This window comes from Melanotaenia boesemani, chromosome 8 (assembly GCF_017639745.1).
Source record: "Melanotaenia boesemani isolate fMelBoe1 chromosome 8, fMelBoe1.pri, whole genome shotgun sequence".
NCBI classification, from domain to species: Eukaryota; Metazoa; Chordata; class Actinopteri; order Atheriniformes; family Melanotaeniidae; genus Melanotaenia; species Melanotaenia boesemani.
In genome coordinates, this window is record NC_055689.1 from 30678027 (window position 1) to 30815096 (window position 137070).

Genomic DNA, 137070 nt, shown 5'->3' on the forward strand with positions numbered 1-137070 from the left:
TTTTCATACATGCTGTGGTCTGTATGACTTGTGTCTCTGATAGTTTTTGTCTCTGTGTTTCATATCCATGATTGTTTTATTATTCTGATCATTTCATATTTAAATCATCACCAGAGAATTTAGTGGTTTTTCTTTGAGCTCTCTGGCTCCCCCTACAGTTTTAGGCTGTAACAGCACGGTTGTAAAAACAAACCTTCATCTGAGCCCTGCACACGGAGAGCTGAACACATGAATCTGTTGTCATGTTAAAGAAAGTGAGGCCTTCAGAGTCCAACAAAAACTCAGAGGAGAACTTTTGGAAAAACTAGATGGATAAATGGACGAGGTATAGGGAGGGAGGTTAAATGAATGAGGGAGGGAAGGATGAGTAAATTGGGGGTGGACAGATTAATGACAGAAGGGAGGATAAAAGCATGAATGGATGAAGGAGAGTGATAAAGGTAGGACGGTAGGATGAATACATGAAGGAAGAAAGGATTGATGGGTGAGGTTGGAAGGATGGAGGGAGAGAGAATGGAAGGATGGATAAGGGTGAAAGAGGAATGTGGATAATGAGGTATAGGGATGGGTAAATTGGTGAATTGATGAGGAGGAAAGGATGGAAGGATGAATGACAAATGAGAGGGAGGATGAAATGATGGATGAGAAAGAGAACTGATGGCTGAGAGAGGGATGAAGATTGATGAGTGGATGAGAATCATTGAGGGAGGATGAAAGGTATGGATAAAGAAGATGGAGGAGTAGATGAGGATGATGGAGGAGTAGATGAGGAAGATGGAGGAGTGGATGAGGATGATGGGGGATGGAGGAGTGGATGAGGAAAGAACACCTGATAAAAATGATCATCAAAAATGATCAAGTAAAGGATGGGTGAGAGGGGTGGATGGATGGATGGATGAGGGAGGATGAATGAGGACAGGAATAGGGAGGGTGAGGCTGAGAGAAGCAAACAAACAGAGCTCAGTGGGTGAAGCAGCTGATTATAGGTGTGGTTGAGGCCTTGCTTCTGAGCCTCAGTTAAAAGCTCCACTTCATTAGCTGTGAATTATTGGATAATTTGAGATGTTCTGGATTGAAATGAAAAACATGGAAATGTGTCTTTGAATGTACGAACAATTCTGACAACTCTAATTCTTTTATTGACATTTTCATAGAGGAGAGAAAAATAAATAAACTAAATAAAAACTATAATAAGTAAAAAATAATTACTGTATATGTCTGTAGAAGTAAAATGTTGTATATGAAAAAAATGTGGAACTGTTTTCAATAATTCCTGCATCAGAAGGTTAATATAACATTTATATATGTATATATGACTACTGTATAGTTTAAAAGTTTGTATAGTTTAAAGTCATTATTCATTTACACCAAACATGTAAACGATGCACCAAATGACTTAATTTTCCTCTTTGTATCAAAAATGTGCTGTTTATAGGCCAGGAAGCAAAGAATACAGCCAAGACTCCACATATCTACTGATCCACTCAGGGGAAGACCCAGGAGGACTTCAGGAGCTCTATAAGAAAGATCCTGAATGTCTTTATTTTGCCGCCTGGAGATCTTGTCTATTGCTGATCCAAAGTCTGTTAGTTTGAGCTTGAATGGGATTAACCTATAATTTACAGACATGATGTTATCTGGCTTAATATCTGCATGTGCTATCCCAACGCTTTGAGAGTGTCTGCAACCAGCATTTGCTGCACAATAACTCGTTTCAGACATGCGCCATGGTTCCATGTATGGGTTATTCATGAAGCCTTGTAGATCTGTATCCAAGCATTCAAGCATCAGATTTATTTGTTCAATAAAGTCAAAATGTCCAATATATCTAACTGTGCTTTGTAGAATGAAGATGTCTGATTTTCCTCAGAATTCTTAACTCCTGTGTGGACCTGTTATTTTCTTTCAGCATTTTAACGGTTTCATTTGTCCTAGAAAAATGGTGCTTGTAAACTTTTCCATCAGCCCCTTGACTGAGAAGAATTCCGTTCTCTGGGAATAATTGTGGAAGTTCTGCAGATTCTATCTTTTCTGAATCACTGCTACTTTTACTGTCTATTGGGGAGCTCATGTTTGCATCCTATAATGTTCACAAATCTAAGTAAGTCTTTTATCTGCTACTGACGGCCTGTTTACATGAACGGGCTTATATGGCTTCTGGCTGATGACGTCATTGACCAAGTCTCCCTTTGTGACGTGAAAGGTCTTCGATGCTGATAAAAAATGCTGATTTTAGACATATTCAGTGGCAAGTCACCCAGAACATGAAGTATTTTGTATTTTGTCTTCAAGACATGTTTAATAAGAATTGTTATCTACAGATCTATAGAGAATATAAAGTTATGTTTATAGAAAGTTACAATAGAAATGTTTATAGAAGGTAAAATGACATGGAGTTGTCTTGTGTCTGATGTGAGGAAAGTCACATGATAAGGTCAAGGGTCATGGCCGCTGCCTTATGGGTAAGAGAGCAGGCGTAGCCGCTGTGTGTTAGAGACGCTGAGCTTAGAGATGCAACATTCTACACCGACTTCATTGAGGCGCACACTGTAGTTTGTTATTATTTGCTTTATATTTCTGCTCATTTGTTTACAGTATGGACAATGTAGATTTATTTTATGTATAATAATAATAATAATAACTTTATTTGTATAGCACTTTTCGAAACAAAGTTACAAGTGCTTCATAGCATTTAAGAACACATACACAAAGGTAAAACAAAACATGAATTCAAAAGAGACAATAAAATGAATAAAAACAAATTCACAATAAGAAAGCCATTCTATAAAAGTAAGTTTTTAATTTAGCTTTAAAAGTGCTTACAGTGTTGGCTACCCTGAGCTCCTCAGGCAGAGAGTTCCACAATTTAGGAGCTCTGACTGAGAAGGCCCGGTCTCCTCTAGTGAGGAGACGGGAGGGGGGCACAGTCAGGAGGCTCTGACCTGAGGAGCGCAGGCACCGACCCGGGACATAGGGGGAGAGCATTTCACAAATATAGGTGGGGGCTACACCATGGAGGGCTTTAAAAGTAATTAATAAGATTTTAAAATCAATTCTAAAATTGACCGGTAACCAGTGTAGGGAAGCTAAGATAGGGGTGATGTGTTCATGTTTTTTAGTGCCTGTTAAAAGTCTTGCTGCAGAGATTTGGACCAGCTGGAGACGACTGAGCAACTTCAGACCTAAACCTGCGTATAGTGCATTACAATAGTCCAACCGGGAGGAAACTAGTGTGTGTATCACCTTTTCCAGGTCAGACTGGGAAATAAAATGTTTGATCTTGGCTATGTTACAAATCTGATAAAAACAAGATTGGACAACCTTTGTAATCTGAGGGCTAAAATCAAATTGTGAATCTAAAATAACCCCCAGGTTACGGGCAGATGGTTTTACCAGATTGGATAAACTATCAAGAGAAGAGAGATTTTGAGTGACTTGAGGTGGACCGAATAGAATTATTTCTGTTTTTGATTCATTGAGTTCTAAAAAATTTTGGGACATGTATAAACGTTGTTGTTTTTAATGTACCAGCTTTCATGTGTTGCTTGACTTGACTTTGTTTTTTTATTTGTAGTTTACACGGCGTCGACTTAAAGAGAGAGCGAAGGAAAGAAAATAAAGACGACATCAGTACGTTTCATGGCCTCTATTAACTGAACCAGTGCAGCTAAAGTGCTACAACAGGTGGTGATGGGCTTGGCTACAGCTTCACCTAAAGATGAAAAGAGATGTTTGATGGCTTCTTTACTTCTGAATGACCTTGTTATGTATGTCAGTGTTACACAAGTGTAATTCACGGTGCAGAGGATGTTTTTTAAAACAGGATCTTTGGATATCATGGCATCTGCTAACAACTCTGCAGAACCAAATTTCTTACAGAGATATCTGAGCACAAATGTGTGCATATCTTTTCCAACGACCTGCCGTCTTCCTGGAAGTGAAAGACATTTCATGGCTTTGTCTACGAGAGGCCTGATAATGGCATTAATGGACTCCAAAGTGTCCAGAGGTGACTGAGCCCTTTCAGCCATCTTGTTTATCAACCTCACCAACCACAAGGTAATATTGATTCTATTTTCCTTAGGAGAAATATCCAATTCTTTCTCTTTATTGAAGAAGAAATATGTAAAATGAAGGTCTCTGTCTTGGTGGTGTTTTAGGCTCCGGATCCTCTGGGATGTTCTATAAATCTGACCCCATCCTGCTGTAAAACACCCTTACATAGATTCTGATTTCTAACAGCTAAACTGATCATAAATCTCCTGCTTTCATAGAAAAAGGTGTCGGCCATTTTTTCTGCCAATGTGAAGACTTTGCGATGACTACGTTTATCTTTCTTCATCATGCGTTTGATCTGACAAGCAGCCGTACCCAAAGCTCTTCTATTTGGGATTCTTTGTGTCATTAGTGATAGAGATTGATATATCATCTATGCAACGTTCCTGCAAAGTTACACAGTTCTAACCTACAGTGTGATATTATATCGTCTTCATCAACTCTCGGGTAGGACCTAAGTAATGACAATGTCCACACATTTAGGGAAAAACATTTGTCCTTCTTGACTATTTATTTCCAAATTGGATGGGTTGTTACACATACAACAAAAACTATGACCATACAGCCACAATATATACGTGCCTCTGAGCAGACCCTGGTCATAAATGTTGTTATTCTGTCTATTATAGTAAAAAATTATATATTTATCTAAATTTTGAAAGTGTGAAAAATATAGTCTAGACTTTTTCTTCTCCTTAGATGAAATAGGGGTGTAGGAATGACTCCTAACAGGCTGTTGGACGCTGATTTTTAAACTTGAACACAAAGTCTTACTATAACTGGTTCATAGGCGTCTTTGTGCCTGGAAGTAAGTGTTTCGTGTTTTAAATCTACCGTTCTGTCCACAAAGGAGTGTCCCTCAAACTGTCTTGAAATGAGTGGTTGACCCTTCTGAGGTCCTTTGATGGGGGACTGAATGATGGACTCATGAAGTTTTAGATCACACAGCAGATTAAAGAAAATTCCATTTAATGATGAACATGTTTTATTCCAAACCAGGTTTTTCCTTCAACCTGAGCCACTTGTTTTTGTGTCTAAACCTGAATAAACTGGAAGAACGGCTGTGTCACATCCTAAAACTGATTTCATTATCAACAGCAACAGCAAAGTGTCTCCATTATTTCCTAATAAAACACAGCTAAAGTCTATTTTTAATGAATTTAAACATGAAGTTTATGTTGAAAGTTGAGCAAAGCAGCTGTTGAGCCTCAGCAGATAACAGAGGGTCAGTATCGTCTCTGTGGAGAGTCTCTAAAGGAGAATTGTAAACAACAGTAGAAGAGGCTGGAAACAGAAGTAGATCTGTTCAAAGTCTGCACTGATACTGCAGATGAGGCGCTTCATGTTACATGTTAGTTCCTGTAGCCACTCCTAGCAGGTGTTTCTATGTTCCCGCCCCTCCACAGATCTCTCTTCATCAGGATGGGTGTGAGCAACATGGTGGAACATGCAGCTGCTGGTAAGACTCATTTCCTGCTTCATGTTAGATCTGTTGTCCTTCAGAGCGCACACACCCTTTCTGTTCAGGGAAAGTGAAACTGTTACTGTAAAGAGGAAAATGGCGCAGCAGGAAAATCAGCTCGACCGAGAAACCTTCTCTTGTTCCATCTGTCTGGATCTACTGAAGGATCCGGTGGCTATTCCCTGTGGACACAGCTACTGTATGAACTGTATTAAAGGCCACTGGGATGGAGAGGATCAGAAGGGAATCTACAGCTGCCCTCAGTGCAGGAAAACTTTCAAACTGAGACCTGTCCTGGTGAAAAACACCATGTTAGCTGCTTTAGTGGAGCAGCTGAAGAAGACTGGACTCCAAGCTGCTCCTGCTGATCACTGCTATGCTGGACCTGAAGATGTGGCCTGTGATTTCTGCTCTGGAAGAAAACGGAAAGCCATCAAGTCCTGTTCATTCTGTCTGGCCTCTTACTGTGAGAAACACCTTCAGCCTCATTATGATGTGGCTCCATTCAAGAAACACAAGCTGGTGGAGCCCTCCAAGAACCTCCAGGAGAACATCTGCTCTCGTCATGATGAGGTGATGAAGATGTTCTGCCGTACTGATCAGAAGTGTATCTGTTATCTCTGCTCTGTGGATGAACATAAAGGCCACGACACAGTCTCAGCTGCAGCAGAAAGGACTGAGAGGCAGAGAGAGCTGGAGGTGAGTCGACAAGAAATCCAGCAGAGAATCCAGGACAGAGAGAAAGATGTGAAGCTGCTTCAACAGGAGGTGGAGGCCATCAATTACTCTGCTGATAAAACAGTGGAGGACAGTGAGAAGATCTTCACTGAGCTGATCCGTCTCATCCAGAAAAGAAGCTCTGATGTGAAGCAGCAGATCAGATCCCAGCAGGAAACTGAAGTGAGTGGAGTCAAAGAGCTTCAGGAGAAGCTGGAGCAGGAGATCACTGAGCTGAAGAGGAAAGACGCTGAGCTGAAGCAGCTCTCACACACAGAGGATCACAACCAGTTTCTACACAGCTACCCCTCACTGTCAGCACTCAGTGAGTCTACACACTCATCCAGCATCAATATCCGTCCTCTGAGATACTTTGAGGATGTGACAGCAGCTGTGTCAGAGCTCAGAGATAAACTACAGGACATTCTGACAGACAGATGGACAAACATCTCACTGACAGTCACTGATGTGGATGTTTTACTGTCACAACCAGAACCAAAGAGGAGAGCTGGATTCTTAAAATATTCATGTGAAATCACACTGGATCCAAACACAGCACATACACAGCTGTTACTGTCAGAGGGAAACAAAAAGGTGACAAGAATGGATCAACGTCAGTCTTATTCTAGTCATTCAGACAGATTCACTAAATACTGTCAGGTTCTGAGTAGAGAGAGTCTGACTGGACGTTGTTACTGGGAGGTAAAAGTTAGAGGAGACGTTTTTGTGGCAGTCGCATACAAGAATATCAAAAGAGTAGGAGATGAAAGTAGATTTGGATTTAATGACAAATCTTGGTCATTATATTGTAACAGAAACATTTATTATTTTGACTACAACAGCGTCAGAACCTCCATCTCAGGTCCTTGGTCCTCCAGAGTAGGAGTGTACCTGGATCACAGAGCAGGTATTCTGTCCTTCTACAGCGTCTCTGAAACCAGGACTCTCCTCCACAGAGTCCAGACCACATTCACTCAGCCGCTCTATGCTGGAGTCTGGATGTGGTCTACTGGATCCAGTGCTGAGTTGTGTGAAGTGAAGTAAAGTTATTTTCTCTGCTTGTTGCTGAGACTTCATTGTTGTGATGTCTCTGCTCTGCTGTTCTGTTGTTTATTTGACTTTTTTTTTATTTGCTGGTTTTTTCTGTTTGTTTCTTTTTGGAGGAAATCACTGCTAATGATGATTTTTATTTCCATCAACATGAAAATCTGAACTTTTCTGTTCTCTAAATATGTGTTGAATATTTGTATTGATGTATTTGTATGTTGTTGTTTCTCTTCCACTTCATGGAGCCAAACAGAGAAACCAGCAGACCTTCCTTCATCACACATTATTTTACTCTCAACACTTTGGAAATTTAAAAATTATTATTAAGAACAAGATATTATTAATATTCTCATTTCCACTCATTCTTGTGTGAACCAGAGACTGTATATAGTGTAAACTGTGTTTTAATTATTGGGCTGATCTCATTCATCTGATCAGATCAGTTTATTCTTTCAGTAATGATGCTCCTGCAAATATGAAAACATTTAAGTTTCAAACTAAAACTCTAAGTAAAAATCTCCTTGATAACCCAGAACCAGAATGTTCTGATTCTTTAGACTAACTAAACTTGTTGGATTTTTGCTGTAAAGAATAAATTCTGGATTCATCCTGAGCATGAATGGAGTTTGTGTGAGAACTGAAGTGAGGCTGTAATACCAGCAGCTCTCTCATGGTAGCGCTGTTATGGCTCCCGCCGTTTCGGATTGGCTGCTGGACCTGCCAATTATCGTGGCACGCGGAGGAGGGATCTCGCTGGCCCTCTGTGGTGGGCTGTGGGATCTGTCACTCAACGGACCGCGGATGTGACGTCACTCGACCTTCCCCTCTGCTTCGCGGATTGGTTGCTGGGCCGAGAGTGCTGCAGCTGATCCCAATTGCGATAATTACCAATTGTTGGACTGATGCTTAAAACGGGGAATATCCCATTCCTCGAGAGCGGTGTCATTAGGGCATTGACTCATTTAGTGCATGTTTCTCTGTAGTAGAAAATAACCTGGAACTTGTGTTTGATCTGTGGGCTATTGTGTAGACTTTGTAGACGGTAGATAATCTTGAGTGTCCAACAGAGCGTTAGGACTTTTGATTTGCATTTATTGGTTAATTGCACAGAGTGCCTTCTTGTGTTCTGTTTGATTTGGTTATAGAGTTAACAGGGACTTATCACTAGGAGAAGCTCCCCTCCTTTTGTTATTAGTTTAGTGGATTGTGATTTCTTAGTTGTACTTTTGATACGGTTAAGTTTCCTTTGTGTTTATTGTTTATTATTTTATTTTATAGCCGTTTAAGAAAGCTCAATGTTGTGTTATTTGTTATTTCCTGAAAAGGACACTTTAAGTTTGTAGGGCATTCCTGAAAAGGACCTTTTTTTTGTTATAACGAGAATATTTAAATAAATCATTATTTATTTTGACCATTGTTTGGTTCGTTGTGTTACATGTCCCTTTTACACCCCTGGACTAAAAAGGGGCCGTAACATAATGGGGGCTCGTCCGGGAGCTTTCTTTTGAGCATTTTGGGTATTCGTTTGGTTTTAGTGGATAGCGCAAATAACAAAGTTTGAGCTGCACTGACTTTGGGTTGATAACAATAGTGGAAATGGCTCGATTCAATCTGGAGCGGTTCAAGGAGAACCCCACTCTGGAACAGATTGAGCTTTGTAGAAAGGACAATTTGGCAGTCCTAGCGGATGCCTATGATATTCCGTTACCTAAAGGGGTAAAGAAGGAGGTAATGAGAACTATGGTGGTCACTGGTTTGGTGGAACGTAACGTGCTGTGTATAGCTGAGACAGCTATAGAGAAGGCTGAAAGTGATCTGGTGGACAGTCCTGATGTTGCGGGTCCTTCGGGAGCATCAGAATCTGGCAAAACTGAGCAGAAAGGCCTGCTTGGGTCAGACGAGAGAGGAGCGGCTGCACAGGTTGGTGATAGCCTGGTCACGCCTGTCACACTGCCTCGATTTGAGCCGCTGCGCTCAGAGGACAGTGGTAGCCTCTCTCCTGGTGATGCACGCTTAAAGATCCGGCTAGCCAGATTGCATCTGGAAGCCGAGGAAAAGGCCCAGGAACCCCAAATGCGGCTGGACATTAGGAGACTGGAGATTGAAGCTGAAACAGCCATATGTATACGTCAACTGGAGCTGGGAGCCCAGAATCAAGCCATAGTACGACCAATATTGAATGACTCCTCTGGGTCTACGAGTTCTCCTCCCTTCTCGAATCCTTTAGATATGTCTAAATTCATTCCGTTCATTCCGGAATTTCGTGAATCTGAAGTTGATTGTTATCTTACTGCTTTTGAACGTATGGCAATTGCATTACAGTGGCTGCGAGAATGCTGGCCAGTCCTAATTCAGTGCAGACTCAAGGGGAAAGCACGAGAAGTGGTTTCCTCACTCCCTCTGTTGGACAGCCAAGATTACTGCAAGGTAAAAGCTACTGTGTTAAAAGCGTATGAGCTAGTTCCAGAAGCTTATAGGCAGAAATTCAGAGCACACAGAAAGGATGTTTCTCACACTGATGCAGAGTTTGGTCGTGAGAAGAGTACTTTATTAGAGAAATGGTGTTCCTCATGTGATGTGAATACTTTTGAGGAGTTCAAAGAGTTAATTTTGTTGGAGGAATTCAAGAAGCAATTACCTGAAAAAGTAGTAATTCATCTGAATGAGCAGCGCGTGACAGATTTGGCTACAGCTGCAGTTTACGCTGATGAATATGCATTAACACATAAAACTGTGTTTCAGCCAGTGGGAAAGGCTGTTGAAAAAAAGGTGACAACCTTTGTGAAAAACAAAAGCCCTGATGACAGAGCTTGTTTTTATTGTCACCAGCCCGGACATATAATAAGGGTTTGTCCGAAGCTGGCTGAAAAGAGTAAACCCTCGACTTCCTCCCCGAGAGAAAAAGGAGTAGGATTCACCAAGGAAACAGGTACTGCAAAAGAGGTTGGTCGCACATTAGATCCCTGTTTTCAACCATTTGCCATGCCTGGCTCTATTTCTCTAACAGGTGCCACGGAGGAGGGACAGCGGATTGTGGTATTACTTGACACTGGTGCATCCCAAACTCTGGTACTCGCGAATGTGTTGCCCTTTTCAGACAGCAGCTATGCGGGGTACAAAGTAATTCTGCGAGGAGTCAGAAAGGGATATGTGCCGTGTCCAGTTCATTTCATGTATCTAAACATGAAACTGATATCTGGTCGTTTCCCTGTAGCCGTATGTGAGGAGTTACCAATTGACAGTGTGTCTTTACTCCTAGGAAATGACATAGCTGGAGGAAAAGTAACCCCAGCCTTAGAAGTAATGGATCAGCCTGGAGTGGATCAGTCATCTCCAGACTGTGTGGTAACTCGGGCTCAAGCCCGTAAAAAGCAAATTGGAGACTCAGACGATATTGATTTGAATGACAGTTTCCTGTTTTCCTCATCCACAGAAGGAGAGAAGCGGGAGGGCGGGGACGGGGGTCAGGGGGTCTCTGACGTAAGCGATCAGAGGGCTCCGCCTCCCCCTGCCACCACCGGAAGGTGGTGAGTCAAGCTGGAGATTGTGATGAACGAATAGTCTTCTTCAAGGAGGGTGGCATTTTGATGAGACGTTGGTCTACGGTCGTCCTTGCGGACGCAGATTGGAACATAGAGATGCAGATCGTAGTTCCTGCCCCCTACAGACAACAAATCCTGTGTCTGGCCCATGACGACCATTGGTCAGGACACATGGGAATTAAAAAAATGTATCAAAGTATACTAAAACACTTCTTCTGGCCTGGATTAAAAGCGGATGTAGTCAATTACATACGTAGTTGTCACGTATGTCAGCTTATGGGCAAACCGAATCAGACGCTGCCCAAAGCTCACCGCTTCACCCAATCCCGGTAATTACAGAACCATTCGAACGCTTAATCATTGACTGTGTGGGGCCTTTACCAAGAACAAAGTCCGGTAATATGTTCCTGTTAACATTAATGTGTCCGACAACCCGGTATCCGGAAGCGGTTCCGTTACACCGGATTACGGCTCGGTCAGTGACGCGAGCTTTATTAAAATTCTTCTCCACCTTTGGACTACCCAAAGTAGTACAGACCGATCAGGGAAGTAATTTTATGTCACGATTATTCAAGAACACTCTTAACGAGTTGCAAATAAAGCATATTATGTCCAGCGCCTATCACCCGGAAAGCCAAGGCGCCTTAGAACGGTGGCATCAGACAATAAAGTCTATGCTGCGCAAATATTGTCACCAGGAAAGCAAGGAGTGGGATGAAGGTCTCCCCTTCAAAAAGAAAGAAACCCTGCTTAACGATACCACGCCAGTTCACATAAATGTGCTAGATTACGTTTCGGCATTTCGAGAACGCTTGCATCGAGCAAGAGAGTTCGCAGCCACGGCACTGAAAAACACACAAGTTGAAATGAAACGTCGCTACGATAAACATACTAAGGTTAGAGAATTCAAAGCAGGAGATTCTGTATTAGTTTTGCTTCCTTTGCATGGAGCTGCACTACAGGCTAGATTTTCTGGCCCGTATAAGGTGAAGCATCGCATTAGTGACACAGATTATGTTATTTGTACTCCCGACCGTAAGAGAAAAACCCGAGTTTGTCACATTAACATGCTTAAAGCATACGTATCTCGCGACAGTCCGGAAACTCAGAAGCCGTCCGTGGATAGAGACAATCCGAAAAGTCATAGTTGCCCTGTTGCTCTTACTTCGACATCGGAACCGGAAGTTACACTGTTAGACCGCGTCGAATCCCGCTTGACACCACGGTTATCAAACTCAGCAGCACTGACAGCGTTACTGACTACGTTATAGTATTTACCTACAGATCAGAGAGAGGATGTTACTCAGCTAGTCGACCAATTCCGTGGAATATTCAATGATATTCCTTCACAGACAACCGTCATACAACACGACATTGACATAGACAATGCTCGGCAGATGAAACAGCATCCATACCGCTGTAACCCAACTAAACGAGAACAGATGAGGCAAGAAATCGCTTATTTGTTAAAGAATGGATTCGCTATACCTAGTTCTAGTCCATGGAGTTCGCCCTGCTTAGTCGAATCAAAACCCGATGGTTCGCCTAGGTTTATTACCGACTATCGGAAGGTAAATTCGGTGACCATAAATGATGCGTATCCTCTACCGCGCGTAGATGACTGCGTGGACACCGTAGGAACGGCTAAATTTGTCAGCAAATTAGATCTTTTGAAGGGTTACTGGCAAGTCCCTCTCACGTCCCGAGCATCTAAGATTTCAACTTTCGTCACACCCAATACCTTCTTGCAATATACCGTAATGGCGTTTGGCATGTGCAATGCCCCGGCCACGTTCCAAAGACTAGTTAACACTTTGTTTTCAGACCTCTCATTCTGCTCGGCGTACTTAGATGATGTGGTTGTTTTCACTGAGACGTGGGGGGACCACATAAGTGCATTAAAAACGATATTTTCTCGTTTGAGGCGCCAACCTTACGTTAAACTTCGCTAAATGTGAGTTTGGGCGAGCCACTGTTACCTATTTGGGCAAACAAGTAGGGCAGGGGGTTGTGCGCCTGGTGGAAGAGAAAATTGTTGCCATTAGTAACTTTCCCATTCCCCAGGACAGGAAAGCTTTACGTCGCTTCCTGGGAATGGCTGGTTACTACTGTAATTTCTGCCCGAACTACTCGACAATTGTTGAGCCCTTGACGTCATTAACTAGTCCGAAAAAGGATCATCTCTGGACCTCTGATTGTCAGCAAGCCTTCGAGAGCGTAAAGGCGCTTCTGCAGAGTGCCCCGGTACTAGCTGCACCGAACTTGAGTCATCCGTTCAAGCTGGACATTGACGCCAGTGCTGTGGGGGCAGGCGCTGTACTCCCACAGTCTGGTGCGGATGGGATTGATCACCCCGTCTGCTATTTTTCCTGCAAGTTCGGCCAACATCAAATGCACTATTCTACCATCGAGAAGGAGACTCTGTCGTTATTGCTGGCTCTTCAATACTTCCATGCGTATGTGGGTTTTTCTCCTGTGGCCGTTCATGTTTTCACGGACCACAATCCGTTGACCTTCCTCAACCGCATGTACAATCAGAATCAGAGACCGTAACAGGCGCCACAAGGCTGCAGACAGTAAACTGGATTGTTTGTGTTTTAAACCATCTGAGGCTGGAAGAGCTGCTTTGGTTCAGGATGATATTCTGGGTTTCACCATTTTTCTCACAAACGCTTCAAACTTGTTTTTCAATGTGTTCTGAGATGTTGAAGGAAAATTATAAAAATAAATAAATGACACAAAACTGCAAATCTCAAAGTAATTAAACTCAAATTCTAAATATTGTGTTTGTCATTCATTAGGAGAAGAATTTATTTGGACTGAAGCTCCACAATCAGAACCACAGATATTCTGTTTAATGTAAAAATCTGCATTTACTTTGGTTTTAACTAAAACTACAAAACACTTACAATAAAATTATTCTTGAGAGCACAAACTAAACTAAAATGTGTCATATTTTATTATCAGATTATGTTTCTCTCTTGTTTTATAGTCTGAGACTAAATCGGATTAATTAATATGAGTATGATGGAGTAAATTACAGCCTCTAAATACTGTCGAGTAAAAGTATAAAATAACAGAAGATAAAAATATTAAAGTAAAAAGACATTTAAAAGCTGTTGTTCAGTATATTTAGTGAGTTTCTCCTGCTGTCATTGATGCACTAATGAACCAACAGGCTGCTTTACATAGAACCTTTTCACTTTTTACTAAATCTATATTCCCTACATGAAACAACTTTTCTGGTTTCTCTCTCTCTCTCTCTTATTTTTTTGGGCCAAATATTCACCCTGTAAAGCCCAAAGCAATAAATAATTGACAAAATTCCAGTTTTTAGCAAATGGAGCCTTTATTGGTCCTTTTGAACAAGTAAAAAAAGTTTTGAAGTATCAGTTTCCATATATAAGTTTTCATTTGTATCATATTTGATACATCTGGTCATAGCGGTCATATTTCCTTGTTTTAACAAGGAAATACCAACAGCAATGGAAGATAAACATTTTACTTATTCTGGCTAATTTTGTGCTTCACAACCTTTTTATCTTCAGTGGTGGAAGGCTTGAAAACAGTTTCTTTCCTTGTTCAGGCAGAGATGCACTCTGCATTTCTCACAGTAGACATGGGAGAAGTGGTCTGTGCAGTGCTTGGTGGGTTGGTGTTGGTGTTCCGCCTGGAGAGGATAGTGGTCTGCCACACTTTTTGACCTTTCCTACGCTTGTGAGAGAAGTGCCACCAGAAGCCTGAAACCTTCTCAGCAGCAGGGGTTTCTGTGTGGGGTCCAGTTTTTTTAAGTCTCTCCTGTAGCGGATCCATGCGGTGATCACTGCCACCGTAACGGTGTGCCACCAGATGTATATGTACCATCTTCGGGATCTGAAGCTGAACTTGTGAAGTATAGGCAGCACGTCAAGAGGGTCCACACCTCCCATGAACTTGTTGTATGTGTCAGTGATGGCTGGTCTGGGAACCAATATGCAGGTTTTGGCTTTCCATTCGCAACACTTCACATTGTCCAGTGGTTCAATGCCAACAAAAGAAGAGAGCAGGTTCACAGCTTTGTTGTCATGCCATCTTATGATAATGATGTCTTCCTGTTTCACTCTGTAATCATTAGACCCTCTTCTTATTTTCTTTATTTCTTTCTCATCCATCAGCTGGCAGTTCTTTCCCCTGTTCATTGGGACTGTCCCTATGTAGTAGATTCATCTTTGTTTCAAGTGCTCCACCAGTGGAACTGATGTAAAGAGGTTGTCTGCAAAAACTTTGTAATTTCTTCCTGCTGAAAGAGTTGACGTCATTTTCAGGATAACTTCTCCGTTAGCAGAAAATCAGATTTCTCTTTGTCAGGATTTTCGGCCCCTTGACAAAAGTCAGTCATAGAGAAAGCCACTTTGTCCAGCAGGTCCGCACATCTTGAAAGCCCACGTCTGGCATGTAGCACCATAGATGTGACTTTTGTTTGAAAGGCACCATAATTTTATCAACAGCATGACATTCTTCAGGAGGTAAACAAAGAAAGCATTGGTGGAGTTTCTCTAACCATGGCCTGAGTTTCCACGGCTCATCTTTTTTTTCATCTTCAGACACATTGAGGTTGTCCTGAAAGTGGATCAGGAATAAACCCTTGACATCACATCACAAACTGCAGGATACCTTGTCTTCATCTCCCAGTAGGCTCGTACGTTGGGCATCTGTACTAACCCCATGTGCATGTACATACCCAGAATTTGCTCAATTTCTTTGGCATTTGTGTTCACTGACTTTCCGTTTGCCCTTTCTTGACTGCTTTTGTTTTGTTGCCTTTGTTTTGGTTGTTTCCTCTTCTGGGACCTCTGGATCTTCCTCATCATCTTTACTATATGTGTTCTCTTAAATTCTTGCAGGAGGAGTCCATTCCTCCTCCTCCTCACCATCATCATCATCATCTTCCCCTAGCTACTCAATGTCACTAGCATTTCGATCCAGAATCATTTTTATAACTTGTTTAACGCTGTACTTTTTTTACCATCTTAAAACATACACACACGCAGACACATAAAACAGATTATTGTGAATTTCTTTGGTATTGGTCGGTTTTCAGTGAAACTCAGTAACAAAAGCAGATTACTAGCAATGGTGCCATGGCAGATTATAGCAAAATCATGAAACAAGTTGCATACTCTAAATGTGTGGTGTACCAAATTATGTATTTCAAACATTAAATTAAAAGACTGTATGTTGCTTGATTATATGTATTATTCATTAAATTCAATGAAATGACAATTTACTGATTTAGTTATACAACTTTTTTTTTAAACAACCTTTGTTTTTCCAGAAAAAGAACATCACTGATGATGTAGAGGGCTAAAAAAAAGTCACTTTTCACCTTATAAAAAGTAGGCCTGAATGTATAGAAAAAATGCTGTTGCATTCCGTCCTAAGAGTATAACTTTTGACCAAGTGTTAATTATTTCCATTCTATTTTTGTCCCTTTATAAAGCAATAACAATACATATAAACACAAAAGAACTATGAAACCTATCTTTATGCAGAACTGATGTGAGCCTCCAGCATCCTGCTTTGCATGTCATGCACTGAGCTTCCCAAGCATCACCACCAAGACATAAACACAAGATTTTTTCTGTAGTTCGTCTATGAATTTACGTTTCTGCATTTTTCAGGTTCACTAGATACTGGACACTCAGATCTGTAAGACTCCTCATCAGCTTCATCCCCCAAGCTGTCAGAGCCCCCAGTCCAGAACATGAGCCTGGTCTTCACTTCGTCTCATTAATATGTGTCCAAAGACAGTTATCAAATCAAATCAAATCAAATCTTATTTGTAAAGCATTTTCATGCACAAAGCAACACAAAATGCTGTACATAATAAAACAAATCATGTATATTCAAAACAAAATTTAAAGCCTTCACAGATCAAAGAACAAAAATTGAAAAGGTACAATCATACACAAACTCACACTCATACAAACAAAGAACATGCACACTCCCCCCACCCGTCCATCCCCCATTCTGTACAAACATGAACTCCCATCACTAATAACTGTCTCTGAAAAATTAATAATGAAATGAAAAGATCTGGCTCGACACTGCTGTAAGGAAACAATATCTTGGGAATCCAGTCACACCGTGTCACAAACCCGGAGATTGGACTCAATAAAATCAGTATTCCAGAGAAAGGTAAAAAGTGGTTTATTGAACAATGAGGATATGCAATGGTGTTCTATCCAGTCTCACTTGGTCAGCTCTTCTGTGGGGGTATGAGAACAGGTGTTAGAAGGCAGGGAGTCTGTGGCAATGATGCAGGATAATATAGCTCCACGTACCAGGTGCTGTTGTGTAGTCGGTGAGAGCGAACTGGCAGGACCGGAAGATTCAGGAGGGAGTCCGCTGGAGTGGGTTGACAACTGCTGGATAGAGAAAAGGTTGGTGAGGGAATAACTGGCGGGGGTCAGGGACTCCAAACAACAGAAGCAGGTGCTTCTGAATATTTCCGTCGGGGCAGAGAAGCTAAATCCGTGATCCAGAATCCAAATCCAAAAAATTGGTCCAGAGGTCAGTAATCCGGGAATCCAATAATCAAACAAGACAGAGTTACCAGTCAGGGGGCAGGCAGAGAGGGGAATCCAGGTCCAAAAACAAGGTCAACAATAGGCAGGCAGACAGGCAGAACAACGGGGGGATACGTGCAGGGAAGAACCAAGACGATCTGGCGGAGAGAAGCTGTCACAGGCAGGTATTTAAGCGCCGTACAGGTGAAGCGCATCAACAATCGGTGTGGGGAAAGAGGGTGCGTTCAGGGAAGCTGGGAAGTCCGATCCTTAACAGACGAACCATGACACACCAAAAGCCAGCCCACCCATGACCACAAAGGGCACCACCACAGGAACCACCCAGGTAAGGACAGGCCAGGGTCCACACCACAACCACAGGGCTGCAGTGCAGGACCCCCAGCCACCCAGACAAGGGTAGTCACCATGGCAACAACCCTGCAGACAGAGCTACCAGTGTGAAGGATCCCCAGGAGAACACGATAGTTAAAAATTAAAAACAAGCATAAATAGACTTATAAACAATTAAAACTGATAAGAACGACAAAAATAAAAATACAAAAAAAAGGAGTTCAGAAAAAATATGAATAAAATAAAATAAAATAAAAGCGTTTATAAAAACTGTACTTGGGTAAAAATAAAACAAAAAAACAGAAAGCCAAATAAATAGGTAGTAAAAATAATTAAAGAAAATATGTAACGGATGATGCCCAACGAGGTGTCCATTATTATAAATTAATGGACGATGCAGAGGCATAAATCATCCGACGCGAAGTCCATTTTTTTTACGATAATGGACACCTCGTTGGGCATTATCCCACTTATACCATGGTCACTTATAAAAGAAAAAAATATTAAATAAATTATTAATGCGTTTATGTTGATTTTTAAGCGTTAAAATCGTAAGTTTTTCACAAGAAGCGGCAGAGTGGACTATTTCGTTATGACGCGTTCCCAAAGTAACCAGCTCTGACACAGAACCTGCAGCTCGGTCGGCTGCAGTTACGTTACATGACACAAACATTTCAGAAGGCGGGTGAAGCTCTTACAGCTTTTGTGTGTCCAGATGATGATGCGACAACAGTCAAAGTCCATAGATAGTTTCCTACATCGTTTTTATTGCAAGAAATATTATCCACCATTCACTCTGATCATTAAATGTGTATCAAGGAAGTAAGTCTATCCTAAATCGTTTTTATAATGTTATCCACCATTCACTCTGTATCAAGTATGTAAGTAAGGTAATCGAGACAGAAAGACAGGCAACAACATATTTAAAATTAAATACAACATTGCCGTTGATCGTGACATTTCATAAAGATACTGGCATGTCCATAGTGCCGTTTGAAGGATGGAGATTTAACGTTTGTGGACCCTGACCACTGCTGGTTGCGACGCTGCAGGACGACAAAATGTTGCTCCATTCTCGTCTCTCCTGGACTGACGGAGCCCAATAAGCCGGCAAGCTGCTTTCACAGCAATGCGCCGTCACAGACATGATCTGGTGTGTCTGCAGCCCGGCGTCTGAGTTTCTGTTGCCACGGTTACCAACTAGCGTTTAGTCAGCGCAATAATTTACAACAATAAGTCTATTTGACCGGAACTTTTTTCATAGATGTCCATTATCACTTTTTAATGGACACCCTCCAGCCAATCAGAATCGAGTATTCACCCAGACCGCGGTATAAGGTTAAATAAGCACAAATCAAAACAAAATCAAATTCAGCTATAAACTAAACTAAAAAGAAAGTTCTTGAGCCTGTTTTTAAAAACATCAACAGTCTCTGCAGCTCTGAGGTTCTCTCGCAGGCTGTTCCACAGTCGAGACCCGTAGTGGTGGAACGAGGCCTCACCTTGAGTCTGTACCTGAATCACAGAGCAGGTATTCTGTCCTTCTACAGCATCTCTGAAACCAGGACTCTCCTCCACAGAGTCCAGACCACATTCACTCAGCCGCTCTATGCTGGAGTTCGTGTTGGTTCTGGAGCCAGTGCTGAGTTGTGTGAAGTGAATTAAAGTTATTTTCTCTGCTTGTTGCTGAGACTTCATTGTTGTGATGTCTCTGCTCTGCTGTTCTGTTGTTTATTTGACTTTCTTTTATTTGCTGGTTTTTCCTGTTTGTTTCTTTTTGGAGGAAATCACTGCTAATGATGATTTTTATTTCCATCTACATGAAAATCTGAACTTCTCTGTTCTCTAAATATGTGTTGAATATTTGTATTTATGTATTTGTATGTTGTTGTTTCTCTTCCACTTCATGGAGCCAAACAGAGAAACCAGCAGATCTTCCTTCATCACACATTATTTTACTCTCAGCACTTTGGAAATGTAAAAATCATTTTCTACTTGAAATTACTTTTAGTTGTTCTAGAGATCAGATGTTGTTGTTTTTCTAAACCAACAAACAAACAAGGTTTCTAATGATGATGTTCAGAAAGGCTCATTTCCAGGATCAGAATAAATGAGATCATTCATCATGTTTAATGTCAGAACAAAGTCAATTTTTCCAAACAAATAAACTTTGAAAGAATGAACAAAGTATTTTCTTTTGTCTTCATTTCAGTGTTTCTGTAAATCTGATGGAGAAAATGTCAAACTAATATGAGGGAATAACTGAGGCAGTTTTCCTGGAACATCAGAAAGTAATAAATAAAGCATTTTTTCTTCTAGAATTATTTCCTTTATTCTACATCTAACATGAAGAAGTCAGAGTGTTTGGAAACTTAAATCTCACATCTACAAGTTCTACTTCCAGCCTGAAAGCTGATGTGAACACTGTTTGGAAGCTGGAAAGTCTTCTCTCCCATCTTTCCCAGGTTCCCTGAATGCAGCATCAGTGTTGCAGGTTGTGACTCCTGTGAACAAACTGACACAGTGTGATATTACAGATATTTCAATCTCTCTTTACTGATGTTGTTGAAGCTGCCAAAGGCTCAGTGAAGTTTTTCCTCGTCTTCCTGCAGGTTCACAACTGGAATGTGAAAACTGATGCACACCACAAGAGGGAGCCTTCATCCTGCTAACAGGGATGAAGAGGAGGGTAAAGCTCCTCGACTCACTTTGTCCACATGTTTTACATTCTGAAAGGTTTAATCTTTATTTACTTAGTTTTTATTTGATTTATTACAACAAACGTCTGCTGTTATCTAGTTGTTGATATTTGATATTTTACTCAATGTTTTCCTTTTAATTTAATCAAGATTCTGACAAAGGAAAAATATTAAAAATGTTATGAAGATATTAAATGAACATAACTGAAATCAGCTTTTGAGATAATTACAGAAACTGAACTAAAACATGAAAATATCTGCTAAAATTTTCTTGAATGAAGTAAATGAAGCAACATTTCCTCTGGTCTTTAGATGTGTGGGGGCCTGTTGCTGCAGACGTTACTGAAGAGAATGAAAATCTCTGTCAGACTGAAGAGAAACTTTCCTGGTCAGACATTTCTTATTTCATAATAATCAGTGAGCTGCATCCTTTTCTTTAAAATGTCATAAATGTTAATAATGTGTATTTTGAAGTGTGGGACTGGTACCATTTTTAATCTGATACACTTGATCTCTTACATCTGATTTTATGACTTTACAGACGGCTGTTTGAGAATGTGGTTTGTATAGTTTTACAATATTTCATCTGTAGAAACTTTTACAGAACAGGTTGAAGTCAGACGTGTTTGCTTTGTGCCAGATTTAGTACATTTATTTAGACTGTCAGTCCAAATAAACAGTAAACAGTTTTTATAAACAGTTTTTATTTCTTTAAGGTTCATATCATCTCTGCTGATTGCTTCACTCTGTATAACAGTACTACATCCTTTAAGTATTATGTTTTTTTAATAACAGCATAAATTTATATTATAGGTACTTTAAAATGTATTATTTTACATGTCTTTTTCTCTAAACCTACCATGTATTAATACTTTATCAGTAGTTTAATGTGTTTTTCTTTTCTCTTCTTAAAAATACCTTGTAGGTCCGCAGCCATTCTAAAATTGCTGAATGTAATATTTAATTATTTACATCAAACTACTCCACACAAATTAATTAAATTGTCATTTGGTTTTCTCTCCATTTTAAAACTGTATAAAGAAAATCTTCATCTAGATCCGAAGTGATTGATCGAGCGGCCGATTAAAGCCCTTTTCTAAACAATTATATTTGGACGGAGTTTAGCCGATTAAACGCTGATATATTCTTAGTTTCTCATAAAAAGGTAAATGTTGTCAAGCTGCAGAGTCGTGCAGAATGATGTTGCTCCACCGTTTGTCCACTAGATGGAGCTCTGACTCTATTCATCCTCACTCCTTCAGCCTGGCAGCAATACAGGGGTTGGCATAGCGGAGCTTGATGACAGCTACTTTTATAACAACGCTGTGAAATTAAAGGTACAGTGTGTAGCTTATTTGACTTTTTATTTGTAAAAATCAAGTATTGGTATCATAAATACGTATTTTACCAAAGTCCAATCACAATCACATCCAAATGAAAGCGTTCTCATAGCTTAGAATGAGTTGATTATAAAAACAGGTGGCGGTGTACCCAACTGGAGACTGCCAGCTTTGAATACAGTAGCCAAAAGGGGACAAACTTGTTAGCCTTACGTGTTTTACCTGATAGCCCCTGCTGTTTAGGGGGTGATGGTAAAAAACAAGCAAGACTACCGTGGATCATACAGGTTGCCAGTTTACATTGAAATGGAGGACCATCCATACTCTTTGTCCCACAAGACGGAGGAAAAAATAGGGAAGAAAAGAAAAAGAAATAATAACCTGGAAAAAAATGAGTGTGTACATTCGTGGAGCATTTACCACATGGAGGCAATTGATGAAGGAGAGGGACTTCAAAGCTGCATGTTTCTTCTCTTCAAATCATCAGCAGCTTTTCACAGATTTTTGGAAGAAATCTTACATTGATTTACAGAACAAATAAAGAAAAAAATAAATAAAGAGCCCCTTTAGCTGCTGCTTCACAGCGCTTCATACTACTAGTTTACAACAGCAGAAATGGAAGAGTAATAATCTGAAGAATATGTTAAAAATATAGCTGACAAAAAAATGGCTGCTTTCTAATATAAACACCATCATCTGAAAATCTAAACAGAAAAAGTTTCTCTCAGTATTAAACTGATAATAACAATGTTTTTATGAGACTCTTTAAGCTTCCTGTTGACCTCCAAACTGGGCTCATGGTTACATGTATAATGGGCAAGAAACATTTCAGCATGATGGACTTCTGGGTGCAACTTTGCATTTTTGTGCAAACTGTTTCAATGAGAAGTTTCTTCTTTATCTGCACCATGTTTCTGTGTTGTGCAGACAGGCCCAGACTCATGAACTTGTCAGGTAAAAAAATAGCATTATTCTGTAGCTTTTTTTAAACCACTGATAATCCCTACAACCTAACTATGTTATTTATAATAACTAAACATAATCAAACATGTAGTAAAAACAAATTAAGAACATTGAAAGAATTGCAACTGAATGCGATCAGAATAAAAGCTAAGATAAGATATTTCCCGTTGTGGGCAATGATGCAAGAGGGCTGCAGCGCCAAACAAAGAGACACAATATAAAACAAAACAATGTCACAATACAGGCACATGTCAACAATAAATAACACTAACAATACTATTACATGTCATCCTGACGCATGGGACAGTATACAGCACCAATTAATAAATAAAACTGATTATTACTCAACCCTTAATTCATACCAAATATGCAAGAAAATCACAAGAAGTTTCCACATGACTGATATTTTACTGATGTTTACAAGTTTTTTTATTCTCTGATGTTAAAAAAAGGTATATTTTCAGGAATCATGATGAAGTTCCTGTGATCTAAGAGCACTTTCGATGAAGTAAGAGAAACTTTGCTCTTTGGGTTCAGAAATGTTGATCATATACATATCCAAGGCAGATAATTCTTTATATGACTCACGTCTAAAGCACCAGTGTTGTTTCTCTGTCAACATTGGTGCATATTCCTCCTTTTCAGCCTCCTTCTCCTGCAGGGTTCCCCAGAGATCAATTCCAGGCTCTATTCTTTTTTCTATTTACATAGATTTTTTTTCACCTAATGTTTAGGTCCTAAGCTGCATGTGGGGTTAATTTCAGACTATAAATCAATAGTTATGATGTTTTGTGGGATTGATTGTCTAGCAGGGGAGTGTTAAATCTGTTAAGGGTAGGAAACTGTCAAGCCTCTCAGTTTCAGTTAGCTCCTCCATCACACACAGCAACAGGAGAACCTGACAAACACAACTGAAACCCAAAGGGCATATAGAGAAATCAGACCAGGTGACCTAACGAGCCAGGAACAGAAAACACAGCACATGAGGGAAAACTACAAACTGAACTAAACATGACAAAACCAAAAACCCAAACCATGATCTAAACAGAAACTAAACATGACAAACACCAGACTATAAAGCAAGATCATGAAACATGACGCTGTTACCACTTCATACAAAATAAAATAGCTTTTATCAACTTTGAAAAGTTATTAAGAAAAGTTTTACTTTCAAACCTTAAATTGTAAAACTCAGCCGCTACTTTATTTTTTGGATTAAATCATTTTCTAATTATTAGTCGGACCAGATGTGAATCAGAAGGAAAACAGAAACAGATTAATAACTTCCAGCCTGCTGCAGAGCGGAGCTGCAACAATTGAAAATAAATTAAAATAATACTGGCCCCAACATTTTTCAAAATGGTGACACAAATAAAGGAAAATGGTTACTTACCCCCAAACATAAACTCTGCCACCATTACTGTACTATTAAAACCAGGTAAAGACCCCACAATACCATCTAGCTACAGACCCATATCACTGATAAATGCAGACCTTAAAATAATTTGCAAAGCATTAGCTGGAAGGTTAGAGAAAGTAACTCCTCTCATTATACACCCTGATCAAACAGGCTTTATAAAGGGCAGATATTCCTCTGTTAACATGCGGAGACTAATTAATATAATAGATTATTCTACCATCAATAACCTGGAAACAATAATAGTTTCTTTAGATGCAGAGAAAGCTTTTGATCGTGTTAACTGGAAATATTTACTAGCTACTCTAAACAGATTCGGCTTTGGCCCATCTTTCATTAACTGGATTAAAATCTTATACAGTTGTCCTAATGCGAGTGTTAGAACAAATGACCAGACCTCTGCAAGTTTTAATCTGCAAAGGGGTACCAGACAAGGTTGTCCACTATCTCCCTCACTTTTTGCTATATTTATTGAACCGCTGGCCGCTGCAATTAGACAAAATAAAGCTATTAAAGGCATTCAGTCCAAAAATATATTTCATAAAATAAGTCTTTATGCTGATGACGTTTTACTATTCCTCCAGAACTCACAAACCTCTCTATCTGAAACAGTCTCACTAATTAATAAATTCTCATCACTGTCGGACTACTCCGTTAACTGGTCTAAGAGTACAGTTCTACCCATCAACTGTAGCTTGCAAAATCTACCCAGCATCACCTTAAAATCAGGTACTATTAGATACCTGGGTGTAAATATTCCCTCCCGGCTCTCAGAACTAACAAAACTTAATCTCACTCACCTCCTTAAGACTATAGAAGATGATCTTGCTCGCTGGAAATCTCTACCCATTTCACTCATGGGGAGAGTTGCCACCATAAAAATGATGGTTCTACCCAAAATCAACTATTTGTTTTCTATGATTCCCATGAAACCCCCCTCTACCTGGTTTAAATCGCTAGAATCACACATCTCCCGATTTCTCTGGAAAAATAAACCACCCCGGATCAGTTTAAAAACTTTACAGAAGCCGAAAGATAGAGGAGGATTAGACTTGCCTAACTTTCAACATTACTTCCTAGCTAATAGATTGCAATATGTCCTAAAATGGCTCAAACCTAGTCCACTAGATGACCTGTGGATAGACATAGAGCAAACATTTTGTGACAATTTGGAAATTTCTGATCTTCCTTTTTTCAGCTTAAGTATAAAAAAGCAAAAGTGCTTTAAAAGTGTCAACATCAGCACTTCTCTGACAGCCTGGTGGGAATTTCTCAATAAAACCAACTCCTCAGTAATACCATGTAAACTCACACCCATCTGGAACAATCCTGATATTCTACTAAACAAAAATATGCTAAACTTTAACCAATGGATTAACAAAGGAATTAAATACTTTGAACATATTATCCATAACAGAAACATTTTATCTTTCAATACACTCTCATCACAATATGGGATTAACAGCAACAGATTCTTAGAATATCAACAGCTCAAAACCCTAATACACACAAAATTCCCCCTTCACCGAACAGATCTGGAACTTCCTCCAATAGTAGCAGATTTTATGGACCTCTGTACCCCCAAATTACTTTCAAAAATATACAGATTAATGTTAAAAATAGATGACTCAACCAGGATATGTTTGTGCGGCCTGGGGGCTCTCTGGTCCCCTGGTGTGGTGGCGTGGGCTGCCGGGGGTGGGTGGGCGTCCGGGGCACTCATGCGTTGGGCTCTTGGCGGGACCGGGCCTTTGCCCCTCTTCCCTCGGGTGGTCTTGGGGAGGCGGGGGTGCCTACAGCGGCCAGCTGGGGAGTTGGCTGCCTGGGACGGGGATCTCTCTCCCATTTGTGCCCCTCCCCGAGCCCCTCTCCTCCCCCGCCACCCCACATCATACACACTGCACATAGGGCACTGTGGGGTGGGTGGAGGCGGTGGGTTTGGCTGAGGGGTCCCCATTGCGGGATCCCCCGGTGGACCCCTGCAACTGCCCGCCCCACTAGATTTTAATCACAACCTAGACATCAATATACATTTAGGGCCTCGGTGGGATGGGCACATGGGCTGTGGGTGGGCGGACAGGAGCCACCGAGGTGGCCCTTCCTCCATCCCCTCCCTTTGTGACCTCTCTCCCCCCGATTTTATTTACATGTTAGACACTACCACATTTAACAGTACTGCACTACACACATAACACACACTCACACACACTGAGGGAGTCCTGAGGGGGTCCTGCTGCCTGGCAGCAGTGGGACCCATCACCATCTCATGGCTCCTTCCAGTTTTTAATTGCATTATAAATAGCCCATACTCATGCACACACAACTCAGGCTGGGGGGCAGGGGGGCCGGGGTCTTCCTACGCCCTTGTGAGAATGGGTAAGGTTTGGGGTAAAGAGGTTCTTTTTTGGTTTTTTTTTTTTTGGGGGGGGGGGGGGGGACCTACGGACATGTTCTTGTCCCTGGGGTGCCTAGCCTTGGTGTTGGGTTGGCGTGGCCCACGGTGGTTTTGCCTGGGGCGGTCGGGCCCCGTCGGGTTCCTGGGTGGGGTTTTGCTGGGGGGAAAGGGTGGCCCTTGGGCCTGTGGGGCGCCTGCCCTCCGTGTGGCCCGCGCCGCAGCGCCCAGCGCCCGGCGCCCGGCGCCTGCTGGGCCTGCTCGCCATCGCCCTGGGCTGCCCGGTGCTGCCGCTGCTCTGTCCGCTTTGGCTGTCCCGGGCTTGGTACTCTGTGGATCTGCTTGGCCTTTGGGGCCTCGGGCTCCCCCCGTCCCCCGCTGATGCTTCGGGGTGCGGCGTGATCGCGGCCCCCTTGCGGGTACACATTTCCTCCTTGTTGCATGGCCACACATGCATATTAACACGTGCATGCTCACAAACGTGCTCGTCTCTCCATCCGCTTCTCACTAGATGTAGCTGATGTTTGTGTGTTGGTACGTTCATCTGCAGGTGCGTTTGATGACTATTGTAATTTTTTATATCATCATCATTCTATCTTTCTTTCGGTATCATGTAGTACTGTGGTAGTTTATGTTGTTGTTTTTTTGTGTGATATGTTCTGGGCAGCATAGACAACTGTTATTTCCACATTTTAATCCTGTCCTTTTCTCCCTTTTTTTTTTTTTTTTTTTTTTTTTTTTCTCTCTCTCTCTTCCTCTATCTCCCTGTCAGGTTTGGCACTGACATATAAGACTAAAGAAAATAAGATTACAATAAAAATAATAAAAATATCAAGGGCAGCCATGTATATAACATGTCTCCCTTGGTAGAGCAAATCTGTCAAGCAAAATATGGCACACAGACCACCGTTCTGTATGTTAGGTTGCTGGAGAGGACAGGGTAAAAGAAAAAAAAAAAAAAAAAAGAAAATAAATTAAAATATTGATCAAAATAACAACGTTTACATTTCCTGGCAAAATAATCTAACAGTGTAGATGTCGCAGGTGCAGAGAAAACATCACATTTTCTTCATGATCTAGAAGTTTCAGTGGAGTTATTCCTCCTCCTGGTGGTTGTACAGTTAATTACAATTAAAATCCACTGTGACTACAGCAACAGTTAATAATGAGATGAAAACAATAATCATAGTTTTTATTCAAAGCTATTATTTAAAGTTAAAACTACTATATAAACCATATTTTTAGTGTTAAACGTTACAAAAACTGAAGTCTCCATATGAAACTCTTTATGTTGGGGTTTTATTTTCCTGAGTTGAAGTATCTGTCAAAATTCTCCGTCACTCTGATCTTAGTTTTCTAATATTTTCTGACTCCATAAGTCATGTTGTAGAGCTTTACTCATGTTTTAAATCTAGCGTGCTGTCCACAAAGGAGTGTCCCTCAAACTGTCTTGAAATGAGTGGTTGACCCTTCTGAGGTCCTTTGATGGTGGACTAAATGATGGACTCATGAAGTGATTTAAATTTGAAGTTTATGTTGAAAGTTGAGCAAAGCAGCTGTTGAGCCTCAGCAGATAACAGAGGGTCAGTATCGTCTCTGTGGAGAGTCTCTAAAGGAAAATTGCAAACAACAGTAGAAGAGGCTGAAAATAGAAGTAGATCTGTTCCAAGTCTGCACTGATACTGCAGATGAGGCGCTTCATGTTACATGTTAGTTCCTGTAGCCACTCCTAGCAGGTGTTTCTATGTTCCCGCCCCTCCACAGATCTCTCTTCATCAGGATGGGTCTGAGCAACATGGTGGAACATGCAGCTGCTGGTAAGACTCATTTCCTGCTTCATGTGAGATCTGTTGTCCTTCAGAGCGCACACACTCTTTCTATTCAGGGAAAGTTAAACTGTTTGACAGTTACTGTGAAGAGGAAAATGGCGCAGCAGGAAAATCAGCTCAACCCAGAAACCTTCTCTTGTTCCATCTGTCTGGATCTACTGAAGGATCCGGTGACTATTCCCTGTGGACACAGCTACTGCATGAACTGTATTAAATCCCACTGGGATGGAGAGGATCAGAAGGGAATCTACAGCTGCCCTCAATGTAGGCAGACCTTCACACCGAGACCTGTCCTGGTGAAAAACACCATGTTAGCAGCTTTAGTGAAGCAGCTGAAGAAGACTGGACTTCAAGCTGCTCCTGCTGATCACTGCTATGCTGGACCTGAAGATGTGGCCTGTGATTTCTGCTCTGGAAGAAAACTGAAAGCCATCAAGTCCTGTTTATTCTGTCTGGCCTCTTACTGTGAGAAACACCTTCAGTCTCATTATGATGTGGCTCCATTAAAGAAACACAAGCTGGTGGAGCCCTCCAAGAACCTCCAGGAGAACATCTGCTCTCGTCATGATGAGGTGATGAAGATGTTCTGCCGTACTGATCAGAAGTGTATCTGTTATCTCTGCCCTGTGGATGAACATAAAGGCCACGACACAGTCTCAGCTGCAGCAGAAAGGACTGAGAGGCAGAGAGAGCTGGAGGTGAGTCGACAAGAAATCCAGCAGAGAATCCAGGACAGAGAGAAAGATGTGAAGCTGCTTCAACAGGAGGTGGAGGCCATCAATCACTCTGCTGATAAAACAGTGGAGGACAGTGAGAAGATCTTCACTGAGCTGATCCGTCTCATCCAGAAAAGAAGCTCTGATGTGAAGCAGCAGATCAGATCCCAGCAGGAAACTGAAGTGAGTGGAGTCAAAGAGCTTCAGGAGAAGCTGGAGCAGGAGATCACTGAGCTGAAGAGGAAAGACGCTGAGCTGAAGCAGCTCTCACACACAGAGGATCACAACCAGTTTCTACACAACTACCCCTCACTGTCAGCACTCAGTGAGTCTACACACTCATCCAGCATCAATATCTGTCCTCTGAGATACTTTGAGGATGTGACAGCAGCTGTGTCAGAGCTCAGAGATAAACTACAGGACATTCTGACAGACAGATGGACAAACATCTCACTGACAGTCACTGATGTGGATGTTTTACTGTCACAACCAGAACCAAAGAGGAGAGCTGGATTCTTAAAATATTCATGTGAAATCACACTGGATCCAAACACAGCACACACACTGCTGTTACTGTCAGAGGGAAACAGAAAGGTGACAAGAATGGATCAACACCAGTCTTATTCTAGTCATCCAGACAGATTCACTGAACACTGGCAGGTTCTGAGTAGAGAGAGTCTGACTGGACGTTGTTACTGGGAGGTGGAAATGAAAGGAGACGTTTTTGTAGCAGTCGCATACAAGAATATCAGCAGAGCAGGATATGAAAGTGGATTTGGATTTAATGACAAATCTTGGGCATTATATTGTTTCCAAAAAAGTTATACTTTTTGGTACAACAACATCGGTACCTCCATCTCAGGTCCTCGGTCCTCCAGAGTAGGAGTGTATCTGGATCACAGAGCAGGTAGTTTGTCCTTCTACAGCGTCTCTGAAACCAGGACTCTCCTCCACAGAGTCCAGACCACATTCACTCAGCCGCTCTATGCTGGACTTTATTTTCATCCTGGATCCAGTGCTGAGTTGTGTGAAGTGAAGTAAAGTTATTTTCTCTGCTTGTTGCTGAGACTTCATTGTTGTGATGTCTCTGCTCTGCTGTTCTGTTGTTTATTTGACTTTTTATTTGCTGGTTTTTCCTGTTTGTTTCTTTTTGGAGGAAATCACTGCTAATGATGATTTTTATTTCCATCAACATGAAAATCTGAACTTCTCTGTTCTCTAAATATGTGTTGAATATTTGTATTGATGTATTTGTATGTTGTTGTTTCTCTTCCACTTCATGGAGCCAAACAGAGAAACCAGCAGACCTTCCTTCATCACACATTATTTTACTCTCAACACTTTGGAAATGTAAAAATCATTATTAACAACAAGATTTTATTAATATTCTCATTTCCACTGATTCTTGTGTGAACCAGAGACTGTATATAGTGTAAACTGTGTTTTCATTATTGGGCTGATCTCATTCATCTGATCAGATCAGTTTATTCTTGCAGTAATGACGCTCCTGCAAATATGAAAACATTTAAGTTTCAAACTAAAACTCTCAGTAAAAATCTCCTTGATAACCCAGAACCAGGATGTTCTGATTCTTTAGACTAAACTTGGATTTTTGCTGTAAAGAATAAATTCTGGATTCATCCTGAACATGAATTGAGTTTGTGTGAGAACTGAAGTGAGGCTGTAATACCAGACAAAGACAAAGATATTTAAAAGCTGTGTTTCAGTATATTTAGTGAGTTTCTGCTGCTGTCATTGATGCACTATTAGAAATGTGACTATTGATCAGAATATTATAAAGACTGTAAAATAAAGAGAAATTTTCTGCGGTGGGAAAGAGAACTGAAGCATCTTTGTTCTGGTCCAGGTATTATGAGATTACAGCATCATCACAGGTACGAGTGTCGAGCAGGTCAAAGTAAAGAGGAGTTTCCAACTTTATATTCATCTAAATGTTTCATCACATTTTAGTCTTAAAAATCTTTCCTGTATTTTTCTGTTATTGAACCAAAAGAGAAACTGAACTGACTTTGAGAAAAACAACTGAAATATGGAGCCAAGAATTATTTACAATAAAAGAAGTAAATGTTTCTGTGATGGATTTAGCAAACTGGACCGTAAACAGTATCAGGACAGGATTGGATTGAAAACAGGTTTATTGAATAATAGTGAGTGGCTTCCAGGAAAACCGGGTCCGGTCTCGTAGCCCGCTAGCCTGCGAGAATAGGAGAGCCAAGGTGAGAACAGGTGACAAAATGGGGATTTATGCATACAGATGATTACGTACCGGCGGGAGAAATTGGAGCGAGCCGGCAGAATTCCTGTACTGCAATAACAGTGAGAAGATCCGCTGCGTCTGTCGGGGCTGCTGAAACAGGATGGGTTAGCAAGGGAAGATAATGGTTAAACTGAGACTTTGAGTTGGGTATATGTTCAAAGAAGGGGAGGGGGTCCGGATGGTTCCTCCAGCGGAAGGGAGAGAGAAACAAGTTGTGTTAATCCAAGATCCAAATCCACATCCAAATCCAAAATCCAAATCCAGATCCAGATCCAGATCCAAATTCAAATCCAAACAGACAGTCCAAGGGTCAGATTATCAGCTCGGTCAAATAACAGAAAGATCAGAGTTACCAGACAGGGGACAGGCAAAAATCCGGATATCCAGGTCAGAAACGGGTCGGAGATCAAAAACAGGCAGAAATCAGGGCTGGAAACGTGCAGGGAGTTAACCAAGACGATCTGGCAAAGGAGTGGTGTTGTGCACTGGTATATAAAGCACGCAGCGCAGGTGGAGCGCATCAATAATCAGGAGCGCACTGGAGGAAGGATGCCTTCAGGGACAGCTGGGAGATTCCGACTATAGGCAACCACCGTGACATGTTTCACTACATCTTTATTTGTAAATGAGGTTAAATTTGACATTTATAGACATTCTCCTTTATTCTGCTAGAAAATAATCTGATTAACCTCCTTCTTCTTCCTGATCTCAAACACAGCAGCTCCACTCTGTCCACATATTTCCTTCTTCCCTCCCTGTCACACCTGGTGTTTATAGATGGCCTGAGTATGAGGTTGTCAAAAGGGGGTCCTAGGCCCATAGGGGGCCCAGGACCTAAAGTTTTTTGTTGTTTAGACTTTGTTTATTGTTTATATATATTTTATCAATATTTTTCCCCACAAATTTAAATCCAGGTAAGGTAAGGTAAGGTAAGGTAAGGTAAGGTAAGGTAAGGTAAGGTAAGTAAGGTAAGGTAAGTTAAGGTAAGGTAAGTAAGGTAAGGTAAGGTAAGGTAAACTTTATTATCCCACCAGAAAAACAACACAAACACTTACTATAAAAACACATAAAAGAAAGAAAAAGACAAATAAACAAGTACAGCTAAGAAACAATGAAAACATCAAACAGTGAAAATAGTACAATAAAAACCAGTATTGTGTCATCTATAATGTAAAACCAGGCCCAGGTACATGTGTGTGCAGCAGTACATACGTACATGTAGGCTAAAGAGTCCCTCATGATGCTACATGTGTTTGGACTCTACTGTTATAAAACCTGATGGCTGCAGGTACAAAACACCTGGAAAACCTCACCGTTCTAATCTTCCTCTTTTGTCTGTAACTCTTAACCAGTTTTGGGAAAAGCGGGTGAGTTATATCACTAAGAAGCTGGTCGACTCGGCTCTTTGTACAGCTGAGAAGCAGAATCCTGTTCAAGTCCAATCATCTTACTTGCTGTGTTAATTGTACGTTGTAGTTTTTTCTGCTCTTTCTCGTACATATAACTAAAAATGCAGATAAGACCAAACAACAAAACGCGCTGCAGAACCTTGTAGAATATCTGAAGGACATGACTGTCCAGTCTAAAGATGTTCAGTTTTCTAAGAAACAACATTCTTTGCTGCAGCTTCTTGGTCTTACTGAGAGCACAGGCCTGAAATGACAGCTTGTCATCAGTGTCCACTCCTAGGTTCTGTATCTCTAGGCTGACACCTGCTCTACTAGCTCACCATTTATCATAGACGGGGAAACATCTGTTCTTTTCTTGGTAAAATCTACAATAATCTCTTTGGTTGTTTTAACATTGATCTGAAGAAAGCTGTCTGCACACCACTGGATAAAACCCTGGACCTCCTTTTCAGATCCTTCCACTGATACAACATCCACCTGTAGAAAAGCCACCAGTGCCGTGTCACCAGCATACTTAAAACAGGCATGTGCTGGAAAGGATGCTGGACAGTCATTTGTATATAAAGTGTCAAGGATAGGTGACAACACACACCCTTGAGGTGCTCCTGTAAAGGTGTTCCTTAAGAATGAGGTACATGTGTTAAATCTGACCTGCTGGCTACGATCAGTCAAACAATTCTGTCTCCATGAAACCAGTGTAGGATTAACTCCCAGTGCAGCAACTTTCTCACCATCAAATGAGGTTGGATTGTGTTAAATGCACTACTGAAATCCATCAATACAATCTGGACCAACTTTATTGTTCAACATGAATCCAACATGTTTTAGTGAACGGATAAATGGAGGCAGAAGATTTTATCTTTCAGTCAAAGTTTTACATTCAGTGACATACAGGGACTATCTCAAGCTGGAAACCAGTTCACTCACAGCACAAGACCAGTCTAGACCAGTTCCTTCAAGCTTCCTGCACACAAAGAGGAGGATCCTCCCCTATTACTGCTGTAACCATCCCAGGCTGCACGTTACATGCTGACTCTGTCAGGATCCCCATGATTGGCCCATTCAGATACCAGCTGAATAAAATCCACAACTCAAGGATGCAGCACCAAGATTATTTGGAAAGAAGATGCTGAAAAACATTGACGATAAAACAGCATGATTTTTTTCATCCAGGAATCTCAGATCCAGATTTTCTGCTAAAACACTGCAGCTCTGATCCACAGCAGCCAGTTACTGAAGCCAGTTTATTATAATACCAACTGTATGGACATTGTTACGAGCAAAATGGATCATTATGTAACTCACCCACAAGCAGAAGAGAAATTTCCTCCACCTCAGAAACCACTGGTGAAAACGTACGTGGTGAGGCGGCATCTGCTGCTGATGTAGCAGCTGATAAGGGTCTGAGTTCAAATGAGGAAATTTACATTTAATTATCTGAAGTTCAGATTTACCTTCAAGGAGTCAGATGACATTAAATTATCAATATGTGTCAAATGTATCGCGCTAAGTAGCTGTTTTAAAAAGAGGACTGATCGCGTTTGTAAAGAATGTGACTCTGCAGGTGATGTGGATGCACTGCCTGCTGCACAGGGTCTCACTTCCTGCCAAAGACTCCAGAGCTGAACTGTCAGAGGTCATGGACTCGGTTGGTGAGAAAGACTTTAGTAGCGGTAGTGTATCACATGTAGCACCATGACCTTGTGGATACTTACAAATGTGTCCACATTCACAGCTATTACAGTGAAAAGACTTAATCGCCAATCAAGTTTGCACATACAAAGAATTTGTCTTGGAGTGGTGGTGCAAGAAAAAGAGAAACGGAACAAAAAGAACACAAAACAAAGACAGAGCATTAACAGTATTAACATGAATATAAAAGTATAGACAAGTACACATCTATATAAAAAGGTCTGTCTCTTTATATATTTAAATATAAAGTGTGTAGTGCAAAGGAGAGGTAATGGAGCCAGACTGAAATGGTTTTGTAAGAGAATTCACTTTACGTTTAACCCTTGTATGCTGTTCGGGTCTGTGGGACCCGTTTTCAGTTTTTATCAATAGAAAAATGAAACAATTAATTATTTTTTCAACCTGAAATTCATTGGCTTTGGCTCATTATCTGTGAAGAACATACATCAAAACACATTTTCAATGACCGCATACTGTACACCACCCAACGCTTTTATATTACATACAGGGTGTGTGGGTCCACTGGACCCAGGGATAATAAAGTGTGGAAAGTATAGGTCCTGTGTACCTTCACTCTGTCTTCCTCCTTTCTGGGGCTACTGATAGTGTTTTCTGCCCCTCCTGTTCCCGCACAAAGTTGCAACCAACACCATCTGCTCTTACTTTCCTGCACATTTTACCCTCTGTCTTGCGGGAACCAAACTTTTTTTTTTTCTCATACCCTATCCCACCTGCAAATTAGGGGCGTGACACTATAAATAAAGGCTTTGCCAGTGTAGTAGCTTATCACAAGTGATCAAGATGGTCAAAAGATTATCTGTTGAGAGGGCCTTGCAATTGATTTGGGAAGAGAGAGAAGCTTCTGAAGATGATGTCGAGGAAGAGTTTTCAGAATTTGAAGATCATATTTCTGAAAATTCAGAGTCTGATAGTGACTTTGAAGAAGAAGATGAGGTTCAATCAAAACGAAGACGACCAGCCCGTCAGCAACCAGCTCCGGGATCAGAGGCCCACCAGATAGACTAGATGGCATTGAACACAGAGTGGAACAGGGGGAAGCTCCAGAGGAGAAGCCTCTTTCTCGAGGAACTGGGAAAGGCACTGGTGAGACCTCAAATCCTCAAAAGACAACATGTTCCACGAACACCAGCTTCTGCAGCCATTGTGGGGAGAATTCAAGAGGAGAATGCTGGTGCCCCATCCACCCGACCTACAAAACCACCATCTGATGAACCTGAAGTAAGTGTGTGATGCTGTTGCAGTATGTCATGTATGCTTTGCAACATTATTCTAGGTTGTGGCCAGCAAAAACAAAAAGAAGCGCTGTGAAGTCTGTGGACCCAAGTTGGACAGGAAAACTCAATATACATGCAGCAAGTGTAACAAATACACATGCAACACACACTCTGTGAAATTCTGCCCCTCATGTTTTGTATAGACTTGTGTAAACAGAATTCAGTGGGGCTGATGTGAAGAGACTGATATTGTTAGTGTATATGTTCAACTTGTGTTATGTTAACTAACCTAAATGAATTATATGTCTAATGAAGTTCAAATGAATAAAATCAGTAGTTGTGAAACATCTTGCTTCATTTGTAAATGTGTTTTTTTCCACTCACTTCACTTGATTATACCTGATTTTCATATTTATATTACATTTTATTAAAAAAAACGAGTTGCACATTAATCCATAAATGTGTTCTATAAAAGGTAAAGGGCAAATATTAACCATGGTTGCTGTTCATGTGGCTTGTAATTGTGATTAAGTAAACATTGTAGCAGATTCCAGCGTCTTCAAAATAAAGATTGGAACCTTTGTTTAATTGTGACTGAATTAAACAATCTCTGAGGATTTTCTCTCTTTACAGACTAACAGTTTCACTCCCAAAGTGGGGGTCTGACTCAAATTTATGACTTGGTTTCCAGCTCCACAGGTCAACAAAGGTCGACTCTCCCCAACATGGACTGGGAGGACTTCATCAAGTTATTTACGAGACCTGGGAAATTTCTGAACTTTAATCTTCTGCAACATAAATTTGCTTTTTAGTTAACAACCAAAGGGTCCCAGATGCAACTCTTCATCCAAAATGTCCACTTTGAAACTGTCTCTTATTAACTTGTGTTTTCCTTCAACTGATAAAGAAAAACCCCCTTTTTCAGGCAGTCTTAACTGGAAACAGAACACCTGGACACACCAAGAAAAGTTTATCTTAACATTCCAGAGAGTGATAAAGTGTCTTTCTCTGTTTCTCTGTGTCCCAGCAAGAGGAGACAAAGACTTTGTGTGAAGAGTAAAAGATCATACTTTTACTAGTCAACAATGTTCATTTAAATAGATACATATATATATATATGTGTGTTTTATCTTGATACCATGCACATGCATATAATCATTATCATTTTGTACAAGGTTTAATCAACAAGCTTGATTAATTGGTGACCTGAAACTTTATTACTGTGTTTGTGTGAGATATAACCTTTTTACTATTGTATCGTCTTTTCGATGATTCACTGATGGATTTTAATGATGTCTCATTTAAGGCTTTAGTAACTTGGATATATAGATATATTCACAAAATGTTTAATGTGATAACTCTTTACAAAATGATCAGGCCAGCCCCTCTGAATCTGCTATCTGACCCAAAACCAGCCCACAAGACTGTTATTGGCCAAGATAATGGTCACACATCCTTCCATGGGGTGTGTCTCCAAACTAACACTTTTAAACTCAGAACAAAGAGTTTACTTAGTTGACTGTTCTTCCTCCGTGGCCCTCGCTGCTTCAAGTGGACTTCAAGTTCCCTTCAACCCATTCTCTCCAGACATGGCTCTTTTTCAGAGTTAGGACTTCGTCTGAACGCAAGAGAGAGAGAGAGATGCTGCCTGAGAATTAAGTTTGCAGTGATGTGAAGAACATCACTACAGAAACTAAAGTTGGTGCCTGCATACCAGATGCATGATTGACAATTTTTGGCTCTTTTTGGACTCCGTAGTTCATTCCTTTTTTCCAGCTAATACTTCGCTTTTCTTGAGTTATGTTTTATCTTTTGGACTTTTAATATAGATCCTAAATAGATCCTACAGAGTTTCTTTTTTTTTTGGACTGACCTAAAGCTGGACATTTTCATCTTTTGCCATATCACTGCAAGTCATTCACTGTCCATCATCGATACCACCAGCCGAGCCGCGGGAGAGTCCGCATCCGCAGAGCTGCCTGATCCAAACCTTCGGACCACCACGTGACACATCTTCTGGCCTTCTGGAAGTCGCTTGGGATCCAAACCACCTGCGGCAACTTCCTCACTCGCCATCAGAGTCACCACAACGGTCGTAAGTCAGCTCGATCCAAACAGAACCGGACGAGTCCTGCTCGGATCAATTCTCTGCTTATCTGCTCCCAGAATGGTTGGTTGTCTGACAGTGACCCCAGTAGTTCTACATCTTAGTTAAACTTCCAGTTTAACAGATGAGATTCAGTTTTCCCTTTTTCCTTTTAGGATTTAGAGATCTTTTTCAGTCCTGAACCTTAGTTTAATTAACACCACAGGTTAATTCACTTTGTTCATTTCTTGCATACATTTAATTCATTCTGACACACTGAAATAAGATTTTGGGTTGAACTCCATATTCTGCATTTTACAATGTTTGATTCATTTCTCCATGCGAAGTACTTTGTAAATATTTCCTTTTCATTTATGCATTATTAGTTTAGTAATAAATATTTCATATTTATCCTAAACTGGTCTGGTTATTGTGAACTTCTCCTTTGAACCATGTTATGGGTCCCTTCGACGTAAGAATTCACGTTAGTAGCGTCCTGAGACTGATTGATTGATAACTGATTGATTTCTAGCTTGAATTAATTAATTTATTAAATTAATTAATTTAGTTCTCTAATGGTGTCCACACAGCCATTAGGTTAGGATAAAGCTATCTGTGTGGTGGTGCCCCCGAGGAAATTAATAACATAATTTCTAGAAACTATTAAAATGAATAATTTTATTAAACATCTTTAATGTTTAATGACGCTTAACACTACAACATCTGTTGAGTATTTTCACATAAAATTGTTTGATTGTGTTGTTTTGAAAACCCAAAACTCTAGCGGGTCCACCAGACCCATGAACACTGGCTCAGTAACAAAAATATGAACACCACACAAGGGTTAATAAGAAAAATGAGGAAACAAACCTTCCTTCACAGTTCTACTTGTTTTGGAATCTGGAAGAACTTGATAAAACTCCTCCTTCTTCTTCTCTGTCCTCATGTTTTCTTGTTCCTTCCCTTCAGATCTACAGTTTATAGACAGTGTTAATCACACTCAGACAGTCACTGTGAGGTGAAATGGCAACACAAGGACTTCAGGTAGACCAAGGAAATATTTCTTGTTCCATCTGTTTGGATCTACTGAAGGATCCGGTGACTATTCCCTGTGGACACAGCTACTGCATGAACTGTATTAAAAGCTTCTGGGATGGAGAGGATCAGAAGGGAATCTACAGCTGCCCTCAATGTAGGCACACCTTCACACCGAGACCTGTCCTGGTGAAAAACACCATGTTAGCAGCTTTAGTGGAGCAGCTGAAGAAGACTGGACTCCAAGCTGCTCCTGCTGATCACTGCTATGCTGGACCTGAAGATGTGGCCTGTGATTTCTGCTCTGGAAGAAAACTGAAAGCCATCAAGTCCTGTTTATTCTGTCTGGCCTCTTACTGTGAGAAACACCTTCAGCCTCATTATGATGTGGCTCCATTAAAGAAACACAAGCTGGTGGAGTCCTCCAAGAACCTCCAGGAGAACATCTGCTCTCGTCATGATGAGGTGATGAAGATGTTCTGCCGTACTGATCAGAAATATATCTGTTATCTTTGCTCTGTGGACAAACATAAAGGCCACGACACAGTCTCAGCTGCAGCAGAAAGGACTGAGAGGCAGAGAGAGCTGGAGGTGAGTCGACAAGAAATCCAGCAGAGAATCCAGGACAGAGAGAAAGATGTGAAGCTGCTTCAACAGGAGGTGGAGGCCATCAATCACTCTGCTGATAAAACAGTGGAGGACAGTGAGAAGATCTTCACTGAGCTGATCCGTCTCATCCAGAAAAGAAGCTCTGATGTGAAGCAGCAGATCAGATCCCAGCAGGAAACTGAAGTGAGTGGAGTCAAAGAGCTTCAGGAGAAGCTGGAGCAGGAGATCACTGAGCTGAAGAGGAAAGACGCTGAGCTGAAGCAGCTCTCACACACAGAGGATCACAACCAGTTTCTACACAACTACCCCTCACTGTCAGCACTCAGTGAGTCTACACACTCATCCAGCATCAATATCCGTCCTCTGAGATACTTTGAGGATGTGACAGCAGCTGTGTCAGAGCTCAGAGATAAACTACAGGACATTCTGACAGACAGATGGACAAACATCTCACTGACAGTCACTGATGTGGATGTTTTACTGCCACAACCAGAACCAACGAGCAGAGCTGGATTCTTAAAATATTCATGTGAAATCACACTGGATCCAAACACAGCACACACACTGCTGTTACTGTCAGAGGGAAACAGAAAGGTGACAAGAATGGATCAATATCAGTCTTATTCTAGTCATCCAGACAGATTCACTAAATTCTGCCAGATTCTGAGTAGAGAGAGGCTGACTGGACGTTGTTACTGGGAGGTGGAAATGAGAGGAAATGTTTCTGTATCATTCGTATACCAGAATATCAGCAGAGCAGGAGATGAAAGTGGATTTGGATTTAATGACAAATCTTGGACATTATGTTCATACCAAAAACGTTATTATTTTCGGTACAACAGCATCAGAACCTTTATCTCAGGTCCTCGGTCCTCCAGAGTAGGAGTGTATCTGGATCACAGAGCAGGTATTCTGTCCTTCTACAGCATCTCTGAAACCAGGACTCTCCTCCACAGAGTCCAGACCACATTCACTCAGCCGCTCTATGCTGGACTTTGGATCGGTCCTGGATCCAGTGCTGAGTTGTGTAAAGTGAAGTAAAGTTATTTTCTCTGCTTGTTGCTGAGACTTCATTGTTGTGATGTCTCTGCTCTGCTGTTCTGTTGTTTATTTGACATTTTTTATTTGCTTTTTTTTCCTGTTTGTTATTTTACTCTCAGCACTTTGGAAATGTAAAAATCATTTTCTACTACCCAGTTTTGTCAAACCTATCCTCAAGGGTCCTTCTAAACCAGCAAACAAACAAGGTGTCTAATGATGATGTTCAGAAAGGCTAATTTCTAGGATCAGAATAAATAAGATCATTCATCATGTTTATTGTCAGAACAAAGTCAATTTTTCAAACAAATAAACTTTGAAACAATGAACAATTATTTTTTTGTCTTCATTTCAGTTTTCTGTGAAACCTGATGGAAGACATTTCAAAGTGTTAACAGTAAGTTGTGTATTGCTGTTTTTATTGTGAAGGCTGACCGGAAAAAAATATTTCTTCCGGTATCGCCAGAAAATCTATAAATAAAGCTAAATCGTTATACAGTGAAAAATAATTGAATGAATTGTAATGATCGTTATTGGGAAACTGGAGTGTATATATATATATCTATAGACTCCAGTTTCCAGTTATTTATATATATATATGATGCTGCACGTTTCTAAATGGCGACCAGATGGTTGTTGAATTAGACCGCTCTCTGTCCAGCGAAAGACTTCATATCCCAATGTCCTTTGCGTGAATTTGCTGCGCGCTTCCTCCATTCTACTAGAGCAGGCGAAGCAAACACAAGGAAACAGATGAGTCGTCTACTCCTCTTGGGTTGATATTTGGCCTTAGAAGTCCTCCTGGTGTAAATTAAAAAAATAAAACGCTTGGCGGAGCAGCTTGACAAGGTAAGAACCTGAACCGGGTCTCAGAAACTAGACTAATATTTTACTTTAAGCTAGCTTACTGGCTATGTTTTTTCAAATGAACTTAGCTATGCGATAAAACGTATCAGCCGGCCTTTTTAACGGCGTCACGCCTGCTCTGTGATTGTATGAATCTTTTATTAAATTATCCTCTTATGGTTTTGCTAAATTACTTAATTGTGCGGATGAAGTTGTGCTAATCAATGTTTTGGAGCGTTAGTGCGATCCTTGTTGGCCTCTGCCTGAGCCAGTTGTTGCGTTTCCTTTGCTAGTTGCAGTATGTGTTGTTTAAAGCTGCTCAAAAGAAGCAGAACTTCAGCCTCTGTAACACAGTGTCATCTGTCACAGACAGTCACTGTCATGGTCAATCAAAACTGAAGCTATTGTGGAGCTTAAAAACAAAACTATGGAGGCATATTTACATGTGCACTAGAAACCTACTTAATGAGTTTCTACCCAGTTTTGTCAAAACTACCCTCTAAGTATCCTAATGGTAACGAGGTTGGTGAATAGTTTCTATTGTAGGTGTGTAATCTTCGCCATTATGATATCCTTGTATTCTGCAGGTGAGGGTGAACCTCACGCTGTATTTACCAGACTGCTGACTGGTCTCATATATGACACCTTCCAGGCACATACTTGGTTTGAAGCCATCATTTAAAACAGATATTAATAAATATCTCTGCCACACAGGGGTTAAATATAATTAGCATATTTTATAATTTCACATCTTCTTAATGTGCTACAGATACTAAAATAACTTTTGCAAAGAATACTCTGGTGCATCCTCATTTAAAGCTCCTCTAGCAGACCTCTCAAGTTTAACAAAATTTTAAATGCCCTTCAAAATGTCTTGAGATTGATATATGGGTCACAGGCAGTGGGATGGAGGAGATGAGGATACACAAATTAGACAAGAGATGGGTCTTAGGCCTGCAGTCTTCGTAGATTGTTGACTGTGTTATACCATAGCTGTTTATGACTCTTTAGCTTTGTACTAACCTGATCAGCCACTAATGACCATTATAGTAAGATACTAGCTGATGAAAACAAATAATTTAGTGACCACTTACGAGTGAATACTGCCCTTTGTTGCAGCTGACTAAAATGAAAACACAATTAAAGAGTGTTTGGTATTAAATCATCTTATCTTGGCCTCTAATGACTCTTGTATGGGCTCTCACTACTTTCTGGTCTTTTCTGAGCAAAATTAACTTATTAATATACAGTATTAGTCAGTTTTACTCTGCTGTGTGTGAAGTTGCATTGACACTCTAGTTTTATTCAAAAGGCATTCAAGCCAGTCAGACCTGTGCTCCCATCAGCCTGCCAGCTGGTACAACTTCATATAAAACTGGTTCGACTTCACCTGTCAAGGGCTTACATTGGTAGTTTTTGGATATGAGAAAAACACTGTTATACAACACTTATCACATTGGACACACCTACTTATGTAAAATGAAGGAGTCGGTGTTACTGTATAACTACACAACAGGAAAAGCAAAAAAAAAACAAAAAAACTATATATACAATTTTGAGGTTTTGTTTGACATCTTCGCGAACACTGAATCATCACCACTGAAACCAGAGGGGTTGTGAGATGACTTATAAGTAAAGAATGGTGGAGAAAACATGTTGATGCACAAATCAGGGTTCATGTTCAGTTGATCCTAATTGGGCCTTGTCCACTTAGTGAACTGAAGCTATGATGGAGATGTAGAGGTAATGCATACAGGTCTTTCTTTTTGGTAGGAATGGTAACATCCCAGTGGACATTTGAAATAAGATAAGTGTCAACTAGACTCTTCCTGTAGGGCATCATAATGCACAGAAGCTTAAAACCACTTCTAAACCACTTCTATGGTGAAGACATCCTGAGTAAAAGTTTAATTTTTCCCTATAAAATTATGTTAAATAGAAGCATTAAGTATGTCAATAAACTGTTTAATTCTTTGGTTATTTGCTGTCATTGTTGAGATATTGTCAAGTTAAAGTTAATCTCTTGTGTATATTTAAAAATAACCATAGCTGACCCAAGGGCTGCACAAACTGAATGGCAATAAAAACACTAAACAATCTCTAAGATGGCAATGAATACATGTTAAAATAAACAATGAAACATATCTAATTATTAAAGGAGAAAAATAAAAGCCAGAACTTGCATTGATGAAAATCAGGATCTGCCACTTAACCAGGTCCAAAAGCCAGTGAGAAGAAGGTTTTAACAAAGCTTTAAATTTATTGAGGGTCTGAGCTGTTTTGATTTGAAGAGGCGAACTGTTTCAGAGATTAGGAGCCACCATTGAAAAGGCTCTGTCACCCTTACCTGTTGTCCTGGGTCAGGGAACATCTAAAAGTAATGGCACTCTGGATGGAGTGACACACACACCCGGTATAATTCCGTCTTGAGACTGTAAAAGTTCAGGCGGGTAAGGTGGTGTAATGCTTTTGAGACAAGTAAAATGTTGAACCTGACCTTGTAACAGACAGGTAGCCAGTGTAAAGAGGCCAGTACAGGTGTGATGTGAGCACATCACCTTTTCCCTGACAGGAGTTAAGCTGCTGCTTTCTCTGCAGCCTGCAGGCAAAAAAGAATTACAATAATCTAAATGAGAAGTAATAAAAGTATGAATTACTCTCTAATCCGTGCAAAGGAGTGTAGGCCTTCAACTTAGTTTCTGTTGGAATATCTATTATTAACAGTATTTCACTTGTAATCTGCAGTAAATATGCAGTATATCTCCTGTAAGGATCAGTGTCAAAGCAAAGCAAACAACTTAAAAGTGAATAAAGACTTTGCAGCAACAGTATTGAGTATTTATTTATGCAGTAAAGGTAAAAATGCTACCTCTCAGAGTTAAACCAGTTTAAACTTTTACTGAAAGCACTCTAGTATGTGAAGAGAAAGTTGCAAATAAAGGAGGACTTTCAAGGAAATGACAGTACACGTAGCTTATAGACTTAATTTTTAAATTAAAGTTATAATGTTTTAGCATATCACAGTTGTTTTAAGCTGAAATATGCAGTTTTCAGCATCTTTATTAGAACTGTTTTTAAGGCAAGTTTTGTATTTCATCTCATTTGTTAATTTTTTTGTGTCTAAAATAATTTAAACCTGAATTTTGTTGCCTTATTTTGAGTGAAAAAGATCACAGCAGAGAATAAACTGATGTCTTAACCATGTACGATGTGGAAATCATGAGCCTGCAGGCGGCTGTATGAACAGAGGAAATATGCTGGTGCTCAACGGCTTGAATTGTGTCTGCTGTGTTGTTCTATATTAAGTGTGACTGAAAGTTAAAGTGGGAAAAAAGAAAAAAAAGTCACTTCCCCAAAACACATTATGGGCAGTAACTGAGGTCAAAAGTACATGTTGCTCATACAGTAATGGGACTATTGTTTTATGGGTCATATCATTTTTGCTTTGTTTGTGTGAGAAGAATCAAACGGAAGCTCACTGAAATCGTGGTTTGAGGTTTCTTCTAAATGTTGCAAAAAGATCAACTACTCTGTTGATGTAAACACCGTTGGGGCTTGTTTACCTCCGTTTGTTTTTTAGATTACAGTTAAGTTTGTTTTCAAGCTAAAAACTCAGAAACATTTATTCTTTCCTGTAATGTTGCCACTAAAAATGTCATGTGGCCTTTTAATTAACGAGTTTCATGAGATTTTATTAATTGCATAAAAGCAGATAGTTGTTTTTTCCCTTTTTAAACAAGAGCAACATTTAATTGTCCATTATTAGCCAAAAATGGTAACTTCCCTCTTCTATTAGCCTTCAAATGTAAACTCGGTGTCTTTGTATTTGCGGCTTTGGTCAGACAAAACAAGATGTCACCTTGGGTTCAAACCCAAACAGAAATGATATGCCCCAAATAAAAAATCACTTTATACATGCAGTTATTTACTCTGATTCAAGAGACATTTAACCACAGCGAGCTGCGGTTTTCTGACTTATTGACCTGAAAATGAAAGATTTATTTATAAATTGGTGTCCTCTGTGAAGATGACTGTGTTGTCATTGAGCTTTACTCCTCTTCCAGATGCAAGTGATGGACCTGACCATCACAGACTGAGTCCGCATCCATAAAACTATCCTGGCTTCCTGCTCCAGGAGTCCACATTCCAGGCATTGAGAGGTAGGCGGGGCCTGATCTGGTCAGGGGGGTGTGGCCTGCAATGGACAGCAGGTGCAGCAGCATTGATTCACGGATTACCGGCAGGGTTATGGGGTCTGTCAGCACCACGCCTGTGTCTGCGAGGGTGGAGTCGTACGAAGCAGGAGAGAAGAAGTGCATCTCTGATGTGAGGAGGACCTTCTGCCTCTTCGTCACCTTTGACCTCTTGTTCATCACCTTGCTCTGGATCATAGAGCTCAATGTAAGACGACTTTGTTTTTCTTGGGTATATGTTTGAAGTGGTCAGTGAGTTTTATAAAAATCCCTCTACAGATGTAGCTGTGGCAGATTTTTCTTTCTACAGTCTGAAGATCAGGTTAAAGTGTTTTAATGCAAATTAAAATTAGTCTCACAAATGTAGATCAAAATGAAATACAATGAGAACATGAGTTTATATTACTTCAAAAATGGAAAAGTATTTAATTTTTCAGTGAATTTAGCTTCTTTTAAAGATCTGTTTAACCCTCGGGTCACCTTTGGAGACCAAACGTGTAATTTCTGTTTTATCAGTTCAATATCTCGTTCAGTTTAAAGGCTAATTATATGAAAATTGGCAAGGACTTTTATTCTTATGTTTATAATTCCATGATCATTTCTTTTGTAAGATGTATAGAACAGGAGATGTGACAAGACAGACACTCGCGTTTGGGACCGATTTGGTCCCATTGACTCCCAATATAACCACATATTTTGGATACACTGTAATCTTGACATGTGGTAACAGTTTTCTCAAAAATACCTGATAAATCTAAGCTTGTACCTTATAAATACAGGTAAGACATGTTTAAGGTTGGGTGGCCTCCCCAAGCCAACTAGGTGCAGCAGAGGTTAATTACATAGCCTTGTAAGGGAGGCCTACTTTTCTCACCGTGCAAAATGCATAGCAAACCATAAAAGTGGTCACGTAAGAGTGGTACGAATGTGGATACGAATATACTGTGTGTGTGCACGCATGTGTGAAACCAAAAAAAATAATATAATAATAATAAGAAGTGCTTAGGTCTGAAGTTGTTGAAAAGATCTGCTGTGAAAAAAAGTAAAAAAATAAATAAATAAATAAAAATCAGCATTATATTTGACATTTTTCTGAGGGGTACTGTTTTGGTACCAAATGCAAAGAGTGCAAGTTTTTTTAAAGGTGTGCCAAGGGTTAGGGTGCTTAAATAAATAACCTGGTTACCAATAAAATCATATCTGCGCTTAACTAATTAATGCCAAGTCTACAGCAAAGAGGTTACATCACATCTTATACTATCCTTTAAAATGACTGTACAATATTTATTTTTCAGTCACCTGTAATACACAAAAATGAAGGTATTTATATTGATATTCTTTTGTACTTCCAGTGACCGTTCAATGAGCCATAAGGAGAACTTTTAGTGTTAAAACTACATCTCTTAATAAAGGAGAAAAATAAGAGTGCATGTCTGAGGAAGTCAGTTTTATTGATTAGATAAGTAACAGAAGCAATTTTACAAACCTTTCTTCTTCTGTTTTCATCCTAACAACTTTAACCTTCTCATGATTTTATGATTTTATTTTATTAGACTTGTTGACACAGACGTTAAAAATTAACTTCAACTACATCAAACATTTTCATACTGTCATCACGGAATTCATCAGACCCCCCATAATAATAATAATAATAATAATTATTATTATTATTATTATTATTATTATTATTATTATTATTTATTTATTTATTTATTATTATTATTATTAATTTATTATTATTATTATTATTTATTTATTATTATTATTATTATTATTATTAATTTATTATTATTATTTATTTATTTATTTATTTTATTATTATTTTTTATTATTATTATTATTATGTGTTTTATGTAACAGAATTTCTCAGACTGTATTTGGAGCTACACATCTCTGTGTGAATGTAACGAAGGCTGAAGTGGGGGGGGGGGTCAGGTGCTAAAGAAGGAGCGATTCAATGTCATTCAGCTGTAAAACTTTGTACCAGATTGAGGAAATGAATTTGCTGTGACACACTTTCCCTGAATAGTCCGGTTACAGCAAGGCGACCATGAGCTCTTACATAAACAGTTTTTACCGAGTGACTCATTTATTTTTTATTTTTCATGGATTAGAAAGGACAGTCCAGTGACTAACCTCTAACATTAAAACCTCATATATTTACACATTCTCTGTACCTAAACTTTGCTGCACTCGGTCCTAGACTCAGATGAGAGCTTGACACCCGTTTGGGAAAATTTCCTTCCTTCCTCTATTAACTAAAACATATGTGAACAGTTTGGTGGTTAAACCAGCTCAGAGAGAAACAACCAGCATGAAAAATGGTTTAATTATCACAGTCAGCTCTACGTTGGCTATCACACCAATATTTTTACTTTTGATCATAGTTTGTTCTATTTATTTAACATGTTTAGTTGTAAAGCAACAACATCCAAATGTATGACATTTTCTTACATTTTTCCTTTTTGTTTTTGGCCACTAGTGGCCTTAACTTGACAGCGAAGGGGTCAGAGAGAGAAACCTGAATGGCCGTTAGCATCTGTACATGGGATGGTCAGTTAACCAGCTGAGCTATACGTCGCTCTAAATTAATTCTAAAGACGTTTATAACCAAATATGACCTTTTTTTAGGCTGGAAAGGTGCATTATGTTCTTTTGTTAAACACTAATATATTTCCACATACACTGCTAATGTGTCTGGTTGTAACTCTCCTCACATCTGTTGTCATGTCAGTTATTTCCTTATATGTAGTTTATAGAAAATGCTAAATAGTGGATGAAACAAAGAGCTTTTTCACATTTGATGCGTCTCTTGATAAAGGAAAATGGATGAAAAAGCTCTTTGCTGACATTGTTGACATGAATGATGAAGAGAATAAACATGACAGAAAAGCTACAATATTCTTAACTGAAACTAATTTCTTGATCACATCACTCCATTTTCTTTTTCTTTTTTAAACAGCCAAGACGGCTCGTTTTATTTGAGTCTTCCTCCATAAAGTTTGATCCTGTTGAACCATAACCTGGTTTTACTGCCGTCTACCACCACAGACGGATAACACTATACAGCCTTATTTGCACCAGTGGGGAAAAAAACGTTTCTGATGTCCATTTTCAACATTTCAGAAGTTTTCGATAAATTTATGAGACTGCAGGATAAAAACTGAGTCAGTGAGACTTCATGTTGACATCGTGCAGCCTTTAAATAAAGGTTAATCATCACTTGGAGAAGGAAAACAGCTTCAGTGTTAGTTTAGCACGTCAGCTTTTCTGCTAATTTATGTATTTAATAAAACCAGGAGCATTTTTAGTGTTGATGGTGTTCATTAATAACAATAAAAAGGCATTTCATCTTGTTAGAATGACTCAATCTGAGTTTGTGAGGGAAGAAAACACCATGGTGTGAAATGAAAGGTCAGGATCACCAGTCAGTAACGTTTCTTTATTTGAGAATCCTAAAAATCTGCTCAGTGTTTAAACTGAATGAATTCATTGATTACTCAAGCATTTACATGCTTTAGGCTACTCTCCATTTATTTAAATGATATGTCAGTGATGTTTCTGCGATAAGGATTTACTGGTTTTCCACAACATGCATCATTATAGAAACTAAATATCAGACACATGCAATTCTTAAACTTTAATGATATTTTCTTACAAATGTCGGACTCAACAAAATTTCCTAGCAACCCACTCCATCAGTACCATAGATAGTTTCCTGTGGACCAGGTGAATAAACCATTAAAAATGAGTTTAACTGCATCTTCCTAGACTGTCTCCGCTGTGGAGACAAACTTGGTTATTTAGGAGGGTGTTATAGATCCCTGAAGATGCCATGAATGTCTGATTGATCATTAAAGCAGGGAGATAATTACCAAAAGTCAACAAAAGAGTTTCCATCAAACGTTGCATTGTACTCATTAGGGCTGCAACTAATGACTGTCCTGATTGTCGATTAGTCACCGACTATTAAAACGACTAGTCGACCAATCGGCTTATGTATCTCATGATTATTATAAATAGATCTTATTTCACTTTCAGCTTTGAAATCTTGCATGAGGTTGTTATGCAAGTCCGACGTGCCTCTTTAAGTGTTCGAGCATTGCAGATGTACTTCCGTGGTTCGCAAGGTCCGCTTTACAGATCTCACATGTATTTAATTTATTTTATAAGTTTAACGTGAAGTTTAACTTTTGATGTCCTCTGCCGCCATTTTGCTCCCTAGTCCGCCGCCATATTTTTCCCCTGCTGGACTTTATTGCGCATTTTTTTTTATCTTAATTTATTTTACATAATTTTATTTCACGTTATTTCATTTTCATTTTACTCAACTGTACTGTAGTGTAAATTTTATTTTCAAAGATCACAAAGTAAGTGAGAATCAAAGTATTTTTATTAAGAGCTGAACAGCAATGAGAGTCACACAGTCAAACAGCTTTGGCTGAGCGAGTCTAAAGAGATACACACCGGCTTGGTTAATATAGACTCACATGACGCAAAAGCATGTATAGAATGGGGAAGGGGGGGGGGGGGGGGGGGGGGGCTGCTTTGTGTGTGAGTGTGTGTGTGTATTTTTGTGTTTCTATTATTATGTATTTCCACTTTGTTTTATTTTTAATATGCATAAATGTTTTTAATCATATAAAGCACTTTGTGTTGCGTGTGGCATGAAAGGTGCTTTATAAATAAAGTTTTAAATAAAGCATTTTTGCAGCTTCTGGGCTGTTTGACCAGAGATCTAATAAACAGGATTGTCACCATCAGCTCATCGGATCATTTTTACTATTTAACTCTGAAATAATTAGCATTGAAACTAAAGTCACTTCCTGATTTTTCTTGAGGAACTACTTGGATTCTCAGCGTTTTCTCTGAGGTGTAAGTCCAGTGAGGAGGAGAACTAGTCTTTTGGACTGTGAGAAACATCTTCTGTTTTTACTCTATGGCAGAGCTGCAGGACTGACTACAGCTGGCTGATATGGACATTAAAGACTCAGTTTGGAGATTAACTGACTGAGACTAAAAGGCAGGAGTAAGAAAATGAGTCAAACTTATTTAATTAATTTTAAACGAGTTAAATCAGAGATGTTCAACACTACAAGCCTCATCCTGCAAGTAGTAGGTACTCTCTAAAATACTACACCACTATCAGAGCTCATTGTGTGAGTAAAATACGTCCCTGGTGTTTTGTGAGTTTCTGGTCAGAAGTTCAGGAAAAATCGTTCATGCTGCAGTGAAAACACAACTAAGCCAAACTGATTGAGAATTTACTCTTGAGTAATCCATATCAAGGTTCGAGGTGTTATCATTCAGCAGCAGGATGGCCTCTGTCTTTAAGATAAGATCATCTCAGCCTCCTTTTTCTGGCAGAAATCACTTAAAAGATCACAATGCTGACTAAAATAATAATTTACTCCTTTTAATGTTTTAAGACAATAAAAGCAATTGGAATATGTTTAATTTTGCACATCTACTTGTAATTTTCTAAGGTACAATAATGATTAGAATCAGTGTTTTTTAACAAATGCTTGATAATCGTTAATAATATGGTAAAAAAGGTTTATCTCCATAATTTTTTAATAAAATGAATCATAGTTGCTTTAAAAATGAGCTCCACCAGATGTTAGAGCTGCAAGTTAAATGTCATACAAGCGTTTACATCAACTATAGCTTTGCAGAGTGCAGGTTGTTAGATGAGAGGTTGAAGTAGGAGACTTCTGATGTTATAACAGTGGAAAAGGAAATAGAAATAAAAAAAAATGGGGAACTCTTAAGCTTAATAAAACCTGCTGTGAGTTGATTTGAAAAGTTATTCTGATATTTATTATGTCTGGTTTTGGATGAGTCCTTCACCTGCACTAGATTTAGTTTTCAGTGGCGCCTTCCTGAAGGAATGCACATGACGTTATCAGGTGTGTGACTTTATTCAGGTTATCGCAGATCTGTTGGTTTCCTGGAAGACAAAAGACTGACCAGACTGACAATAAAATTTACTTTATTTTATTTTATTACAGTCTTTAAATTATAAAGAAAAAAAGCATTGGTTCTGGACGAAGGATGTTTAGCTAGGGAAGGATGCAGCCCCATGTTTTTACCTCTCTTACCTGGCTGATCCGGAGTTACAGAAAGTATTTTATATGGCTGTTTTATCTGGCCAGACTAACAAACCTGTGGTTGGTCTGGTTTTGGGTGTCAGGGCACAGTGACCTAAAGAACCAAAGGTAAGGTCAGAGAGAGCAACATTTCTGATGACAGGAAAGCCGGTTTGGACCCTGTAACTCGCTGCAACACATGAAAACTTTAACAGTGTTCAAATAATCAGTCATGACAACACAAAGTGTGTTGAGATAAAAGTTGCGTCCGTACGTTTAAAGTTTTCTCTGCGCACGTGTTCGAAGGCACCAGAAATACTTGTGATAATACAGAGATATCCAGGCCAGGACCGGTCACATGGTGGTGCAGGAAGGAATATTTAAATATAGCAGCAACTCTCAACTTTCCTGTTCGGCTTCATGTTTCTGTTTCATTGTGTTGGAGAGGCAAACTCCAGCTTCAGTGGAAATGTTCTGATCAATATGATTAAAAAGACAGCGGATGTTTTCATGCAGAGTATCTGCTGTGTTTTTCTGTTTCCAGGTAAACGGAGGCATCCAGAAGCAGCTGAACGTAGAGGTCCTACAGTACGACTTTCACGCCTCCTTCTTCGACATCTTCGTAAGACATTTCTTATGTTAATGAGCAAAATGATTATATATAACACTGTGTCAAACATACGGTCTGTGGGCCAAACCGGCCCACCAGAAGGTCCAGTCTGGCCTACAGGAGTTTGGTAAATGTGAAAATGACATGAAAGACTTATTTTGTAATAAAAGTCACTAAATTGTTTAGATATAAAACATTTCCAAGGCAGGAGGATCACTCTTTTTTTGTGACTTCAGAGATCTGAATTCAATTTGTTTAATGAGGTTCAGGCGGTCGGATTACTACACACATGCAAATTTACACGTATGTACATATAAAATAACTTCTAGATCTTGAAAGTTCCTGTAATCATAATGTGGAATAATATATTATTTCAGTTCCAGAAACCTGGGATTAAATGGTGATTTTGTAGGTTTGGTTTTATCTGTAAGGGGTAATGCACGTGTAAATGATTAATATGTATAATAAATATGCAAAAAAAGCTAATAAAAGATGAAAACATGAATAAAATTGTAATATATAGTAAAAATCTGCAATATTTTTCAGGTGTAAAGTTAAAAAAATGTACATTTATAAAATAAAAGTGTATATATAAATTTAATGACGTTTATATGTCGATATGAATATTAAAAATGTATAGATACAGTGAGGAAAATAAGTATTTGAACACCCTGGTATTTTGCAAGTTCTCCCACTTAGAAATGATGGAGGGGTCTGTTCAAATACTTATTTTCTTTACTGTACATATATTTAGATATTCTCAATATATGAAATATACAAAAATCTCAAATAAAATAACTAAATTAATTATGTAACTGAATAAAAATATTATTAAAACTTCCTCCACCGGAGATCAAACAGCTCTGTGAGTGGCCCCTCATATCCAACATCAGGATATCTTACGGTTTTCCTTTTCTCCCTCATCCTCTCGTCCCTGCTCCTGAACGCTGCTCGGTTTCCCGTCCTCCTCCAGCTGCTGGCTGTTTTCAGGTTTGCAGCTCTCATCCTGGCCTACGCCGTCTGTAAGCTGCGTCACTGGTGGGCCATCGCAGTAAGTTTTTATATACATGGTTCATGTTTATGCCACTTGTCGAGAGACATTTACCTCCTCTGCTGATGAAGACCGTGTGAATGATCCACCTTCACCCTGCAGTGTGTGTGACTGTGTGTTTTCTGCTTGTACAGATCACCACTGCAGCCAGCTGTGCTTTCCTGATCGTTAAAGTCCTTTTATCAAAGGTAAGAATGACATTGATTGTATTAAATTAAACAGAAATACTACTTGCTTCAGATTCTGATATTTTGTATTGTTGTGTAGAAGTTAGACGTTGATGTTTTTGTGCATGTAGCTGCTGTCTCAGGGGGCGTTCGGGTACCTGCTGCCCATCGTCTCCTTCGTGTTGGCCTGGATAGAAACGTGGCTGCTCGACTTCAAGGTCCTGCCACAGGAGGCCGAAGACGAAAACAGTGAGTCTCTTATTTTATTTTCTGTTTACTGATACGTACAGCTGTATTGCTGGAAGATGCACCACTGAACTTTTTATTGTTCTTTTGACTGTAATCTCGATCAAGTACCTGTCTGTCAGGTTCAATGGGTGTGTGTGTTTTGTTATGGAATACCAAATGTTATCATTGTTTCTGCAAAACAAATCTACCCACGGGAAACTCAGTGATGCGTCTACTTTATCTATTATCATCTCACCCAGAAGAAACATTCAGATCTTTTTCTACAGCAACGAGACATTAAAGCAGAAAGTCTCTAACTCATCCCATGTGATGGTGATTGCAGCAAAGTTCAGTCGAGTACTTCATGCTGGCCTCAGCTTTCTACTCCACTCCAGATTTTATATTAAATCATTTGAAATTCTTCTAAAATACAAGGATTTGCTTTAAATTTAACATTCAACAGAATCTTCTTCTTCTTCTTCTTCTTCTTCTTCTTCTTCTTCTTCTTCTTCTTCTTCTTCTTCTTCTTCTTCTTCTTCATATTCATATTCATATTCTTCTTCTTCTTCTTCTTCTTCTTCATATTCATATTCATATTCTTCTTCTTCTTCTTCTTCATATTCTTCTTCTTCTTCTTCATATTCTTCTTCTTCTTCATATTCTTCTTCTTCTTCTTCATATTCTTCTTCTTCTTCTTCTTCTTCATATTCTTCTTCTTCTTCATATTCTTCTTCTTCTTCATATTCTTCTTCTTCTTCATATTCTTCATATTCTTCTTCTTCTTCATATTCTTCTTCTTCTTCATATTCTTCATATTCTTCTTCTTCATATTCTTCATATTCTTCATATTCTTCTTCTTCATATTCTTAATATGAAGAATAAGAATAATAAAATAAATGTAGAAAATAATCCCTGAAAATAAATTATGTTTTAAAATAAAAAGGTTTTTTTATATAAACTTATGCTTAATTTAAACACTTTCAGTGCTGTTATTATCCCTTGTTGCTACTTTAACCTCTTCTATCCCTTTAATACCAACACTGATAAAACGTGTGGTGCTGAAAACACGAAGCCTCTTGCTACTGTCGCTTCCATTACAACACGGTAGCTTCTGCTTTTGTGCCGTTAGCCATGTTACATCCACTTCTGCCTCTTTAAAAAAGGGAACTAATGTGTTTGCTGTTAATCTTTGTTTCATTAACCCATAAAACTCTGCCAGATCTGCAGCACCCCCTGGTGCTATCGCTCATATTGTCAACAGTTTCTCAGGTGGAGTAGTGTGTAGCTCTGTGGGGTAAACTGTGATGGATAGCTTATCCTTTAGATGACCTACAGAAGTTTTCCAGGCATTTATATCCCATCCAGAAGGTTTACAGTCCAAAATGTAGTGTTTATTCAGAGACTCTATCTGGTAACTTAAATAAGTACAGTTAATAAATTCTGTTTTCTTGTGCTGGTTGGTCTTTATGCTGCTATATCTATTGATACAATTATTTTACATCATTAAAAGCCTCAGAATCTGACTGAAAACTTCATGTGTGGATGTTTACTGATTAAAAGAGTTCATGTTCCACATGAGTTTTTTCATTAAAAACAACAGGCAGACCAAAAATAGCAAAAAAAAAAATGTTGGAGTTACCATTTAACAAAACTACTGTGGCTCCTCCTACTGCTGATGTATTTTTACTCAACACTGTTAAGTCTGGTAGTACTTGTAATATTGGTAGTAGTACTGCTTTGATAAATAAACAAGCAGTTCAGTAACAGTTTATTTTGCTTCTGGAGGTTTTGGTTAATTGAATCATTAAATACTGTGACACAGCTTGCGCTGCTCTCACTGAGCTACCGACTCCAGTAGTCTCCTGTTCCAGGTTTTCTGCTGTCTGTGTTTCAGGATACCAGTCCATCATGGACGCCACAGAGCGAGCTCCTCTCATTGGCCCGGGTCCAATATCTGACGGACAGTTTTACTCTCCACCGGAGTCTCTGGCAGGTGGGATTACACACTCTGATCAACACCAAACACATCACACTCTGTCTTTACTTCCTGCAGGTGAGCGCGTGTCCGAGAGCTTCTCCTGCATGCTAAATTTAATTACAGTAAAAATATTTATTAATTTGAAAAATATCATTGATTTAGAAAAAACTTAAATAAAAAAAAAATTTAATAAAATTACATTAAGCCAGAAAAACTAAAAATTAATTTAATTGGTAAAAAAATCTTTTTAAATAAATAAAATAAACTTATTCTGTTACTGTATTTTATAAAAACAATGTTTTGTTTTTTTTTCTTTTTGCAAGTGAATGCAACATACATGTCTGGCTTCGGTCATCTCATTGCGTCTCCAAATAAAGGTTAAATAAAAAATAAAAATCTCCAGGTAAAAAGACATTTCCCCCACTAGAAGCCACTGCTGTTTATCAAGGTATTCATCCAGACTGGGATTTTTGTCTCCTCTCGCCTATAAAACACAGATTTAGTCTGGTGTGAACACGGCTGATGGCTAAGCTGAGGCTAATTGTGGTAAATTTGTTGTTATATATTCACACTGGTTTGTTTTCTCTCTGATGTTCAGACTCTGATGAGGATCTGGAAGATAAACATGACCCAGAGAAAGGCCTCATTCAGCAGCTGACTTAACAGGTAACAGCTTGACTCCTTTCAGACAGGAGATGCACTGACAGCCGCTTCATCAGCTCCACCTAGCGAGTTCTGGGTTGGACCTTCTTTTTAATTCTTCATAGTGTAGATTCAGAAAGGCGTTATTGACATGACTGCATCACACAGATTTGTCGGCTTCATCTATGATGAGAATCTCCACATCCACCACATCCCAACGGTTCTCTATTGAGATTAATGAAACGGTGTAGAGATGCTACACTGTGGACATGGTCAGAGACAATACTCGGGTAGGTTGTGTTGGTTAAACCATGCCACGTAGGATGGATCCATGTTTCATGATGTTTACACCAAATTCTGATCCTAGCATCTGGATGTGGAGCTGAAACGGAGACTCATCAGACCAGCAACTTTTCTCCATCTTCTATTGTCTGGTGTTGGTGACTCTGTAAATTGTAGCCTTGCATACATGCCTTGGTTGGAACCAGTGCTTCTTAGACTTCCTGTTGTCTTTCTATCATCTCCAACTGGTCTGCCCATTCTCCTCTGACATCAATAAGACATTCTGGTCTAGACAACTGCTGCTCACTGGATATTTTCTCTTCTTCAGACCATCTCTGTAAACCCTAGAGATGGTTGTGTGTGAAAATCCCAGTAAATACTCAGACCAACAACCATGCCACATTTAAAGTCACTTAAATCCCCTTTCTTCCTCATTCTGATGCTCAGTTTAAACTTCAGCGTCTACAAGGCTAAAAGTGTTGAGCTGCTGCCATGTGATTGGCTGATTAGATATTTCTATAGAGCAGGTGGAGCTGATGGAGTTGGCTGTGAGTGAGCGTTTCTGGGTCTGACCCAATTAAATTTCCATCTGAAAATGTTACAGATAGAACTCATAATGTGATGCAGTAAAACCAGATTTAGACCTCAGTTCATCTGTTTTTGTTCTCCTCAGGGTCTCCTCTCCTGACGATGGAAGTTTCTCCTGTCGTGCTACTGAGGAAACGTTCTGCCTTACACATTCTGCTACTGTAGTTTTTATTCATCCCGAAGAGGCTTCTGTACGTTCACACCCACGACTGCAGCTCACTTTTTTATGCCATCAGCCTTCTGTAAACACACAGGCTGAGAAAGTGCTGCTTTAGAAACAGTTTCAGTCTGAGGATTTCTGGTAAGTTTTAGTTTTTTTTCCACGTTAATGGAACTCCTAAGGGAATTAATTTTTATACAAAAATGCACTTGTTTGGTTGAATGAAGTGAAGTCTTTATAGATCCTTGTCAGTATTCAGCTGGGATTGAAGCGATTTCTTTTCTTTTTTTTGACACATTGAAATGTTATTGTCTCGTATTTTCATCAACATGTTTACTTTTAATATGATTATTTTCACAAGCTTGATTCTGAATTCACTGACGCTCCACAGACTCGGCACAATGTGTAGCCAGAACTGAGCTTATGGACCAGTTTTTGACTGCTTACAAGTCTTAAACGCACGGCAGCAACTTGCTAGGAACATTAGAGATATTTAGATTTGTGTTTTTGCCTCAAAGAGGGAAAAAAAAGCAAGATGAGCCATGAATGTGCTGCATTTGCACACGAGGGTTCCTGCACTGTGAAATGCAAACTGCTCTCTAAAGCTGCTCTGACAGGAGAAAAAAGTTGAAATGTAAGTGTACATATCTTCATGCATGCCTTGTAAGCCCACAGGTCTTGTTTTCATGAAATGCTCATCTGTAAAATAGAATAATTAAAATGTGAAACCGAAGTTTGTTTTCACTTTATTTCTTATTAAACTGTTTATTGTTTTTTGCACCAAAGTAATCCCCATTTGCAACGACCTGAAAAGGTAACTTTTATTTTTCAGTTTTGATTGCAAAGTCTGCATGAAAAGAAGATATTGTGGAAAGAAAATGCAATTAAATAAGATTTTAATTATCATATATAACTGTAAACATGGTGATAAAGAAGAAACAAAGTTATGGAATTGATTAAAAAAAGCCTGAAATGATCAAATCTTATATAAATTAATAAATAATTATGTGAATAAAGCACCACTTCCCCCTGTTCTTTCTTCCAGTAAGAGAGATGTAAATGTCTGGAGATCTAAACAAAGATTTTATCTCTTATTAATTTTACCTCCAAAACACAACCTTTTAGATTGTTGGGTAGAAAATGTTCAACATACATATTTAGATGTTCATTTTACATCATTTTATATTACATTTATGTAAATAAGCACTTCATTAAATAGCTGGTGCATAATTTAAATATTTAAATTATTAAATAAACTGGGGTGTTTGATCATGTAGTCGGCTAAGAACGGCTGGGATATTTATGTGAAATTAAATCTTTCAGGTCATATTTGCTGCATTTACTGACACCTAGTGGTCACCTTGGAAAAAACAACCATATTAAACCATTTACCCACGACTGTCTTTAAAAGACAGAATTTCTTGTTCATCATCACCCCAACGAATCTGTTGTTAAATTATTTCTGTCTGAGAAAATGTGAATTATTTATTCTCTTCCATGAGGCCGATCAACACACATTATGTTATAAGTGATCCTTTATTTCTCACAAGACTGCTTCCATGAAAACGGATTCTTTTTTTTTTTTTATCTGATTTTCTCATGCAATTTCAGAAAGAAACACTCTGGATTGTTGAAAAACATGACTCTGCTCCTCTTGGTTGGTGTATTTGGGATCATTGTCCTGTTGCAGGAGTTAGTTTCAGCCAGACTTTAGCTGCTGGACAGATGGACTCATATCTGAATACTCTGGTAGTTCATGGTCCACTCAGTGACTACAAGGTGTCTAGTAGCTGCAGAACGAGCCCAGATCATCATCACTCCACCACTATGCTTACAGTTGGTATGAGGTGTTTGTGCTGATATGCTGTGGTTAGTTATTTGGCATTTTAACCAAACAGCTTGACTTTGGTGTATGTATATATCGTGTGTGTGCTTGTTTGGGCTAAACTTGCTGGGATGTCCGCTCCTGAGAAGATTGTCAGCTGTATTCAATGTTTTATTTAACCCGTAACCTGGAAAAGTATCTCTGAGATTGAAAATTGCTTTTCCAAGTGTGTTCTGTACAGTTTTGGCATTATCTCGTGGAGAGATGGGCATGCAGGTGATTTGTTGAATCTACCAAAAACAACTTTATCCTCCTTATTCATGAAGATTCTGACAGTTTTCATGCTGAACACCATTGCATGTTATCTTGGGGGCAGTGGCTCAAAACGTTTGGGAACCACTGAATTAGAATATAACTTATAGCTTTACAAAGTATAACTTTAGTCTGGAATCCACTTTGGTCAGACCTGCATGGACCAAACCGTCCTGAAGGTTTTCTTATTCTAAATGTTTGGCAGATTAGCAGTAATAGCCTGATTAATGGAATATTTTGGTCTTTTACTGTCTTCAGTCTGCCTGTTTTACTCCAGTCCAAAAACATAATCAAGAACTCTGAACCCATCAAATACCCACTGTTATGTTTGCTTGTTTACAGCAGCAAAACAGCTGATATAAATACCTAAATACAACAGCATAAACAGATTATGAAAACTTAAAATGCAAAACATTATCTTACCAACAGAGGAATAAAGATTTAAGTTAGATAACCCATCCTTCATGAGATTTAGTTACTATAGTAGCATAAAAAAATCCACAGACCAGCTCTTTGTGTAACACTGTTTTATTCTTTTTTCACATTTTTATTGACAGAAGTCAAGTATCCAAGGCAACTGTAAACAGTGTGTCCATGAATCTACATCAGCCTCTCATCAGTGCGGCTGTTCAGTCAGAAACACGTTTTTTTTTTTTTAAATAAATACAATACTGATAAAAAGAAGTGCTAACCTACGTCTGCCTGGAGTCGTACAGATTCAGTCTGTCTGGAAACGATGCCACTACTACATGAAACAGGTAAACACTGAAAAAGATCAACACCATTTTCTCATTTTAAGTCTTTGACTGCGATTCTGAGTGTTGGAGGAGGAGGGAGGGTATTTCTGAGGTCTGCATGTTCTACGTCTTTAACAAACACGACACTGCTGTGATTTCTACGTGAAGATGGAGATGTGAGTTTCTATTTAGTCGGTTTCTTCTCTGCTGAGTTGATCACAGACTAGCTTCCTACTTTTCTGTAAATCTAAAGTTTTCCTTCTGTGTCCCACAGATTTTCCCCTACATTTATCCCCTTCTAAATTTCTACTAGACGCCACAAAACAGCCTTTTCTTACTGCATCCAACGTGCTCTGATCTGCTTCTGTGAAGATTGTGCACCAATATTTAGACTCCTTTTAACTGAATTAAAGGCTTGAACATGGTGAGAAAGATTAGCTGCAGCCTGTGCCTCTTTATGATTTTCCTTTTAACGAGTAAGACGTTTGCAAACGGTTCTGAACCACAATGGACTCCAGGAAACCCTTGAACTGTCGTCCACCTGCAGCTGCGATGCGGTGGTTCTGCTGCACAGTGACATGGTTATCAGCTGTCTGACATTTAGCATTGCTTTTCTCTGAAAACAAGTTCATTTTCTGAGCCAAATATCACCAAGACAGCGTGATGAAAATTGTCTATGTGAAATATTCGGAACCGTTTAGATAAAATCAAGCATGGTAACGTTTCCAGAATTTTTTTTTTGGGAACTTTGACAGTTTTATACGAGGGAGCAGAATTTAAGCATTTAATTCACATTTAGATGTTTAATAAAGTAGATTTTACTGCAGCTATGAAAAATTTTCTCCTGTAAAACAGAAAACCAATAAGACATTTTCTGTGATAATAGAATCTAAGTCTCTATACACTGGAATTGATGAGATGCTTCACATTTACTGTCACTTATAACCATCTTCATATCTGCCCTAGTTGAGTGTTTGCTTGCAGAAAGTTAAAACCTTTGACAGGAAAAAAAAAACTCCACGATCTGGAGCTGAAGCTTCTTTAGGTTCAGTTTACTGAACTGGTTTCAGGGCCGATCCTTAAACTAAAAACATTCACTAAAGACATGCTGTAACATTCACACGTATCAGCAGTAAAAATACTGAGACTAAAACCCTGCTGTCCATCCTTTGTTCCTCCTGATTATCACAGTTTAGTTTGTGTATTTTGTCTCAGTGATTTCCACCAAATGTTTGTCCCCTTGTTGGTCGGAGACATGATGCAGCTGCATGCTGTTCCCCGTCCACCCAGCAGGTGTCCTCAGAGGACAGCAGCTGGTTCTGTAAACAAACATAACTCACATTGTCCTTAAAAAGACGACGTGACTGTCCCTAAGTAGAGTTTAGCAGAGGTCCAAATTATTCAGAGGAAAAATAAAACGCAGCCTGTCGTGAGTCTGTCTGCAGGAAGTACGTGTTAACACTGCTCTGATGTTTCTAAAGAATCGACTAAGAAATGCCATAAGTTAAAACTTATCATTTAATTGCTGTCAGTGACTATTAGATATAAAAATGTAACAATCCCTAAATTATAAACCCTGAAATTTAAAAACTTTAATTTATGTGCTTTAAATTCTCTAAGAATTTTACATTAAACGTAAAGAAAACCAATTTAGTTGGAATTTTAATTACATTTGTTTAAAAACAACTAAAACAAAAAATACCACCATTTTTGGATTTAAACGGTTGGAAATGGCCGAAATACATCTAGAAATTAAAGCATATTTGGTCAAACATACCAAAAATATCAGTATTTAGCTGAATTCAGCTGAATTAGACCTCAGCTTCTTTGCATTGGTTTAATGAAGGATCACATGAAATCATAATTGTGATCATTTGAACAAATCATCTAGTTTCAAATCATTTTCTCTTGCTGTTCTCTAATTTGAGAGTCGGCTGAGGAATATGTTAAAAATGAGGCGACTGGCTGAGCCTGAAAGCTGTTAATCGCAGCATGTGATTTCTTATAATCCATCAATCAAATCTGAGGACTTGTCATGACAATGTTCAGTTAAATTTCTGCTTTTTCTCAGAGGACTGAAACAGGACAGGAGATTCCTGCTCATGAAGCTCATGTAAAATGATAAAGCTTTAGCTTTAACAGCGGCTCAGTCTGACCCTCCGTTTCTCAGTAAGGACCACCAATACTTCTAAGCTTTTCAGAGATACACCAGAAAATACGAGACACTCCCAAGATGCACTCTAACCGGAAATACTCCGGAGTGTCTGGGCTGAGCACATCAGAGGCAGGACATGATGTAAAAAGTGTGATAACAGTGTTTTCGATGAGGTTTTACACAATTACTGAACTTATAAATTCTTGAAGGAATGTTGCAGACATTTTGTCCTCGCATGCAGCCCCTCTGGAGCACGTCTAGAAGATGTCGAGCTGCAGCACATGAAAGACTGCATGGCACTCGTTCAGACTGCAGCTGCTGATGTAGACCGCCTCACATGGTTAAAATCTACAGAGGTTTGTAAGAAACTATTCACTGGCAGACTTTTGCATGTGTTCTATGGAGGTCTCTTTTTTTCTTGTGTGATACCTGGTTGGTCAAAGAACTGCAGCAAAATTTATTCTACAAAAGAACTTCAATTAAACTACAAAAAAAAAAAAAATGTACGTGGATAGTACGTGCTGCTATTCAGTTGAATTTAACAGTTTTTATTGAACTGAATGAGCCCAAAGATACTAAACATTTAGAAGTCCCTGCTCCTGCAGTGCAGCTTTGAAGCTTTACTTTTAATAGATAAAAAGAAAATTTTAGCTTGAAAAAAAAAAAAAGAGTTTTTACATCAGGGGTGTCAAATGTACGGCAAAGCAGAAGGTCCAGTCTATCCTGCAGGGTGACTCAGGTAAACATAAAAGTCTTATAAAAGACACTAACTGCATTTTTAAAATAAAATCAGCAATTCCTTTTTTGTATGTTTGAATGGAAACATTTACAAGGCAGGAGAATCACTTGTTCCATCTTTTATATCTTTCTTACTGAATAGATCTGACTTCAGTTTGCTTTATGAGGTGAGTCGGTTCAGGTGGTCAGGATTACTACACACGTTTAAATGTACATGTATGTACATTTAAAATAACTTCTAGCTCTTGAAAAGTTAGTCTGATCATCATGTGAAATACTGGATTCATCAGGTTCAGTTTTGTGGTTCTAAGCATCCGTTGTGATCTATTAGTTGTAATTCACATGTAAATGATGGGCTGAGGTAAAATATTGTTGAGACTTCACTTATTTTCCTCAAGAAATTTCAGGTTGTTCATGTTTTTTTAAAAGGACAGCTCATTAAATGTCAACATCTTAATAATGTTCTTGTACGTTTGTTGAACTAAAACGAAGGGAGAAATTTGGAGTTTTGGTTATTTTTGTCTTATTATGCTGTTACTCTACTGTCCTGGCCCTCTGCATGTGACCCCTGAACTAAAACGGGTTTGACACTTCTCTTCAGAGTTTAGTTTGACATTGATCAGAAGCCTTTATAAAACTTACTGATAAAACTGTTGCCCTCTTCTCACACCTTTAACTTGCTTGTATGTCTGTCATGTGGCAGATAAATACTGAGTACTACTGAACAGTTAATCAACATGGTGCAGGGTAACAGACTCTGCAAGTTCAGACACCTGTTTGCATTTCAGAGCCCACAACAAAGAGATGACTTCAGTATGACCTCTACATGATAACTAACTACTACTCGTCCTATGTGATCAGTACAAAAGTTACCGTACTTTCCTTTCCATGTTCTTCCATTTGTTCGAAGGATCCTGGGCAACTATTCAGGCCAGGAATGTGGTCAGTAAGAAAATGCTGATCCTGTTCTGTTCAGGTTAAACCACTTATCGGGATGCCTGTCGGGGGTGGAGGGGGGGCACATGTATAGGTGCATTGTATGGAGCTGGCAAAAGCGAAACAATCCGACTTCCAGCGGTAATACTGCAAGTCATTGTGTCAGGGGAGCAACAAAAGGCCTTAAATCGCACCGGAATGCATTCGGTGCGAGCCAAGCTGCTTAGCCCAGTGACCTGTCGTCCAGTTAGGTTCTTTTCAAGTTTTAACCCCAAAAAGAGAAAAAGAAAAAAAGACGCCAAACAATGTTTTTTCACATAGCACCATGCCATCGGTTTCCAGTTCTTAACACTTGATTGCAGTGTGTCACATTTCCAAAGGGTTCAAATTTGCTGATATGCAGATTCCAGCGAACAAAAATTGCCTGCATGACGGGGAAGAAATGAAAACGCACAGAGAAGAAGCACACTGAGGTGAGGCGGGGGAGGAGCGGGAGGGTTGGCGAAGCTGAGGTATCTGTTCAGGTGATTCCTACAGTCTGTCTGAGGGACGTCCAGTATGTCAGAGCGTGTTGTGTCGGTGTTGTCCTGTACATGTGAGGACCGTGGTGACAGAAGGCACGTATTGCCGAGGTAAGGGAGGGAGGGAGGAAGGGAGGGGTGTTGCAGGTGGAGTTTATGAGCGGTGAACTGTCCTCCATCCAAAGCGGGGAAACTGAGCCTTTGTCTGTTTGCAGCACCAGCTGGTGGATCACAAAGAAAGCTGTTTTCAACAGTTTCACCGACCAAGCAGATTTTTTTTTCCCTCTCAGAAGAGGGTCTACAGGCTGCCTGACCCCCAAATCAGTCGACTTCCACGTCAATCTGGGCCTCCAGCTGATGGTTTTTGACCCAGGTGGGTCAGCGGTGCAGGCGAGCGTTACGAGATGAGAACAGGATGTTGGCGTAATGAAGAGGAGATGCGGATGAGCCCTCCTTCCCCTTCCCCTGAATCTCAAACTCGGATTGAGACGTGTTCCAGTGAACGGGCCGGCGTGGGGGCCGGCGTCACTGCTGGTGAAGCCGCAGCAGCTGGGGGAGGAGTTATTGCTTTCAGCTCGTTGCCAGGGCAACTCTGGGTGCTAACGCCACGGTTGAGGGCGCCGGCTCGCGGCGGAGCACTAGCGGGCAGGGCGCTGGGGTCGCTTCGGGGGATGTTGACGGGGCAGGAGCGGGTGCGGGCGTGGCCTTTGTGGCCACCTGGGTGGCAGACTAGGCTGCCCACGGTGTCGACAGGTGACAGGTGGCGCTTAAGCCAGCGCTCCACCCGCTCTTCCTTGTACTTGATGGAGTACCAGGTGAGGAAGATGAAGAAGAAGCCGAGGAACTTCAGGCTGGCTGCCAGGCCGAAGTAGACAAAGCGCAGGGAGGTGACGTCATACTCCCAGCAGGAGCCGTGGACCCCGCAGTCCTGCTGCCATAGCATGCAGGTGGTGTCGATGACGGCGCCAAAGTAAATGGGTGTCGGGATGTAGGCTGAATGGAGAGAATATGGAGGGAAAGGAATGGCAGACGTAGAGAAGGAGAGAAAAGAGGGAAAAGTGAAAGAAAGGAGGTGAAAGGAATAAGGAAAATGGTTACAATGCAGAAAGGGATCCACGGGGTGAGGGGAAGAGAAGAAAAACAAAAGGTCAGGGAAGAAGAACAGGCATTCATGAGCAGTATGAAAATGACAAAAATTCAACCTAAAAGAAAAAACTCTCTCAGTCAGATTCAGCCCCCCCATAAACAGCTGGACAGGAAAATAGATTTAACCCTTTAAGGCTCTGTTTATCATATTTAAAATGTACCACTTTACAGACCTATTGCATCACTTTATGGTAAAAACTTTGCTCTAAAACCCTGTTGTCTACAATCTGATACGTGTCTTCTGTCTCCTGGTGGATACCTTTTGCACTACAATATTTCTAACATAACACACATTAATAAATATGGTAAATACATGCTGATTATTTTTGTTCCTTTTCTTCTTCTTTTTTCATTTGTCTTTAAGGGCCAAATAAACACTTTATTAAAAAGAGATTTAAAAAAAGAATAAATGTGTAACTATCACATAAAACTGACAGCAGCTTTCTGAGTAAATTCATTTCAGAAACATTTCCACAACATCTGTTTAAATAAATCAATTATAATAAATCAATTAACGGAAGCAAAGAGTAAAAACAGAGAGCGAGGTTTGTCTTGACTCACCGAGAGTCCTGAGGAGAACAAACTGCATTCCCAGAGCAAACGGCCTCTCCTGCTCTGCAACAGACCTGCAACACATACAACCAGAACATCACCAACAAATAAACCATTAACCACTACCTGTTCATTAAGGAGAAAAACAGCAGAGAACATTAATAAATCTACATTTAAAATAACTCTGTTATTAACAAAAGTGTCGATGGTACCACAATAAAGCTTCCAATAAAGTCCATAATGTACGGTACTGTGCTAAAGTCTTGAGCCACCCCTCAGTTTTTTACATGCTGGCATTAAAACAGGAAATATTTGCAGTTATTTATTGAATAAAGGCAACAAAAAAAACACAGTTTGTACAATTCTAAGGATCTTAAAAGTCAATAATTATTTGGTCTGAGCAGCTTTATCCTTTAACACGCCCTCTTACACAAACTCTCTATCGTTTCTTTAACTACTGTTCAGGAAGAGTTCTCCAGGCTCCTTGAAGGACTTTCCAAATCTCTTCTTTGGATGTTTCAGCCTTTTGTTTTGTTCTTTGTCCAGATGATCCCACGCTCACGACTCCCCTTCCCTCTCTGCAGAGCATCTACCAGCGCAGAGTCCTCAGGAGAGCTGTCTCCATCATCAAAGACCCCACCCACCCTCAACATGGACTGTTCACTCTCCTCCCCTCAGGCCGGAGGTACAGGAGTGTGAAATGCAGGACTAGCAGACTCAGAAACTCTTTCTTTCCCTCAGCCATCAGACTCCTTAACAGTTAACAGCAGACTGGAGTCTGTAACAACGGACTGTACATTTACACATACTGACTGTTTACATTATCAATGCACCTTATTATTATTACTCAGTATTTGCACATGTATCATACCGTCTACCTCATGACAAGTTCTTTTTTTGCACAATTAATCATTCAATGCTGAATGTTGCACAGTTTATGTAGCACGCTGCACATTATGTACATAGATTACTTTACTTACTTATATTTTACCTATAGTTTATATTTATGTTTACTCTTTTGCATGCTCTTCTTAAACTAGTCTTTTCTATATACTTTGAATATTTATGGCATTCGGTGTGGACGGCAAAGTAAGAATTTCACTGTACAGGGAAACCTGTTTCCTTACTGTGCATGTGACAATAAACGCTTTGAATCTTGAATCTTAATGTTGGGGTCCAGGTTCTGGGATTCATCCCTCCATCAGGCCTGTTGCCACTGATTTTCGGTCCAGTTCGTGAGTCATGTGACGTACCGCATCCTTTTCTCCGTGTTTCCCTTCCTTAAGAATGACTTCCTGACAGCCACGTTTCTATGGAGACCATTTCTGATGAGGCTTCAGCCAACAGTAGATGGTCCAGATGCGCCTCTCAGGTCCTGGTTCAGTTCTTTGCTGAATTTGTTCCTATATCTTTTGGAAATCACTTTAAGATCCTGTTCATCTGCCGTAGATTTTTTTGTCATAGAGATAATGGTTTAATTGCTTTTAAAAACAATGATAAGACAAAGAGGTTTAAAGAGTTCAGGACGTCATTGCCAGGAAGAGAACAGCTAAAACAAGCACGTCTTAACTTACTTATAGATTCTGACCAACTGCGACAATTACAACTTAAATCAAAAGCTAACGTTTCATCTTTGAACTCATCTTGATCATCTTGCAATCCCAAAAGAAAAAAAAAAAGAGTTATCCTCTTAATTCTATTTTAATCTTTATTTCTTTGTTCAAGCAACCACAGAAATCATATGGATTCCCTAGAAAAACAGAGATTTATAGTCTTGTACCTGAGGGTGACGATGATGGCAGATGGCTGGGCGCAGGCAGTGATGAGCGTAACGATGAAGAGGAAGATGAGGAATGGGATGAGGGTGTTGCAGGTGCGGTCACACTTTCCCGACACGGCATAGCCATTCTCGTTCAGGTACGTCTTGACAATGACGAGCTGCAGCTGGTTGCCGCCCTGACCTCCGGACGAGGGCGTTATGACCTGCCGGCTCTGGACGCAGGCGCAGTCTGAATAGTTACGGATCTGGAGGGAAACATCACGGACATTTTAATGAATACCATAATCAATAACATGTGGTATTTGGATGAGTTTACAATCCTCAGCCCCTCAAGTTTTTTAAGTTTTGTTAATGAAATCTTAAACTACAGCTGCATTTGACTTCTGGATCTCACCCCGGTGCTGTCGTTAGCCACGCTGCTGCAGCCCGCCAGGCAGGGGTTAAAATACGTGATGCCATCAGAACCGCAGACCGGAGCGTACTCGTGGATTTTACAGCCGCAGTTCACATTACAACCTCCGGTCAGGTTTCTCTGGGTCATCGTGAGTGTAGGTCTGAGGAGAGAAAATACACAATCAGCCAAAACATTAAAACCACTGACAGATGATGACTTACATCCAGCATGACCTTACAAAGCAAAGACTGCTCTGGACCGGTTCAAGGAAAACAACCAAAAGCTCAAGCCAGATGCTCCAAAACCAGTTCAGCCCACAGCTGCACAAACAAACAAACAACACGGCACATAGTCCTGACAGGTCGGAGCTGTTTGGGGAACCAACACATGGTTTAATGTTGCGACTACATGGTGCCCACAGAGAAACAACAGTTAAATTTGTGTAACACCATGTTTTTTAACAAAACATTGCTTCCAGTGTTTGGGAGTGCAGCAGGTCAAAGTTGAAGCAGGAAGTGGGTGTTAAATCTGTGTAGGAGCACTTCCTGGATTCAACATCATGCTTATCTGAGGTGCTCTTTGGATAGAAACAAGAATAGAAAAAGGCACTTTCCATTAAAAATATCTTGAAATACATCCATATCTATAGCACAGTCACAATGACTTCAAAAATGCAAACATGTTTCGACCCAGTGGCTTTCCTCAGAGTCACACAGACTGAATGGAGTTTAAAATGTCTTTCTAGTGGAATTCCACCACCACCGTTCTCCACCAGTTTTGATGCTTTCCATCAGAAAAGAAACGCAAGAAGACGTTATCGGAGGAAGAAAAGAAAGGTAAGACAGAAAGGGACGGAACAAAAGTCAAGATAAGAATATCTTTTGCTGGCTGGAGAGAGCAGGCAGGATGCAAGACGAATGCTGGATTAGATGAAGATAGAGAGCACGTCATTGGAAAAACTGCAAAAGTTCTGTAGCGTGTCTTTAAGAAGGGATGCACGGATACGTCTCCTGATTTATTCCGCTTGTTGACTGCAGATAAGAGAACATTATCCGATGGCGGTGGCTGATATTTAAATGTTGTGTTCAGGTTGTTAGATTGACTTTGACTCAAAACGTCTGATTTACTAACATTTCATTTTGTTGGGGAATGAAAAGAATTTGGCCCATGAAAGCACCGAAATGTTAAGATAGTTTAAAAGGGTAAAAAAATCCTTTAATATATATTTTTAAAGATAAACCTGAAAGATGACGTAAACGTAAATTCTACCGTACAAAAAATCTTATTAATGAAAGAATTTATGCATTCGAAGATAGCGCTTTGTGCATCCATAGTAATAAAATAAGGAAACAAATGCAAACTACAAAGGGAAAATAAGTGAAGACAAGTAAAAAAAAATATTAGAAAAGAACTAGAAAAAAAGCTGAATATAAATAGAAGATAAAGTGAATAAAAGTGAACCAGTTGGCACAGAGAACAAAAGGGAAATTAAATTAGAAACATTTAAAATGCAAAAGATCAGGACAAGAATACAAAGGACACACAGATAGAGGGCAAAAAGACTAGAAAAAAAATGAAACGATAGGGCAGTGAGCCAAAGATCTTCTCTTCCAGGCTGTCCTTGGATGCTCCCCATCGCTGCCATGTAATCGCTCTCACGGACACTCTGTCCAAAAGAAAACGCCTCCCTTTACTGGCTCATTATCTGCTATCCTGCTCCGATCTGCACACTAGCTTCCTGCCTGACTTTACAGATGGGCTGAAAATAAAATAAAAAAAACTTCCACTGACTCTGTCGTGCCAAGAGATTATTTCATACGAGAAAGGCCAAGCAGCAGGCAGCAAACAGCTGCCTCTGCTTTGACTGAAAGCTTTTAAAATTCCCATTTTCTCCTGCAGTTAATAAGTGAGGGGTACGACCCCAAAGGAGGTGTTTAAAAACAGCCGAAGCATAAAAGTGTCTGCTTTCAGATACTAAAAGTATGCAGTGTGCACTGGCTGTTTTAATAAATGGATAATTACAAGAGGCTGTGTGCAGCTTTTAACGCGCGTGAGGTCGTTCATGGCAGGAGGAACAAGGAGCGTCAGCAAAACGAGGATATTCCTGACATTAAACTAATAAAACATAAAAGTAATGAAAAGGAGTAATGTAATGAACTACACCACTCAGCCGTAGTGCTATGACAGCTAACAGGTGAGGTGAAAAACGCAGATTATCCTGTTACAGTGGCACCGGACTGTAGGTGGGACACATTAGGAAGCAAGAGTATGTAGTCTGTCCTTGAAGAAGAAAAAAATGGGATGTCAGGAGAAGGTCAGGACCAACCAAAAGTGGTTTTCCAAGGAAGGAAAGTAAGTGTTGGTGAAGGTGCCACCAGTGGAGGTGAAACATGAAAGTGAAAAGAAAAAAAACTAACAGGGGAAGGCAGTGCTGGACAGTGCTACTCGAACCTGAAGTATTTGAGTTTTTTCTGAAATGTTTGAAAAGCACCTTTTAAGGTTGTTACAGAATCTACGAGAACTTTGTTCTTGTTCTCGAAGCCGAAAACGAAATGACATCATTCGTGCTTTGGGAGTTCTTGCAGCTTTTTCTTGTTACATCGGCGAGCAGAACCATTTTTTTGTGGGCTGTCCCAGAACAATTGTGTGATTGGTTGGAAATTTGAAGTGGGCGTGGCTAACATGAAGAAACGTGAAGTGTCACATCAGCATTTTCTCTGATGGGAAAAGTTCAGTTAAACAGATAGTTTTAATGATGATGAATGGATGCAACTCGTGTGGCGGACACCGCTGCATACACAACCCTGCCCTGCAACAGAAGATGTTTCTCTTTAAGTATTGAATAATCGAGCCATTATTCCACATAAAAACAGCCCTCCCCTTCCCTTTTAACAAGGACGTACAAGAGAAGCAGCAGACAGACTGTTCTTTCCTCCATCCTCTTTCATAACTGTTTCTCTCTGTGGGTGTTTTTAACTCTTCCTACAGTCTAGATATCTGTTCATCTTGTGCTTCTGTCTGCCTCGTCTGTCTATAACTTCTCTGCTCCATCCTCTTTCCCACATTCTCTCTTTCTCCATCCTCCACAATCACATCGTTGTGGACATGCCAACCTGGGTAAATTTTAAATTCAGCTCAGAAATAACAACAAGCAGCCTCTGCAGTGACGTGGTTCTTCCACCGTGGATGCGTGACATCCCACAACTTCACCCTCCCAGTTTCTCCCAAAGCTCCTCACCCGGTGGTGTAGGGGATGTTGATTCCTCCGAGGTTGATGCTCTCGCAGCCAACAATGAAGAGGGTGGAGAAGCAGAGCAGGGACACGCCGCTGCAGATCATCGCCAGCTTGGCCGACTCACGAGCTCCCAGCTTCAGCTTCTTAATGATGTAGCCGCCCAGGACGATGCCGACGCCGGCACTGGGCACGATGATCACACCTGAGGAGAGATGAAAGCTCACATTAGAGCTCTGTGAGCTCACAAATCATATATACAGTTTTGTTAACGCCATTTGCAGATGGTCTGGTCTGCTAATTTAATAAGAAACATGAAACCTGTCTGAAACTTTACTTCAAACTAATGCTTGAGCCAGTAGTACTAAATGTACGCTGAGACTCTAAATAGGAGTGAGGTTTATATTACATCCACTTAAATGTCTGCAAGCGAATTTATTCATCCAGTTTTCTTTTACGAGATGTGAACATTTGAAAGTTTCATATATGAGTTCAGTCTTTTTCTCTAAAAGAAAAGATCATTTTTCATTTAGTGTCTGATTAAATGTAAGAGTAAAATATTTTGATATTTTAGATGCTTTGTGATGTGACATGAATGGAAGTAACTGTGTTAAATCAGTGAGTGATATTGTCTCATATCCAGTTTAATCAGATTGTATTTTAATTCGTTGGCCATATTGAATCATTATCCACTGAATCCATGTATCATATCATGTTTTAACTTGTCCTTTATACCGCAATAACCAGCCTGGAGCTCCACTTTCATTCTAATGCCTTCTTCCTGAAAAATTTTCCAAGTAGTTAATAAAGAAATAAAACAGGATAAATATCTGCTATAAATAAAACTTTAAAGAAAAAAAAACAAAAAACAAACAAAAACAAAAACAAAAAACAGGACATGGTTGAACAAATTTAGATATAGTTCAAAAAATTTATCCATTTCAACAAATGTCTCTTATTGAGACGTGCTATGGAAAGTACTCGAAAAAATAGAAATCTTATTTAAATCTGTCATTTTTTTCTATTAAAATCACAAATAACCAACAAGGACCTGCAGAATCTGAATCTGCTGCATTTATATGATGTAAAACATTCATCACTGCATTTCTGGTAACGGTATCGCCTAGTCTGTCCTGTTCTGTTTAAACATAATAAAGCTAAAAAAAATTATGTGAACTTAAAACAGTGCTGCTATGAAATGACTGATGTTAGTTTTCTTCATGTCTGCCTTGTTTTTGATCCGTTTTCAGGTAAACTCTGATAAACCTCCACATTAACACCACCAACCTGCCAAATGTGGGTTAAAATTTATTTTGGTAAGTAAAAATAAAAACATGCTGGGCAGCATGCATGACTAAAACAATTTTTTTTGGTTAATAAAATAAAAGAAAATCTAATTTATAGCAGGCTCTGTGTGTAGATGGCAGAAAAAAACATTTAACTTCTTCAAATGTGAACTTATGTCAGCTAATGCAGCCAATAAAGTCAATAAAGTAGAAAAATAAACATTTCCATGTCACGTTCTTCCCATTAGCTGGAATTTTATAATGATGTATTATACAGTCTGTTTTATATTTACATTATTTGTTAAAATAAAGTAATAAATCACATTTTTCTTTTCCAAAATGAGAACACAGACTAAAAAAATCCCTTCACTCAATAGCAAAACTCTTTAAGTAGAAGAAATGAATGTGTTTGCACCAGTCAAGTTGAGTTTGTGGGGATTTAATAACTTTGGTGGAAATAAAAATGAACTCAGAAACCAGCTGTCATAAAACGCATCTTCCTCTCCTCTAAAGTCATTCATCACTGTCGAGTTGTGATTTTACAAATTGAATCTGCTGTGAATTTAAAAGCGCATGACTATGGCCTTTGCAGCCATCACTCTCTCCTCAGTGACAGGAGAAATCGCTCAGAAAATGCAGCAATAACAACATCAGCCGCCTCCAGGCAGCCTCGTGGCATCACCATGACAGCACACATTTTTAATGTGGGTGGCCTCGCGTCCAACCCCGGCAGAGACCTCTCAGTGGGTGGTGGATGATGTTTGTCCTGTCCTGTGCAGCTCCCTGTCATGGAAGTTTCACCGGTATCGCCTACACAGACCACATCTTTCTGTATGATTTTCTTAAATGATTAACACCATGCTAAACTCTAAGATACAACGTCATAAAGGCAGCATCAGTCCGAGGGTAAAGCCTGTTCTCCAATGCGTCATTATATCCCTTATGAATTGAAAACTACGCAGAAAGACTAAAAGCTGAACATTGCCTCTAGCTACTGACACATAGTTCAGGAAAAACACTGAACAAAAGGTCAAAACTCTTTGATTTGAAGACACTATCAGACTCCGTCCTCTGAATAAGAGAAGAAATAAGAACCACAAACAGTGGCAGTGGCTCCTGGTGCCTCACCAAACTAGTGGTGATACCAAACAAGGGGAACTGGGACCATCCTAAATCTTCGAACAGGTTCCCCACAGATACTTTGACTTTCCTCACAAGAAAATGACATAATATGAAAATACACGAGTGGCAGTTTAAATCACGACTTCTCCACCCACTCCTCCTACGACGGAGACGGTTACGCAACCCAACACTTAAAGATCTCTGATAACACAAGTCATACAAGATGGAATTTCATGTCATGAGGGTAAAAAACTGTCAATTAATAAATGAAAGCTTTCTGTAAATAAAAAAAAATAAACAAATAAATTCTATTGATTCTCATTATCTGTATGAAAGTCTAATGATGTCCTCTAATCTGATAAAAAACAAACAAACAAACAAAAAAACAAACAGTTGAACTAAAAAGAGCCAAAGGAAAAAAAGCAGGTTTTAAGTTAAAAAAGGACTTTACTTGACTACCTCTAATGAGGAAAAATACACATTTTAAACTGTATTCTTGATCAAATATGTAGATTTTCAGCAAGTTATCTGTGACACCGTGTCTGCAAACATATCCACCATCAGAAACCAGGAGAGATGCCTCTCAAACTTCCTAAACATGGGAATAGATGTGCTGCAAAAGCCAGAATACACCAAAATAACCAAACCCAGTAAGAAGGTCATGAGTTGTGAGCAGAGCCAGAGAGTTTGCAGCTCAGCAGCTCGGTCTTATCAGCACAACAGAGCGCTGGCTTTCAGTCCTCAGTAGGTTTATTATGCTTCTGAGGAGATGCTGCACTCCTCTCAGTCTCTCTAAATCTTTAACTTCTAGAAAGTGAAGTTTTCTGAATCACTACTTTGACATTTACTTTTAAAGAAGCTACTTATGTTTTATAAAAATGTCAAAAATGCCTTTTTTTCTTATGTCAGCAAGGCTGATATCTGTTGTGTGGAAATATCTAGAACTGGATAATACTTTCAGCATTTTCTGACAAGGTATGGATCTGAATAACTTTATTGTGCTTATGTTGTATAGTTTCTGCTGTTTGAAAGCTGCAGCCATCAGACTCAATATCAGCTGATATTTGATCTTAAATGGCTGGAATTGATATATTAGTCCTGTAGAGTGAGTCAATAAGGAAAGTTTTTATGTTTGTGTGTTTTGTTGTTGTTTTCTACAAACTCATGAAAGCTTAAAAGAGTCCTGCAATTTTTTTTGTCCTAATTTTTCTAATTAATTTCTAGCGTCTACCTGCACACAGATGGCTCATCATACATCCACTGGCTTGTGTTTCTTTGGAAAAATTGGGCAAGTTTTTTTACGCCTAAAGTCAAGAGCAAACAATTAAACTAAAATATACTCTGATGGAGAGATCTTGTGTCTTGTACAGTTATGTATTTGTGTAACCTGTGTAAAGAAAAAGTCCACCGGGACGATGATAGAAGCAGATACACATTTTCTAACGCTGGTCAGCAGCGCTAACATATCCAGTTTTATTAATATGTAACATTTAACTAAATGTGATTTAGTCGAAGCAGAGCTTTACTGTGCTTTTGCGTGTGTTTCTGAATATTTTGAGTGGAGTGCTCTAAGTGCGCCAGCTCAGCCTCCCAGGTGCCCCCTTCATTTGAAGACCAGCTGTTCCTTTATTATTAATGTTGGCTTCAGCTCTGGGCCGATGGCTGCTGCTCTGCTCTCAGATAAAACCAGCACTGAGCTGACAGACACTAAAGTCCAGGCTGTTACTTGATTATTCTGGTCTGTCTGCATCCTGTCTGAGCTGCTACAGACACAAAATTAGGACAATAAATCTGTCTTTCCATGGCTGAAAATCCTTCTAATGTTGTGTTTTCTTACATTTCTGGAGCAAAAGAAGGTAAAGACACATGAGAAAAAGTGCTTACCAGTGTAGATGCTAGCATTGGAGGCTGGGATCCCAAACTGAGACTCAATGAATTTGGGGATGAAAGTGATAAAAGCAGTGACAATGGCGCTCTCTGCCGTGTAGGACAGGCTGACGAAGAGGAAGGTCACGTTGCTGAGGATCCTCACTGCAGCTTTGGGTAGGTCTGGAAGATAAAATCAAAGATGAGGAGAAATTAGTCATTCTTTTGTTTTAGTTAGGATGTTTTTTTTTTTCTTCAAACTGGCTGAAACTAAACTACTTTGGAGATATGTTCACACAATTGGCAATTTCTGTGAAAATAATTTCTCAAATTCACTTTTAGTCTTCAGAAAGTCAACAAATTTACAATCAGATTAACTTTTGCTCAACTTTACCCACCAAACTGCACATGAAATCCAACCATGCAGCACCTACTCAGCAGTTTGTGTAAGGTGATTAGATTTGTGTGTTTCAGATTTAACCACAAGAAAAACAAAACTATAAATTAGATTTTATTTATCTGATTTCTCAGCTTTTGTATAATTAGCTTCAGGGTCATTTCAGCTCAGTTTCAGAACATCCCACACACTCTAAAAAAATCTGAAATTTTCACTAGTTGATCCTTATTTATCCAACAGACAATAAAATGTGCTTGGATGGATCATTTTTGAGATACGACCCATTTAGTGAGAGGGTGCTGTATCAATTTTTGTACGATTTTTTCCATCCTTACATTCTGAATTTCACCAAACACAGAATATGTATGCAACTGACTAATTTACAAAGTGAAACCATTTTGGTGTGACGATCTTCAAAATTGAAAAAAATCATAAAATCATTGCACCAAAGTGCTGTACAACTTTAGGCAAACGATAAAGAGTAAAATTTACGAAATGAGTAACATTCACAGTATAAGAGAAAATAAGACTTGACATATGTATGTACAAACATCATCAATACACACACGTAAACATCGCATACAGAACAATACAGTCATATATTAGAAAAAGCCAGTGTAAACAAGTGAGTTTGTAAAATGTCACAAACAAGGGTCCTTTACTGTGGAAAAAGCCATTTAGAAACAAATACCTGAACTGTGCAGCTTAAGAGATTTGGTAAAAAATTCATGCCAACTTTTATGTGACAAATAAATGTAAATTCATAATGCATTTTAGGCTGGTAATGGCCAAATAATAAATAATAAAACAATTTAAGATACAGAAACGAGCTACGATGATTTAATATTGAGGAATTCATTGTTCGTGAGTGGTGAAATAGGGATCAAAAATAAAATTGAAAAAATTTGCAAGAAAAAGTGTTTCATATCCCAAGAAACAGTAATTTTGGAACTTTAAATTAAAACAGAGATCATATATAAAGCTGTTTTCTGAAAGTTGACATGGTCAACACAAAAACCCGAGTCATTTTTTTCCTTTTTGAGGGGCTGGCATGCCAACTAGTTATAATTTATGACAGATTATTATTTTTTTGTATATTCTGAGAGCAGGTGGCGATGTATTGCCATACTAAATTTAGATTTCCTATGCACTTTCAGTTTCAGTTTTAAACTTTCAGTCACATGGATTACAGCTAAATATGCACTTTTTCTTTTTTAATTAATATTTAAAAGCCTTGTTTTGTTTAATAAACCTTTGTTTCTATCTTCAACCCAAAACAGAGCCATAATATCATCTTTTAGAGCCGAGTGCAGAACAGTTTTACTACAAATGAACTCTAAACTACTGAAATGAAAGTGCTGATGGTACCTTTGATGTCTTTGCCGAAGCCCATGGAGGAGGAGACCGTCTGGTTCTTGTTGTTGCTTTTCTCCTTGAGTACATCGTCATCGCTGGACAAGTCGTCCATGCTCAGCTTTTTCCTCCTCTTCTTCTTCTTCTTGTGTCGGGGAGGCAGCTTCTTGGGGAAGGTGAACATGGGGAATATGACCAGCAGCATAGCTATGGCACACAAAAGGAACCCGCTCCACCTGAGACACACAAATCAGAGTTTTAGTGAACCAACAAGATGCAAACATCTGTTTGGGAACAGAAATTAATTTCTAAATCAGAATTAAAAGATACCCAGTACTGGGTAACAACTGAAAAAAAATGTACGTGACAAAGTTTCCTACGAATTAGGAACACCATATTAGTAAAACATGCAATATGTTATATTGTTTAATATTGCAATAACAATGTGACTTATAGACAAACACTACAATATGTCCACTTCTCCACATGCGCATGCATGTTAGTTGTAGAACAAGCAACAAAAGCACAACTTCCTATATGTGAAATACAGCTTTCATTAATACACGCAAACTTGTTCTATATTAAGTCTGTGATACTGTAATATTCTTTGAGATACTGATTCAGCTTTTGTTAGATCACATTTGGAGCCGGTTTGTGCCACATTTGGCTAAATTCCTTTATCAGTGTGAATATGTCCTGAGCCTCAGTGACGGAGTGTACAATCTACAAATGATTACCGGTTTATCTAATCTCTAGAAGAATATGGTATTCCGCAGGGCCCAGTTTTGGGACCATTCTCCTTTTTGTTTTATATCCACAAACAAAGTGTTTAATTTCACTTCTATGCAGATGACACACAGCTGTATTTACCTATTAAACCTTTGAGCTACATAAAGCATGTCACAAATAACCTCAGCATTTGATTTTTCAGTGGCTGGAGTCTGAAGCAGTCCACCACACAACCTATGCAAGCGTATAGTTGGTCAGCTAAGAACTATTTCCAAAATATAACTTGTTCTTTTAACGACACAGAAATAATTTTGCATGTCTTAAATATCTTTCTTACTAGTCTCAACTAAATATCCCGCAATTAGCTTTTCATTGTTCAGAAATAAGCTGCCACTTTCAAACAAAAACCCAAGAAAACAGTGTATGTTTCTCCTTCATTAGCCTCCTCTTCCATTCATTTAATAATTCATTTCAGATCTGACTATTAAATTTTGAAGCCGTTTGCAGCTTTTCAATCAAATGGTAAATGGTCTGTACTTATATGGCACTTTTACCCAAAGCACTTTACAATATATATCACTTTCACCCATTCACACACACATTCTCACACACTGATGGCGGAAGCTGTCATGCAAGGCGCTCAACCACGATCAGGATCCATCAGGAGCAATTTGGTGTTTGGTGTCTTGCTCAGGGACATCTCGACATGAGCTCAACAGGCCGAGGACTAAACCGGCAACCCTCAGGCTAAAAGACGACCACTCTACCCACTGAGCCATGCTGCCCCCAATATAATCAGTTTATAAGCCTCAGTTTGCATGTTTTTAGTCAGCAAAGATACACTCACACAGACCGCTGTAACATCCCAAATAAACCCTTTCCTGTATTTTTTTCCTCACTAATGATCACTAAATGTTATTCATGACTTTGCAGGAACATCAGTAGACCGACAGATGTTGTGTTTTTTGCCCACAGCTGGATGGTGTCTGATTCTTGTACGTGTTTGCTTGCAATTAAAACAGGGAACAGCAAAATCACAAGTGGGCACTTGAGGTGCATGTGGAGACACATTCTGATACAAGGTGTAAAAGGACACACTTCAATCTGTCCACTTGTGATATTACCCAGGAAGCATGTTGATCCTGTGAATGAAACATGTAAAAGAAGCTAACTGAACCCAGTATCATTACATCTTAGCACCTTATTACTGTGAACATAAATAAACTGGTCCACTCATGCATTCTCTTCCTGCTATCAGCACCTGTACTTTGTGTAGGAAGCTGATGGCTGCCCGCTGGTGAGTCACTGGTTATGCTGTCAGTGGATGGCATCACTAAGGGCTGGAAATAGATGACTAATCACGTCTCACAAGCTGCAACATACTTTTAAATGGAGGTAAGATATGTGCAAAAAAAATGTGATATGCAGCCCAAAAATACATCTGTTTTTTTTTTTTTTTTCTTCTTGAATTAATATAACTTATACAGCCCAATTAATAAGACTTCTAGGCTCATACTTACATTTGGGAAAAGAACGTGTTCATCCGTGTTTTATTCTCCTTTATTCTTAAAAAATGCCAAGAAAGACAGTACAAGATGAGGCTTAAAATGTTTGACTTTTTCTAATCTAAGATGCATCATGATGCAAATGCAAGCAAGCTTTTAGGACACGGGCTCTTTTGGCTGCTTTTACATTTCTGTTTTATCTATGAAGCGTTTTTGAGAATTTAATGTTATTGTGGATTTTGAAGTTTATTTTTCCTGTGAAACCCTTTGTGACGAATGTCTGTGAAAGGTGCTATATTAATAAACTTTACTTACATACTCACAAATGTGAAATATTGTGCAACAATGCAGTGACACAACATGATAAACAACCTCAATCTGCATCCTGCATAAAAGTACAGTATATTTTTTTTATTTAAATTAGTTATTAGTTATTAGTTATAACTAATGTACTGAGTGTTTTGGAATAATTTAATGAAGGATGTGGCTTTGGTTTTTGGCCAAGGGTCAAAACCCACAGTATGTTAGTCCACCTTTAAATACCTTCCAATATTCAGCCTCAGACAATCATTTCCACTGTCTGGTGGCACTGTTTGTGCACCTTTACCCAAGTTTGTGGCACCGATTTGAGCATCAATATCTACCAACATGAGCATACTTCTTGTTTTAAGATGTGATGTATGTTAAAAGAATCGCGTGTTGGACCTCCAAATTTCCAGCTTTCAGAACAATTACCTCAGATCCTGAGATCTCATAGTTTGGAGGATTTCCTCAGGTATTTCGGATAAACAGTGTGTCAAGTTTTAGTTGCTTCCTTTGTAATAAACATGTTCACACATGTGAAAGATGCCTTGTGTAAAGTTTCAAATGAGACCCTGTGTGGGAGCAAAGTTTAGATACCCCAGGAAACGACCTGATTCCACTGAAGATTGATGGGCTTTTACAAGTAATCTATCACTTTAGGAAATTGATGTGACCAGCAGTAACTCAGATGAAAGCAAACAGCCAAAACTGGAAGTAAAAATTAAGGTATAGCCTTTCAGAGCCCATAAATCTCTGTCTTGGATAAAGGAGGCCAACTAGAACTCAGATTGTATTCCTTTCTTTTTATGAGAGTCCTTTTCACTAAATAAAATACATTATTCACTAGAGGAAGAGCAAGAACTTTTTGTTCTCTTAAGCATGCTCAGCCGGCCCAAGGAGTGTAAACTGAGCAGGAAAAAGGAGGCTGACAGAAGGAAAGGGGCTGTACACTCTGCTAAGGACATTAAGACACTGCAGCCTGTTCACACAGGAAGTACCTTCTGGCTGAAATATAAGGGCCTGAAATAACTTTTTTTTTACATCATCAGTGAAGCTCAGATTATGTGTAATCTTTGAATAAATAAATATTTCATAGGATCATCAAGTCAATACACATTAATTTCATCCCCACAACAAAAAGCAAGCGGATTGGTCTCACCAGTTGCCAATGAAGCGAGGGTCGCTCTGGTCGATGTTGACCACAGTCTTGGGGTCTACATAAAAGCCGATGAGGACCCCTCCCAGCAGGTAACCAGCCGCCGGGCCCAGTGCTCCCATCACGTACATGATAGCTGGAAAGAAAAGATGAAAGACACCGAAATAGTTAAATCTTTAAATACGCTTTTTTATTTTTACCTTTATTTTTTTTTAACTGGCCACTAGGGGGCATAAAACACATTTATGGATTTCTAAGTTGCTCAGCGTTAAAAATCTATGAACTAGCCTACATTATTCACCCGACTTTTAACTATGGTTTGGTTTCCAGATAAACAAATTTCAGGCTCTTTAGTTGCTGTAAATAAAATGTTCTTCTGCAGCTTGGGAATGTCCTAAAGGAGAAAAAGCAATTACTGTACTTTTAAAAATTAAAGGAAGATTTAGCTGAATATTAGCGTAGTTTTATTAAATTTAGAATAACAAAGCTTTTAACAGAATAACACAAAGAAACTAACAAAATGTGAAAACAGAAGGAAATGGTCTTCTGAACAGTGATATAATTTTTAAAAAGGCTGTTGAAAGAAGAAAGAAAAATCCTGAGAATATAAAGTTAAACTACTTTTTAATCAAACCCATTCATTCCCACATACTGTGTGAGCTGATTGCTTATAATAGACTTAATATAAGTTCTGGGTGCCTGTTAGAGAGGATGCTTTCAATCAGTCAGTAATCTGATGTCAGTGGTCATTTTTCACGACTATCTGCACAACTACTCAACACTTCCCAGTTTTGTCATTTAAAATTGTGCATGACATCAACACACTTAACATAAATCAGTGTTTATGACAAAGGAACTATTTGTTTAAACTTAATGACATCTGCTTAACTTTTTGCCTTATGTAACCCTCCAAACCACAACTAATCCAACACTAAGAGGAGTATACAAAAGGCCATGTGAGTTGGTCATGTGTGCAGATGACCAAGCAATAAGGGCCCCTTTTGAGGCTAAGAATAAGATTTCTCCAATTAGAGGGAATTAACATCTTGAAATCTTTGGCAGCGGCTGAAAGCGTAGACAAAAATCTGGTGGCGTGACATGAAACTCTAAGCTGGGCACAGATGGGTCCTGTGCCTGCCTTTTTATTTTCAGGGATAAATTCTCTTGGTTTCTCGTCTTTATCAAGTGCTTTCCTGTTCCACATAAAATCTATTTATTTTACTTAATTCTACTGTTTTTGGAAGTCAGTGGTTAATTTAAACAAAGAACAAAGATTATGACGTGTGGTTTGTCTCACACAGGAATATGATGTAAGCTATGTTATATTTCCTTCAACAAATAGGTCTATAGTTCCAGTTAGAGATGTTAATGATAATAATCCATTAAAGAAATGCTGATTAATCAGGTAGAGAAGAGAGAAATGGTGTGTAACTGTAAGGCTGTGTGTTTGGTGCTGTACCACCTGGTGGAGCCTCTCATTGATCAATGAAATAAACTAACAACACCACATAACTTTCCGACCTTAAAACTCTAAGCTTCTGACTCGTTTTGATGGCACACTGACATTCATTACGTATATTCCTGAAGCTGTCCTCGCTTTGCAGCATCTCCGGCTGAGAAACCACACTTCACTATTTATTTATTTTCCCCAGTCAAAAAAAAAAAAAAAAATATATATATATATATATATATAATAACAGCTACATATACCTATACTAAAAACTGCTCAGCACATCACTGGAACAGTCCTGCCATCCATGGAGGACCTCTACACCCAGCGGTGTAGGAGGAAGGCCACCAAAATCTTTAAGGACATTTCGCAGCAGTACCACCAGGCTCAGGGACAGGCCATAAGATTTCTAAATGCTGTCGGCAGCAACGCCACCTTTAAATAATACCATCTTCTTTTTGCTTATTATATATTTTACTGTATAACTTTGTGTACAACTGTTTTTATTGTGGTTTATATTCTTTTTAGCATTGTTAGGAGAACCTGGGATTTAAGAATTTCACAGCCAATGATTGCTGATGTAGTTGTTGCGCAATGACAATAAATTTATTCAATTCAATAAACAGCATGACCAAGCTCCACTAGACCTCAATTAGAATATCACAGTTATCGCTCTGTAATATTTCATTCCCAGACTGCAGGTTTATTTGTGGTCCCTAAAGTTTCCAAAGGCAAAAGGAAGACAATCTTCTCTTATTAGGCTCCTTGAATGTGGAACAGTTCCCAGTTTGGGTTCATATGTTGGATGAAGTCTAATAAACTGTGTATATTTATACTGCATCATTTCTGCTGCTGCAGGTATTTACAAGCACTGGGTTCACGTAATGTGGTCAATATTGTCGCTAGTGATGGTAAACTTAATTCTTTTTACTGACTCATGTTTTTATGAATCATTCACCAAAGAGAACCGGGTTTATCAGTCATTTGAGTCACCCACGAATGCATAGTGCTCTGTCTCCTCATATATGTTATATAACTCCACCATTCAGCCATGTTTTAGTTTTGGCACTATAATTTTACAGCAAGCATTACCAAAAGTGTGGTCAAAAGCCAGTTTATTAGTGTATGCCAACACAGTTTAGTCTTTACAAGGTCATGACGGCTACAGTTAATCTCAGCTGCCAGGGGTTGAAAGCCGGGACACATCTGCAGTGGATAACATAGCGACATGCATGCTCAAACTAAATGTACAGGTCATTTCAAGTCACCAGTTAAACTTGGGGAGAAAAACCCACATTATCGTTTGGTAACACAGCTGACTACTACTTAAGGAAAATATTGCACCTCTAGTTTCAAGACATTTTAGTCTGCTGATAGTCTGTTTTTGAAAGATGTGATGCTGTGTTATTGTCCGGTAGTAAAGCATGACTACTGGAACCCTGGAGTGAAGAAATAAACTCTCTACACATACATCCTTTGCAAATTAAAACCCTGAGACATTCCAGAAACTCCTGCATCACAAGTAAAGAGTTTTCTAATCCTGCATCCCTTCCTTGCACTGGACTATTACATCACCTGACATAGCCAGAGCCCGGGATAATAAAACATGGGGATTGGTCCGACAGCTTCCAACGGGACTCAGCAGTATTGTGGATAATCCCTTATATAGGCAGAAAAGAGGGAAAACCCTCTTCTGGCCTGCGACAATGTTACGCAACATGATGCAGACCACTGGCAGAAGGATAAAAGGTGACCAAGCTGCTGATCAGAAGGCAAGAAACAGGCACAGCTGAGGCACGAGGAGAAGCATCAGAAATAAAAAACATGATGGAAAAAGATGATGAGAGAAGATGCTGATAAATGGTGCAGAGAAAGAGATAAACATGACAGATGCTATGTCTATGAAATATATGACAAAAGAGTTAAAATACATTTCGTATAAACGGATATGAAGGTGATCAAGGATCAGTAACTGATACATAGCTGCTTTGTTTGCTGCTCAGATGGAAACTGAAAAACAAATCCAAATGCTTCATTTTTTTATTTGACTTCAATGTTTCTGCACAATTAAACACTAAAAACTAAAGTATTAAAATTAGTACTAAACAGCAGATTCACAGGGTTTTACTCAGAAGCTTGAAAACCATCTATTAATTTAACATCTCTGGCAGTTTTCTAGCTTAATTTACTTTCTTCAAATGTGTCCAAATAATTATGCAAGTAGATTTCAGTTAATGAAAGATTTGGTTTTTAGTTTTTCTGTGGAAGACTTAGCTTGGGTTGTTTCTCCTGGTTCGACCCTGTTCGACTTAGACAGATGAGCTTCACTAAAGGGAACTACTGAAGCCCCAGTTTCCAAGCAGTCAGGGGAAAAAATATGGATGTCCAAATGAAAAGTGTGAAAGGAATGAAATCATTCCTTGTTCTATTCTGTTCAAAAATAAATAAATAAACTGTGTGAGAGTAAACAGGGTGGTTCAGATAAAGACAAATCAAGTAAAGTCTCCTTCAGGTAAATGCAGAGCAGCTGATGAGCAAGTGGTTGATAAAAACCCTTCCATCAGGATACGCCACAGGCTGCAGTTGTGCATAAAGCTGTAATTTCGGCCACTTTTTACCAACAATCACAAAGAGAAATGTTTCCGGTGGGCTCAGACATACATGAACTTTCATTTTTGATCAGTTTAATTCACTGGTGAATGGCGTGCTACACCTGATGGTCCAGATGGAGTTCTGGATAGTCTGGATGTCCCAACAAAGCTGCCGTGTCAGCAAGGTGGTGGTGAAGTGATGTTTTGGGCTGGAATAATGAGAAGTAAGATGGATGGGACCTAGTAAGGTGTATGAAAGTGTCAAAATGACATCTGCTAAACCCAGATTATTATTTAACCTGATGTTGTTTCTTAAAATTTAAAAATCAGTTTTACTGTCATTCACGTTGGTTGTTTAGGAGAAATTAACAAAGGCAGCTAATGCAGAATAATCAGGAAAACAGTTTTAAGGCCACATTCAGTATTTAAAGGTTTCATATTAGACATTTTTTCAACATTTTTATATGGGTGTCAGAGGTCCAACAACATTGTTTTCTAAGTGTATTACCCCAAATTCAGCCTTGGTCCTTAATTCCAACCATTCCAAAAGTAGCTCTAATGAGCTCTACTGAGAACGGGCTGTTTCTGAAACTTTAAATGTTCATGAGTGGTGGATGTCCACACCCCTCTCTGGGAGAGGATCCGAGGGTAGTGGTTATTTCCCTTTGTGATATCACAAGGTGAAAGATCTCAGACTCACCAGTTTGAGCACACAATTGCTAAAAAGTGGAGCAAACAAGTGAGAGAGGAGACAAAATTTTCTCATTTTGGGCCTCATACATGATGACCCACATGACTGTTAGAAAACCTTTAGAAAGTGAGTTTTGACCAGTATGGGACCTTTAACATCTAATCTTTTAGGTTTTGTCCAGACAATGGATTGTTTGGTTATCAGCTCTCGTATAATAAGAAAATGGTACCTGTCCCTTGTATGTATAGCAAAACAAACATGAATAAAGGTTTTCATAAGTTACATTCATGTTGAACTATCGCTTAAGAAGCAGCAACCAAAATTAGCAAAGGCTGAAATTTTACCTTGCAAGTAAGTATCTCTGCATCCAAAATGCCAAAAGGTTGGTAATAAAAGATAAGATAATAAAACCGACAGATATTTCTGAACCACACAACCTCTTTGTGTTCATTCCTGTGCAGGACAAAGAACCATATGTTCCATTTCTATCTAAAAACAGGAAGCAAGCCTAACCTGATCATAGACTTAAAGCACAAATGCTGCATTTAATTTCACTTCTGGCTCTTTATGATTATTCAGAAAATCAGTTCAGGTCTCAAACAATGTGTGAAAATATTACCAAAGCATAAAGGACAGTGAAGCCAAACAAGAGACATAGTAGGAAGAAAAAATGAAACGGCAAAGAATAAAAATCAAAAGAAAGAAGATGAAATACAGGCAGAGGCTGGACAGGATGGAGACAGGAAGCAGAGAGATGTAGGATGGAGCATGTGGATGCGAGCCGGCTGCTGTTGAGGCAGCATAGTTTGTGCTGATGGAACAAAACCTTCTAATGGTATCAAAGCCAAGTGATTTTCAGCCTCATCGTTCCTGTCTATCACCACTCTTTACTTCACGCTACTTTGATTTCTCCAGGAAAGCCACCACTGCAGCCCCTCCAATGTAAGACTGCTGAAAACTTGACTTGCACAAACAGTACATGACGCACTAATTAAATTATTTGGAAAGTAACACTGACATCAACCTAGTCATCACACTCTTCAGCTCTATTTAGGTCAATGTTAGCAACAGTGGAATAAATAGAGCCTGAGCAATATATCAGTCAACCGAGAGAATTTCCCACAGAAAGACTCATCGGCCCTTTAATTAGGTGCTAGTATCAGGCTGGAAACTCGTTTTCCTTCAGAACTTTCTTTATTGTTTGTGACATAGACTGAAAAATAGGCTCAACAATGTTTCCATTTTGACATGACAGCATCACACAACACCACTGATGAGAATCTCCCCTTCCACCACATCCCAAAGCTGCTCTATTGGAGATCTGGTGGCTGGATGCCACTGGAGTCCAGTGAACTCCTCATCATGTTCAAGCAAACAGTTTGAGATGATTTGTGCTTTGTGACATGGTGCATTATCCTGCTGGAAGCAGCCATCAGAAGATGCTACACTGTGGCCCTAAAGGGATGGACATGGTCAGCAACAATACTCAGGTAGACTGTGGTGGTTAAACAATAAGTCTGTTTACATGCACACCAAATAAATCGACTTTATCAGATAACAGCAGTCATTTGATTGTGAGAAATCAGATTAACAGACCTAGACATTTCCCCAGTTCTCTGATGTCTTCGTGCATGCAGATTTATTTAGTTTTTTTACATCTGTGCATGTGCAAAAAACTGACATCTCTCGTTAAAAGATGGAAGCAACGCAGTCACGTTATCCCAATGCAATAAATAAATAAATAAATAAATAAAACAAAACAAAAAAAAACATTTTGCCTGCAGCAGTGTGAAGTCGGAGTATACACCACCACATTACACCACCACCATCAGCCTGAAACAGTGATATAAGCCAGGATGGATCGACGCTTTAATGTTGTTTCCACCTAATTCTGCCTCATTGCAGCTGAGATCAAGACTTTTGAAGCTGTAGAGCAACCGAGCTGCAACAATCTGGCACATTTTTTGCTGATATGAAAACCATTTTATTTATTTCTTTAAACAGAATATAATAAGGTAACAGAAGTTTAGACTAAGCAGCTCTGGGTTAGGTTACATTACTCTGTCTGCAGCACGTGCAGCAGAAAAAATATCATTGCTGCTGTTTTCAATGTGCTTTTAATTCATTTGTGAAATTCTTTGCTGAGAAGTAAAAAAAAAAAAAACAATGATCCTATATATAATCCTTTTAAAAATGAGCAGCATACAAATCCATTTTTCTTCTTAAAAATCTGAATCAGCATCAAGCCAGGAAAATCCAGCTTTGCCCAGACCATACAAATAAATTTTACCATCATTTTGACACAACACAAACGGGGCCAGAATTATAATTTGGATCCCTTGAAGCAGCACATAGATCTTCTAGTCTCTGGCAAACCAGAGCCAGCTTGACTCTGATCTTATCCTTCTTTTTATGGGAGCCATATATCTCTAAAACGTGGTTTATTCGCACAGCAGAGACTGACGTGAACACACAGTCCCAATGAAAAGAAAGGCTAAATTAAAGTATTCGTTCATAAAACAATTTAGTCAAATCTACTAAAATTGCAACTAATTTTAGCTTATAAAAACAAACCTCTGATATTTCTGCTCTGATCAGATTTTATTTTAATGCTAAAAATGCTCAAAAGAACTGAAAACAGGACGTTTGACAAGAAATGATTCAATTTGCCTTTTTGTACTTATTACTCAGCTCAAGACAAATAAAAACAGGATGTTTTCTCTCAGCGTGAGAAAGAAACAACATTGAAAGAAGCATTAATGGCCTAGTTTTAAAGTGTTTTTTGTTGTTTTTGTACTTAATAAAGGATTTCACCACTTAATAAGACTCACTTGTTTAAAGCCTTGTTTTATCTTATTTGAAGAAATCTTACCCAGTGTAATTATCTCACTGCACTGGCAAGTTATTTAATTTAATTATAGACTGAATTTTATTAAATTAAGTGTTTTTTTCATATTAAGTGTCCCAGCTTTTGACTGGCGCTGTTTATTGCATCGCATTTGAACTGCATCTTTACTAATTATTCCCCATAATATCTTACCAATAAAATGATGAGTCACTTAATGGAGAAAGTTTTTAAAAATAGATGCAGGTCTCAGATTTTAGGCCAAAGTTTGTTGAAAAATGTCCAACTAGTCAAATATTTCTCCAGACAGGTTTAAAGATTTTTGCAGGTCAGCTGAAGGTGCATCTTGCTGTGATACATAAGATGGGATGGAGAGGTCATGTCATTCACCTCTGCTTGCATGAGGAAAAAACCCTGCATGCGAGTCCCATGAGACGTCCTCTACAACACATTTCAGGCAGTCTTCATTCTTTTCTGCTTGATCATTCAGAATAATAAGTTCTGGATGTTTAACTTGTAGTTGGGCATGTCTTAGTGAAAACACCATAATCTTCTCAAACACAGAGACTATTTGAGTATTAAACCATAAAGTCCTGATCTCTGCATCATGGTTGTCCAGTGTGCTGAAGCGACAACGTGCGTCTGTGCGTGTTTCCTATTACACAACCAGTAGGCTCAGCTAAGCAGTTGCATCTGGCCAGATCTGGTTTCACAAGCTGTTATGAATCATGATTTTTCTAGCTCTAAAACCAGCTCCTGGTAATGAGCAGGTAGCCAATTATCCAATTTACACGTCTTTCTTGCTGTTTGCATGACTGAGTTTCAGCATTTTCTTATGCACTCGTTTGTTGGTAACGGCAGATTCTATTGTAGAAATATCTTATATTCCATAATATCCCAGCAGGGCTCCCTCCAGTAATTGTGACTACTCTGGTGCTGCCAATGTGTTGCATCACCATCACACAATATGAGTACAGAGAGGCCCTCAGGTGTTAGTGCATCACTTACAAAGGCTGCATCTAGTCTGGCCGTCTACAACACACACTGCATAAGCCCGAGCTTAAAAGAAAAGGGCATGTAAGAGTCACAGCTGCTAATACATATAAAATGTCATTCTGAAATTATTGTGTATTTTTAAATATTTCAAGAGTCTCAGGAAGATTTGAACCTCAATCAAGCTTGTAAGCTTTCAATCCTCTAATGTTTTATTGGATGTTTGCAAGTGCTGATCGATAGTTGGGTTTATTTATGACAACACTGCACAAGCATTTTACTTTTTCTTTTTTTTGTTTGGGTCCCACCATGCGACAGCGGCAGTAAATGCTGAGTGAAGAGCCACGTGCCGTTCGCAGAGACAGACAGAGCAAGCTGAGGCCAGGCTGGCCGGGGCAGGGGTGTTATGGGGTGGGAGGGGACGACTGTGTTGTTATGGCAACCTGCTGACAGAGCACTGTCTGGTTACAACTTCCCAACGGGTTGGCTGCAGGATCATCAAACTCCCTGCAACCATCAAGTTGTACATATTTTACCTAAGAATGTGTTCCTGGTCCTTAGTTTGATTCCTGCAACCAGTATCCTGTCTAATCAACCAGCTTCGACTACTTCCATTCTTATTTTAAGTCATCAAAATGGTGGTTTTCAAAGTGGTATCAAAATTTATCTCACAGGACAGCCTCCTTAATCTAAATCAGTTTGGCTACAAGAGTGGGCCGTCTTCTAGCAGAAGTCTAGCAGAAGCAGTCTTCAGGTAAATCATCCCATCGTGCTGTCTGTACTTTCAGAGAAGGGATTTTCTGTCATGGCACACACTTGGTTTGCATACCTCAGTGAGTGTTCTTTCCTTGGGCTTAAATGTACATGTACGTAGCACCCCTCAACAACTCCCACAACCATCACCTACATGTTTTAGTTGTCCACTGCCACATGGGGGCAGTGTGCAAAATGTAGAATGGCTTGAACCAAAGATCCCTCTTGTTTTCTTTGTCCCGTTGTTGGTATTTACGCTGACACAGGAAAGTGCTCATTAGCTTTTGTGGAAAAAGTAGATATTGTAATTAAAAGTATGGCGTCCTGCCAAAGAACGTTGTTACAGGCGGTACTTTTGTGTTCATGAGGACAACATATGTGGCACTTTATCTTATGAGTTAGGAAAAGTTGTTGTTGGCTGAAGTCGGGTCTTCACCTTCAGCCAATCAGCATTCAGTCTACATGTAGCATCAGCTTGGTAGGCTCCGTATTGTTAGCTTTTTGCAGGACTGTCAGTTTGCTTTGAAACTACCCAGAATCCTTTAGTCTCTGTGTGTGTTGAGAACTGCATGAACGGATTTGCACGTGATAGTAAAACAGAATAATGGCAAGGACTAATATCTCCACATTATCAACTCTGTCGGGGGGCAACAAAGCTCAGTACTGGGGAACTTTCTCTGCTATATATACCACCATCTACACCATCTCCTTTGGTCACTAAATTTCAGTTAGTTTTGTCGCTCTCTCCATCACCCCACCGTCAGACTCACAAAAATGGTGTTATTGTAGCACCAGATTTTCAGGGTTTAACTCAATGCAAAACAGAATTTTTTTTCAGGCTGCTTTTTGTTGGTGGCAAAAAACAACATAAAGTCATGTTGAAGCAAAAAGCTCAATATTGTGCTTTAATCTCTCAGACACTGGCCATCCCTTTAAAGTTTAAGTGCATAGAAATCAGCATGTTTTATATCTTTAAAATCACACAGTCTATGCATTAAAAATGATATGGAAAATAAGCACAAAGTGGTTCACACATTTCCGTTGCACGGCCTGTTTAAACATTTAAACATAATATATGATGTTCTAGTTCCAGAACCACAAACACCTAACCCACAACCAAGTTTCTGTTCGCTGGAAACCAAAATAAAAGGGCTAATGTTTGAATTACTATTGCATCGAAAACAGTAAATTAAATGAAAGCAATCAAACTTCCCGTAAAGTAGCTGATATAAACATATCTGACAGAATAATTAAGTCTTAGTGTTAAAGAGTGTCAAGTATGATTTAACAGTTGTTACTGCCAGCATCTGTTCATCTCTGGAGTTAAAATTAAAAATAATTAAGCAGCTTTAATGGCCTATATATCTTAAACTCACAAGTAACTCAAGAACTGCTCCAACTATCAGCTATGTTTTTATAATTAAAGAGTCAAATTGCTCTTGTTATGTTGGCTCAGACTGTTTTTCCATGATGTCTTTATAATGCGTTATTAAGAAGCGGTAAGAGTGCAGATGTATGTGTCTTTGTAGTTTAAACAAAAAAGACCATGTGTGGTTAACAGACCTTTTGTCTCCTCTGGTAGGGATATACCAAAGTCAAGATACAAAAGCTGATCAATCTACTTCAAACTTAAATCCAATTAGACTGTTACATCATACGGCGTTCATCCCTACTTACTATCACTGATAATAATATAAACTGCTGGTCCGTTGCTATGAAGAACAAGGCTTAGTCATGAAACCGATCCTCCCACAGGTCTGAGGTCAAGTGGACAGAGCCTGTGAGATGACACAGCATGCCAAACACTGGGTTCTGTTGAACCCAGTAAGGAACACATCACTGAGCTGGCAGGTTCAAGTTTCAAGTGGCTGCAGCGGCGCGGCTCTTTGCCTCTCATGGCAGCCCAACAGAGCATCTCTTATTGGGGTTACAAAGCAATACTGTGCTGAATTATTCCAATGGATGTCTGTTGTGCCTTTGGGCATGATCTCATATGTAGGCTAAAGGAAATCTGAGCCAAAATGGACCAGAATGTTTGTCCTGCAGCAGACAGCATGTGTGCTGCACCCAGACCAGTACAACAGTTGGAGGGACGGCAGTGTACAGTTTCTGCTTCTTATCTGCTGGATTTATTGGGTCTTTTTAAAATTTTCATTGATATTACTTCATTATCTTGTAGCCAGCAAAAAGAAAATATATAGATATACAATAAAAATAAAATAAAAAAGTTTATATACATACAAAATATAGGACATCATGGTTTGTTAATACATCTGATTTTTTTTTCTTTTAATGATGGTTTATTTTATTTGTATTAAATAGATTTTTCCTCATTTTTTCTCATTTTTTCCTTATTTCTTCCTTTCATTCCCGTACACTGCATTGTTAATATGTGCACTATGGTCAATAAAAAGCAAAAGAAAAAAAGTCTTTTAATTGTAATGAATCAAATAGTTCATGTGTCATTGTGAGATGAAGAAAAAACAAGACTTAAAAACTGAATGAGTGATTTTGCTTGAAATGCCCAACCTTAACCTCTGAAGTTAAAAGTCTTTTTACTGGCTACTTAAATGTAGATGGGGGGAATCTCTCAACTATATTATGTTACATTTTATTAAAGATTAAAGAGCCAAATAAAGACTCATATTAAAAAATTTGTACTTTTTTAACCATTTTTTTATGGGTCGAGCCTTAATGGGTTAATCTGAATAACAGAACAAAATCAAGAGTTTTAAACACACATAAGATCGTAGCATACCATGATTAACTGGTGATTTTTCAGTCTCAGCAGTACAATACAGTTGCAGTTAGATTTTAACTACAGCTTATTACTTTAATTTGAATACTGCATTTAACTAGTATAAAACAAAAAAGAAGAATGGATGGTGACCAAGTTGGTGTAAAATATTAAAGAAAAAGCAGCATAAAGTAGTATTAGTTTATATTATTGTAATGGGTTATATGGGGTAGGAATTCAGAACAAGTGATAAAAGAGAATGGAAAGTGTTATAAATGTGTATCTGACCATTAATTAGGTTTACTAATTCACCACAAAGCAATTAACTAGATCAAACACATGAAGTTTGAAAAGTGTGCTTCTTGCAATGGGAACACCTTCTGTAATTCAACTGATTTGCAGAGCAGCATCAGCTGTTTTCATGCTGACCCAGTGTCTGGAACTTCAAGGAACTCAGCCAGCCTGACTGATCAGCCACAAATTAATGAGGTGCATCAACTCGAGAGCGAAGACAATCACCACAAGTCACAGCAGCCACCAGAGCTCAGGGCCTCCATATGCCAAGCCAACACCACTGGTCTTGGTCTCCCCACGTCGTGAGGGTCTGGCCAAATGGGACTCCTCGAATACATCTAAGTGCAGACTAGGACGTACTATCTTTGCAAGAAGACACCATTTTCCAGCACAGAAGGCAGCAGTCCACTTAGAGTATTAAACCGGGGAAACCTGAGGACCACAATTGTAGTTTGAGGATATGGTTGGTGAGAATGTCGTTGTAGGATTGGTGCTGGCAATGCTTTGCCATTTGGTTGCCAAAACAAAGACGAAAAATAAGTAGAAACACACACTATGGAATTGAATCATGGCTCTTCCAGCTATGCTGTACAGCCAATCACTTACAGATCCAACAGATAGACGTTCAGCATGCTCCATCGTCTGAAAAAACCCCAGCAAAGTCCAACAATTCTCACCAAAAAGATAAAACACTGACGTATGGTGACACTTCAGACATTCCCACTGGCTGATTGCCGAATTGGTGTATGAGGGTTTTATTTTAGTTTTCTTTAACTTGTAGTTTTTATTTTCCATTTTTACTTTACAAGACAATTACAATAACAAATGAAAAAACAGGACAGAGGGACAGGTGAGTACATCGTTTGACCATTTTTTCCACAGCTTTTCACATTTCAGTAGCTGTAGTCTTATAACATGTAAGCTTTTCATGTTAAACATGTCCTCCACTATTTCTTTCCAGTCCTCTGAGGTGGGAGGGTTGATGATGAGGCTGCCAAAAGAATCCGAATCAAATATTGGTCCATGTTTGGAGTGGTGACTTCTTCTAAATGTCCCAGGTATAAACTGTACATGTTTAAGGTATCTCGTATCCTAGTACTTCTTTCAGTTGATTCCAAACATCATCCCAGTAATGAGTTAACTTTATACATTGCCAAAAAACGTGCATGGTCCACATCCTGTTCTCCACAGTCTCCAGCAGGGTTGATGCACAGACAGGGAATTCTTCTTTATCTTGGGTGTGATAAAAAATCTGACAATATTCTTCAAACTGAATATTTTCTACATTTTGGTACTCGATGTGCCTTGTTGCGTCTCACAAATATCAAACCAGATGTCATCAGTTATTTCCACTTTTAGATCTTTTTCCCATTTATCTCTTTTGTGTAATATTGAAGTTTTCCTGTTAGCCATCAAACCCTGATAGAGTTTGGATAACAGGTTTTCCAGTTATGTTTATGCATTGCCTAATATTTCTGTTAATGTATTAATTTCTCCTGGGAGGCTTGGTCTTATTTCTTTTTGATAATAATCTCTAATCTGAATATACATATAGAAATCTTGTTTATCCAAATCAAATTCTCTTTGTAGGGTCTGAAAACTCTTAATTTTCCCTCCTTTTACTAATTTGTATAACATAGTCAACCCTCTATCTGCCCATTCCTTGAATTTTGAATGTGTGCTTCCCGGTTTAAAGTTCGTATCATACGCCAGCCAACTAAAAATCTTAATTTTGTTTTCAGTTTATTTAAATTGAGTGTGAGGGTTTTTAAGATCAAAAGCTTTTACTCATGACCCCTTACATACCCATTACGACATAAGCTCTAAGTAAAACTTAACTATACCTGCACACCAAAGCCAAACTTCAAGTGAGCTTCAAAATTCAAAATTCATCAGCTATTACATGCAATTTGTCGGTTTTAGAGGCAACAAATTACTTTAGAGGCAACAAACTTATATAAAAGTTTGTTGCCTCTAAAGTCATTTCCTCTAATGTTATCTATAAACATATGGAGTTTACAGTAATGAAGAGTACAGACACTTACGTACATAAAAGATGCAGCCATTTATATTTAAGAGAGTATATTTTTTAGAGTATTAAACAGAAAGGGATCCCTGACTATCTGCCTGTAATGATTAATGAAAGAGTAGTTATATATGTACAGTTATATATTCAGTTGAAGACGTATTGAATCATTGACAGATGACTTGTAATCTAATCCAAATGTCAGTCAGGTAAAGAATCGCAGCTCTAACCAAAAGGGCCTTTAAAGCTTTAAGATTCTGGGCGGATGTCCAAGCTGAAGATGCTGAGCTGTGAGAGCATCAGTACTTGAGGAAAAGACTTGCATCATCATTTTACTGATTCATCAATTAAATGCTTTTATAAAGGCAGAACCAACAGTGCCAACGGCTACCACTATTGATTGCAGTCGCAGTTTTAAATCTCTTGTGTCATGTGAACTTGTCACCAGCTGGATTCCCGTCTTAAATTACAAATTAGTTGTATTAAACTCCACCTTTGTCCCAGTGAGATATTTGAGGCAGCCCTTAAAAGAAAATGTATTGTGTTACTGCTGGCTCTGCTCCCAGTGAGCACGACCATGTGATTGGAGATTTATTTCAAACCTAACTCTCCCATGCATTGGGTCTTTTAGCTCGATTAGCACCAGAGAAAACCAGAAGACACATGTGATCCTACAAAAAAATGAAGGAGACAAATGGTTTAAAGCAGATCTGTGAAAATGGACTTCCAGACGTTCGGAGAGCTGAAGCATTGGGCCTCATGAAGGTGGTAGTGGTCTACGTCGGTGGCATTCCTGCTGAACCCACAGTATGGCTTCAGATTAAGTAAATACATAATCTGTGTCCACTCATCTAATGTTCTGTAACTAATATAATAACCTAAGTAGGCTAAGTAGCATAAGAGGCCTACGTGCGTACAGTCAGCCTTTTGTGCACAGTTAACTAAGAATATCTGGCACACTGTAGATGGCACTAATGCAAAAGAAAGGAGGGGGGGATCTGCAACCAGCTATAGTCCATTTCTAAACCACTTCAAAACCCTGAACTGCAGGTGATTTCATAGTTGAAACATTGATAGCTTTTGTTAAAGAATTATAACGTGTTTTATATTGTCTTTACTAATTTTAAGACCTATAACAAACCAATGTTTCTGTGTGTCCTGATACTTTGGACTTTATTGTTGTCTGATTAGCATCTGATAAAACACATCCCTCGTTATAATGAAATAAAAAAACAAGATGACCCTTTTTTGTTTTACAAATCCTGTAAAATGATTGTCTGATGCTGATCATCTCAAAATAGAAAAGGCCCAATTAATCAGTGGACTGATTAATCTGTCCATCATTAATCTGGTGGATGGAAACAGGGTTTCTGGCGCCCAACATGAGTGTGTTGCTAAAAAAAAAAAAAAAAAAAAAAGCTGTTTATATGAATGCTAAAAGTGAAACAAGAATCTGAAATGGGTCTAACGCAGTTTTCTTTGAACTGCAGATAACATCAAATTTACACAACTAACAACCTCAGACAAGCAACACTCTGTTAGATTGTGTTTGAGATATGAGATTGAAAATAAAACACTATTTAACATATTATGTCCTCATTTCAGTAACTGGTGAAGCTGCCAATAACCCAACCAACCACGTCCAACATGTTTCTGTAGCCAGTTTTTCCTGCTCTCAGGGTTACTGTGTTCTGTCTTGTCCTGAATGTAAACTAAAAATGAACACGCTCATAATACCAGGGGTTACTGGTCTAAAGGATCTAACCAGACAAACACTTTCTGGTCTGTCAATGTGTCTGTTCGAGCAGCTTGTGCAGAGCGATGTGGATAATTGCCAATTAAAAGTATAGTGACTATAAAAACAACATCAATGCATTTAAGAGCTTCAGAGTAAAACTATTAGTAGCATCTGCTTGAACTGCTGTGATATTTTTTAGGTTCGAATTGTTTAAAATGGAAAAATGAGCTGTTTTTGAGCCTGGACCCCCAAAGATAACATATGGTACCTTAATGTTTGCAACAAAATCTGCCTCTCTCATCGAGATAAAGATTCAGATTTTTTAATATGTCATGAGTAGTAACTTTGACGTTTACGTGTTAATGTTTAAAAAAAAAACGTACACATTAATTCCACAGATTAATCTTTTAGCTTTCACTCATTATCTTTGACAAACCTAATAAAAATCCCACATTTAATTGATGTAGGTTATGTTTTATACAATGATCTGACGACCCCAGAAATTATCTTGAGACCCCCAGTTTGGGAAAGGCTGCTCTAAACTAGGAGCACGCTGATCACTTTCTCTTGCACATAAGAAATCCGCTATTCAAGTAAAGTCTACTTAAAGAAAGGAAAAGTAAAAATCACTTTCAATAATTCACAGGCCACCCCACAACATAAGAAGAAGACTAATGCTGTCTAGCCACCTTTGTTAGCCTCTTAGATGGTTTAGAATCAATGCTGCTGTATAAAAATCATGACAGAAGAGAAATCATATGAGAACAAAATGGTCTACTCACATCCAAAAGTAATTACCTCAACACTCAAAACCCTGACAAAGGGAATAATATGTTTTAAGTAAAAGTCTTAGCTGTGCTGATTAGCACTTCCTAATCGAAAACCACAGTGTCCTCTCCGGGTCAGGAATGAGATCCCGCTACATGTGGAGGGGTTTAAGTATCTAAAGGTCTTAGATCAATAGACGGATGGGTGCAACGTATACAGTGATGCAGGCTCTGCATCAGTCTGTCGTGGTGAAAAGGGAGCTAATAAAAAAAGTGACGCTCTCGATTAGCATTTGGGCCTAATCTGGGCAACTTTTGGCATTTATGGTCCAGTTATGGCACTGGCAAGTGTTGTGTGGGCCAGATGTGGTCTCAATATGAGGACAGGACATAGTTCACAACAATTTCCTTGTAGTCCACATGTGGTGGTCATGTGGCTGAGTCTTGGCCACACTCAGATACAGTCAATGGCGCAAGTCAAGGCCAAATATGGACCAAACAAATGTGGGCCATAACTGGGCCAAACATTTTCTGCTATGTGGGTATGATCCTACCTTCACCTAAAGTTAAAAGCTGTGGGTAGTGAACAAAATAATGGCATCGCAGATACAGGCTTTCTCTAAGGCAAAGTCAGGGTGTCTGTGCTCTCCCTTAGAGATTGGGTAAGAAGTTTAAATATTCAGGGGTGCTCAGAGTAGAGCTGCTGCACCTGCACATTGAGAGAAGTCAGATGAGGTAGCTCAAGCATCTTGTTAGGATGCTTCCTGGTCGTCTCTGTGGTACCATGTCCCACTTTTCCCCTAGGAAAAAGCTAGCTCAGCATTGGATTTGACATTATTTTCTCTTCCTAGCATTACATCTGAACAAGACTTAAAGTTCCTAACATACTTCCAGAATGCACCTGCAGCACAGTCATTAAATGAAATACATAATTCTGCAACATCAGATCTATATCAGCTTGCTCTATTGATGTGGAAGTGATACTTATCAAGATTATGTTATGCTTCACATAGTTGAAATTCTTCTTTTGTGTGTGTGTGTGTTTCTTTCCTGCAGCAGCTGTGTAGCTTTTCAGCTTGCTAGCTATAAATTCAATTATTATAAGTGGTCCTCTGATGACAGCCCCTTCTCATTTTACATGTACATTTTACATAGCTGGAAAAGCTGAGCTGACTTACCAAGTTTATAACCAGTGTTATAATATTGCTTAGTGAGATCTCTAGAGCCAGGGTTGATTTACCAAGAAAAGGTTAAAGATGACATTAAGTTATAGCAACTTCAGATACTGCAACAATACCATTATCCTGAATCTTTTTGGCTGCAGTAACCATGTAGTGAAAATCTAAGAAGCCCTACGTTGGCACATTATTAAAACACCTGCAGCAAAAGTCAATCTGGAGTGTTTTATATGAACAACCTACATGGTTCTCAGAAAGTGTTTGGAAGGTTGTGGAGAAAAGTCACAGGTCCCACAAACATGAAATATGAGCTCCACATCAACTCGGAAAAAACTTAAACGTTTACTCGCGTTTGAACTTGCATTTGGTGATGTTAAAGGTACAGTGTGTAAGAATTATTGACATCTTGTGGTAAAAATGGCCACAGAAAATGCCAAACACAGTTGTGAATGGACGGTGGCCATCAGTGGACAAAATCCTTCCAGACACAAACGTGTTTTCATCTGTGAGTGGATCCACTGGCTTCAGGTGCAGCAATGGTAAACAGCTCATTTTAAGAGAATAATAGGTTAACAGTTAGTGCATGGTGAACAGTAATGTAACAGTAATGAGCTTTATGTTTATGTGAAGCACAAATGTTAAGCAGGAAAAAAAAACATTCTAAACAATAAACTTAAAGTATAGCTTTACTGAAATGAATCAAACCAAACATTTCAAATGTTTTTGTTGTTGTTTTTAAATAGATAGTAGCCTCTCTTATCAATTGTTTTGAGGACCACAATAAGTTTTTTTTTTTTTTGTTTTTTGGTGGGTCTTCGGCAGGAAAGCCTCGAGATGCAGCTCAAACACACAGGGTGACCGTGATGGAGGCTGCTCTTTTCTATCAGCCTCTGAGCCACTGCTGAACTTGAGTCAGTTCAAGTGATGTCACACAGACGGGAAATTGCGTTGATGGAATGCATTCAACTCTCATCTAGCTTTTCTTGTTCCTTTGACTCACGCAGCATCGTAAAGTATTAAATCAATGGGAATAATAGATAAAACTGCATGTGTAGATTCCACCATATTCCACACTTTACAACTGATTCTACCTGCACAAATATATAAGCTAGTATACTTTTATGGGATCATCCGTCCGCCATAAATTTACAGTTTGCACCCATGATGTTATTTTTGTAAGACCATCCTTATAGTTCTTCAGTTCAGAATCCACATACATGTGCAATATCATTAAAAACAACTTCAGATGTTTTCTCCTTTGTTTTCATATGTTCAACCTGAAAAGTGTCCCACCCAGTTCCCCTCTCCAGCTGTACCACCACCCACCTGCTCCACTGATCAAAGCTTCTCCCTTTTTGCTACTCAGGTCATTTCAAAAAGGAACAAAGAGTTCGAACCACAGCCAAGTCTCTGTGGGATTTCAACCCCCCCAGCCACAATCTCCAGGAATGCACATTTAGACCTGAACCCTGTTCCCTCTACCTCCCTCACTCTCTTTCATAAACCCTGCTCTCATTTGCTGATTTAATTACTGTAGGCTTTACCCTGTTCGAGGCTACTGGGGCGAGAATTTCTGGGAAAGGATGTGAAAGGAACCAAGGGGCAGCAGCTCTAGGGTCACCGGCTGTAGAACTTTCTGGAATAAATCTCTGACACGTATGTAGGCCACGGTGGTGGTAACTGTGGGGACCCAGAGCACTTAGTGCACCTGTTTTAGGTAGGAGAACAGCACTGGCCTGCTTACGTGGTAGAAAGCTGCACTGAGTAACACTAACAAGTGCCGCTACCAGTGTGTCTATGCAATGCCATTTATCGTAATGTGCTTCCAGCTCTGGAGTAACAGTGAAGGGAAAACCCTTTCCAGTTTTCACATGGTAATATACCAAATATAAAGAAGCTTTCCCAGATTGGTGTTGAAAAACTGAATTAAACTGACTTTCACCTCATCAGAAACCTTGGGAATGAACTGAAAAGCAACATCAGTATTGGAATTTACTAATGCTCTTGCAGCTAAATAAGAGCAAATCCCTACAGCCATGTCCAGATGTGCTGGATAGCTTTCCCTTCAGACTGTAAGCTGTTCCAGCAGCACGTTCAGGCCCATGTCTTTGCAATGCCCCAGTAAGACTTACATATGGACATGATGTCCATGTGTACACACAGCAATACACCATGGCTATAATCAACACATTTGAAGCTAAGGGGGGAAAGGAAATGGATGAATAGATGGTTGAAAATTTCATTTTAATAATAAAATTTCTTGATTGCCTAACCAAACAGATGTGTTTAAATAAAAGACTGTAATTTTAGCTTTGTAAAAAGGTTCTGAGGAGGGATGCACCTCAGAGGACTGCTGCACATAACAGCTTTAAAAATAGACAAAAGGCTGTAAACCACAATCTGCATCTTGCTTATTTAAGTGGATGCTCACTGTGCCCATCATTTCACCCTTTACCACAACAATGAAAGTCAATCATTGCTAAACTCTGCTTCTGAATTGTGAGGATTTGCTGCTTTTCCTTGTCATAAATGACAGAGCACTTAGTGTTTTTGTGGTTTATTCTTTCAGACACAAGAGCCTTGATTTAAAAAAATGTCACTTCCAAACCTGGATAAATAGATTTTTATTCATTTTCTTAAGTTTCTTTTGGGTCAAACAGTTTTTAACAAACTAATATGAATATGATATTTCTGGTTTGGACTTTAGTGTTAAGCTTTAGTGTGAACCCAAATCCCTGACAAGGAAGCACCTCTACACAATCATCCATCAGACATGGTCAGGCCCTTCTCACACACACAGTTCAACATGATGCAAATCTCTTGACAGCAAAAAGAAGAGCTGCTTTCCCCGTCATGTTTTGCTTATGGTGTATAAAACAAGTGGCCAGTTTGCTTTCTGGGCTTATACACAGTTTGCGCACCAGCTGAGCAGATGGTCCCTCAGGTGGTCCAGGACCCTTGCAGACATGGGCAGATGACTACATGTACATACAGAACCTTGGCTTTAACCAGTAAGAAAAATAAACCCCCTCTGCACCATCAGATCTCTATAAATATGGCTGCAAACCAGAGATGCAATGATGAGATGATCAATCAGCTGGTTTCTGATGAGAGTAGGTTAAGGTAAGCTAAATATTCAAGAGATTCCCAAAAGAGAATCCAAAATTCCAGGTTATTCGGATATGGTAGCGACAGATAAGTTTTAGGTGTGAAGTTAATAATGATGGCTGCCATTCTGACTGGTACCACTTCAAGTTCTTCGCTAATCTGATTGGTTTAAATTCATTCATACTGGGAATATAATGACGATTTTCTATACAGGTTTTTTTGAAGAACTTCCTTCAAATAAAAGGTTCCTTCCCTTTAGGGTCCATCACTTTATACAGAAAATAACTAACCGTCTATGATAAATAACCACCTTACTGAAGCAAAGCAGACCGATGGCAAGAAAGGCAACACATTAAGTGCAAAATAGGACGATTCTGACAATTTTATTAAATATGTAGCGAATAATTGTTTGGGCAGGTTTATCTTTATTATGGGAATATTTTTAGTCCCAATTAAATCCTGATTATTATGAACTTTTGGTACATCATATACTGAAACTGAGACCTCAGTTTCTGATTTAAAGGTACAAAAACAACTTCTTAGCTGGTTATCTTCAGTATATATCTCTTTATTATTTTCAACTAACTGGTTTGGGTATTGTTTGTTTTTGCAGGCTAAACCAATGTTTAAAAGTGGAGTCACATAGACTCACCAGTCCCTCAACGCAGTTAAAATCCAACATTTTTTCATTGGTTTTTGTTCTCTTTTTTCTTTTTTTGTCCTAAACACTTTTTTTTTTTTTTTATACCCATAAGAAATCTGTACTTCCAGATTGTTTGTCCTTGCTTTTGGGCTTGAAACTTACTGCACAGATTTCTTCACCCACATAACTGAATCTAATCTGTAACTTCTTGGTATCTTACCCAGATACAACGAGGCGTTCTCCTTCTTGACGTTGTCATCCAGGTAGGTGGGTCCCAGCGTGTATATGGGCGTGGACCCCATGCCCACCAGGATCTGTGCGATGATGAACAGCGCCACATACAGGTTGTGCTCGTTGCCCTCCTGGTCTCTAGGACAGGAAGTGATGTCAACACGATCCCTGCCGCTGGCATTGCTGTTCATGCACAGGCCTTCGTTGGCCGAGGACGAGTTGACTTCCTGGATCTGGTATGCCGGGGAGATGAAATGAGGTAAGGAGAAAAGGGCGGCACCCACAGCGATGAAAATCCCTCCCACAGCAAGCCAGCGTGGCCTCTGGCCCCGCCCACCAAAGTAGCTGATGAAGACGACCACTAGAAGGCTCCCGATGTCAAAACAGCTGACAAGGAGGCCTGATTCTGAGCTCCTCAGGCTGTACCTTTTCTCTATGGTGGTGATGACACTACTGAGGTAGCCTGACACCATGAGCGACTGGATGAATGTCAGGTAGGACATACAGAACAGGAAGCAGCGAGAGTCCTGCAAGATAATGCTCAGATACTTCCTGCTGGGCAGTTTTATTTGGGCTATTTTCGAGGCAAAAAAGCCTGGTGGCTTCCTCCTGGCCACGTTTTTACTCCTACGGATCTCAGTGTTCTCCATGTATGAGCTCGGCCTGTTCAGTGCTGCCTTCCCCGTCTTTGGCAGGTAGTTTGTTCTGGTTGGAGACTCAGCCTGGAAGGACTCGCTCTTGGCAGGTAGCTGGATGAACTCTGTGCTTTCCTCTGCTGTTATAGACATACGCGCTGAACTAGCCAATAAGGTTTTCTCTTGAGGCCCTGCTTCATTTAAAATGGGCAAACTTTTAGATTTGAAGTTTGTGCCTGGTTCCTCCAGCTCGCTGGAAAATCCATCCTCCTTCTGAAGAGACTCTGACAGCTCTGCTTCTTCGTGCTCAGCCATTATTTTCAGTCAAACCCACCTCTCTTTAGGGTAAGAACAAGCCAGCTCAGTCCAAGATTACACTTAGAATTCAGGGGCATCTGCCCATAATATTTATTATTAATGGATGCATCTACTCCCACAAACAGTCTGTGAAACCCAAAGAGGCGAAAAAAGCAACAATGAGCCAGAGGGGGGGATGCTTGCAGTTTCTGCTTATCTGCAGCACAAGCAGGACAGCCTCTGGGTTTGTTTATCTTGTCAAGCACACTTGCCTTCTGAGACCATCTAGTCCGGAGTGAGCACGGTCAGGCCTCCACAGCTCGACCGGCGGAGTTCCAGGGCCAGGACTCCCTGCCGATGCCTTCCTCGACAGCAGGACGCTGCTGCTCCGCGGCCAGCTGAGACGAAGAGACTACGCTGAGCCCGCGCCGCATCCCGGACAGCCCTGTCAATGGAGATCACACAATGTCACTTATTTCAGAACAGAGCACGATCGTGCCCCCGTTTATCCAAACTCCTCCCCAAGTCAAGGGCAACCCCGACTCCGCTCTTATCACCGCAGCAGCTGTCCTCCCAGCGGGCGAGAGAAGCTGTCATTTACAGATGATCATCCTGGGGCATTTCAGGGAGAAAAAAAAATGGGGGAAAAAAATAGAAATCAGGAGAGGAGAAAAATCGTCGAGGAAGCCGAGATATGGACGAGAGGACAGAACAGAACTGCAGCTCACTGCAGTGCTGCTCAGCTGCTCTGTGTCGCTGTTTTCAAAACAACCAGTCAAGTTACGTCATTACACAACCGGAAACGAGAGCAGTGCACTTCAAAATAACAGCACTACGTGTTATCCAAAATGCGCAAAATCGGGCCAAAAAGTATAAAATTAGTGATTTTACTTTTGTTTTAGCACTACTAACCAAGTAATAAGAGTATTATTTAATTTGCAAAATTAATATAGCCTTGACATATAAGAAGATACCCTTTGAACCACTTGCTAAATTTTACATACTTTTACTGAACAAAATTCTGAGCAAGCTATAGTTTCTTTAGAGATTGCTAGGAAAACTATTCTGGTACAGCAATTTTCTAAACACATATGGACTTAGAGGGCAAGCTTGAATTTTTGTAGTCCAGTTCTTATGTCAATTGGCATACCTGAACCCTTTGTCCTTGTTTTTGTTTCCTAAATCTCTAATGCAACACATATAAGTTTTGATACATAGTTTCTGACACATTTTGCATCACTTTAAAGTTAAAACCTTGGGACAGAAGACCCACTAAAATAATTTTACTCTATAATTAAAATTTTCAAGCGAACTATTAATCAAAGAGGTTTTATTTTGACAGGTAAATCCAGAAACAGCTACATCCGCTAACAATAATGCTAATTGTCCCACAAAGGTAATATTCACAATTTTTAAAAAAAACGAGTGACGACGCTGCGCCTCACTAACCTCACATTATGAGCGGCGACATGTATTTTAGTACTCCATGTCCGAGTTGTGACACGGTCTTATAAAACATAAGAGAGGAAAAATTAATATATAAACACGCTCAGGTCTTAAAAAGACAGTATGTTCCCCAAGAGATTGGTTAAATAGCAAAGAGTTAGCAACCGGAAATACAGACATGCATACTTCAAAATAAACACGATCAAATTATTAACAAACCGGATCCGTTTTTACTTCAATCTTTATTGCACAAACCAACATGTACAAAAACGGTATCAAACATTTTACCTGATAGTGTGTAATATCAGGAAACATAGGTACGTAAAAAAAAGAAAGAAAGAAAAAGAATAAATAGCTGTTTACATAATTAAAATAAACTGAATAAGTTAAGGTAAATAATATACAGTCAGAATACAGCATTGTTTTAAAAATGTCTATTTTTGGGACGGGGAAATTATTCATAATAATATATCATTTTTTGGCTTTAGTATTTAGTATTTATTTTAACCATGGTGATTTTAGTAAACAATAACTAAACGTGAAGCCACCATGAGTATGAAATGCTTTTGATGATTGAAAAGCATTTTAACACCATTATGGCAACATAAATAGTCTTGTTTCAGATTCCAGCATCGTTTTCATTTTTTAAACTATTATAAAACAGACAACTCCTAGTTTGCTATGTAGTGAACAGAATTAAAAATACATGCTTTAATTTACTATTATTGATTCTGACACATGGCTACTAATATATATATATATATATATATATATATATATATATATATATAAATACATCTATATATATATAGGTGCTTTGCACTCAGTGATCAAAGGTGACAGTGCAGTGACATATATGAATAAATTTTCACAAAATGCATTTAATAAGAAACTAAACAAAGGCAACTGAAGCATGTGTTATCTTACACAGACATATTGTCATACAAATCATAAATAATATTTCTTATATATTATGTTGGGATTTTGTCAAGGAAAAAGTCACTGTTTAACATGATTGTTTTCCCAGTAAAAATATTTAAATGGTTATCAAGCCCATGACAATCCTTAGAATTACAACTCAACAAACGAAAGGAATTTTATTCTATCAGAAGCAGGTAAGCAGTGGAGATCATGTCAGCAATAAAACAGAACAATGCTTCCATTTCTCTTTCTCTAATGGCTAATAAAGCAATTTAAGATATATTTTTATCATCAATTCAAAACACATTGTAAATTAAATGTTGGCATAATGCTGTTAAACATTATATACAAAGTTCATCAACTTTCTGATCGAGCTTGCTCAGGTTTCATCTCACTCAAATGTTGAATCTGGCTCCTGTTTATCCAGCAGAGCTTTACAGCAGCCAACTCCATCTAAGGAGTTGATAGTTTTAAGCTGTTCATCATGACTTCATTTACAAACGGACTTGTGTGCAGAAATGCTTTAATCTAGAATCAGGATAAGGATTTTCTCTAAATTGTGACAAATTGAAAAAGAATCACTATTGACCAAAATACCAATGCATTTATTGAGGTTCTCTTTAGTAAAAACTAAAAGCTAAAACTAAGTGATGGAAAACAGCACCAGTGCTAAAGTGCTGGTTAGATTCTGTCTATATACTTATGTAGCTGCTTTAAACTTGCTATGATGGTAAAATCATTAAAAAGCAGCGACACCCAGTGGTGAAAATAATACCAGCAAATAGGTTTAAAAGATGCCGTTTAACTGCAAGCCAGATTAAACAAAAATCCAAAAATCATTAATGTGTTGTCATTTGTCACACTTTTGTTTTTCTAAAATAATTCAAGCTTAAGCGTAGTTAATCTTACAGAGCTCAGCAGTGGCTCCGGCGGGTCCATAGAGCTGAAGTCCAGCATAGAGCGGCTGAGTGAATGTGGTCTGGACTCTGTGGAGGAGAGTCATGGTTTCAGAGACGCTGTAGAAGGACAGAAGACCTGCTCTGTGATCCAGGTACACTCCTACTGTGGAGGACGGGGGAGCTGAGATAGAGGTACTGATGCTGTTATGTCTGAATTCAAAACCACGTTTGAAAACACATAATGCCCAAGACTTAGAGTTTTCTCCAAATCTTTCCTTGACAGTGTTCTTATCCTTGTATGCAACCACCACTGAAACTCCTCCCAAACCTTTCTCCACCTCCCAGTAGCAACGTCCCGTCAGCCTCTCTCTGCTGAGGACTTGACCTCTGGCTGCACATCTTTCCGGGTGAGAAGGAAAACATTGTCCTTCTTTTGTGGTTTTTACTTTTCTGTTTTCCTCAGATAAAAACAGATGCATGTTGGCTGTGTTTGGATCCAGTGTGATTTGCTGTGAATATTTAAGGAATTCAGCTCTGGTCCTAGGCTCTTGCGACAGTAAGACATCAACTTGAGTGATTTTCAGGGAGATCTTCATCCATTCTTCATTTAGAATTTCAAGTACTTTATCTTTCATCTGCAAGAACTCCCTCTGCACTTCATCAAAGTACTGCAGATAAAATGAGTGGATTCGAAGAAAGTAGACAGATTTCTTGAAGCATGCAGGTGCAGAGTAATTAAGAATGAACTCCGTGTGATCCTCTGTGTGTGAGAGCTGCTTCAGCTCAGCGTCTTTCCTCTTCAGCTCAGTGATCTCCTGCTCCAGCTTCTCCTGAAGCTCTTTGACTCCACTCACTTCAGTTTCCTGCTGGGATCTGATCTGCTGCTTCACATCAGAGCTTCTTTTCTGGATGAGACGGATCAGCTCAGTGAAGATCTTCTCACTGTCCTCCACTGTTTTATCAGCAGAGTGATTGATGGCCTCCACCTCCTGTTGAAGCAGCTTCACATCTTTCTCTCTGTCCTGGATTCTCTGCTGGATTTCTTGTCGACTCACCTCCAGCTCTCTCTGCCTCTCAGTCCTTTCTGCTGCAGCTGAGACTGTGTCGTGGCCTTTATGTTCATCCACAGAGCAGAGATAACAGATACACTTCTGATCAGTACGGCAGAACATCTTCATCACCTCATCATGACGAGAGCAGATGTTCTCCTGGAGGTTCTTGGAGGGCTCCACCAGCTTGTGTTTCTTTAATGGAGCCACGTCATAATGAGGCTGAAGGTGTTTCTCACAGTAAGAGGCCAGACAGAATAAACAGGACTTGATGGCTTTCAGTTTTCTTCCAGAGCAGACATCACAGGCCACATCTTCAGGTCCAGCATAGCAGTGATCAGCAGGAGCAGCTTGGAGTCCAGTCTTCTTCAGCTGCTCCACTAAAGCTGCTAACATGGTGCTTTTCACCAGGACAGGTCTCGGTATAAAGGTTTTCCTGCATTGAGGGCAGCTGTAGATTCCCTTCTGATCCTCTCCATCCCAGAAGCTTTTAATACAGTTCATGCAGTAGCTGTGTCCACAGGGAATAGCCACCGGATCCTTCAGTAGATCCAGACAGATGCAACAAGAGAAGGTTTCTGGGTCCAGCTTCACTCCTTTCTTCTCTGCTTCACCTCTACCATCTCTTTCACCTCTTAAGAATGCTAATATTGGTTCCATTTTTTTCCACATAGCTTCTACATGAATCCAAAAGATGTCCATGCTTGTTTATTAAACACCTTTCTGTAAATGAGGCTTATCAACTCTCACACTTGAGCTTTTAAATGTTACGCCCATCTAAAACTTGGCAAATCTCTGAAGGGGAGGGGTATTAAAATATCTTGACGCATGTGCTTTTATTTAATTGAACCTCCCCCCCTTAGTATCTTCTCCAAAAATGTGTGAACAGGAAGCCTGGGATCAGTATGCAAACCTCCTGATTAAGGGCATCCCTCTTCTATCTGTTGGCTTTCCTGCTTCATAAACAGAAGTCAACATGGACACTGTAACCTGTAAAAAGTTTAGTTACCTTCAGGTTTAAAAAGCAGTGAGGAAAGTTATTACTTGTTGGAAATTATTTTTCAGATGTAAAATAAGGTGCCAACACTCACTTTATCAGGCCCACCTTGCTAGTGCAGGTTTGACCTTTTTCTCCAGAACTACAGTAATTGTTGGTGTGACAGAACCAACAAGGTGTTGGAAACATTCCTCAGAGGTTTTGCTCCATGTTGACATGACAGCATCACACGGTTGCTGCAGATTTGTCGGCTGCATCCATGATGAGAATCTTCTGTTCCACCAAATCCTAAATCTGCTCTACTGGATTGAGATCTGGTGACTGAGGAGGCCACTGAAGAACAACAAACTCATTATCATGTTCAAGAAAGCAGCTGGAGATGATTTTATTTGGTTTTCTTTACTCCATTCAATTTTAATGAAATATACAAACTTTAAGTGGTTTGACACATTCTTCAGATTTCCAGCTGACACAGAACCAACAGCAACATGAAGCTGACATTTCTTTAATCGAGATGTGATAAGGTGGAAATGTGTCATTAAGACGATAAACTTTCTGCTTTCTGCCGTCATTAAGAGCATTTTAATCAACTTGGTTCTCCACACCAGTTGTTCATTGAAAGATATAAAAATGTGTGTGCGGAGGTGATAAGGCGCAAGTTAGTTTGAGAGAAAACTGCAGCATCGAGCGCACAGAGGACTTTAAAATTAGAGCTGCATTAAGTCCAACTTAAGTCACAAATGTATTTTGCAAATACCATTAAGACCAGTCACTTGTTTTAAAAATGCTTTGAGCAAAAATATTTAAGTTTTCTTTCATTTTTATTTGTGTAAATCCTTAATTTGCACTGTGATGATAATCAATATGAAACTTTATTAAAACACAGGAAATAATTAATTACAAATGTATTTGTGGAATCTAAACATTTTGTTTAAATAATAACCAGAGATGTTTTAACCTTAGTGTCCACTACAGTGGGTACCTATTTAAAGGTTTGTTTCTAGTATATGCATGGGTGAGGATGGTATATTTGCAAATTGGCCCCTTTAGTGGATATTAATGAGTCAACAAATACACTGCCACTCGCTGAAGTATAAATAAAAATATACAATCTCATACACTGTACTTACTATGTTTGCCTTAATGATTATGGAGGGCCGAAACTGTCATAATCAAAAATAAATAAATAAATGCATGAGGAAATAAATGAACAAATAAGGAAATAAACAAATAAATGAATAAAAAAAATCAGTAAATAAATAATTAAATGTAATTTTTTTACATTTTTATTAGTTTATCCATTTATTCATCTATTTTATTTTGCCAACTCTTTTTTATTCCCATATTTTTATTTATTTCCACAGCAATTTATTGTTTTTAAACTTGTTTTTTATTTCAAGTTATTTTTTTTTATTTCCACATTTATTTATTTTTTCCTATGTCCATTTTATTTAATTCTTCACCCAATAATTTTATTTCCTCCTTTATTTATTTATTTTTAACTTCCTACATTTCCACTTTTCCTAATGCACACATTTACTTTGCCTCACTCCTCCACATTCCCCTTGAGTGTCTGCTGATGAGGTGGGCGGTTCTAACCTCCGTGTCAACCAATCAGGTCTCAGGCTCTGCTCCGTGTCCTTGTGTAAACTTACCCGCTGAATCAAGCTAACTTTGCTACACTAGCTTGGAATGATTCTGTGATCTTTGGTGACTGTGGTTGTAAGGGCTGCCAAAAATGGCTGCAATGTCTCCGAACGTGGTTGCAAACACTCACATTGTACACAGGCTGCTATCGCTTTATAATGGTTTATAAAGGACACAGATGTACACACAAGCTCCCATGTTTCTTGGGCTTGTGGGCCTTCCTGGATCAGTTCACAAGGTCGCCATCCCAACATCAGTTGAAGAAACTGGAGAAGTGAACTGACTCACTTACACTTGCTTATGCATACACTCATGCACAAAAGTACGCACACTCACACACACAATCCCCTCACTGCCTTTGTTGGACTACGCCCCCCCCTTCCACTCCCAGGGTTGGATGGATGAGCTAGTTCAGCTGCTTCCACACTGGCTGTGGTGGGAGATCTCCACACCCCTACCACGTGTTTTTATGTTCTGACTGTCTGAATATGTGCTTTTGTGTACTGAGGTGTTTTTGTTTGTATCTCTGCATACCTCTTTCCCCCCCCCTCACCCATTTACTCTCCCTCATGTTGTCTTTTTCATCTGTGAAAATGACACGCTGCTTGGCGGCTGCTGCCTCAGTTTGCCTGATCCTGTTCTGTCATGGTTGCTGCTCTGCTGAGCCTACAGCTCCTCATCACACTCATCTGCTCCACCTGTGCAGCCCTGATTACTCACTCTGTTCACCTGCTCTCCTCCCTACTTAAGCTCACTCCAGTCCTTGCTTCCCTGCCAGATGGTCAGCATTGTTTTCCCTTGTTGATGTCCAGCGTTTACTCTTGTTGCCTGATTCCTGTGTTTGACCCAGTTACGGCCCTTGGACTTCTCTTGCCTCATCCCCTGTCGGACTGCTCCTGCCTTGTGCTCTCCTGGATTTTGACCTGTTTTGGAACAACCACGGATACTCGCCTGCCCCAGCTAAGTAGTCTGCCTCCTACCCCTGTTTATGACTCTTGGCTTCTTAAATCTCTGCTTGTTTGGATTGTGGATCATCCTGACTGTTTCTGGAGTCCTTTCAGGATACTATTCCCTGCTTTACCTGAGGAAGGCGCCAACGCTTCCTACCGGACCAAACCCTGCTCATCTCCTCCATTACCTGGACTGAATAAATTACTTTCTTGTAATCTATCACTGTGCGTGTGGCTGAATTTCCGGGTCCTCAGGGAGACACCATTACATGTTCATGTTTATATGTTGTTGTTGTCTACTCTTGCACTGGAAAACATTCATTGCAACTGTTGCAATGACAATAAAGCTATCATTCAAATTTCTCTTACATGGCTGGGCAGGTGTCTGCACCCCTAAACCTCTGATCCTAGCATCACCCCTGGATATCAGCCATGGTTTAACAAAAAAAAACCAAAAACAAAACAAAACAAACAAAAAAAAAACAAGGCTAATGAGCACCAATTGGGCCTGGTCCACACACAATAATGACGCTTTTACAGTCAAACTAACTTAAATGCGTTGTGTTCAAGGTTAGCAAACTAGACAAATAATGTTATCATATTACTGCCACCTACCTTACTAGCATCTTCCTCCAGGTCATGCTGTCAACCAGATGTTGACACAGAGCTGCAGGTGCTACTGAGGATGACGTAGTTGCAGAAAATAATTTGCCAGTTTCGGACACTTGGCCACATCTGATTGCCTTTTTTTCTTTTGTTTGTCCAACTTTTACACTCCTCCCTTACATTTCTTCTCCATTTTTTTATTTTTTATTTTTTTTGTGCCGGCCCACTGACCCATTGGCCCATCGGGGAAAGTGCTGGTACTCCCGATGGCCAATCAATCCACCCTTGTTTAGGGACACAGATTAATTACCGTCAGAAACTCATCCCAGTTCTTGCCGCAAATCATTTGATTTTACAGACCTCATGATAAAAAAAGTTCCACATGATGACATATTTATTGTCAATGGATTGCTTGTAATTTCAGGGTTGTAAAGATGCCACTAGCATCTTGTTATGTGAAAAAACTGAATGCAACAGACCACGAAGTCTGTAATGTTTATAACAAAGAATCTACCTTGATTTTTTTAAATTATTAAAATAAAACAGGAGGAGAATTTCCCAACTTTAAGGTCATAATGACTGATCAATAAGTCAGTCTGATTATTTTAACCCCTACTGTTGGTGCATTTGAGTCAGATTTAACACTTTGTAAACATATCTAATCTGGACAAAGGGAAAATGGGCTGTCTTATAATTATTACTGAATGACTTCATTCAGTGCATTACAATAAGGCATTGACATGAATCAGAAAGCTGTCCAGCGTGCTTTGTATAATATACAGAGCTGAAGAAGTTCACAGTAAGACAGGAGGCACAGTACAAAATATGACTGTTCGTGTAGCAAATGGTTTGTTGCATAACAATCATAATGAACCTTTCAGTACCACTTTACCTTTGTAACACCAGTATTAGTTTAATAAACTAATAATAAATAATAAAGTTTAATATCATGGACTACATGGTCCTCAGTTTCAGAAACAGCAGCAGCAGCATCATTTCCAGATGATCAGTGAGGATGTAAGACAAGGTGAGTTCATTTTTAATGTTTCAGTTTACAAACAATCATCTGTAGCTGATGTAGGTGAAAGAATCTTAGTAACACTTACATTAAGTTTTATTGTACTGTTTGTTGTGCAGTAAGCAGGTTTGGATAAGCTTGTATCTATCTACTTTGTTTGGGGTCTGTCCTCTTTGTGGCAGCGAGAGATATACAGAAGATGTGAGGAAACAGGAGTTGAAGTTGCTCTAAAGGTAGTGAGGAGGTTGAGGAGAGGAAAGAAGGAGAACAGGAAGACAGTGAGAGACTTGATTACTGCTGAAGAGTGTCTGCCAGATGAACCAGGACTATGGCCAGAAAAGCCATTTTGCAATTTGGATGTTAAACTAATTATCTTATGTATTACCTTGGTCTTATACCATGGGAAAAGCTTGGTGAGAACTATCAATCAAGTCCACATAGGGGCCCACCAAGACGGTTTGAACATAGGACCCAGAATTTAGTGCTACGTCCCTGTTTGTATGTTGTATGAAAACTGAAGAGATCCTGAAGATCTGTGTCATCATATTTGAGCTTTCAGAAAACACAAACAGAAAATGAATTAACACAAATAAGAATTTTATTTAATGTGATTTAAAAATAGTCATGAAGAATATAGAGTACATTCAATCTGAACACATAATGAACATTTACAGACTAAATTTTTAATAAAGAAACACAAAGTGACACAAGAAAAAAAACCATCAGAGATACTTCTGAATAAGTAAATATGATAAAAGCTAGATGTAAATGGTGTAAAGGGAAGAATCCTTATTACAAATATTACCTCAGTCAAAGCTGTAAAACCACAATCTTCCTGTAGGTGGCAATGTGCCATCACACTCCTGAGCCTCACACACTCACTGTTCATAAATACATGAGGGTGAAGAACATTAAATATGAAGGACTTAACATAAAAAACAAAGTTTCAGGAGAAGAAATCTGCTCACACGTCACATTGTAGAGATAAAAAGCTGCTCCCCTCCAAGTAAACTAGTCTGGTTCAGGTTGTTATTCTGGTGAAGGTCAGAGTTTCTGTTGGCAGGTTCAGGTTGGGTTCAGACTGCAGACATGAGGACACTTTGGGAAGGTGGAAAACTTTTTCCTTACTGGACCACTACAAATGACTGAGGGTTAAGACTCAGTTTTAGAGTTAAAGGCTGCATGGGTCATGAAATAAAAAAAAATAAAGGATTAATAACTTTATTATCTAATGCTGTTTACACAGAAGCAGAAGCAGCTAAAGCATCCATGACTCTTCATTTGAACCTGTTAACAGATCAGTGGCGTCTTCATGTGGGACTGTAGAATTTGTAAATAAAAACACATGGAGGAGAAGTTGATCTCCTGCTGAATTATTGATTTCCACATTCCTAGACCTCCTGCAGAGCCCTGCCAAACTGCTGCACCGCCTTCTGGTAGCTGCCGGCAGCCATCTTGGAAACAGAATATGTCCCTGCTGTGGTCTCTGCACCTGAAATACGTCCATTTATCTGAGAAAGAACGTAGAAACAGGGTTAATGTTATGAATAAAAAACAAAGGGCACAGTTACGTTAGGATACCAGTAGAAACTCTTAAACACCTGTAACTTAATTAAATTTTTAATCTACAGTTCTCAAACTCTATATAAAATACCCACATGTGTTTATGGCACCAGTTTAAATCCCTCCAAGAATATCACAGACTTCATGTGTAAATGTCAAAGACATGATGGTCATTTGTTAAGGTTGGGTTGTAATTCATGCTGGGGGAGCTGAGAGGCCACAATAAAGAATATGATTCTAAATATATGTTTACTGGAATAAAAGAACAATCCAGAACAATGTCTGTCTATGACTGACCAGAACTCAAACACACCATATGCTTAGCTCAGGAGTGTGTGCGTTTGTGTGTGTGTGTGTGTGTGTGTGTAAATGAGTCAACTATAAGAAACTTTCATAACAGTATGAATGCTTAACGAACTCTCTAAAGCACATGTGTCAAAAACATCCTGGACTGATATTTAGCCTACATGTATATATGTGGATGATGCCAGTGTGCAGGTGTTAGTGTTGCTGTGTTTGTATTTTCTTGAACCAAATGATGATGTAAACTGCATGGGGTATACTTACCATCACTTTCTTTTTGAGTAGTTCATACTGACAGCACAGATGTTTCCATCATCTGAGGATCTTCAGCATTTTTAAAAACATCAACAGGTGAACCTCTCAGTCTTTCTCGTCTACTGCCTATAGACATGCTTTGAATGAGTACAATCAAGTAATGATTCTTAGTTTTATGTAAGGGGATGGTTGCAGCACATTTAAAAATATATCTTACTGCCCTGTCAGCCATTGTTTAGCTAACTGTATTAGCATAGTAGTGTGAAATTAGCAGGGGGAAAACTTTTGACATTTTGCAAAAGAAACAACAATTTATTGACTCTAAGGCTAGGTTCACACTGCAGGGCATAATGCTCAATTCGGATTTTTTGTGAAATCCGATTTTTTTTGAGAGTCTGTTCACATTTCCAATTAAATGCGACTTGTATGTGATCTCCTGTATGCACCTAATGCGCACCAAAAGTGTCCCGCATGCGTAGAAGATACGACGACATGACAGTGAGTGTGTGTGTGCGTGTGACGTCTTCATGTTTGCGGAAGTAAACATGGATGGTAACAGCAGAGCTTATGTTGCAATTTTTAATTTATTATCCAACCGTAGCCAGCACATTTTTGATGACATCATTTTAAGGAGGAGATTACAAAAGAGGAGAGCCAGATTTTTGGCCATGGCATTTTGTGGAGCAGTGGCAGCAACGTCTATACAGAGAAACGTGTGGGTAAGGAGTCGCAGTCAGAAGTGGTGGGAGAGTGATGTGAGCGCCTTTACAGATAAGAGTTTATAAACAGTGATGTGTATGATGTGTAGGTCGGATTAATGCGACCTGGCCGTTCAGACTAAAGTCGCATGACAAAAGATCAGGTACGTATCGGATTTAGGACCACATGTCCAAGTAGCCTGGGTTGCATTTGAAAAAATCGGATCTGTGTCGTTCAGACTGTTATGAAAAGATCAGATACAGGTCGCATAGGGGCCAAAAAATTGGATTTGGGTCACTTCAGCTCGCAGTGTGAACCTAGCCTAAGTCGTATGTTATCTGAAATTGTGTAAGTACTAAATAAAGTTTATCGTAAAAATGCCAGACTGCTGAGAAAGGAAAAGAAGATCTATTCGACAAGGACCTCCAACTGTAAAGTCTTCTTAAAACTGAATGATGCACCAGAGGAATCTAATGTTCTTGTCATTAGAAATGTGGAAGAGTTGGACAAGTACTCATAAGAAGATTAAGTAAGTAAGTGTTTATTTATATAGCACCTTTTAAGATAAAATCACAAAGTGCTTAACAACAAGATAAAACACCAAATAACAGTAATACAGAGAGAATAAAAACAAATAAAACTAAGTAAAAGCAAGTTTAAAAAGATGTGTTTTTAGCTGCTTTTTAAAAGAGATCATGGAGTCCACAGATTTCAGGCCTAGAGGAAGGGAGTTCCAGAGGACAGGAGCCACTGCTGCAAAGGCTCTGTCACCCTTAGTCCTCAGCCGTGTTGGTTTAACAACCAGCATTAACACAGCAAGGTAATACCTAAAAACTTCTGGGTAATTTAACTGATATTTGGACCTGAACAAGATATATGTCCTAATAACAATATCTTCAACAACCTCAACACTAAATGTCGATACTATCTAGATAAACAGTTTAATTTAAAGTTTGAGTCTGATTGTTGTTTATCAGTTGTTTACTTCAACAACAGAAGTTTATATGCAAACTATCAAAATATTGATGAATATCTAAACCAGTTCACCAAACCATTCAATGTTATAGCTGTTTCAGAAACTTGGCTCAGCCCAGAGAAGGCGGATGGATTTTGAGCTACATGGTTATGAAATGAACTAAAACAATAGAGAGGAAAAAAACAGAGGGGTTGTGCTTTTGTACATAGATAAAAATATGAAATACAAGGTAACAAAAAATATGACAGTTGATGATGTAATGGAGTGTATTACTATAGAAATCTACATGGAAAATAGGAGCAATATAATGGTTAGCTGTGTATATAGAACACCAAGTTTTAATATTGACACTTTTAAAAATATCATGGACAAAGTGTTTGCCAAGTCTCATCAGAAGATCATCTTCATCTGTGGAGATTTTAACACAGACTTGTTGAATCCCAACAATCAAGCAATGACAGATGAGTTTTGGCATCCATGTACAGTATGAGCCTCTGTCCACCCATTGCTAAGCCGAGCAGAATAACTGTTCAGAGACAGACCTAGTAAGTGGGCTACTACTAAATGATATTAGTGACCCTCTGCCTGTTTTTGCATTGTTTGACTGTGACTACAGAAGGAAAAATGGTGATGATGAAATCAGATTCAAGAGAGTGAGGACAGAGGAATCCTTGAGTGCATTTAGAGAGGAATTATTAACACAGAATTGGAAAACTGTTTATGAAGCGCAGGCCATTGACACAGCTTATGGTTCTTTTCTAAAAATATTTAAATCACTATTGGATAAAAATGGTCCAATCCAGCAATACAATAGAAATCAGACTCAGGAGAGGCCATGGTTAACAAAATGACTGACCAAAGGACAAAAGACCCCCTATATAGAAAGTTTTTAGAGGATAGAACAGTCATAACATAGACTGACAGAGCATAAACTTATTCTGCTGTTCACATTGTCCAATTTGTATGTCAGCATTTCACTGTACATTTTAATTGTCTCTGTGTACATATTCAGTTGTGCAGAAACACAAGAAAACACCAACATTGGTTCTAGAAATCTCCAAAATAAATCAATTGAATTTCCCTCTGTCACAATTCCATCAACTAAAGTAAGAGAGCTCTCTTAAGGACACCATTCTGCCATGCATCAGGGATGTACTTAACATGTCTCTACTCTCCCTGCTCTGCGGCAAGGTCTGTGATTTTGCAGGTGGATGAGGTGCAGACTGTGGGGAGGTTGTGGGCATGTACTGCCAAACTGGTAAGTATTATCTGTATGTCAGTGTAACTTAAAGTACTAGCTGTTGTTGCTGCACATTTGTTTGTATTTACATCACCAACTTTGAAAAACTTCATTATCAAAGGTCACTATGGAGTTGACATTAACCTTAATTTGACTTTCACTATATTCAGCATCAAGACCTGGTGGGTTTGATAAAGAAACATGTGGAGCAGTGCCATCTGTAGCATGCACTTGTGTCTCAGATACACGACCCTGGATGACAACATCTACAAGGTCCCTCAACTGCAGCAAATGAGCCATACCTGCATTTTCAGACTCTGTTAAAGGCTTACTGCACATAAAACTGGTGATGTACTCAAAACAATCCTCTTCATCCACTGACCTGAGTTGAAATTGCTCCAGTTCTGGACCCACTGACTTGGCAATCTGGAACAGTTCGTCTGCAGAAAGGTTGAGCAGGCCTTTCTTGATGGACCACACCAAGGTTTTCCTCTCACTGTCTGCCATGGTTGTTTCCCTTTCCTCACAATTGGTCACACAGTCTGCTTTGTTCCTCTTTGTACATGATGGATGTTTATTTCTGCACAGCACGGCCTTCACTCTTTATCAGATGCATTGGTTAGTAGACCTGGACACTTCATTCCACAAGTGGACAGGGTAGGCTAGGGTTATCATCAGTTAGCATGACTGATGGGATGCGTGAGTTCCACGGTGTCTGTATTATTATACCCGCTTCTGGCCTGACACAGGAAACGGATCCCGGACGAGCCCCCAGAAACTGTAACGGGGTACTGGAACCTCAAAGCTCATTGGCAGCAGATAACCTGGAAAATAGAATGTAAATAATCGCACAGGAGACATGGTTAGTGTTCTTACAGAATCTCTTAGCTTATTTATTAAAGACATAAACTTATTCTGCTGTTCATATTGTCCAATGTATGTCAGCATTTCACTGTACATTATAATTGTCTCTGTGTACATATTCAGTTGTGCAAAAACACAAGAAAACACCAACATTTGGTTCTAGAAATCTCCAAAATAAATCAATTGAATTTCCCTCTGTCACAATTCCATCAATTAAAACAGACTAATCAAGTTAATACTGCTGCACTCAAAATGCACTTACATTCACATATTGTGATATACTGTTTTGGACATGTATTTTACAGCTTTTCTAAAATATATGACTGATTTGTCTTTTAACTATAACTACTGTAATTAGCTAACAGTTTAATAGTTTTAATCAATGCATCATAAAATCACAGTTCTAACCTTTAATCATGTTCAGAAACAAAAATAAACTAATTCATGGAGCCTTATTCACATATATATCAAACCAAAGATTCTGAATGTGTGGCCCACGTTCACCTACAACTGCTAAAAGCTTAACCGCTTAATGGACATAGCTAACATTAGCCTCCTAGCTACTACTAATTAGCTACTACTAATTAGAACTTGAACAAGGAAACAAACCATAAACAGTCACTTATAGACCCATATGTTTCCACAAATCATTCCCAGGCAGTTATGAGCAAGATGCAGTAACTTCCAGTAGTTTGGAGGAGTTTCTCACCTGGAAAACAGAATGTACATGATCGCACAGGAGACGTGGTTAGTGTTCTTCCAAAATCTCTCAGCTTATGAGAGAAATGGTGGGGCACCAGCAACTCACAGGCTCCCTGCACCGCCTACTGGCCAACTTGTGTCACTGCATCTGTCTTAATTACTGAATGAATGGCAGCTATAAATTAAGCATATTTCACAGGAAACATTTAATATAAAACTCAAATCATTTCAACAAAAATAAACACTTTGTTGGCATACATTAGTTGGCATCACACTAGGTCTCCAAAATATTTACAAAGCTCTTTGTCAGCAGATTAGACACTTTCATCCGTATACATGATGTGATCACGCACAGTCAGTTTAAGAGCAGGCAGATCAACAGCAATGATATTAATGGACCTGGTAGAAGAAATCACCAGTTCTGTTGATAGAAAGAAGTATGGAGAGGGTGTGCTCATAGACTTAAAAAAAGCTTTCGATACAAAAGATCATGACATATTACAAAAAAAAAAAAACAATAAAATATAAAAGGAACAGCATGGCAAAAAAAAGGGGGTTGCTTTAAACTGGCTAAGAAGTTTTATTAAAAACAGGCAACAATTCGTGCAGACAGGTGACTTTAGGTCAAGCGATTTAACCATTACCCATGGAGTCCCACAGGGGTCAGTGTTGGGCCCCAAATTGTTCATCCTCTATATGAATGACATCTGTAGCGTATCAAATATTTTAAAATTGTTTGTTTTTGCAGATGATACTGTTCTCTGTGCAGGTGAGAATTTGCAGCAGTTGTTACATGTAGTCATGATAAAACTGAGTAAGCTGAATTATGGTTTGATTAAAACCAATTGTGATTCAATTTAGACAAAATTTATGGTTTCTGTGCTCCATAATAAATGATTATTCTGTCACACCTCAACTATTTTGGGACCTAATAGTTGTTTATTTTGAAGGTTAACCAAGTGTGATGTGGATCTGTTTAAAGCCACAGTAGAAAATTTTACTTTTTCTTTTTTAATTTTTTGGTTTTCTTTTTAATTAAATGTTACACATTATGCATGTATTTTTATTTATCTATTTCAACAATATAAAAAACTTGTTTTGTAGATATTTAAAATGGTATGTTATGCTACTTTCACACTGCAGGTCTGCCGAACAGTCTACAGCCCTTAAATAATCACCTTGCTCAGAAGACGTGACGTCACATGCAGCACGCTGTTTTATTTAGGTAAATATGGATGCTCAATGTTTCTTTGTGTATCAGTTGTAAAGCTGTTGTGCAATTAGAAATAACATATTTATTATATAATTTTATTTAATTTTCATTTACATTGGATCTTGCCGTGCCCCACCTCCTTCGAAGCAGGTTAGTGACGTCTGTCTCACTTCACTAATGTAGAAATTGCATGAAAATCAAGATTCAGATTGAGGTGGTTTCGAAAAACATCGAATGTGTATCTGATGATGCATCTGATGTATCCCATGTGAACGTGGACTGAGTCTGATTAACCCCCCCCCCCAAAACAGCAATGTGTTGCTGTTTAGACACATTCATTCATAGAGAAATCATACCACTTTTTGTCCAAATTTAATTTTTACTACCTCAGTGAAGTGAGACCCCTGTGATAAGAGGAGACCCCAGGTTGGGAACCAATGAAAGCAACCCCCTCCCCATCTGTTCCCCATGTGGATTCAAGTATGCACATGATCTGATTTCACTTGTTCAATCTTTATTTAAGCAGAAAAAGTCAATTTAAAGCCTCTTTTCCGCAGATATTGTGTCTGAGACACCAGAATACACACAACATACTCAAAGCATCACATACATAAGTATCAACATGCAGAATAAATGATAAAACTTTAAGTTTCATGTTCAGTATCTCACACATGATCTATGTGCCAGAGAGCATCATTACAAAGAAAAACTCTCCATATCAATGATTTGATGGAGAAAACAATTTACAGAAGAAATGATTACTTATTTTTTTATAAGGAAATTGACAAAAATCTGAAAGAATAAAAATATGAATAAGAGAAAACTAAGTTGACAAGAGAAGAACAATGACACAAAATGTTTATAAAATAATCTGAAGCCTCAGTTACTTTTGTCTAATCAAGTTAACAAAACTTGACACTTCCAGTAGGAGAATAAATCCAAAATCCAGCATAGAGCGGCTGAGTGAATGTGGTCTGGACTCTGTGGAGGAGAGTCCTGGTTTCAGAGACGCTGTAGAAGGACAGAATACCTGCTCTGTGATCCAGGTACACTCCTACTCTGGAGGACCGAGGACCTGAGATGGAGGTTCTGATCTTGTTGTAGTAAAAATAATAACTGTTTTGGTAACAATCTAATGACCAAGATTTGTCATTACGTCCAAATACACTTTCATAGCCTGTTCTGCTGATATTCTTGTATGCGACTGCTACAGAAACGTTTCCTCTCATTTCCACCTCCCAGTAACGACGTCCAGTCAGACTCTCTCTACTCAGAACCTGATAGTATTTAGTAAATCTGTCTGGGTGACTAGAATAAGACTGATATTGATCCATTCTTGTCACCTTGCTGTTCTCCTCTGACAGTAACAGCAGTGTGTGTGCTGCGTTTGGATCCAGTGTGATTTCACATGAATATTTTAAGAATCCAGTTCTGCTCTTTGGTTCTGGTTGTGACAGTAAAACATCCACATCAGTGACTGTCAGTGAGATGTTTGTCCATCTGTCTGTCAGAATGTCCTGTAGTTTATCTCTGAGCTCTGACACAGCTGCTGTCACATCCTCAAAGTATCTCAGAGGACGGATATTGATGCTGGATGAGTGTGTAGACTCACTGAGTGCTGACAGTGAGGGGTAGTTGTGTAGAAACTGGTTGTGATCCTCTGTGTGTGAGAGCTGCTTCAGCTCAGCGTCTTTCCTCTTCAGCTCAGTGATCTCCTGCTCCAGCTTCTCCTGAAGCTCTTTGACTCCACTCACTTCAGTTTCCTGCTGGGATCTGATCTGCTGCTTCACATCAGAGCTTCTTTTCTGGATGAAACGGATCAGCTCAGTGAAGATCTTCTCACTGTCCTCCACTGTTTTATCAGCAGAGTGATTGATGGCCTCCACCTCTTGTTGAAGCAGCTTCACATCTTTCTCTCTGTCCTGGATTCTCTGCTGGATTTCTTGTCGACTCACCTCCAGCTCTCTCTGCCTCTCAGTCCTTTCTGCTGCAGCTGAGACTGTGTCGTGGCCTTTATGTTCATGCATAACACAGACCAGACAGATACACTTCTGATCAGTACGGCAGAACATCTTCATCACCTCATCATGACGAGAGCAGATGTTCTCCTGGAGGTTCTTGGAGGGCTCCACCAGCTTGTGTTTCTTGAATGGAGCCACATCATAATGAGGCTGAAGGTGTTTCTCACAGTAAGAGGCCAGACAGAATAAACAGGACTTGATGGCTTTCAGTTTTCTTCCAGAGCAGAAATCACAGGCCACATCTTCAGGTCCAGCATAGCAGTGATCAGCAGGAGCAGCTTGGAGTCCAGTCTTCTTCATGTCTTCTGATAAATCAGCTAACGTGGTGTTTTTCTCCAGGACAAGTCTCGGTGTGAAAGTTTTCCTGCATTGAGGGCAGCTGTAGATTCCCTTCTGATCCTCTCCATCCCAGAAGCTTTTAATACAGTTCATGCAGTAGCTGTGTCCACAGGGAATAGCCACCGGATCCTTCAGTAGATCCAGACAGATGCAACATGAGAAGGTTTCTGGGTCCAGCTTCACTCCTTTCTTCTCTGCTTCACCTCTACCACCTCTTTCACCCCTCAAGAATGTTAAGATTGGTTCCATTTTTTTCCACATAGCTTCTACATGAATCCAAAAGATGTCCATGCTTGTTTATTAAACACCTTTCTGTAAATGAGGCTTATCAACTCTCACACTTGAGCTTTTAAATGTTACGCCCATCTAAAACTTGGCAAATCTCTGAAGGGGAGGGGTATTAAAATATCTTGACGCGTGTGCTTTTATTTAATTGAACCTCCCCCCCTTAGTATCTTCTCCAAAAATGTGTGAACAGGAAGCCTGGGATCAGTATGCAAACCTCCTGATTAAGAAACATCCCTCTTCTATCTGTTGGCTTTCCTGCTTCATAAACAGAAGCCAACATGGACACTGTAACCTGTAAAAAGTTTAGTTATCTTCAGGTTTAAAAAGCAGCGAGGAAAGTTATTACTTGTTGGAAATTATTTTTCAGATGTAAAATAAGGTGCCAACACTCACTTTATCAGGCCCACCTTGCTAGTGCAGGTTTGACCTTTTTCTCCAGAACTACAGTAATTGTTGGTGTGACAGAACCAACAAGGTGTTGGAAACATTCCTCAGAGGTTTTGCTCCATGTTGACATGACAGCATCACACGGTTGCTGCAGATTTGTCGGCTGCATCCATGATGAGAATCTTCTGTTCCACCAAATCCTAAATCTGCTCTACTGGATTGAGATCTGGTGACTGAGGAGGCCACTGAAGAACAACAAACTCATTATCATGTTCAAGAAAGCAGCTGGAGATGATTTTAGCTTTGAGATGGTTGTGTGTGAAAATCCCAATAAATCAGCAGTTTCTGAAAATTCCTCACTCTGATGCTCAGTTTGAGCTTCAGCAAGTCGTCTTCACCCCGTCTACATGACTAAATGTGTTGAGTTGCTGATGTGATTGGCTGATTAGGAATTGATGTTAACAAGCAGTTGAACAGGTGTACCTAATAAAGTGGCAAATAAATAGTTTATTTTGTTGTTTTATGATTTGCTTGTGGCAGTGTGGATTTGGATGTAAGTAACCTTTGTCCTGCATTCAGCTTCATGTATGTTCTTATTATGTATGATTTAAAATTTAAGCATGTAAGATAAAAATATAAACAGCATGGTGCAAAATTAGCCTTTAAAATGTGATATTACCAAGTGATTTCATCAAGGGTATTTTTGCATTTCTCTGTTTAAACTTTGTGAGGAATTTTTTTATTGTGGTAAAAAATAAACACTAAAGTAGAGAAGCACAAAAGTGTAAGAAGTCACATTAACTTGAGGTAGCAATGCAAATTTATTTGGTTTTCTTTACTCCATTCAATTTTAATGAAATATACAAACTTTAAGTGGTTTGACACATTCTTCAGATTTCCAGCTGACACAGAACCAACAGCAACATGAAGTTGACATTTCTTTAATCGAGAAATGATAAGGTGGAAATGTGTCATTAAGACGATAAACTTTCTGCTTTCTGCCGTCATTAAGAGCATTTTAATCAACTTGCTTCTCCACACCAGTTGTTCATTGAAAGATATAAAAATGTGTGTGGGGAGGTGATAAGGCGCAAGTTAGTTTGAGAGAAAACTGCAGCATCGAGTTTATTTTGATTAAATAATTACAAAAATTAATGCGTTAAAACAATCACTTTGTCAGACATGTGACCTAACTAGCAGACATTCCCCCTACATGCAGCCTAATGGCAGCGCCATTCCGTTAATATAATTTTTTAGGACAATCTGTCCGACTAAGTTCTTCCAAAATCCAAATCCAAAATAACGTTCACATAGGTTTCTGCATGTCATCATACTTTATGCTATTAAATGCCTTTAAAAGGCCTCATTTGTGTCACAAAGAACCGTGGCCTACACTGTATTAGTCTACCTCAGTTTATAACAATAGAAACCATCAGCATACGTTCATGTGTCTTTGCACGTCTCCCCCACACCTGTTAGTATAAAGTGCAATTTAAAACTCTAGTAAAAAAAAGCTTTTAAATATGCAAAGATATCTTCACTGAATTAAAGTACTTTACATCATATACATCTGTTTTTATTGGTGTTTACACTGATACTGTTCACGTCTGGAAGCCGATTATACTTAGAAATCATGTTTTAAATATTCAATGCAGTAATGAAGAGGCTAAAACACACGAATGCAGCCAACTTATTATTGAAACTTTTTATTAAATTATTTCTCTCTTGCCGCCTCCTCGTCTTCACAAAGGCATCCTAGCCCCAGGTGGTAAATGCCTCAGTGCCACTGCTGGCTCTGTAGTTTGATGCCAGTGGCCTATGGTGAACACACATTGGCAGTTTATATGAAAGCAAACATTGTTTATGTTTATATGTGCTTTATGGGTAATTTGCAGACTCTTATCTAAAGTGATGTACAATCAGCTACGGCTTACTCAGTGGTTCCATGGAAACGGGCTGGTTCTTTAACCAGCGGTGTTTGCTAGTCGGTTTTCAGATCAAGGACTATTGCGTTTACGCCAGAGACACAACAATGCTTAATCTGGAGGTTCAACAACGATGAATAAACGCACAGAACCTGTAGCATTAATCATTTCTAACACTTATAGCCTATCTACATCCGCGAAACTGACTAAAAACCTGCTAACATTTACATGTGCTAACTCTACTGAGTTGGTATAACCGCAGTCTCTATCAAATGATCAGACCCATAACTGTCATCAGGGATAGAAAAATTAGGTAGCACCCTACCATTTATATTACCACTGAGTCAGTGGCCGCCATTATTCAGCTCTGGAAAACTGGTTGAAAGGCCCTCCCCTTCCGTTACGTCAGCAAGATGGCGTCTGTTTAGTGCGCGTAGTGTCCATCGTTTCACACTAGATTTTTGGCCAATTTTAGGGCAGCATCCGGGTACTTTCAGTTCAGAGTTTTTGCCTAAATTTCAGTGTCAGTGCACTATGCACTTAAATGTAGTGTTCGAAGTATGCAAGCGCATGGATTGGGACACACCCATGGTCTGCCAGGGAAATAAGTTTAAAAACACGAGCTGTTACTTTCCCCTCTATTACAAGGATTAGCTTAATATATTTCTACAAGGGCAGTTAGAATAGCAGTTGCACAATAATGATACTGTATATTGTTTGGTCTCATCAGTTAGCTCTGTAGTTAGCTTGTTAGCAGTAGCAGGGACAATTCAGTGAATGAGTCAGTGGGGACGAGGAATCATGATTTACGAGTCAGTGAAGTGATTCTCCAGTATTGAACAATTCGTTAATGACTTGCACAACAGTACTCTGCACAGAGTGATGCGCTGCCTTGCTGAGTGGCTGATATGCTGTAGCGGTGTACCTGGCTTAAACCAGGATATGTGGCACAATTCCTAACTTCTACCACTCAATACCAACACATTATTAGCAGTCCTCATGTTTGCTGCATTTAAACTTAAATTACTCTTTATGCTGTCAGGTAGGAGTTAGCCAATGTTTGTTCTAGCTAAGAAACATTACAAGGGGTCACTGTCCTCACTTTTAATGGGAGTGAGAGTAGTTAGCTGTTGTATCGTGTGTGTGTTAATATTAAAACCAAGGTGCTACAGACTAGCTAACTGAGTGGATGCCCATTAACAATATAACTATTTTTTGTGTGTGTGTATGTGTGTGTGTGTGTGTGTGTGTGTACACACAGACAGCCTCATCATGGACACAAAATTGTTGATCTCGGACAATTTAATCTCCTGCTAAATGATGATTGATTGATTTCCACATTCCTTACACTCACCTGCGCATTGAAACAATATCCACACACATTCCTGACAAAGAAAGACATTAACTTCACTCTGAACTTGTGTATTCAGCCTTTCACCCTCAGTTCATCACTGGCTGATGCTGAAGTGACTGAGCTGTTGAAGTTTCCTGAACCACATTCCCAGACCTCCACCCTGCAGAGCCCTGCCAAACTGCTGCACCGCCCTCTGGTAGCATCCAGCAGCCATCTTGGAAACAGATTACGTCACTGCTGTGGTCTCTGCACCTGAAATAGGTCCATTTATCTGAGAGAGAACGTAGAAACAGGGTTAATGTTATGAATAAAAAACAAAGGGCGCAGTTACGTTAGGATACCAGTAGAAACTCTTAAACACCTGTAACTTAATTAAATTTTTAATCTACAGTTCTCAAACTTTTATATAAAATATCCACATGTGTTTATGGCACCAGTTTAAATCCCTGCAAGAATATCACAGACTTCATGTGTAAATGTCAAAGACATGATGGTCATTTGTTAAGGTTGGGTTGTAATTCATGCTGGGGGAGCTGAGAGGCCACAATAAAGAATATGATTCTAAATATATGTTTACTGGAATAAAAGAACAATCCAGAACAATGTCTGTCTATGACTGACCAGAACTCAAACACACCATATGCTTAGTGTGGCTGTGTTTGTATTTTTTTAATCCAACTGATGATGCAAACTGCACAGAGTATATCACTTTCTTTTTGAGTAGCTCATACTGACAGCACAGATGTTTCCATCATCTGAGGATCTTCAGCATTTTTAAAAACATCAACAGGTGAACCTCTCAGTCTTTCTCGTCTACTGCCTATAGACATGCTTTGAATGAGTACAATCAAGTAATGATTCTTAGTTTTATGTAAGGGGATGGTTGCAGCACATTTAAAAATATATCTTACTGCCCTGTCAGCCATTGTTTAGCTAACTGTATTAGCATAGTGGTTTTAAAATTAGCAGGGGGAAAATGTTGGACTGCTTGGACATTTTTGCAAAAGAAACTACAGTTTAATGACTGTAAGCCGTATGTTCTTATCTGAAATTGTGTAAGTACTAAATAAAATGTAAAAATGCCAGATTGCTGCGAAAGGAGAAAAAGATCTATTCAACATGGACCTGCAACTGTAAAGTCTTCATAAAACTGAATGATGCACCAGAGGAATCTAATGTTCTTGTCATTAGAAATGTGGAAGAGTTGGACAAGTACTCATAAGATTAACACAGCAAGGTAATACTTAAACACTTCTGAGTAATTTAAGTGATATTTGGAACTGAACAAAATAATATCTTCAATAACCTCAACACTAAATGTTGATACTATACAGATAAACCGTTTAATTTAAACTTTGAGTCTGATAATTGTTTATCAATTGTTCACTTCAACAGCAGAAGCTTATATGCAAACTTTTAAAATATTAATGAATATCTAAACCAGTTCACCAAACTATTCAATGTTATAGCTGTTTTAGAATCTTGGCTCAGCCCAGAGAAGGCGGATGGATTTAGAGCTACATGGTTATGAAATGAACTAAAACAACAGAAGGAACAAAAACGGAGGATGATGAGATGAAGCGTCTGATGTATCCCATGTGAAAGTGGACTGAGTCTGATCCCCCCCCTGTCTAAACAGCAAGGTGTTGCTGTTAAGACACATTCATTCATAAAGGAATCATACCTGGGTTACATATGGTCAGAAAAGTTAGATTTGTTCCACTTTTCGTCCAAATTTAATTTTTACAACCTCAGTGAAGTGAGACCCCTGTGATCAGAGGAGACTCCAGGTTGGGAACCAATGAAAGCAACCCCCTCGCCATCTGTTCCCCATGCGGATTCAAGTATGCACATCATCTGATTTCACTTGTTTAATCTTTATTTAAGCAGAAAAAGTCAGATATTAAGCAGAAAAAGACATATTCTGTCTGAGACACCAAAACATACAACATACTCACAGCATCACATATATAAGTATCAACATGCAGAATAAATGATAAAACTTTAAGTTTCATGTTCAGTATCACACACATGATCTATGTGCCAGAGAGCATCATTACAAAGAAAAGCTCTCCATATAAATCTCCATCAAGCATCAGTTATTATGTATTGATGCTTAAAATGAGTCAACATGTTTCTTTCAGACTGAAATATTACACCTCAGACAAAATGAGCTGAAAATACAAACTTTACATCTGATGAGCCTCAATGTGAATCAACACAAGTTAAAGAAGAAGATGAAGAAAACACAACCCATGAAATCATGTCAAGCTCACACTGACACATCTGTTATTTAACATGTCAGGACTCAACTAAATGTCTTCAAACATGAACTCAGTTTTTACACTTTTTCATCTGTTTAATAAATCATCTTTACTGAGTCTATAAACATGATGTTTGATGGAGAAAACAATTCACAGAAGAAATTATTACTTTCTTTTTTAGAAAGTTTACAAAAATCTGAAATAATAAAAATATTAAATGAGAATAAAAATAAGAAGAAAAGAACAATGACACAAAATGATTATAAAATCATCTGAAGCCTCAGTTACTTTTGTCTAATCAGGTTAACAAAACTTGACACTTCCAGGATCAGAATAAATCCCAACTCCAGCATAGAGCGGCTGAGTGAATGTGGTCTGGACTCTGTGAAGGAGAGTCATGGTTTCAGAGACGCTGTAGAAGGACAGAATACCTGCTGTGTGATCCAGATACACTCCTACTCTGGAGGACCGAGGACCTGAGATGGAGGTTCTGATCTTGTTGTAGTAAAACTCATAACTGCTTTGGTCACAATCTAATGACCAAGATTTGTCATTATATCCAAATCCACTTTCATTTCCTGCTCTGCTGATATTCTTGTATGCGACTGCTACAGAAACATCTCCTTTTATTTCCACCTCCCAGCAACAACGTCCAGTCAGACTCTCTCTACTCAGAACCTGACAGTATTTAGTAAATCTGTCTGGATGTTTAGAATAAGACTGATTGTGATAGATTCTTGTCACCTTTCTGTTTCCTTCTGACAGTAACAGATGTGTGTGTGCTGTGTTTGGATCCAGTGTGATTTCATATGAATATTTTAAGAATTCAGTTCTGCTCTTTGGTTCTGGTTGTGACAGTAAAACATCCACATCAGTGACTGTCAGTGAGATGTTTGTCCATCTGTCTGTCAGAATGTCCTGTAGTTTATCTCTGAGCTCTGACACAGCTGCTGTCACATCCTCAAAGTATCTCAGAGGACGGATATTGATGCTGGATGAGTGTGTAGACTCACTGAGTGCTGACAGTGAGGGGTAGTTGTGTAGAAACTGGTTGTGATCCTCTGTGTGTGAGAGCTGCTTCAGCTCAGAGTCTTTCCTCTTCAGCTCAGTGATCTCCTGCTCCAGCTTCTCCTGAAGCTCTTTGACTCCACTCACTTCAGTTTCCTGCTGGGATCTGATCTGCTGCTTCACATCAGAGCTTCTTTTCTGGATGAGACGGATCAGCTGAGTGAAGATCTTCTCACTGTCCTCCACTGTTTTATCAGCAGAGTGATTGATGGCCTCCACCTCCTGTTGAAGCAGCTTCACATCTTTCTCTCTGTCCTGGATTCTCTGCTGGATTTCTTGTCGACTCACCTCCAGCTCTCTCTGCCTCTCAGTCCTTTCTGCTGCAGCTGAGACTGTGTCGTGGCCTTTATGTTCATCCACAGAGCAGAGATAACAGATACACTTCTGATCAGTACGGCAGAACATTTTCATCACCTCATCATGACGAGAGCAGATGTTCTCCTGGAGGTTCTTGGAGGGCTCCACCAGCTTGTGTTTCTTTAATGGAGCCACATCATAATGAGGCTGAAGGTGTTTCTCACAGTAAGAGGCCAGACAGAATAAACAGGACTTGATGGCTTTCAGTTTTCTTCCAGAGCAGAAATCACAGGCCACATCTTCAGGTCCAGCATAGCAGTGATCAGCAGGAGCAGCTTGGAGTCCAGTCTTCTTCAGCTGCTCCACTAAAGCTGCTAACATGGTGTTTTTCTCCAGGGCAGGTCTCGGTGTGAAGGTCTGCCTACATTGAGGGCAGCTGTAGATTCCCTTCTGATCCTCTCCATCCCAGAAGCTTTTAACACAGTTCATGCAGTAGCTGTGTCCACAGGGAATAGTCACCGGATCCTTCAGTAGATCCAGACAGATGGAACAAGAGAAGGTTTCTTGGTCCAGTTGATCTCCTTTCTCCGCCATTTCACCTCTCAGTAACAGCGACCGTGTTAGTTTCACTTCCCCAAACGTGGAACTAGTCTGAGCTCTAATCTACAAATTGTGTTTGTTCAGAGAACGGAGCCTGTCAGCTCTTTATCTTCACCACATGTTGGTTCCACCCATAGGCATTTCTAGCACATTTTGGGGGGTGCTGAAGAACCCCTAAACTGAATCCCAGCACCCCTAAAATTTGAAAGATTTATTTATTTATTTTTAAAGTTGTTTTTTTTTTTTTTTTTTTTTTTTTAACAACCAAGAAATGTATAAAACCATATTGTGCTTAATTGAAACATATTATTTTAACAACCCCCCCGTCCCCGCCTCAAAATTGATTTGATCCTGCCAAAACAAACGGAACCTCATATTTCCCCACCTCGGGCTCTAAGCTCTCCACTGGTATACTTGATTCTTTTTACTGAGTTGAGCTTGAAGTTTGAGTCATTTGTTTTTGTTTTTTTTTTTTTTATTTTTATTTTTAAGTTTGAGTCATTTGACTCACTTGCCCGGAGAGTACATTGAAATCTACATGTGCACAGAAGCTTCACCCTGATTGATTCTGTTACATATGGACCTGTCTGGAGACAGGAAAAGGGTTAACCAAGCTTTATGGAGCAAACATTGAAAAGAGGAATGGTCTTATGATTAGGAGAAGAACGGAGGATTTGACAGGACATCCTGGAGCCTCGGAGCAGAGAAGGGAAAGAGGAAAGTAGTCCAAGCATGTTACAACAACAAGCTCCAACAGGAAATGTGTGTGGTGCTGGAGTATATATGGACAGGTGACTAGGGTGGAAATAAATAAATAATTAGTGATCCAGAGTGGAACCTGGTGCAGATGTAATAGATTCATACCGCTAAAATGACTGATTGAAAAAAAATCTATTAATATAATTTCTATAATCCATTTGATGGTGGGGAAAAGTGAAATTATTCTTTCTCTAACTCACACATGAAATTTAATGCAACTGAGTAAATTTACAATGTTTAAACAGTGCACCATTAGAAAAATTAGCTGTGATCAATACACTTATTTTTTGCTGCTTAGATGCTTTTATTTCAAAAAGCATCCAAATATCACTTCTTCTGCAACTATCCATTTTCCCCTTTTACTGTGAAGTATGGACTGAATAAAGAAAGAAAGAAAGAAATACGGTCAACTGTTTTCATTCTTAATAATTCAGATTGTTTTGTGGACTGTTAAATATATGGACTGCAATGTCATTATGTGTCATAATGTTGTTTTTTGCCATTAAAATCCTGAGTTATTCACAAGAAGCGGCTGAGTGGACTATTTCGTTTTGACGCGTTGCCAAGGTAACCGGCTCTCACACAGAACTTGCAGCTCTTTCGAGAAGGGTCTGACTGCAGCCGGGGCTTCCCTCAAAGCCACAACAAACCACGCCCCCTACAAACCACGCCCACTACAAACCACGCCCCTTAAAGGCGGCATAAACAATCGAAGATTACTAAAGGCAGAGGAAGCGGAAGAAAAAGGTGGCATAAACAATGAGAAGGGTCTGACTGCAGCCGGGGCTTCCCTCAAAGCCACAACAAACCACGCCCCCTACAAACCACGCCCACTACAAACCACGCCCCTTAAAGGCGGCATAAACAATCGAAGATTACTAAAGGCAGAGGAAGCGGAAGAAAAAGGTGGCATAAACAATGAGAAGGGTCTGACTGCAGCCGGGGCTTCCCTCAAAGCCACAACAAACCACGCCCCCTACAAACCACGCCCACTACAAACCACGCCCCTTAAAGGCGGCATAAACAATCGAAGATTACTAAACGCAGAGGAAGCGGAAGAAAAAGGTGGCATAAACAATCGAAGATTATAGACGCGATGTCAATGCCCGTTCAGGTGAGACACATTTATATTATTTTGAAATGAAATGGCTATATCAAAATAACAGTGTCAATTAAATAGTACATTCGCCAACCAACCGCAGCTGCCAGAGAATAGTGATATGTGTGTTGATGACGGTCGAAGTGCTTTTTACAGTTATTTTTATTTATTTTAAAAATTAAATGTGTAAAGCATGGGTAGGCAACTCTAGTCCTCGAGGGCTGACATCCTGCAGGTGTTCAGAATTTCTCTGCTGCAACACAGCTGACTCTGATCAATGGGTGATTAGCAGCGCTTGGTGACAAGCTCTGCACAAGGTGGGTTACAACAGTGAAACTCCTATGCCGACCCTCAATGACTGAAGTTGCTTACCCCTGGTATAAAGTAAGGAAGTAGGCCTATGAGTTTTTTAAAATGGTATTTTATTCTCCTATAGACAAACAACACAACATTTCAGGATGGCACTTGCCCGGAGCTCGTTAAATTGGGAGTGGACACTTTTCAGTGTCCAATGTGCCAAAAGGTTGGGCCATACCATGCACTTGTTCCACATTTACAAGGCCACCAGATTTCTGTGGTTAAATATGGAGGTAAGTTCAACCAGAATGTTTATTGCTAGCTAAATGATCAACAGTAACTATAAAAGACCAGTTGGCCTACTTTTCAATATCTCTTTCTATAACTCATATAGAAATATATTTTTTATTACATATTTACAAAATATTTTCTCAAAATGCATCTGTAATATTTTCCACATATTTTTCTGTATTACTTTCAGGATATAGTGTCTACAAATGCCACCGTCATTGTGTGCGCAGCAGTCATTATCACTGCAGCCACTGTCCAAAGATCATAATCAGAAAGGAGCTGTTTATTAGTCATCTCAGAACTTGCCTAACGGCAGGTACACTAGCAGCAGTGACTGCAGCTCCTTCACCTACACCGGCAGGATCAGCTGTGAGGCCAGCAGAGCCACTGCATCCTTCACCTACACGGGCAGGATCAGCAGTGAGGCCAGCAGAGCCACTGCATCCTTCACCTACACCGGCAGGATCAGCTGTGACACTAGCACCGACAGCAAGTCCACCACTGATTACAGTGGCAACAAAGGGTATGAGAACTAGTCCACAGAAGATGACAGGCCCCAAAATTCTGATGTCAAGGCGCAGAAACACAACATGTTGTTTTTGCAACTTGATATTGCTGAAGAAAAACCTTAAAGCACATATTCAGAGACAACACACACCAAAAACACGAGATATCACAGCCAATCACCATCTACAGTCTGTGTGTATTGAGAGAAAAAGAGGAATTTTTGCTGTTTTAATGAGATTCAATGGTCCAGCCCACTACATTCATGTCAAGAAGTGTACCTGGGGTGAGAAGCCTCAGATTACCTGCCAACTGGACACATGCAACAGGTTATACGATTATGCACGCAGAAGTGGGCAAGTAGGTTTTGACTGCCAACATATTTAGTCATTGGTGTATGGTCCTGTGGACTCTAATTTACCAGTTGTCCTTGATGAAGAGATTCTAACAGATATGCTAATCAACAAATGGTTCAGCAAGAACACAGAGAGAGAGTGTTTAAGTAGGAAGCTGGCTGCTGATGCGGAAGGTGCTCCATTGAGCTTTGAAGTAAATCTCAGGAAAGAACAAAAGCAGTACTTTTTTTTTCTGTTTTTGAACCACACATCTCCTCATATTGTAGACTTGAAAGCCCCATGGTCAGTGAGGACCTTATACAGTATCCATCACTCCAGCCTGTTTGAAAATAGATCACCGCTCAAACAACTATTAAATGAACATTTATAGCACACAATGTCTGTTGTTGATGGTACTGTTATTATATGGTTGCATTCATTCTAGTGACATCTGACACACACTTCATATGCTATTGATGCACCAGTTTAGCTAAGCTATACTATTAATGGACATTAAGTTACTGAGTGATTTTGAAACATCAGTTGTCCTGAAGAACACATTTATATTTTGCCTTGAGCTTTACCCATGTTTTTTGGTTGATCTCTTTTCAGAATAGAAAACTGTATATTTTGTCAAAAAACAATTTGTGATTGGTGCATAATTTTAATTGCAAAGCATCAATCCCCTCTGGATCCCCATAAAACCGACGCAATTATTATTCACTTTCTGCAGAATCCACAGCACACTGACCCTGAAATTGATCACATGTACTGTAAGAGGCCTTACAGTTTTCCATCAAGAGAGCAGGTTCAAGTGAGTGAAGATCGGTGCATGACAACAACATAGTGTTTACAGCTGTGCACTAAGTCACGTGTTTTGCATGTCTTGATTAAGGACAATAATGACAGCAGTGACCAACGCCAGGATGTGTTCACCACAACCAGAGATGCTGGGATCCTGAGTGAGGACATGTCTTTCAACAGGCTAGTGGTAAGGACATGCAAACGATCAAGAAACCGAATGATTGTTTGCACTTGGTCCTCTAGTTGTGCCCAGTGACGGCTCTGTGTGGACAGCTCCCATAGAATAGCATTGTGTTTTCTCACCCCAGGTCTCTGTGGTCAGCCATGTTACAGTATTGGGGTGGGGGTGGATACGTATGTGTATTGTGCTACTGCATGTGTGTATGTACTGTACATAGGGTGTGGAGGGCAGGGGTGTATTTTTTAATATGTAAATCACTTTTTTTCATCTAATTTTAGGAACGAGCTCAGCAAGCTGAACAGAAGCTAATCCTTGCCAGTGAGCTTCTGTTAACATTTATCACTCAGGATGAATGCCTGCGACAACACCTCCAAGTGAGCTTAAAAATTCATTTTGATTCATACTCTTTAATTCAGTCAATATGACGAATGATTAAAGTGAACCTCTTTCGGTTAGCCTAGTGTTTATTTATTTGAGGAACCTCCCAAAAATGTTTATTATATTTACAGGCAGTCATCGCAGGAAAACTCACACCGTCCTGGGCATCAAAGGGAAGAGTGAGAATTTTCCTCGAGAAAGAAGACCAGCTTGA

General features: G+C 39.3%; 9 protein-coding genes across 14 annotated transcripts in view; 5 read left to right on the top strand and 4 right to left on the bottom strand.

Annotated features, from left to right (window-relative positions):
• The first annotated feature begins 5599 nt into the window (after positions 1-5599).
• LOC121644057 (tripartite motif-containing protein 16-like) lies at positions 5600-7589 on the top strand. Its single transcript, XM_041991756.1, has one exon. The coding sequence runs from the start codon at positions 5615-5617 to the stop codon at positions 7277-7279; it is 1665 nt and encodes a 554-aa protein (XP_041847690.1). The 5' UTR covers positions 5600-5614; the 3' UTR covers positions 7280-7589.
• A 20860-nt stretch (positions 7590-28449) lies between these two features.
• On the top strand, positions 28450-30237 carry LOC121644058 (tripartite motif-containing protein 16-like). Its single transcript, XM_041991757.1, has one exon. The coding sequence runs from the start codon at positions 28459-28461 to the stop codon at positions 30118-30120; it is 1662 nt and encodes a 553-aa protein (XP_041847691.1). The 5' UTR covers positions 28450-28458; the 3' UTR covers positions 30121-30237.
• Positions 30238-31560: 1323 nt separating this feature from the next.
• Positions 31561-40854, top strand: LOC121644031 (tripartite motif-containing protein 16-like). Of its 2 annotated transcripts, XM_041991726.1 has the most exons (3): positions 31561-31571; positions 35699-35705; positions 38828-40854. In XM_041991726.1, the coding sequence occupies exon 3, from the start codon at positions 38908-38910 to the stop codon at positions 40462-40464; it is 1557 nt and encodes a 518-aa protein (XP_041847660.1). In that variant the 5' UTR covers positions 31561-31571; positions 35699-35705; positions 38828-38907; the 3' UTR covers positions 40465-40854. The 2 variants fall into 2 exon arrangements, with proteins under 2 accessions (XP_041847660.1, XP_041847659.1); XM_041991725.1 differs by lacking the exons at positions 31561-31571; positions 35699-35705 and having other exon boundaries at positions 38765-40851.
• A 313-nt stretch (positions 40855-41167) lies between these two features.
• stard3nl (STARD3 N-terminal like) lies at positions 41168-58025 on the top strand. 2 transcript variants are annotated; one of them, XM_041991767.1, is made up of 10 exons: positions 41168-41310; positions 45372-45467; positions 45552-45708; positions 52134-52211; positions 53173-53250; positions 53385-53438; positions 53549-53666; positions 55540-55638; positions 56222-56289; positions 57221-58025. In XM_041991767.1, exons 3-9 carry the CDS (start codon positions 45556-45558, stop codon positions 56284-56286), a joined length of 645 nt encoding a protein of 214 aa, XP_041847701.1. In that variant the 5' UTR covers positions 41168-41310; positions 45372-45467; positions 45552-45555; the 3' UTR covers positions 56287-56289; positions 57221-58025. The 2 variants fall into 2 exon arrangements, with proteins under 2 accessions (XP_041847701.1, XP_041847700.1); XM_041991766.1 differs by having other exon boundaries at positions 45372-45708.
• A 2988-nt stretch (positions 58026-61013) lies between these two features.
• On the bottom strand, positions 61014-105949 carry LOC121643998 (solute carrier organic anion transporter family member 5A1-like). The gene is made up of 10 exons (XM_041991682.1): positions 105767-105949; positions 103375-104762; positions 81344-81476; positions 77663-77883; positions 75916-76080; positions 71630-71828; positions 68392-68551; positions 67998-68242; positions 66227-66291; positions 61014-65512 (listed from the first exon to the last, which is right to left on the bottom strand). Exons 2-10 carry the CDS (start codon positions 104333-104335, stop codon positions 64992-64994), a joined length of 2670 nt encoding a protein of 889 aa, XP_041847616.1. The 5' UTR covers positions 104336-104762; positions 105767-105949; the 3' UTR covers positions 61014-64991.
• A 37-nt stretch (positions 105950-105986) lies between these two features.
• Positions 105987-109452, bottom strand: LOC121644006 (tripartite motif-containing protein 16-like). Its single transcript, XM_041991698.1, has one exon. It carries the CDS (start codon positions 109332-109334, stop codon positions 107574-107576), a length of 1761 nt encoding a protein of 586 aa, XP_041847632.1. The 5' UTR covers positions 109335-109452; the 3' UTR covers positions 105987-107573.
• A 12707-nt stretch (positions 109453-122159) lies between these two features.
• Positions 122160-132261, bottom strand: LOC121644037 (tripartite motif-containing protein 16-like). 2 transcript variants are annotated; one of them, XM_041991732.1, is made up of 2 exons: positions 130513-132261; positions 122160-122522 (listed from the first exon to the last, which is right to left on the bottom strand). In XM_041991732.1, the coding sequence occupies exon 1, from the start codon at positions 132200-132202 to the stop codon at positions 130547-130549; it is 1656 nt and encodes a 551-aa protein (XP_041847666.1). In that variant the 5' UTR covers positions 132203-132261; the 3' UTR covers positions 122160-122522; positions 130513-130546. The 2 variants fall into 2 exon arrangements, 1 of the variants encoding a protein (XP_041847666.1); XR_006011212.1 differs by having other exon boundaries at positions 122331-122341; positions 129930-132261.
• On the bottom strand, positions 122423-124402 carry LOC121644989 (tripartite motif-containing protein 16-like). Its single transcript, XM_041993264.1, has 2 exons — positions 123666-124402; positions 122423-123614 (listed from the first exon to the last, which is right to left on the bottom strand). The coding sequence occupies exons 1-2, from the start codon at positions 124314-124316 to the stop codon at positions 122568-122570; spliced, it is 1698 nt and encodes a 565-aa protein (XP_041849198.1). The 5' UTR covers positions 124317-124402; the 3' UTR covers positions 122423-122567.
• Positions 132262-133977: 1716 nt separating the features above from the next.
• LOC121644054 (PWWP domain-containing DNA repair factor 3A-like) overlaps positions 133978-137070 on the top strand; it is a 3686-nt gene continuing 593 nt past the window's right edge. Inside the window, exons 1-7 of one of the 3 annotated variants that reach the window (XM_041991751.1) lie at positions 133978-134081; positions 134503-134656; positions 134845-135314; positions 136233-136307; positions 136389-136484; positions 136757-136852; positions 136988-137070. The exon at positions 136988-137070 is cut by the window's right edge and continues 94 nt beyond it. In XM_041991751.1, the coding sequence (XP_041847685.1) occupies positions 134064-134081; positions 134503-134656; positions 134845-135314; positions 136233-136307; positions 136389-136484; positions 136757-136852; positions 136988-137070 (992 nt within the window). In that variant the 5' untranslated portion in view covers positions 133978-134063. Of the gene's footprint in view, positions 134082-134274; positions 134384-134502; positions 134657-134844; positions 135315-136229; positions 136308-136388; positions 136485-136756; positions 136853-136987 lie in introns of those variants that run through there. The other 2 variants (XM_041991752.1, XM_041991753.1) reach the window with 2 other exon arrangements.

Excerpts from the sequence above, each read along its gene's own strand:
- LOC121644006 (XM_041991698.1), bottom strand. The coding sequence starts at position 109,334 with ATGGACATCTTTTGGATTCATGTAGAAGCTATGTGGAAAAAAATGGAA.
- LOC121644037 (XM_041991732.1), bottom strand. The coding sequence starts at position 132,202 with ATGGCGGAGAAAGGAGATCAACTGGACCAAGAAACCTTCTCTTGTTCC.
- LOC121643998 (XM_041991682.1), bottom strand. The coding sequence starts at position 104,335 with ATGGCTGAGCACGAAGAAGCAGAGCTGTCAGAGTCTCTTCAGAAGGAG. Across the intron at positions 76,081-77,662 it reads CTTCGGCAAAGACATCAAAG|ACCTACCCAAAGCTGCAGTG; the intron begins GTACCATCAGCA and ends TTTATCTTCCAG. Across the intron at positions 68,243-68,391 it reads TGGCTAACGACAGCACCGGG|ATCCGTAACTATTCAGACTG; the intron begins GTGAGATCCAGA and ends GTTTCCCTCCAG.
- LOC121644058 (XM_041991757.1), top strand. The coding sequence starts at position 28,459 with ATGGCGCAGCAGGAAAATCAGCTCAACCCAGAAACCTTCTCTTGTTCC.
- LOC121644031 (XM_041991725.1), top strand. The coding sequence starts at position 38,803 with ATGGCAACACAAGGACTTCAGGTAGACCAAGGAAATATTTCTTGTTCC.
- stard3nl (XM_041991766.1), top strand. The coding sequence starts at position 45,508 with ATGGACAGCAGGTGCAGCAGCATTGATTCACGGATTACCGGCAGGGTT. Across the intron at positions 52,212-53,172 it reads CCTCCTTCTTCGACATCTTC|CTGCTGGCTGTTTTCAGGTT; the intron begins GTAAGACATTTC and ends GTCCTCCTCCAG. Across the intron at positions 53,667-55,539 it reads GGAGGCCGAAGACGAAAACA|GATACCAGTCCATCATGGAC; the intron begins GTGAGTCTCTTA and ends TCTGTGTTTCAG.
- LOC121644989 (XM_041993264.1), bottom strand. The coding sequence starts at position 124,316 with ATGGACATCTTTTGGATTCATGTAGAAGCTATGTGGAAAAAAATGGAA. Across the intron at positions 123,615-123,665 it reads AACATAAAGGCCACGACACA|CGACAAGAAATCCAGCAGAG; the intron begins GTCTCAGCTGCA and ends CTGGAGGTGAGT.
- LOC121644057 (XM_041991756.1), top strand. The coding sequence starts at position 5,615 with ATGGCGCAGCAGGAAAATCAGCTCGACCGAGAAACCTTCTCTTGTTCC.